This window comes from Nicotiana tabacum, chromosome 2 (assembly GCF_000715075.1).
Source record: "Nicotiana tabacum cultivar K326 chromosome 2, ASM71507v2, whole genome shotgun sequence".
Classification (NCBI taxonomy): domain Eukaryota; kingdom Viridiplantae; phylum Streptophyta; class Magnoliopsida; order Solanales; family Solanaceae; genus Nicotiana; species Nicotiana tabacum.
This window is the reverse complement of record NC_134081.1, coordinates 89312641-89456819: the sequence shown is the minus strand read 5'-3', so window position 1 is coordinate 89456819 and position 144179 is coordinate 89312641. Positions and strand designations below refer to the sequence as shown.

Below are 144179 nucleotides of genomic sequence, written 5' to 3'. Positions count from 1 at the left end.
AGGGAAAAATTTGTATGATATTCTTAAAAAAGGTTTTACCGTACTCCTTTAGAATCGCAAAACTTTTACATTGTTAAGCTTCTAATAATTCTCGTTGGATTTTGGTTGAAAGACGTTTTGTTGAAATCTTGTAAAAATGGCTAACGTTTTGGTTGTAAGAATGATTAACCTTCTGATGGTAAGAATGACTAACATTCTAATTGTATAATCTTTAGTATGGAAAATATAGAATGGAGTGAATGTGTAATTAACACATTATGCCACCTAATAAGAAATGACTAAGAGTCATTTCTTTAGAATGTGGCTAGCTGCCACATTTTTGGGGGGTGGGGGGATTGGTCTTATCTTGGTCTTATCTCATAATTTATTAATTAATTAGATAATGTCCTGTTACCCGATAATTAACCAATTATCCGCATAATTAAGAATTATCTCAAATTACTTAAAATACTACTCATTTTTAATATACTTTATACATCATACTATCACGGTCATATGGTACCTTGTATGGTACTAGTCCATAAATATCGGGTATTATAGCTCGGACCGTATTTTATCCCAAATTGACAACCTTCAATGAAACTCATTTTATTTAATTCGTGTACCTTTTATCCTTCATGGCACTTACTCGTCACTTGTTTGAAATAGCATAATGCTTATAATCTCATTCCCGAACTTACGTCGATTGACTTGCGACGAAACTTTAATGTACGAAAATGCGGGATGTAATATCTCATTTTCGAGCTTTCATCAATTTACTTACGGTGTACTTTCACGTACGAAAACATGGGGTATAACATCATTCCCCCCTTTGGAACATTCGTCCTCGAATGTTGACTGATGCACTTATCATTCTCATAACCCTTAGCTCTTGCGAATACTTTAATACTCTTCTTGCCATTTAGGCAACTGTTCTTTGAATAAATCCAAAGGCCAAGGCATTCCCCCCTTTAGGTCTCTTTCTCACACCATGACCTATGGTCGGAATTTTTCCAATCTCGTAACTGTTGCTACCTTTTATCATGCAGCATGTACGACTCTAACCTTGTGAGTGCACCTATGCGACTTTTCTCTCCTTTTTCCTCTATCTTTTAGCTAATCTCTAGCCCTCACTTTGTAAACATATACCGAGCTTGATACGATGTCCCTCTAGGAATCTATAGGTATACTGAAGTTCTTCGCTTGGTACTTTGTAAAATTTACGATTATTTCTATATCTTATTTCATAGACCTGGATATTCATCCGTATGACTTTACTGCATCTAGGTAGGTTATACTATACCATAACTCTTACTTCGATTTATCGTTGTTTAGGTCTGCTACCAAATTCCAGCTTACTCTTGTTGCTTATCCCATATGTATAAAACTAGGTCTTTAAATGCTTCCTCATTACTGTTCATCTTAAGAATGACAGCCTAATCTCATCTCATACTTTGTGACTTTTGTCCATCCATTGTTGATTCACCTCAATATTGATTTACAATATACCACTGATAACTTGAAACTTCTTATATAATACTGTCGCTAGGGCTCACGTCTCATCGGGGACATCTGGAGTAATTAGATTGATCCACCTAGGGGCGATACTATACTTCCATAATCATATTTTGTAGCATCCCAATGTGATTCTCCTTATGAGTGTATTTTAATCCTTTACAATTCATCAATTCATTACTTAATTGAAGGCCCAAACGTCATCCTTTATCTATGATAATTACCCCCTTATTCTATTACCAAGGCAGCATTCCATCTCTTCTAATGCTACTATGTAACACTGCCGCTAGGGTTCACGTCTCATCGGGGACATCTGGAGTAATTAGATTGATCCACCTAGGGGCGATACTATACTTCCATAACCGTATTTTGTAGCATCCCAATGTGATTCTCCTTATGAGGGTATTTTAATCCTTTACAATTCATCAAATAATTACTCAATCGAAGGCCCAAACATCATCCTTTATCTATCACAATTACCCCCTTATTCTATTACCAGGGCAGCATTCCATCTCTTCTAATGCAACTAGTCTTAGACTCCTTTGAGTTTATTCAGGCTATATTGAGCTTTCCATAACTTAGAGAAACCATCATCTCTTCTTGTTTTCATGGGCTTAATCCTGAGGACTTATCCATTCTCGTCACCTTCTCACTCGCCCTTTCTTATCCTTACTCCTGTCTTCCTAAAACCTTGTCGCTTTACCATACTTTAGCTTGCGACCTACACATATCTATTTATATTATTCGCCACCTTCCTTCAACTTGCTTGCACCATAGATTTTCTTATGTTATTCTGGAACATCAAGCGAGACATCATATCGTCTCCAACTCTTCTTTACTTTCTTAATTAGGCTTCTCGATACCTAGAAACCATAGGCAGGAAGATATGCCACTGACGACGCTGCTATCATTCCTGGATACTGAATCCCAATGCTTCTAGACCTTCATCTTGAAGTTATAGATTATTCACAATCTTCTGCACCTGAGTATCTCGTACGTTGTTCACCTTTACCTTACTTGCCTTAAACTCTCACGTCACATGTTTTATTTCCTTCATGACCTCCCTTCTATATAGGTATGATTCACATCCATAACTTGAAGCTCTATTATAATACTTGTACCTCTGGTGCATACACACTCCGGTGGGAGCTTCATATTGACTTTTTATGAGGCTGGTACTCTTCTAACTAACTTTATCGTAGACCGTTATAAAATATGGCTACTGTACCATCTCTCTTGTACCTATGATATTAAGAATGATCCTGCAATGTTCTCAATCACGAAATCTATAATTTTCTAGGTCCAATAATCAGACTCCTGATTTACTTAGTTGATATAACTCTTTAGTTTCCTCTTCCTTATGATCAACCTTCGTGTAGGCTTAAGCTATCTTCTGATCTGTGGCTCCTGGTATTAGTTATTACTTTAGCCTTTCATGGGCGCTATGGAATATCCATGATTCAATCTTCTAACAATTCAATCCTTTGTCTATGTCCTGGGCTCAATTCTTTCTTTTAACTTATACCGGAGTCTTCTACGTCAGCATGATTGTCAATATATATGTTGCATATATAAAACTCTGAACTCTTAGGTGCGTTCATAACGTAACTAACTCTGGATAATTGATCGAATAATTCCTTTCATTCCTTCTCAACTTCCTTTAAATGCAAGGAATTACTTTTCCTGGTTGTTTCTTCCACTTGTTGCATGCATACTTAGCTAATCTTAGTTCCCACGTATGCCAAAATTTTCGTGCAACTTATATGATCTCGAATATTACTTTTGATTTTTTTCCCATTCCTTAGCCACGATAGGTGCCACTTTCTTATGGAGTGCATACAATGTTGTTGTGAAACTGTTGTTATAAGACCATTTCCTCTTTAGGTCACTATGCTTAGATTGAAGACTTCTTTCTTATTTCCTCAGCTAGTCTTTCATTGTAGTACTTAGGGAGGACCCTCTAATTCTTGTAAAGCTGTGAGCTTATTACATCGTATTCCCGATAGAATTTTTGATGTTCGTGCTCACTTGTAATTATCCATAGTTACTTACCTCCACACTCATATACTCGTACGGTTGCTTGTGAACTGAAGTTTTGACTGTCTTCCCAATGGAACTCTCTTTTATTTCCGTAACACTCATACGGTACCTTTAACTACCCCAACTCCTATCTGAATAGTTCTCAAGGATTACCTTGTCATAACTGCGAGGCTGAATTCACTATGTTAGAGTTTACTATGTTTATCTTGCACGATCCGCTACTTCGTCTCTATCCTCTTGTCTAGCCATACCTAGGCTTTTCCCGAATCAACTACTAACTACTCATTGTCTCATTCTCATATCAATATTCTGCGTAATCTTTCATGGGTCATTTCCTTTATCTTACTTACGTCCCGCACTGGCTCTTTATCTATCAATAACATCTCAGGCAGGAACCCTTACCTCCTCTCCTTAACGCCGTGTTTGCATAATGTTCTGGAATCATAGCATATATGTAGGATTTGAATAAGTGCAATCTTATCCCTTTCTCATTCTTATCACATTCTTCCTTTATTAATCCATAGTTACTAGAACCACTTAATTCTGACTTATTGCCACATCACTCTATATTCCCCCCTTTAGGGGAGTACTAGGAGTTGGATCCACGAGGATCTACCTATAGATATTTTACCTCTTCATCATTGGTGTCTTTTCAAATCATCGATGACCTTTACTCGCCTTGCGGCAATCCTTCTGTATCAAGAATAATAAAATTCCTTATTCACAAGGGTGACACTTAGTATAACTGGCACATACAGTCCCTTAAGCTTAACGTTTCTCACATTGCTTGCTTTAGGGAAGAGTCTTCCTGAATGACCATTCTATGAATTTCTCATGAATCTTCTTTTGTTGTCCATTCCATTATCGCCGGAACGCAATCTGAAATTCCCATGAAGCCGACCATTATCAAATCACCCAGTCCCTAATTCATGTTTAGTTTATCTTGTTCACCAGCCCATACCGATTTCTATTATTCTGGGGTCTAACTTTTCCTTCTGGTAGTCGCGTTGAAGTCACGAACTTATTTCTCGAAATGAGGGTATGACTTTATGGCCTATACTATTTTGCTGTCTCAAGCCTGTCACCTCTCGTCTTTTCTTTCACTTGACTATAAACTCTGTAATACTGTCATTTTTTTTTCTACTATTGTCATCCATGCATCACATCTTACTCATAATGCTTCGTTATCTCTCTTCTTATTTCCCTGCTAATATTTCTATCTATCACTTTATTCTGAAAACTTTAACAAGACATTCTTTTGCTTTTAGCTCCCCTTGCTTCATCTGTTGGCTCTTCGGGTTGCCTAACATTCTTCCTTTACTAGGGATGGAATCCACACTAAGATAATATTTATCCCTTCAGGATTCCAATGCCTATCTTTGTAGTACTCATATCTAGCTGTACTATTTTAGAGTTCACCATCTGGGTGTCTTACAAGGAGATCTATTACCACATTTGCAATATCCTCCGGAAATGTCAACTGACACAAATAATCCATTCACTATTTTGGGTTACTCTAACCCCATCCGGATTCTGATATCCGTCCTTCTCTTATACTACTTATGTTAGCTTCCATAGGGCATAAATGAGATGGGTGTGGTCAATTTTACATACCTCTGTTACAATTGAAGGTAACTCAAAATGCTTATATCTCCCTTCTTGAATGATAAATAATGAAAATCTTCATGAGCTGGGTACCTCGTACCCTTTTTCATCTTGCTTCTTTTACTTGTTGAAGCTTGTATCTACCTTCTGAATCTCTCGTTGCTTTTTTTACCATATGGGTCGATAGATATTTATGCCTTAGGGCTCCTTTTCCAGAAGCTTACACATCTTAGTACACACATGATCTATTGAATACCTCATATTTATCCATCATAAGCATGATGCAAAAATTGAGTTCCTCTGACTCAACTCTTCCACAACTATATTTCTTACCAACCGTCTTCCTGGATGCATGCATCATCGTATTATGAATAAGATAGAGTTTAGGAAATTGAGTTCTTACAACTGATCTCTACCACACGATCTAGAGTAAGAAGAAAGAGTAACAGTCCTAAATGCTCTGTAGCCTCCTGTCACAACCGAAAATCTCACTAGTCGTGATGGCACCTAACCCAACCCGTTAGGTAAGCCAATTTTCATCAATCCAATTCCACTGAAATTAATTAAAAGAAAATATCTAAAACCAATACATCTTCCCAAGAACTGGTAGTACAAATCATGAGCTTCTAAGAATAGAGTATACAAAGCGGAAATGAAATAAATATATAGTCTGTTTGAATAATACATAAACAGAGCTTTTATAAATCTAAGGCTACCCTGAACAAGAGGCAGCTACAACAGGAACGCAGGTACATCTTCAAGTCCCGCAACCATCGATCACAGCAACAACAACAGCCAACATCTGCACGCAATGTGCAGAAGTGTAGTATCAGTACAACCGATCCCATGTACTGAGTAAGTAACAAACCTAGCCGTAGGTTGAAAGTAGTGACGAGCTTGTACCAAGGTCAGAGTCCAACTTCCATAACCAATAATATTAAACAAGTAATACCAGAAGTAACTCAACGAATAAATGCTCAGCTAAATCATGACTTCTGAAAATAGTTCTGCCTTTCAAGTACATCAATGAAAACCCAAATCATTTATCGAAGTTACCAAAAATATGAATAAGTTTAAAAACAATAATTTTTCCAAAATACTTTCAATAATAAATATAATATCTCATTTTCCTTCCAGATAGTCAGTGTAAAACAAATGCATCACTATGCCCATCTGTCAACATGTGTGAGAAATCACGAATAATGTAATACCGTAGAACATGAGGAAAATACATCTCTATGCATATATATCATGTGTGCATGCCAATACAATGTATCTCAGAGATTGCACTCATGTACTCACACTCTTAGAGTACTCAATCTCATTGTCTCGCATTCTCTCTCACTGTACTCAGCACACTCAATCACTTAGCGCTATACAATGCCTGCTGCGGCGTGCAGCCCGATCCCTGTTTATAGTCGACTGCGCTCACTAGGGGTGTACAGACTCATGAGGGGCTCCTACATCCCAAGCGCTATAAGCACGGACAACTCACGTGCTGCACGGACAACTCACGTGCCATAATATAAATATCTGGATCCACACGGCCAACTCACGTGCTGCACGGCCAACTCACGTGCAATAATAATATAAGGATGCGCACGGCCAACTCACGTGCAATAATAATATAAGGATCCGCACGGCCAACTCACGTGCAATAATAATATAAGGATCTACACGGCCAACTCACGTGCTGCACGGCCAACTCACGTGCAATAATAATATAAGGATCCACACGGCCAACTCACGTGTTGCACGGCCAACTTACGTGCAATAAGAATAATATACATAAAGCCAACATGGCCTGCTGAGGCGTATAGCCCGATCCCAAAAATATCCTCACAATCAGGCCCCCGGTCTCCCTCAGTTATCAATTTCTCCAGTCTCTCTTTCATGGGCTCACAATGTCATGAGAATAGCCTAAAATGATGATATGATGTATCAATAAATAACAACAGAGACTGTGATATGATATGCAATGAAATAAATATGACTGAGTATGAATTTTCAATTTAAAATAAATATTTCACAACAATATGACCTCTGTGGGTCCTTATAATACTGGCACATAGCCTCAACATAATTTTTAATATGCTTTTTAGCTCAATTTCTTTAACACATAAAACCGTAATGGAGAATGCCAAGATTTATTTAACTACAAAATTCCACAGAACCAATTATGTCACAATTTCTATAGTGCACGCCCACACGCCCGTCACCTAGCATGTGCGTCACCTCCTAACAATTCACAAAAATACATATATTCAGGGTTCATACCCTCAACTCCAAGATTAGAAGAGTTACTTACCTCGAACACGCTAAATCCAATGCCGAGCAAGCTACACAATGCTCCAGAGATCCCATTATGCGCGTATTAACTCCCGAACGGCTCGAATCTAGTCACAATAATTTGACTCAGTCCATACAATTTATAAGAATTAATTCCATATCAAAACGCTAATATTTCCACAAAATCCGAAATTACGCCCAAAAAATCACTCGTGGGGCCCACGTTTGAAATCCGATGAAACTCACAAAATACGACAACCCATCCAATTACAAACTCAACCATACTAATTTCACTCAAATTCGACTCCAAATCTGTAATCAAACTTGAAAAATTCGTTTTGTGACATTATAGAAATTTCCTTCTATTTCTCTTGAAGATTCAATAATCTTACACCACAAATGAAGATTAATTCATGGAATATAATCACAAGGGAGTTAAGAACACTTACCCCAAGTTGTGTGGAAAATTCCCTCTCCAAAATCGCCCAACCCGAGCTCCAAAATCCGAAAATGGGTGAAAATATTAAACCCTCGAATTTAAGGTTATGCCCCAGCGATTTCTGCATCTGCGGACAAGATTTGCGCACCTGCGTATCTGCTTGACTCCGCTCGCCTGCCCAGTTTCAGCTTCTGCGCGCATCCGTCCGCATCTGCGCTCACGCAGGTGCGAAAGTTTTCCTCGCACCTGCGACCAATGCCTCACAGCCCTCTGCCCGCATCTGCGCTCCTTCTCGCGCAGGTGCGATTCCGCACCTGTGCACCTTGCTTCAGTGCACCCCTGCTCACACTTGCGAGCTCGCACCTGCGATCACTTTTCCGCAGGTGCGATTACACCAGAAGGCTTCAGTTCCAACAGTCTTCCAAATTCAAAAATCAATCCGTTAACCATCCGAAACTCACCCGAGGTCCTCGGGTCCCAGTCCGAACATACCAACAAGTTCCATAACATAACACGGACCTACTCGAGGCATCAAATCATACCTAACAACCTCAAAAATGCGAACTACACACGGATTCAAGCATAATAAATTTCCAAATTTCCAAATTCTACAAATGACGCCGAAACCTATCAAATCACGTCTAAATGACTTCAAAATTTGCACACAAGTCACATTTCACACTACAGACCTATTCAAATTTCTGGAATCGGATTTCGACCCCGATATCAAAAAGTCAAACCTCCCAAAAATTCAACTTTTGGCAATTCAAGCCAAATTCTACTACAGACCTCCAAATAATTTTTCGGACATGCTCCTAAGTCTAAAATCACCATACAGAGCTATTGAAATCATCAAAATTCGAATCCGAGGTCGTTTACACATAAGTCAGCATCCGGTTACTATTTTAACTTAAGCTTTAAACCTTGGAACTAAGTATTCCAATTCATTCCAAAACATCACCGGACTCGAACCAATTTCCCCGGCAAGTCACACAACTGCTGTAAAGCCCAACTTGAGCAGTAAATGGGGAAATAGGGTTATAATACTCAAAACAACTGGCCGGGTCGTTACACCTCATGCTTATAAGTGTGGTGCACAATACACCCATAAACAAGACTCTACTAGACACGGCTTATAGACTCCTTAGGACAGAACTGCTCTGATACAACTTTTGTCACGACACAACCCGATGGACCGCAACGGGCACCCGGTACCTTACTCAACCGAGTACCAACGTAACATATCTTTCTTATTACATTATCATATACACATGACATACGGGCCTAATAGGCCAACATCATCATTTATAAACTCAAAACATAGGACGACAAGGCCGTACAATATTTCACGTACACGACATATGTCTACAAGCCTCTAAGAGTACATAAATGTCATAAAGGTCGGGACATGGCCCCACCATACTAATCAGTACATGTCCTAATAGGCCAACATCATCATTTATAAACTCAAAACATAGGCCGACAAGGCCGTACAATCTTTCACGTACACGACATATGTCTACAAGACTCTAAGAGTACATAAATATCATAAAGGTCGGGACAGGGCCCCGCCATACTAATCAGTACATGTCCTAATCATACTGACCACATAAGCAACTCCGGAACAAATGGAGTACACCAATATCTCCCGCTGAGCTGATCGCCTACTTGGAGGACTCTCGACCTGTCTATCGAGACCTACGGGCATGAAATGCAGCATCCCAAGGCAAAAGGGACGTCAGTACAAATAATGTACCGAGTATGTAAGGAATGAAAATCAGTAAATAATAGACATGAGAGAAACATGGAGTAAAAGACTCGACATGTACGTCTGCATAGCTCTGTGAATCATTTCACTTTTATAATGTCATGCATATGCGTATAAATGTCATACCATGCATTGGTATATGAGTTCATAACATCATCAAGCCTCTAAGGGCATCCCATCATATCATTTCAGCCACTGTGGACAAATCATCAACGTATACCAGCTGATCAGGTGGTGGTGTGTATATAACACCATAACCTTTTTCCATATCCCCTATACATATAATATACATATATACGCGTATATAATGCCATCTGGTCATGGGTCAATATATATGTATAAATGCATGAAATGCATAAGAAATAAATTAATAATATTTTCTCGGAATGTCATAAAAATAATATGCCTTAAGAAATACGTTAATAAGATTTTCTTGGAATGTCATAAAAATAATATTCCTGTCGGATAAATTTTATCAAATACGTATTATTCTGAGACCTATGAATAGAAGATATAATAATTCACATGGGTAATCAAGAATATAGACACCCCTAATATTTCTATGAATAGAGTCATTTATAGAAACTGTGCGTTTGCTCGTTTCTTTCAGTATCATCTGGGTCATGCTAAAAAGAAAGAAGAGATAGCCTTAACATACCTAGAGTAGGGAAACATCCGTATGATATTCTTGAAAAAGGTTGCACCGTACTCCTTTAGAACCGGAAAACTTTTATGTTGTTAAGCTTCTAATAATTCTCGTTGGATTTTGGTTGAAAGACGTTTTGTTAAAAGTGTCACGACCCAAAATCTAAAAGGTCGTAATGGCGCCGGACACCACTGTCAGGCAAGCTAACCATAATCAATTAACTTAATTACTCATTTTAGTATTTTTGAAATAAAAATTTCTTTAATAAAATTGTAGAGATAAACACTCATAGAGTAAATGATAAATATTTTTGCACCTAAATTTCTAAACAATTCACAACCATTCCCAAAACCCGGTGTCACAAGTGCATGAGCATTTACTAGGAAATTAAAATAAAATACAACATCTGTCCAGAATACAAATTAGCTAGGAAAATATAATAACTCTGAAGGAGATTCTGTTAGCTGCGGATCGTAATATAGAATGCAGCTCACCTATGTCCCCACAATTTTTATAACACCTCTGCGCCTACAAGGCTGCTATACATATATGTACCTGCACAATAAAATATGCAGCAAGTGCAGTATGAGTACGAAAATAATGTGTACCCAGTACGTATCAAGCCTAATCTCGAAGAGGTAGAGACGAGATGGCCGACTATGACACTTACTATGGGTCAATAATATTAAATAATCATGAAAATAGAAATATTTATATCAACGATGATTCACATAATTAACAATAATTTATTGAACCAGCAGAAGAAATTAAATTCCTTCAATTCCAATAATTCTCAGTATAACAATTAAATTCCTTCAATTCAAATAATTTCTAATCTATTAAGTAAATCCTTCAATTTCAATAAAAATTCCAGTTTATCAAATAGCTTTACAAGCTACAATTTAATTTCAATAAATTTCTAATTTATCAAATAACTTTACAAGCTGTAATGAACTGTCCAAGTATCGTGTAATAATTATTATTATTAAGCACGATTTCTGCCGAGGACGTACGGCCCGATCCAGAGTGTCGTGTACACTGCCGAGGGACGTGCGACGCGATCCATAGATGCATCTATCCTGCCGAGGCGTTCGGCCCGCTCCACAAGAAAGGAGGACATTTTCTTATGTGCCTCCAGAAGGACAGTATGTTTATTATAAGATAAATTTGGGAGGAGAACAATTTCTTTTACAATTAATTGATTTAAATAGAAAATCAAGCCTATGAGATTTTCATCCTTTAATATCTTTATCAAACAATTCACAATATATTCATATATATATCAATTAATATTAATTAATCAAAGAATACAATTTACACAAGTAATACATGCTTTGAGTCCTAAACTACCCGGACTTTAGCATTAATAGTAGATACGCACGGACTCTCTTCACCTCGTGCATACGTAGCCCCCACAATTAGCAATAATTATTTAATCTTAATCACCTATGAGGTAATTTTCCCCTCACAAGATTAGACAAGAGACTTACCTCGTCTTGCTCCAATTTAATCCACTATAAGGCCTTTTCCACGATTATCCAGCTCCGTCTGGCTCGAGTCTAGCCAAAATAATTCGATACAATCACTAAATATTATAGGAATCAATTCTATAAGAAAATACTACATTTTAAAGAAAAGATCCGAAATTAATTAAAAATTCGCCCGCGGGGCCCATATCTCGGAATCCGGCGAAAGTTATGAAATCCGACAACCCATTCAATTACGAGTCCAACCATACCAGTTTCACTCAAATCCGACTCCGAATAGATACCGAAAACTAAAAATTTCGTTTCTATGAGATTTCTAAACTTTTCCAAATTTCAATCTCAAAACACTAATTAAATTGTGAAAACAATGATATATTCGTATATATTGATCAAATCCGAGTTAAAATCACTTACCCCAAATGTCTTTCCTTGAAAATCTGCCAAAAGTCGCCTCTGTTCAAGCTCAAGTTTGTCAAAAATGGCAAATGGGTTGAATGCCTCTGTTTTTATAACTTACAGATCTGCCCAGTTCGATCTTAGGAGCTCGATCTGTCTAGTTTTATCTTGGGAGTTCGATCTTGGGAGTTCGATCTCGGGAGCTCGTCCTTGGGAGCTCGATCTCGGGAGCTCGATCTTGACAGGAGTTCGATTTTTGTCAGGCAGTTCGATTTTTGACAGGCAGCCCGATTTTGACAGCATTTCCAGCAGAAAAATTGCAGCATCTTTTGCAGTAGCTAAGTCCTACTTTTGATCCGTTAACTATCCGAAACTCACCCGAGGCCCTCAGGACCTTAACCCAAAACACCAACAAGTCCTAAAACATTATACAAACTTATTTGAAACCTCAAATCACATCAAACAACGCTAAATTTCGACTCCGATTGACCTCAAATTTTACACACAAGTCATAAATTACATAATGGAGCTATGGAAATTTTCGGAACTAGATTCCGACTCCGGTATCAAAAAGTCAACTCCCCGGTCAAACTTTCAAACTTTAAATTCCTATTTTAGCCATTTCAAGCCTAATTTCACTACGGACTTCCAAATAAAATTCCGATCACGCTCCTAAGTCCAAAATCACCATACGGAGCTGTTGGAATCATCAAAATTTTATTCCGGGGTCGTTTTCTCAAAATGTTAACCGAAGTCAAACTTAGCACTTTAAGGCCAACTTAAAGAACCAAGTGTTCCGGTTTCACCTCAAACACTTCCAAATCCCGAACCAACCATCCCCGCAAGTCATAAATCATTACAAGCACCTACGAAAAGTTTTATTTTAGGGAACGGGATTCTAAAAGTTAAAATTACCGGTTGGGTCATTACATTCTCTCCCACTTAAATATACGTTCGTCCTCGAACGTGCTAAGGAGTGTTCTGGAGTTATCCAAAATTACTGTTCAACACCTCGTGCACCTACCCGTGCTACCACACCCAGTTGAGCACATTAACTCGAGCCAATCTTAAAATTCTCTCATTTATTTAAGCAAATAAGCCTTAGAGCACAATTCTAACATCCAGAATTCTCCACCATGCATGTCTCCAACCTATGAATGTCGTATCAATAACTACACGATGGAATAATACAGGATTGCATACATTTTTTTGAATTTAGACCATGCACCGCATAATTCACATGACTATAATAACATCCTCCGATAACAATAGCCAAAATTTTACGAATCTGATATTCACAACAACACACCTCATGATACATATAAGTCATGTTCCAACTCTTGAAATTCTTCCACGATGGAAGAAATGTGTAGAAATTCATAATCAACTGTCGAGTCAACAATTATTGAGTTTCTCCTTATGACAAGAACCATTGCCTCATTATAACCAAATAATGGTATTTGCTCTTTATTACTCTCCATATAATCTGATCGCACAGATCCAAAATCCTATAATCTCGTCTCACCAAGTATAAGCTGCTCAGGCAATAAACCACCTCAGACACGATAAAACGAACCAATAAGCCTCATATGATGCCACGATGAGCTAATAAGCTACGGACTCGATTGCGATACATAAGAAAAATGAACTCTGTAAAGGATTTCTCAACCCACGTGACTAATTAGACAACTGAAAAGGTGTCATGAACCTTCCTTAGAAAAAGGGACATAAACACACAAAATAGAATATAGGAGACTGTACTCAACATCACATTATTGTGACGTGCAACCCGATCCACACATGATACCGTTGCTGCGTGCAATCCGATCCAAACAACATACCCGTGGCGGCGTGCCACCCGATCCGCACAAAAAGAATCTATAAGAAAATACTTACCGAGCTAAAATGCTCATTACTACAAAATATCCGAATATCGGACACAAGCACGCTCAGTGCATAATATCACGCTACAAAACTCAAGCCCAACTAAGGTACGATATATGATCTGAATCTCGAGAGCCATCCTGCTCACATAACACCATCGCTATGCGGAACCTCATCTCATAAGAAATTTATCAAGCCATTTCATAACTCACACGACACAATATAGTATTACATGAAATAACCGACGACAAAACGACATCCCACGTCCGAATACTCCAACATAGGGAGCTTTTATGCTGAAATGAACACATCCGGCCTGATATAGAGACACATGTCACTCTGATATAGGGAGCTTTCATACTTGGTTACAATCTTCACTCAATCAAGTGACTACATGTCACTCTTACACAATATTTTCGTGAGACACGCTCCCACGACCTTTTGCACCAGGTAACAAGTCTGCACGCTCCCACGACCTTTTGCACCAGGTAACAAGTCTGCACATCCATGCTACCGATTACACTAATGCTGTAAAGCATATCAAAAATCCACAAATCAATACACAAGGTCTCTTACACCTGACATCGACCTTAGATGATACAAAAAAACAATACCATCTTACTTTAAACATCTAAATCCCTTTCCTGTTCATCCGAGTTCATGACATCCTTGTCAACACCGAACCGAAATCTTAAATCCTCAACTTTTGAATTCCATGCTACTTAGTGCACTTAACCACGCCAATGCGCAGGAGTACAAGAATTCCATCATAACTCCCGAACCATTAATAGAGTAAACACTTCATCAACCTTCTTCTTAACTCATTTCAAGAGAACCATTGCAACACATGACTGAATTCCCATATCCGTAGAAAATACCGACCTCAAGTAGGAGTCTAAGCCACCATAACTTTTTCGGGATCCCTCTACACATAACATGCCATAATACTTTAAATTTCTCCAGATAAAATCAATTACGGCGGCCGCCAAGCCTCGCACGTACCGCCACAAATTACATGCATAACTCTATGCGCTGAAGGAATTGGTCATTGCCACCATCATGCCGATTCAACCGCTTTTAGCTAACCCGTCTTTCACTCAATTTATTCTCAACTTGCCTTAGAAATAATAATAGCTTCATTCATTACATCAAGAACTCAAATCCGCATTCATCCCAAGTGACCTTATTTCACGAGACCATGCTATTTCAAAATCCACAAATCATCTCATACCCCTCCTTGTGTGCACTTTTTCATCTTCAACTGTTACACCCATTCTGATACTTCTTTTATGAATCCGAAGTTATTTTTCTTCCGTTTCTCAAATGCTATACCACAACCTTAAGATAACGCAGAGTACTCCAAGCCCTATTTCATAATCTGTTGTAAAAGCTCGATACTCAACCATACTACGAACTCGAGATCCTTAGACACTGCACTTTAAATTTTTGAATCCGCTAAGACCGTTATTGAGAGTCACTTGCTCTGACTTGTTCCCAAACATGATCAATTCCAAGGCCCTGCTAGCACTTGGGCACTTTATCAAGGAAACATCTGACTGTCTCACTTTCCTATGCATTACATCTACACGAAGCATAAACTCTGAGCCTTCCAAAAACCTGAGTATGAATTGATAAGGCCAAATATGGCACACATTCCCCAAATCCTTTGCTCAAATTACCACTGATGTTTTCTTTCCTTAGTTACAATGACCCACCAATACACCGATAACCAGAAACCGCACAACTTGACACTACGCAATCAAATCATAGACGATGGGACTCTCCCACTTAGCTTGAAGCTACAATTACAAAATTCTAGAATCTACCGAGATTCTTTCTTTATCGTTGACATGATCCTGCACACGCAACTCACCAAATTTACTCAAAATTCTTTTATTAACCTTTAATAAACACTCTGAACCACTAGCCACATTTACATATTAAATCTCTTACCAGGTAGGCAGTAGAATTCTTCGCAGAAGCTTCGTTAACACCACGCGACTGCTAACCTACTCACAGGAGATAACCCACCTGTGGAAATTACATGCCGACATATTCCAACGTCGCTGCACTGGGGGAAATTACTACAAAATCAGTAGATCATCCTGAGTCCGAGCTCATTCACCAGCTGCACCAGTCCGTTCACTCCTCATGGACGTCAACTAAAGGTGCGACAATACATTCCAATCCAAAGTCATGTTGTATCCTTCTTCATATCAAGCAACTCCCTCCTGTTTTATCCAATCTTCCTCAATATAGCAGCCAATATTCTAAATTAAGTCCGTAGACCTAGTCACTGTCCATTTTACATCCCAAATCACTCATAATGTTCCTCAAGACATGTAATCATCCTACCACGTAACCCATGTGCTACCTTGCCACTCTCCCACTTTGGTCAACCATCTCCTTTAAGCAACTACTCTGCTTCTGTTTTCTTACACTTGGCCTTTTCGGAACCTAACCACCGCAAGGCACCTTCCACATATCCTTCCTCATCCTTCGCTGCCCAGTTGTTGCCTTAACTCTAAATCCATCTCTGTATCATTTGAACCAATAGCTCGTTACCAGCTTTAAAACTTTCTGACGATCATCCTTCTCGAGACATCAATACTAGAAATGCTGCTTCGATCCTGAATTACTGCACACCGCGATCTCTAACGACTGCTTCCCCTATACCAATTCCTAATACCCCGTCGTGAAGGCGAGTTGAAGAAAACCATAACACTGGCGAACCTTAACGCATTTTACAAGGCGATGACACCACATCAAAATTGAGGACTCTACTACACTCAAAAATATCAAGCTTCGTTACTCCATCAACCCCCAACATGAACATTCATAGTCCGGTTGCCTTTTCTCCGCTGGAATTAAAACATGGAACCTCTGAATCATGTACTGAGAAAACCTTCTTTCAAATCGTTTACTGCCCTGACACATAGACAGGAATTTTTTCCATTTCATAAACACTGTGCGATAACAACACACGAATCGTCATAACAATCAATGCCAAATCTCAAACCTTAGGTAGTACTGATATTTAATTTGAAATGACAGAGCGGCTTTTCGCAAGGCGATGACAATAGCCCAATTAATTACACAAGGAGAAGTATCTTGTACTACATTTGTAGTACCATTAAAATTTTCCTCGATCCTCAATGTATAACAATTGCTTCACGTCGCATAAGATTGGATAGGAAGGAAATGTAGGCATAAGCCTCAAAGGAATTGAATCACACGATGAAGAATCAAAAAGGGAAGTATTCCTAACAGCCCTATAGCCTCTCGAAGATAAGCACAGACATCTCCGTACCGATCCGCAAGACTCTACTAGACTTGCTCATGACTCGTGAGACCTAAGTGAACCTAGTGCTCTGATACCATATTGTCACGACCCAAAATCCAAAAGGTCATAATGGCGCCGGACACCACTGTCAGGCAAGCCAACCATAATCAATTAACTTAATTACCCATTTTAGTATTTTTGAAATAAAAATTTCTTTAATAAAATTGTAGAGATAAAAACTCATAGAGTAAATGATAAATATTTTTGCACCTAAATTTCTAAACAATTCACAACCATTCCCAAAACCCGGTGTCACAAGTGCATGAGCATTTACTAGGGAATTAAAATAAAATACAACATCTGTCTAGAATACAAATTAGACAGGAAAATATAATAACTCTGAAGGAGATTCTGTTAGCTGCAGATCGTAATATAGAATGCAGCTCACCTATGTCCCCACAATTTTTATAACACCTCTATGCCCACAAGGCCGCTATACATATATGTACCTGCACAATAAAATGTGCAGCAAGTGCAGTATGAGTACGAAAACAACGTGTACCCAGTAAGTATCAAGCCTAATCTCGAAGAGGTAGAGACGAGATGGCCGACTATGACACTCACTATGGGTCAATAATATTAAATAATCATGAAAATAGAAATATTTATATCAACGATGATTCACATAATTAACAATAATTTATTGAACCAGCAGAAGTAATTAAATTCCTTCAATTCCAATAATTCTCAGTATAACAATTAAATTCCTTCAATTCAAATAATTTCTAATCTATTAAGTAAATCCTTCAATTTCAATAAAAATTCCAGTTTATCAAATAGCTTTACAAGCTACAATTTAATTTTAATAAATTTTCAATTTATCAGATAACTTTACAAGCTGTAATGAACTGTCCAAGTATCATGTAATTATTATTATTATTAAGCATGATTTCTGCCGAGGACGTATGGCCCGATCCAGAATGCCGTGTACACTGCCGAGGGATGTGCGGCGCGATCCATAGATGCATCTATCCTGCCGAGGCATTCGGCCCGCTCCACAAAAAAGGAGGACATTTTCTTATGTGCCTCCGGAAGGACAGTATGTTTATTATAAGATAAATTTGGGAGGAGAATAATTTTTTTTAACAATTAATTGATTTAAATAGAAAATCAAGCTTATGAGATTTCCATCCTTTAATATCGTTATCAAACAATTCACAATATATTCATATATATCAATTAATATTAATTAATTAAAGAATACAATTTACACAAGTAATACATGCTTTGAGTCCTAAACTACTCGGACTTTAGCATTAATAGTAGCTACGCACGGACTCTCGTCACCTCATGCGTACGTAGCCCCCACAATTAGCAACAATTATTTAATCTTAATCACCTATGAGGTAATTTCCCCCTCACAAAATTAGACAAGAGACTTACCTCGTCTTGCTCCAATTTAATCCACTATAAGGCCTTTTCCACGATTATCCAACCCCGTCTGGCTCGAGTCTAGCCAAAATAATTCGATACAATCACTAAATATTATAGGAATCAATTCAATAAAAAATACTACATTTTAAAGAAAAGATTCGAAATTAATTAAAAATTCGCCCGCGGGGCCCATATCTCGGAATCCGGCGAAAGTTATGAAATTCGACAACCCATTTAATTACGAGTCCAACCATACCAGTTTCACTCAAATCCGACTCCGAATAGATACCGAAATCTAAAAATTTTGTTTCTATGAGATTTCTAAATTTTTCCAAATTTCAATCTCAAAACACTAATTAAATTGTGAAAATAATGATATATTCGTATATATTGATCAAATCCGAGTTAAAATTACTTATCCCAAATGTCTTTCCTTGAAAATTTGCCAAAAGTCACCTCTGTTCAAGCTCAAGTTTGTCAAAAATGGCAAATGGGTTGAATGCCTCTGTTTTTATAACTTACAGATCTGCCCAGTTCGATCTTGGGAGTTCGATCTATCCAGTTCGATCTTGGGAGTTCGATCTTGGGAGCTCGTTCTCGGGAGCTCAATCTCGGGAGCTCGTTCTTGGGAGCTCGACCTCGGGAGCTCGATCTCGGGAGCTCGTTCTTGGGAGCTCGTTCTTGGGAGCTCGATCTCGGGAGCTCGATCTCGGGAGCTCGTTCTTGGGAGCTCGATCTCGGGAGCTCGATCTTGACAGGGGTTCGATTTTTGTCAGGCAGTTCAATTTTTGACTGGCAGCCCGATTTTGACAGCATTTCCAGCAGAAAAATTACAGCAGCTTTTGTAGCAGCTAAGTCCTACTTTTGATCCGTTAACCATCCGAAACTCACCCGAGGCCCTCGGGACCTTAACCTAAAATACCAACAAGTCCTAAAACATCATACAAACTTATTTGAAACCTCAAATTACATCAAACAACGCTAAAATTATGAATCATGCTCCAATTCAAGCTTAATGAAACTTAGAACTTTCAACTTCTACATTCGATGTCGGAACCTATCAAATCAACTCCAATTGACCTCAAATTTTACACACAAGTCATAAATTATATAATGGAGCTATGAAAAATTTTGGAACTGGATTCCGACTCCGGTATCAAAAAGTCAACTCCCCGGTCAAACTTTAAATTCCTATTTTAGCCATTTCAAGCCTAATTTCACTACGGACTTCCAAATAAAATTCTGATCTCGCTCCTAAGTTCAAAATCACCATACGGAGCTGTTGGAATCATCAAAATTTTATTCCGGGGTCGTTTTCTCAAAATGTTGACCGAAGTCAAACTTAGCACTTTAAGGCCAACTTAAGGAACCAAGTGTTCCGGTTTCACCTCAAACACTTTCAAATCCCGAACCAACCATCCCCGCAAGTCATAAATCATTACAAGCACCTACAAAAAGTTTTATTTTAGGAAACGGGATTCTAAAAGTTAAAATAACCGGTTAGGTCATTACAAAAAGTTTGTAAAAATGGCTAATGTCCTGGTTGTAAGAATGATTAACATTCTGTTGGTAAGAATGACTAACATTCTAATTGTAAGAATGACTAACATTCTGATTGTATAGTCTTTAGTATGGAAAATATTAGAATGGAGTGAATGTGTAACTAACACATTATGCCACCTAATAAGAAATGACTAAGAGTCATTTCTTTAGAATGCAACTAGCTACCACATTTTTGATTTTTTGGGGGAGGGGGGGAGGGGGTTGGTCTTATCTCATAATTTATTAATTAATTAGGTAATGTTCTGTTACCCGATAATTAACCAATTATCCGCATAATTAAAAATTATCTCAAATTACTTAAAATACTACTCATTTTTAATATACTTTATACATCATACTATCACGGTCATATGGTACCTTGTATGGTACTAGTCCATAAATATCGGATATTATAACTCGAACTGTATTTTATCCCAAATCGACAACCTTCAATGAAACTCATTTTCTTTAATTCATGTACCCTTTATCTTTCATGGAACTTACTCGTCACTTGTTTGAAATAGCATAATGCTTATAATCTCAAAATAATCTCATTCCCGAACTTACGTCGATTAACTTGCGACGAAACTTTAACATACGAAAATGCGGGATGCAATATCTCATTTCTGAGCTTTCATCAATTTACTTATGACGTACTTTCACGTACGAAAATATGGGGTATAACATAGGGGAACCCACCTTGAGATATTTCCAAGAAGATTAAGAATTGAACAACGAAGCAATATTACTCAACTTGGAACTGCTCGATGAACGCAGGGACTTGGCGCATGTAAGAATGGTAGCTCAAAAGTAGAGAATGGATCGGTATTATAATCGAAGAACCAACCTCCATTATTTCAAAGTAGGAGACTTGGTCCTAAGGAAAGTAACTCATAACACCCGGGAGCTCAATGCAGGGAAGCTAGGTCCAACATGGGAAAGCCCTTACCGTGTTTCAGTTATCACCGGGAAAGGTTCATACGAGTTGAAAAATCAAAATGGAAAAAAGTTGCCCAACAATTGGAACATGGCACACCTCAAAAGATATATTTGCTGATGAACATTATCCGATCAGAAAGTATGTGCTGCACTCTTTTTTCCTTCGTTCAGTTTTTGTCCCAATTGGATTTTTCTGGCAAGGTTTTTAATGAGGTAGCAACAGAAAGCATACTAAGAAGACAGCAACAATAAGACCTTTAATAGCAAGGCACACAAGTAAAGATCCTCTCGACGATGGTTAGATAATCTTTTGCTCTATAACAAATTTCCACTGGAAAGTTAAGTTTGCTATTGAGCAAAGGTTCTTGATCATTCACGAGCACAAACCACTAGAGGGTTGTTAGATAGTCCTTCGCTTGATAGCATAAATTCCTAAGGGGAAGTAAAGTATGTTACCAAGTTAAGGATTATCTAGCGATACATTAGTGGAATTGATAAGATAAAAATACTATGCATAATATGAGTTGTTATTAAATCCTTAATACTGATATTATTATTCTCTTGTAGGTAATATCAAAATATAAATAAAGAAATAAATAAGAATGAAGGAGGAAGTTGAAAATGGAAAATAAAGAAGCTAGCATCACCAAAAATCACGTGTACACTTGATGTACACCATTCTCTCATCAAAATTCATTTCAATGTTGGCAAGTTAGCAAGATGAAAGACAAAGTTTACTGAAACTTTGTTGTACACGGCAAAAGCAATGGAAATATCTATAAATATCGTCATTTTACAAAGCTGGAAGAACGGACTTCGAGGGAGGAAAAAAGCAAATAAAGTGTTTCTATGTTTAGAAGTCTGCAGTTATTAGTTTCTTCGGTTATCAATATTGAAAATTATTTGGTTCCTCCTTTTAATTAAATAGCGAAAATTATTCTTCTTGAATATTTTTTTCTATTTTCTTATTTAATGGACAAGAATATTTTCATTAGTAGTACTAACTCGAGTATGGAGTAACTTTCTTTTATGTTGGGAGAATGACGGATCTTAATATTTCTATATAATTAGTAGATATTATTTCTCAATTTCACATGCTTGAGCTGAAGCTTTTTATTTAAATTTTATCTGCTTTATAGTTGGGTGTTATTTAATTTGTTAACATCTATCTATTTCGTACTACATATTTACTTCTTATTAATTCTGTAATCGAAAGAGGCGAAAGAAGTAATGGTTAATTTTCGTATTAATAGATGTTAACTTGTATTTAGTGACATCTAGCTCTTATATGTTAAAATTGATTCTACACTTATTTGTAATCGAAAAAGACGAATATTGTAGTAATCAATTATAATAAGGTAACCGAAAGGGACTTACTAAAAAGAGCATGTTTTAGTTCAAGTATTGTCACGACCTAAAAACCTAACATGTCGTGATGGCGCCTATCGTAGAACTAGGTAAGTCGACTCATTTCCAAACAAAATCGATATTTTTATTTCAAAGATAATTTCAATGTTATTTAATATAGAACCTTCATTTAAGGAGTTCAAATCAAAGAAAATAAAAGTGCGGAAAAGAAAAGCCCGACATCGGGGTGTCACTAGTCATGAGCATCTACTACAATCTGTCTAACAATATCAAGACTAACTCAGCCTGAAAAATAGCTAAATATAACTAGAGGAGGATAAGAGGGAGAAGAGCAGGGGCTGCGATCGCCAAACAGCTACCTTGCTATCTCCAAGAAAATATGCAACGAGAACACTCAATAACCGCTACCATGTCCAGCTACACCTGAATCTGCACACAAGGTGCAGGGAGTAACGTGAGTACGCCAACTCAGTAAGTAACAACAATAAATAAAGACTGAGCAGTAGTGACGAGCAATAAAGCATATAACATTCATATCATGAAATCTCAGTAAAGTACAACATGCTTTAAAAATCAGTGTTTGAATCAAATCATCTCGTTTAAACCCAGTTCTAGTAAAAATTATTTAAAGATATTTTTCCAACAGTTTTTCAAACAAAGTCTCAATGCAAAGGTGAGCAAAAATGATGAAATCATAAACAGCCCCTCGGGCAAACCTAACAATCACTCGTGCCACTCGGGCATACCTCACAATCACTCTTGCCACTCGGGCATACCTCACAATCACTTATGCCTCCTAGTCACTCAGCACCCGGCACTCGCGCTCAGTAGGTACATGCGATCACTGGGGGTGTGTACAGACTCCGGAGGGGCTTCTTCAGCCCAAGCGCTATAATCTGCACGGACAACTCACGTGCTATAATAATAAAGTATGCTGTAGGCGGGCAGCCCCGATCCATACTCATCCTTACAAATCAGGCCCTCGGCCTCACTCAGTCATAAATATGCTGCAGGCGGGCAGCCCCGATCCATACTCATCCTCACAAATCAGGCCCTTGGCCTCACTCAGTCATAAATCTCTCAAGCCATACGGGCATTTCAGTAAAATAGGGCATTCGGCCCAAAACATTTATATGCATTAAAAAAAGAGTCATAAAACTGAGTTATACGGTAAACAAGTATAAACATGACTGAGTATAGATTTTCAATCGAAAACAATGAGAGGATGGTAAGAAACAGCCCCTAAGGGTCCAAACAGCATTGGCGCAAAGCCAGAACATGGCATTCAGTCCAATTTATAGAAATTCTTTCTAAAACATATAAGTATCATATGGTTTCAACAAAGTATGTAACTTTACAGTTGCTACGGGACGGACCAAGTCACAAATCCCCAACAGTGCACACCCACACGCCCGTCACCTAGCACGTGCGTCACTAAAAATAGTAGAATGATACAAAATTCGAGGTTTCATACCCTCAGGACCAGATTTACAATCGTTACTTACCTCAAACCGGTCAAATCTCTAACCCGCAGTGATCTTGCCTCCGGACTCGGCCTCCAAATGCTCCGAATCTATTCACAATCAGTACAATACCATCAATACGCGCTAATGGAATGAATTCCACAAGAAAAACTATAAAATTAGACCAAAATCCGAAATTGGCTCAAACCCGGCCCCCGGGCCCACATCTCGAAATATGACAAAATTTACAAAACTAGAAAGCTCATTCACTTACGAGTCTAACCATACCAAATTCATCAAAATCCGACATCGTTTGTTCCTTCAAATCCTTAAATTACATTCCAAAAATTCCAATCCCTAACCCCTCATTTTCACTGATTACCATGATTAAACAACGGAAAATTACCATATATACAAGTATTAGGGCTCAAGTAACTTACCTCAACGAAACCCCCTTGATTCCCTCTTCAAATCTCTCCCAAAAGCTCCAAAAACTGAATAGAAATAGTGGAAATGAACCAAATTCGCGAAGGGATCTATTTATGATTTCTGCCCAGGTTTTTTTGCACCTGCGGCCATTTTCTCGCACCCGCGCGACCGGAACTGCGGTCCAGGGAGCCGCACCTGCGCAACTCACTTAATCACCCAGCTTCCGCACCTGCGAACTCGCATCTGCGGTCCCAGGTGCGCATTTGCGAAACCAGCCCAAACTCCTCATCTCCGCATCTGCGCTCAAGGCCTCGCACCAGCGGCCTCGCACCTGCGAGGATTTCATCTGCAGGTGCGAAAATAGCAGTAGCAACAGCTCCAGTTGCAAATTCCAACTTCGACAAATCCGTTAACCACCCGGAATCACTCCGAGGCCCTCGGGACCTCAACCAAAAATACCAACAAGTCATATATCAGCATACAAACTTAGTCGAACCTTCGAATCACTCAAAACAACATCCAAACACCAAATTACCTTCGGATTCAAGCCTAAGAACTTCTAATTTCCAAATTCGGCAACCGATGCCGAAACCAATCAAACCATGTCCGAATGACCTCAAATTTTGTACACACGTCACAAATGACACTACGAACGTACTCCAACTTCCGGAATTCTATTCTGACCCCGATATCAAATTTTTCACTGCCGATCGAAATCGCTAAATTTTCAATTTCGCCAATTCAAGCCTAATTCTACCACGGACCTGCAAATCACATTTCGGACACACTCCTAAGTCCAAAATTACCTAACGGAGCTAACGGAACCATCAAAATTCAAATCCGAGATCGTTTACACATAGGTCAACATCCGGTTGACTTTTCCAACTTAAGTTTCTACTTAAGAGACTAAGTGTCTCAATTCACTCTGAAACCACTTCGGTCCCGAACCAACTAACCCGATATAACATTATATAGATGAATAACACAAAAAAAGTAGGAATGGGAAAAACAGGGTTATAACTCTCGAAACGACCGGCCGGGTCATTACATATATTTCTGATTCTTTAATATTACCATTTTAACGATTAATTTGTATAACCGAGAGGAGTGCATTTAATTGTTCAACTATAGTAATAATATATAAATGTAATCGTAAGAGGCATTTATAATATTTCTGAGAAATAAAAATTGAAGAATAAATATATCTACTATATAATAAAATTATTAAGTGAAGTCGGGATCCCAACACCTTTTTATTATATTTGTGAAAAATAAAATATTTTCTATTGCTTTATTCATGCATTCTTAGTTAGTTATTTCACAAGTCAACTCTTTATGATTTTGTCAAATAGTAATTAAAACAAGAAACATTTATAGAATAGATATACTAATCTTCGTGGATTTGACATCTTTCTATACTATTATTTGACAGAGTATGAGTTTAAATTATATACACGCTAGAAACTCGTCAAATTTTTGGCGCTGTTGCCGGGGATTGGCTAAAGTCTACTACAGATTAATTGTTTTACTACTAATTTGAGATTTTTTTATTGTCTAATTATTTTAACTTTTTTGCAGAAATTTCAGAAAGTGTATGACTCATTCCTCTTCTAGAGAACTAGTCGAATACGATCCAGAAATTAAAAAATCCTTGCGATTGTTGCGAAAAGAACAAATCTCACGATCTCAAATTTTTACATTAGAGGAAATAGAGAACGAAGAACCCAATAATCAGCTTCCACCACATCAAGTAGAAGAACAGTTTGATGAGGTGGTACCACGACGTGATAGAATACTCCGTGATTATGCAAGACCAGATCATTTTGATGGAGAATCAAGTGTAAAGAGACCACCAATAGCAGCAAATAACTTTGAAATCCGCACAGGCTTGATTCAGACTGTCCAACAGTTATGTCAGTTTACTAGTGATGGAAGTGAAGATCCCCATGCCCATTTAATTGATTTTCTTGAATTAGTTAAAACTTGCAGGTACAATAGTGTTACAACAGACGCTATTAGGTTACGACTTTTTCCTTTTTCTTTAAAAAGGGAAGCCAAAACATGGTTGCGAAGCCTACCAAGAGGTTCTATTATAACATGGGACCAAATGACCCAAAAATTTCTTAATAAATATTTTTCACCTGTAAAGACTATTAAAATAAAATAAGAAATCAATAATTTTATGCAGACAAATACTGAATCTGTATATCAGACATGGGAAAGATTAGCAGCAATGTTAAGAAAATGCTCACATCATGGTATCCAAGACCCTGACATTTTATACATTTTTTATCACTGTCTTAAGTCCTCTGCTAGAAATGTAATTGATGCAGCATCAGGAGGATCAATAATGAAAAAAACCACTGCAGAAGAAATGCAAATACTTAATGAAATTTCGAAAAATGTTGTTCAATGGCCCTCAAACAGAATGATTATCAAGAAAACGGCAGGAGTAAATCAAATTGAAGCTTTGAATTCATTAGCACAACAAATTGCGACCTTAACACAAAAAGTCAAAGCTTTTCAGGCAGGTGCTCTATCATCATCCCAACTTGAGAATTGTGATTTTTGTAAAGGTAATCATCCGAATCATGAATGTCAAGCTTCAACGCAAAATGAGGAACAAGTAAATGTGATTGGTTATAGAAATAATCACTCATTCGGTAGTCCCATGGCACAAAAACATCCAGGATTTCAATGGAGTGATCCTAATGGTACTGAAAATCCTCAAAGATTTTTTAATTAAAAGCAGCAGGTACATGAACTTCCTTGTTTTTAAAATCAAAATTGAGGGAAACAAAATTTTCAACAATATCAGCAGCAGCCTCAAAGAGCTCATCAACAAAGCCTTGAAAATCTGATGTACAAATTCATTAAGGCTATTGACGAGAAGGTTGAAAGTCAACATTCAGTTATCAAGAATTTGGAAATTCAGGTAAGCCAATTAGCAACCCTCATGTCTGGACAAACTCAAGGTGCTCTACCAAGCAACATAGAGAAAAACCCAAAAGAATACCTTAAATCCATCTCTCTACGATCAGGTAAATCTCTTGATGATCTATACGCAGATAGAGAAGAAAAGCCACAAGAAGTGGAAAAGGTAAATGAAGGTGAGAATAAAATGGAATCTAAGTTTCCAAAAAAATAAAAGAATAAAGGGAAAAATGTACTAGAAAATGAATTGATAACAAATCCTCACTCTGTACCTCTCCCTTTCCCCCAAAAGATGAAAAGAGAAAAGCTTGACAAACAGTTTTTAAATTTTCTAGATATTTTGAAGCAACTTTACATTAACATACCTTTCACAGATGCTTTGATGCAAATGCCTTCATATGCTAAATTTCTCAAAGAAATTTTATCAAGTAAAAGAAAATTGGAAGATGTTTCAGTGGTTAAGCTTACAGAAAAATGTAGTGCTATACTTAAAAATAAGCTCCCACAGAAATTGGGTGATCCGGGAAGTTTTACAATTCCTTGTACCATGGGAGGTGCTCATTTTGAAAAAGTGTTATGTGATTTAGGTGCTTCAATAAATCTAATGCCTTTTTCAATTTTCAGGAAACTAGAACTTGGTAAAATGAAAGATACTGGTGTGTCTCTTCAATTAGCTGATCAAAGTACTAAGAGACCAAAAGGAATTATTGAAAATATCCTTGTTAGAGTTGACAAATTTGTATTCCCAATAGATTTTATAGTGCTTGAAATGGAAGAAAATACTGAGGTACCATTAATTTTAGGTAGACCATTTCTTGCAATAGGGAGACCAATTATTGATGTTCATCAAGGACAATAAATATTGCGAGTTGATGAGGAAAGAGTGATTTTTGACATGCAGAAAATGATGAAATTCCTTGGGGATGAGTCATCATCATCTTGTTTTCAAATTGATGTACTATATGACCTTGTAGACGAATTACAAAGATAATTAGTTAATTACTGATTCACTGGAAAGATGTTTGGCTAGGTCAGGTACCATAAGTGATGATTACCCCATAATTAGAGAATAAGCTAAAATACTGGAAAAAGAGTCAGAAAATGAGAAAGTCTCATAAGAAGGAGTTCAATTAAAAATTGAACTCAAAGATCTTCCTTCTTATTTAAAATATGTGTTTCTTGAGCCTGAATTATTTTCAGTAATCATTTCATCTTCTTTGACTATAGAACAGGAAGGCAAACTGATTGAAGTCCTGAGAAAACACAAAAGAGCCTTAGGGTGGACTATACCTAGCATAAAAGGAATCAGTCCAGCTATTTGTATGCACATGATTATTATGGAGAATGAGTATAATCCTATAGTCCAACCCCAAAGGAGACTGAACCCAGCAATGCAGGAAGTCGTCAAGAAAGAAGTGGTGAAACTTCTAGCAGCAGGTATAATTTATCCAATATCTGACAGTCCTTGGGTAAGTCCTGTACAAGTAGTACCAAAGAAAGGAGGTATGACAGTAATAAAAAATTAAAATAATGAACTCATACCTACTAGAACAGTCACAAGATGGAGAGTTTGTATTGATTACAGACGACTTAATGAGGCCACAAGAAAAGGCCATTTTTCTTTGCCTTTTATTGACCAAATGCTTGAAAGAGTTGTAGGTCATGGTTTTTACTGTTTTCTTGATAGATATTCTGGGAATAATTAGATACCAATTGCTCCAGAAGATCAGGAGAAAACCACATTCACATGCCCCCAAGGTACGCATGCTTACCGTAGAATGTCATTTGGACTATGTAACGCTCCTGCTATATTTCAGCGTTGCATGTCGGTAATTTTCTTAGACATGACTGAAAAGTTTCTTGAAATTTTCATGGATGATTTTATATTTTTTGGAAAGACATTTGAAGATTGCCTCTATCATTTAACTTTGGTGCTTAAAAGATGTAAAGAAATAAATTTAGTTCTTAACTGGGAAAAATGCCACTTTATAGTAACAAAGGAAATTATTTTAGGACATAAAATCACTACTAAAGGAATAGAAGTTGATAAAACCAAGATTGATCTTATAGCAGGATTATCCCCTCCTACCAATGTTGAAGGTATTAGAAGTTTCTTAGGGCATGCATGTTTTTATAGAAGGTTCATAAAAGATTTTTCAAATATTTCAAAACCTCTGACTAACCTACTGATGAAAGATGTGAAGATTGAATTTTCAGATGATTGCATGAAAGCATTTGAGATTCTCAAGGAACAATTGACTAATGCTCCAATTGTTGTTTCTCCTGATTGGAGCCAGTCATTTGAAATAATGTGTGATGCAAGTGATACAACAGTTGGAGCTATATTGGGACAAAAGAGAGACAAAAAATTTAGACCTATTTACTACGCCAGTAGAACCCTCAATGAAGCTCAAAAGAATTATGCCACAACTGAGAAGGAGCTATTGGCAGTTGTATTTATATTTGACGAATTTCATTCCTATTTGATAGGAATGAAGGTTAGAGTATTTACTGACCATGCTGCTTTAAAGTACCTCTTAGCAAAGAAAGACGCCAGAACTAGATTGCTAAGATGGATACTTATTTTGCAAGAGTTTGATCTTGAAATAAAAGATAGGAAGGGTTCAGAAAATCAAGTAGCTGACCATTTGTCACGATTAGAAAATCCTCCAACTGAGGCAACATATATCAAGGAGGAATTTTCTGATGAGCATATTTATACAATTACCACAGTTACAAATCCGCCACCTTGGTTTGCTGACATTGCCAACTACTTAGTTGGAGGATGGATCCCAAAAGATTTATCTTATGAACAAAGAAAAAAACTCAAAAAAGAAACTAGATGTTATTTTTGGGACGATCCTTACATATTTAAATTTTGTGCAGATGGCATGATCCGGAGATGTGTACCATAAATAGAAATAAATAACATCCTAAACCATTGTCATGATGGATTTATAGAAGGACACTATGGAGGAAGAAAAATAGCCACAAAAGTGCTTGAAGCGGGTTTTTTCTGGCCAACTCTGTTCAAAGATGCAAGAAATTATGTTACCACTTGTGACAAATGCCAAAGAAGTGGTAACATTCCAAAAAGGGATGAGATACCTCTTAACTCTATTCTTGTGTATGAAATATTTGATGTTTGGGGCATTGATTTCATGGGTTCTTTTCCTCCATCAAATGGTTGTGAATATATTTTAGTAGCAGTTGATTATGTTTCAAAATGGGTAGAAGCAATAGCTACTAGAAAAAATAATGCTCATGTTGTTTGTGCTTTTCTCAAGAAAAATATTTTTTCTCGATTTGGAACTCTACGCGTTATCATAAGTGATCGGGGAACTCATTTTATAAACAGACAATTTGCAAATTTGTTATCAAAATATGGAGTAACTCATAAAATAAGAACTTTATATCATGCTCAAACGAGCGGGCAAGTAGAAGTTTCCAACAGAGAATTGAAAAGAATTTTAGAAAAATATGTTGGATCTTCTCGAAAAGATTGGTCTTTAAAGTTAGATGATACTTTATGGACATACCAAACTGCTTTCAAAACTCCAATAGGCACATCCATTTATAGATTAGTTTTTGGAAAAGCTTGTTATTTACCTGTGGAATTAGAACATAAAGCATATTGGGCTATGAAATTGTTGAATCTAAATTTGTCAGATGCAGGTAAAAATCATCTACTTCAGCTAAATGAATTAGAGGAATTTAGACTTGAAGCATATAAAAATGCTAAATTATACAAAGAAAAGACGAAAAGATGGCATGATAACCTCATTCGCCATAAGGATTTTGAAGTTGGAGACCAAGTTCTTTTGTACAATAGCCGATTGAAATTATTCCTAGGAAAATTCAAATCACGTTGGTCAGGACCGTACATCATAACAAATATAACCCCCTATGGTGCCGTTGAAATACAACATATGGATGGGGGAGAAAAATTTAAAGTGAATGGTCATCGTTTGAAGCCTTATGTCACCAGAAACTTTGACAAACAAGTTTCAACAATCCTTTTTCCTTAACAAATATATTTACTAATAAGTCGAGATGACGACATTAAACTCAAAACTATTTCTTCTTCTTCTAATTTTTTTTTTTACATTGTGAATTTGTGTGTTCTAAGGTGGAGGCCTAAGAGCCTATACTTCTTAAAAATAAAGTTATAGTTCTGTATTGTATTATATTTAATAAAATGTATAATATGATGTGATATGATAAGTTTAAATGATAAATTTATAGTTACCATTAATAATATATTTTTATTAAAATGATAAGTTGCATATATGGATATGTTTTAGACCTTTGGAGGATGAACCTGCAAATATATTTTTTTACCAAGGCATTAACTATACCTTACGTCCATTTACAGCATATGCACTACATCTTCCCTATTTTATATACTTTTATATTATAATCTTACTATATATATATATATATATATATATATATATATATAATAAATAAAATAAAAAAAGGAAACTTTTGCTAGTAACTAAAAATAAAAATCTCTTACCTTTATTGCTGAAGTCCTAATCTGATCTTTAGGAATGAAAAGGAGGCTACACTTCAGAGACGGTGCTATAGCTTTGGAAGAAATTACCATCCCAAAATCTGTGTGCACGCCAGTTACACCATTTACATTATTCAAGGAAAACCCAAACCCCCAGCTTGGTCTTACATTTGGGACAATGTAAGATTTAAGTGTGGGGGAGGTAACATCTTTTTGTGAACATCTTTTATGTCCCTTTTGGTTAATAGTTTGAAATTGCTTAGTTTTTCGTTTTGTTTTGTTTTTTTTTTTTTTGTTTTTGTTTTTGAATGTGGACAACAAGAGAAAGATTAGAGGAAAGAATTTTTTTTTTGTTTTTGTTTTACCTGCTCTTTCACATAGAGTCCAAAGGCTAGAAAGTAGACCATAAAATGCAGGCCACAAACTAGCTAGAATCATCTAATCTAAGTAATATATAATGTATTGATGCATTTTATAATTTTAGTTCTAATTTGGATACGAATGCCTAGTGTAACGACCCAACCGATCGTTTTGAGTATTACAATCCCGTTTCCCTATTTACTGCTCAAATTGTACTTTATAGTTGTTGTGTGAATTGCCGGGGCAATTGGTTCGGGTCTGGTGAGGTTTTTGGAATGAATTGGAATACTTAGTTCCAAGGTTTAAACCTTGAGTTAAAATAGTGACCGGATATCGACTTATGTGTAAACGACCCCGGAATGGAGTTTTGATGATTTCAATAGCTCTGTATGGTGATTTTGGACTTAGGAGCGTGTCCGAAAAATTATTTGAAAGTACGTAGTAGAATTTGGCTTGAAATGCCGAAAGTTAAATTTTTGGGAAGCTGACCGGGGGGTTAACTTTTTGATATCGGGGTTGGAATCCAATTCTGGAAATTTAAATAGGTCCGTAATGCGAAATGTGACTTGTGTGCAAAATTTGAGGTCAATCAGACGTGATTTGATAGGTTTCGGTGTCGTTGTAGAATTCGAAAATTTCAAAATTTATTAGGTTTGAATCCGTGTGTAGTTCGTATCTTTGAGGTTGTTTGATGTGATTTGAGGCCTCGAGTAGGTCCGTGGTGTGTTTTAGGATTTGTTGGTGTATTTGGACGGGGTCTCGAGTGGCTCGGGTGAGTTTCAAATGGTTAACAGATCAAATTCAACTTGAAACATTTCTGGAAATGCTGCCTACTGGTGTGATCTGTGATAACCCAAAATGTCATCTTTAAATTTAATGATTAATTCTGTGATCTAATACCTTGAAAAAAAATTACTATTTATCATTACTCGACTTGCGTGCGCAGTCTGTAAAATTTTCCTGAAAGTTTTTATGTGAAAATGGATTAAAATATGAATTAGAGCTTTAAAACTCAATTGGGTTGACTTTGGTCAATATTTTGAGCAAACAGACTCGGATCAGTGTTTTTCCAGTTCTGGTAGGTCTGTATCGTGAATTGGGACTTGGGCGTATGCCTGGAATCAAATTCTGAGGTCCCTAGCCCGAGATATGGAATTTTGATGAAAAGTTTAAAGTTTAAGTTCAAATAGTGACCGGATGTCGAATTATGTGCAAATGACCCCGGAATAGAATTTTGATGATTCCAATAGCTCCGTATGGTGATTTTGGACTTAGAAGCGTGATCGGAATTTTATTTGAAAGTCCGTAGTGGAATTAGGCTTGAAATGCCGAAAGTTGAATTTTTGGGAAGTTTGACCGAGGGGTTGACTTTTTGATATCGGGGTGAAAATCTGATTCTGAAAATTTTCGTAGCTCCGTTATATCATTTATGACTTACGTACAAAATTTGAGGTCAATCGGACTTGATTTGATAGGTTCCGGTGTTGTTTGTAGAAATTGAAAGTTTCAAAGTTTATTAGTCTTGAATCTATGTGTGATTCGTGTTTTTAGTATTGTTGGATGTGATTTGAAGATTCGACTAAGTTTGTATGGTGTTTTAGGACTTGTTGGTATGTTTGGTTGAGTTCCCGGGGGCCTCGGGTGTGTTTCAGATGCTCAACGGGTCATTTTTGGACTTAGAGAAGTAGCAGATTTTTTCTGGTTTTTGTTGCAGAAGTTTGTTCTTCGCGTTCGCGAAGGTGTGGTCAGTGGAAGCATCGCGAACGCGAGGAGTAGGACGCGTTCGCGAAGAGTGTTTTCTGAGTGTGAGGTTTTGTTCTTCACGTTCGCGAAGGGAAGGACGCAAATACGAAGGTATGGTCTGTGTGTGCATCTCGAATGCGTGAGTGGCATCGCGTTCGCGAAGGAGAGCGAGGCAGCTGGGAACCCCCAGTATTTTGTTCTACGCGTTCGCGAGATAAGGGACGCGTTCGCGAAGGTCTGAGTTTGCAAAGCTTCGCGTTCGCGAAGAGGAAAGTTGGGCAGCATATTTTTGTGCTTCGCGAGCGCGAGGCAACGGTCGCGTTCGTGAAGAAGAAACCACTGGACAAAATGTTTAAGTTCAGAATCCATTTTTAACGATTTGGAGCTCGGATTGGGGCGATTTTGAGAGATTTTTAGAGAAAACTTTGGAGTAAGTGTTCTTAACTCAATCTTTGTTAGATTACCCGAATCTATCACTGTTTTTAATAATTAATTGGTGATTTAAGTTAGAAATATTCCAAAAACCCTCTTGGAAGGATTTGAGGATTTGAGGGCCTAACTATTATTGGAATTTAGTCATTTTTGGTATGGTTAGGCTCGTGGTTGAATGGGCGTTCATATTTCGTAACTTTCGTTGGATTCTGAGACGTTTTTGAGTTAATTTCGAATTTTTATTGAAAAATATAGTATTTTCTAATAGAATTAATTCTATAATTTTTATTGACTGTATCGAATTAATTATGACTAGATACGAGTCGACCGGAATCGAAAAATCGAGGAAAAAGCATACTATTTGGTTTAATTGGAGCAAGTCGAGGTAAGTGACTTGTCTAACCTTGTGGGGGGGAAATTTCCCCTAGAATTGATATTAATGTGATTATTGAAATGTGTTGAAAGTCGTGTACACGAGGTGACGAGTGTGTACACGGGCTAAATATAAAAGATTATATTTTTAAATTGTGTAGATCATTGTTGCGCATTTATTAAATTATTTTATCTTGTTATATTCTTCATCATTGATCTAAGATATATATTCTAAATTTGTTTGACCTTTTCCTGCTAATTGTTTTACCTGTTTAATTGAAACTTGGTTTCTTTTATACTGTGCATTATTTGAAGGTTGATTTTCTTTAAATTAAATATTATTAATATGAAGTATTTGACATTTTTAAATTTGATATTGAAGCAACGTATTAAAGATTTGAAATATTATTTTCCTGAATTATTTATTCTTGAATATTTTCGTAAGATTTTTGGTACTCATTGTGAAGGAGCCGTGAGCTCTTTATTGTGGAAAAATATTATTGTTGGATTATTCTGCCATGAGCCGTGAGCTCTTTATTATTGAAAAATATTGATGTTGATTTATTTGTGGAAAATTAAAATATTGGGCACTTGAGGTGCAAATTGTGATATTGATACGCATGCGGTGGTATAAGGTCTGGTATTGAAATGCGTGCGGTGAGATAATGGGTGGCTTGATATGCGTGGCTCGTAGAGGTGACTACTAGAAGTCATGCGGTGTGATAAGGGTGGCTAAAACATGGGATGCTTTTTCGGGAAAAATATTTTCTTTAAATAAATCGTGAAGGCTCCCGCGGGTGATATAAGGAAATGAGATATTGTGAAATTATTTATAATTTGGGACTACGAGGCGGTACCTCGGTAGTGCCCTTGTTGATATTGATTTATGGTCATAGTTGCCTTCGATTAATTGTTGTGATTTTCATAAAGTTGAAAGAAATTCTATTTTGATTCCACGAGATATTATTTGCAATTATTTGGTGTCATTAAATGTGACATACTATTTGATTCATTTCCATAGTCATTTTATCTTATTAAATTGTTTAAACATTTTTCTATGTTATTATCTATTCTTAAGTAGGGCCTGACCTGATCTCGTCACTACTCTACTGAGGTTAGGCTTGACACTTACTGGGTACCGCTGTGGTGTACTCATACTACGCTTCTGCACATCTTTTTTGTGCAGATCCAGGTACATATTACCAGTCTAGACGTCAGTGAGTTACCTACGCACGGAGACTTCGAGGTATATCTGCCGGCGTCCGCAGACTCCGGAGTCTCCTTCTATCATTTATTGTTGCTTCTTTATTTGTCTTTAGATCTTAATACATAGAAACATTGAGAATAAATTTTTAGAAGCTTGTGACTTATTTCTACCGGGTTTTGGGAGTTGTAATTATTTGAATTGTAGTTTATTTATTTTCAGATATTTATGATTATTCCGTATTGATAGGCTTACCTAGTCTTAGAGACTAGGTGCCATCACGACCTCCTACGGAGGGAATTTTGGGTCGTGACAAAGTTGGTATCAGAGCGCTAGGTTCATAGGTGTCATGAGTCATAAGCAGGTTTAGTAGAGTCTTGCAGATCGGTACGGAGACGTCTGTACTTATCTTCGAGAGGCTATGTAACTTTTAGGAAATATTCACTTCTTTGACTCTTTATCGTGCGGCATTGATTTAGCTTGAAACATATATCTTATATTCCTTTGTATCCACTCGTGTATGATATTGCGCACTCGGTATCAGTTGTGCGTCGACGGTTCGTGATGCCGTAGATGGACTATGAGGGAGCCAGAGATGCTCAAACATTTCCTCAACATGTGGTTCCGACTGAAGATGCGGGCGTATTGAGAGATCACCTAGTGAATCATTTGGGGGTTCAACAGACATTGGTGTCTGGTTGATTTATACAAGCTGTGAAGGTTATTAGTGTGGATTATCGGACGTTGTGACCTATGACTTCATGCCGTCCACTATCAATGGGTGGATTGCGGGGTCATGTATTATATCAGTTTTGGGCCTGAAATATATATATATGTGGTACTGAAAGGTTCCCTAAAATTTACACATGTTTAAGGCCTGAGATTTTGTAGAGGATAAGATTAAGACTTGCGGTATGTCCACCTCCTTAATAATCCTATACTTCAATACCAAAGGAGTTATAGAAACAACTCTAAATTTGTAGAAGGTCTACTCAGCGTGGACGTCACTGTTGCGGATTTTGGGGTGCTTCGGAGTAAGTACACTTGTTGACGAGAGTCTGGACTATGTGGTTCATGACAAGATTTATCTGTATGGAGCTCTACTTTTATGATCGTTGTGTATAAATAGGGGTAAGGGTTACCCCAAAGAAGAGTCGAAGAGTTTGTTAAGAAATTGGTCAGCTCAACAGTGTTGAGTCAGTATAACAAAAGAAGAAATTCGCCTTGGGAGAGATAATTCTCCACCGGTGTTCGTGGCAAGCCTATGAAGAGAGCAGACCAGCCAATGCAACACCGCCCACTTGGCTCAGTTCTGAGAAACGCTTTTGAAAGAGTTTATTTTCTGGACTCTCCGTAATGCGTGGCTCATAGGGTTTGAACGGTTGCGTCATGTCACCATTGACGATGTCAGAATATGCCATCAAGTTCAATAAGTTAGCCCATCATACTCCTACCTTGCTTCCTACAGCCAGAGGGCGAGTCCACAGACTCATTAAAGGACTCAATTATGATCGTAAAATTTTGTACGACTTGGGAGCTACAAGTTGATACTTCATTTCTACTAGTTGTACAAATTACCAAGATATTAGAATGTGTTCGGGGTGAGGAAAAATGAAACTAAGGAGACCAAGATGTCTTGAGGTTCTGGGGGATTCAGTGGATTCTACTCTGCAAGTATAAATCATTATGGAGGGGGCTCGGGCAGTCGGCCAGCCCAGTCCGCATATCGGATTACTCGGGGTGCTCCAGTAAGTTCTTTTAATGCACCACTGACATGATTTCCTACAATGGTTATTCCAGTTATCTGGCACAGACTCAATATAAGCAGCCTAACCCGCAAAGGGGTTGTTATGAATACGGTGATACTAGGCACATAATGAGAAAATTGTCCCAAACTTGGGAGAGACTTATTTCATCAAAGCACTCAGGCTACGTGTCCCATTGCAGTTACTACACCACCTACATGACCAGTTAGGGGTGGAGGACAGACGGGTAGAAGACGTCCTAGAGGTAGAGACCCAGTCGTTGATATATTTGTTTTATGGTATGGCGGAGGTCGCTAAATCAGTTGGTGTCCTTACAGGTACGACCTTGATATAATATAAAGGAATAATTTTCTTAACTTGATTCGGTTCTGAGTATCGAGACGAGTCCTCCTATTGTGCTCCACTTAAGAGTGAGTTTCATAATTCTATAATCTACTTATGTGTTTACTCCTGTTGGGAGATTCCATGGAGATAACTACGCCTATTATTCCATGTTGGTCACTAATAAGACCTGTGAGGCTAAATGTGGTTTTCTGTTACTTATTTCGGTAAGTTTTGATGTAATTTACGGATAATTAATTACAAATTATGAATTATATGCCCTACCGGTGTGGGGTTCATTATGTGTTGTGATTTTCTTTTTTAACGGAAATTATTTAGAAGGAGCAAATGAAAAGTTTCAATTGGCACGATGTGCATATTACTTGTGATTCAGAACTGAGGATGAAATCCTCACATTTTTATATAAATTGATATGTTTAAATCGGGCTACGAGCTGCGGTGGAAGTTATATAAGGACGAGATCCTTGTGAGGAAAATTCTTGTGGTTAAGTTCTCCCTTGTGAAATTAAATTTGTACTATAGTACTAATAGGGAGTCATGCCTGTTAGGCTTATTTGAAAATTCTATATGAAATTCTCTGTACATACTTGCCAATTTTGTGTTGTAATTATTGAGTTTTAACCTACGAGGTAGGTTCCCGCCTAGGTGACGTTAAATATGACTCATTAATTCGGGTAAATAATTATGAGGTTTTCATGCCTCGTATCTCATTATCAGTATTGTGAAGGCTTGAAACGAGATTTTTGTTAACATGAAGTTAATTGACGATTTTGTAATTGATTATGAACAACTATTAAGACCAGATTGACCTAGAAGGTGCTCCGTTCATATGGACCGAGGAATGTGAGGAGAGCTTCCAAACGCTCAAGACAGCATTGACTATAGCCCTAATGTTGGTATTACCTATAGGTTCAGGGCCTTATATTGTGTATTGTGATGCGTAACGTATTGACCTCGACGCAGTGTTGATGCAAGACGGTAGGGTGATTGCCTACGCGTCCAGACAGTTAAAGGTACATGAGAAGAATTATCCTGTACACAACCTTAAGTTAGAAGCTATTGTTCATGCCTTAAAGATTTGGCGGCATTATTTGTACGGTATCCATTACGAGGTCTATACCGATCACCGAAGTCTAAAACATCTATTTAAATAGAAGGATCTTAATTTGCGGCAACAGAGATGGTTGGAGTTGCTTAAGGATTATTATATCACCATTCTCTATCATCCTGGGAAGGCCAATGTAGTGGCTGATGCCTTGAGTCGTAAGACAAAGAGTTTGGGCAGCTTAGCATATTTACCGGTAGCAGAGAGGCCTTTAGCCTTGGATATTCAGGCCTTGGCCAACCAGTTTGTCAGATTGGATATTTTCGAGCCGAGTCGAGTTTTGGCTTGTGTGGTTTCTCAGTCTTCTCTTTATGATCGTATCAGGGAGTTTCAGTATGATGACCCCCATTTGCTTTTCCTTAAGGATACAGTTCAGCACGGTGATGCCAAAGAAGTCGCAATTGGAGATGACAGTGTATGATGGATACAGGGCAAGCTATGTGTACCTAATATAGATGGTTTTCGTAAATTGATTCTCCAGGAGGCTCACAGTTCACGGTACTCCATACATCCGGGTGCTGTGAAGATGTAGCAGGACTTAAGGCAACATTATTGGTGGATGAAGATGAAGAAAGACATAGTGGAATATGTAGCTCGGTGCCTAAATTGTCAGCAGGTGAAATATGAGCATCAACGACCGGGTGGATTGCTTCAGAAGTTGGAAATTCCAGAATAGAAATGGGAGAGGATCAGTATGGATTTCGTTGTTGGGCTCCCACGGACTCGGAGGAAGTTCGATGTAGTTTGGGTGATTGTAGATAGATTGACCAAGTCAGCTCATTTCATTCCTTTGATTACTACTTACTCTTTAGAGCAGCTGGCTCAGGTATATATTTGCGAGATTGTCAAACTTCACGGTGTACCGGTATCTATCATCTCTGACCGGGGTACATAGTTTACCTCATGGTTTTGGAGGGTTGTACATCGATAGTTGGGTACTCGTATGGAGTTGAGTATAACATTTCACCCTCAGACGGACGGGCAGTCCGAACGCACTATTCAGATACTAGAGGATATGCTTCGTGCATGTGTGATAGATTTTGGGGGTGCTTGGGATCAGTTCTTACCACTTGCGGAGTTTTCTTACAACAACAGTTGCCAGTCAAGCATTTAGATGGCTCCGTATGAGGCCTTGTATGGTAGGCGGTGCCGGTCCCCAGTGGGTTGGTTCGAACCGGGCAAGGCTAGGCTATTGGGTACGGACTTTGTTCAGGATGCCTTGGAAAAGGTTAAGTTGATTCAGGATTGACTTCGTACAGCCCAATCTAGACAGAAGAGTTATGCGAATCGGAAGGTTCGTGATGTTTCATTCATGGTTGGTGAGCGGGTAATGCTCCGGGTTTCGCCTATGAAGGGTGTGATGAGGTTCGAGAAGAAGGGAAAGTTGAGCCCTAGGTATATTGGGCCTTTTGAGATTCTTGAGAGAGTTGGAGGTGGCTTACAAACTTTCACTACCACCTAGTATCTCTATGGTTCATCCAGTATTCCATGTTTCCATGCTTCGGAAATATCACGGCGATCCGTCTCATGTGTTAGACTTCAGTTCGATTCAGTTGGACAAGGATCTATCTTATGTTGAGAAACTAGTGGCTATTTTGGATAGGCACGTTCGAAAGCTGACGTCAAAGAACATTTCTTCCGTGAAGGTTCAGTGGAAGGGTCATCCAGTCGAAGAGGCGACTTGGGAGACCGATCATGATATGCGCAGCTGTTATCCACACTTATTCACAAGCTCAGGTACTTTTTCTAACTCCGTTCGAGGACGAACGTTTGTTTTAGAGGTGGAGAATGTGATGATCCAAAATGTCATCTTTAAATTTAATGATTAATTCTGTGATCTAAGACCTCGAAAAAAAACACTATTTATCATTAATTGACTTGCGTGCGCTTCGGATGCTCAACGGGTCATTTTTGGACTTAGAGAAATAGCAGATTTTTTCTGGTTTTTGTTGCAGAAGTTTGTTCTTCGCGTTCGCGAAGGTGTGGTCAGTGGAAGCATCGCGAACGCGAGGAGTAGGACGCGTTCGTGAAAAGTGTTTTCTGAGTGTGAGGTTTTGTTCTTCACGTTCGCGAAGGGAAGGACGCAAACACGAAGGTATGGTCTATGTGTGCATCTCGAACGCGTGAGTGGCATCGCGTTCGCGAAGGAGAGCGAGGCAGCTTGGAACCCCCAGTATTTTGTTCTACGCGTTCGCGAGATAAGGGACGCGTTCGCGAAGGTCTGAGTTTGCAAAGCTTCGCGTTCGCGAAGCGTTGGTCGCGTTCGCGAAGAGGAAAGTTGGGCAGCATATTTTTGTGCTTCGCGAGCGCGAGGCAAGGGTCGCGTTCGTGAAGAAGAAACCACTGGACAAAATGTTTAAGTTCAGAATCCATTTTTAACGATTTGGAGCTCGGATTGGGGCGATTTTGAGAGATTTTCAGAGAAAACTTTGGGGTAAGTGTTCTTAACTCAATCTTTGTTAGATTACCCGAATCTATCACTGTTTTTAATAATTAATTGGTGATTTAAGTTAGAAATATTCCAAAAACCCTCTTGGAAGGATTTGAGGATTTGAGGGCCCAACTATTATTGGAATTTAGTCATTTTTGGTATGGTTAGGCTCGTGGTTGAATGGGCGTTCATATTTCGTAACTTTCGTCGGATTCTGAGACGGTTTTGAGTTAATTTCGAATTTTTATTGAAAAATATAGTATTTTCTTATAGAATTAATTCTATAATTTTTGTTGACTGTATCGAATTAATTATGACTAGATACGAGTCGACCGGAATCGAAAAATCGAGGAAAAAGCATACTATTTGGTTTAATTGGAGCAAGTCGAGGTAAGTGACTTGTCCCCTAGAATTGATATTAATGTGATTACGGAAATGTGTTGAAAGTCGTGTATACGAGGTGACGAGTGTATACATGGGCTAAATATAAAATATTATATTTTTAAATTGTGTATATTATTGTTGCGCATTTATTAAATTATTTTATCCTATTATATTCTTCATCATTGATCTGAGATATATATTTTAAATTTGTTTGACCTTTTCCTGCTAAATTTTTTACCTGTTTAATTGAAACTTGGTTTCTTTTATACTGTGCATTATTTGAAGGTTGATTTTCTTTAAATTAAATATTATTAATATGAAGTATTTGACATTTTTAAATTTGATATTGAAGCAACGTATTAAAAATTTGAAATATTATTTTTCTGAATTATTTATTCTTGAATATTTTCGTAAGATTTTTGGTACTCATTGTGATGGAGCCGTGAGCTCTTTATTGTGAAAAAATGTTATTGTTGGATTATTCTGGCATGAGCTGTGAACTCTTTATTATTGAAAAATATTGTTGCTGATTTATTTATGAAAAATTGAAATATTGGGCACTTGAGATGCAAATTGTGATATTGATACGCATGTGGTGGTATAAGGTCTGGGTATTGAAACGCATGCGGTGAGTTAAGGATGGCTTGATACGCGTCGCTAGTGGGGATAACTACTAGAAGTCATGCGGTGTGATAAGGGTGGCTAAAACGCGGGATGCTATTTCGACAAAAATATTTTCTTTAAATAAATCGTGAAGGCTCCCGCGGTGATATAAGAAAATGAGATATTGTGAAATTATTTATAATTTGGGACTACGAGGCGGTACCTCGGTAGTGCCCTTGTTGATATTGATTTATGGCCATAGTTGCCTTCGATTAATTGTTGTGATTTTCATAAAGTTGAAAGAAATTCTGTTTTGATTCCATGAGATATTATTTGCAATTATTTGGTGTCATTAAATGTGACATACTAGTTGATTTATTTCCATAGTCATTTTATCTTATTAAATTGTTTAAACATTTTTCCATGTCATTATCTATTCTCCTATAGGGCCTGACCTGATCTCGTTACTACTCTACTAGGTTAGGCTTGGCACTTACTGGGTACCGCTGTGGTGTACTCATACTACGCTTCTGCACATCTTTTTGTACAGATCCAGGTATATCTTACCAGTCTAGACGTCAGTGAGTTACCTGCGCACGGAGACTTCGAGGTATATCTGCTAACGTCCGCAGACTCCGGAGTCCCCTTTTATCATTTATTGTTGCTTCCTTATTTGTCTTTAGATCTTGATACATAGAAACATTGAGAATAAATTTTTAGAAGCTTGTGACTTATTTCTACCGGGTTTTGGGAGTTGTAATTATTTGAATTGTAGTTTATTTATTTTCAGATATTTATGATTATTCCGCATTGATAGGCTTACCTAGTCTTAGAGACTAGGTGCCATCACCACCTCCTACGGAGGGAATTTGGGGTCGTGATATGATTGCACCTGCGAAGCTTTTGATCGCAGGTGCGAAGCCGCATGTGCGCGAAATCAGTCGCAGAAGTGACCAAGTATGGAACTGGGTAGTGCTCGCAGGTGCAAAGAATTTGCCCGCATCTGCGAAGGGTTGGCGCAGAAGCGGAAAAGGGTGAGGAAGTCGGGCAGCGCAGGTGCGGAATTTTATCCGCAGGTGCGGAGTCGCATCCGCGCTTGGCTCTCCACAAAAGTGGCCTAGCTCGCAAATGTGCCCATTTGTCCGCAGAAGAGAGGGTCGTCGGTGTGACCCCTTGTCCGCAGATGCGGAAATCGACTGGGCAGAACCTTAAAATTCGAGGGTTCAACATTTTCACCCATTTTCATATTTTGGAGATCAGGTTAAGCGATTTTGGAGAGGAAATTTTTCACACAACTTGGGGTAAGTGTTCTTAACTCCCTTGTGATTATATTCCATGAATTAATCTTCATTTTTGGTGTAAGATTATTGAATCTTCAAAAGAAATAGAAGGAAATTTCTATAATGTCACAAAAGGATTTTTTCAAGTTTTAATACCGATTTGGAGTCGGATTTGGGTGAAATTAGTATGGTTGAACTTGTAATTGGATGGGTTGTCGTATTTTGTGAGTTTTATCGGATTTTGAGATGTGGGCCCCACGGGTATTTTTGGGGCGTAATTTCGGATTTTATGGAAAATATTAGCATTTTGATATGGAATTAATTCTTTAAATTGTGTGGACTGAGTCAAATTGTTGTGACTAGATTCGACACATTTGGAAGTTGATACGCGCAGAATGGAATACCTGGAGCATTGCTTAGCTTGCTCGACATTGGATTTGGCTTGTTCGAGGTAAGAAACTCTTCTAATCTTGGAGCTGAGGGTATGAGCCCTGAATATATGTATTATGTAAATCTTTGAGAGGTGACGCACATGCTAGGTGACGGGCGTGTGGGCGTGCACTGTAGAAATTGTGATATAATTATTTCTGTGGAATTTTGTAGTTAAATAATTCTTGGCAATTTCCATGGAGTTTTATGTGTTAAAGAAATTGAGCTGAGAAGCATATTAAAAATCATGTTGAGGCTATGTGCCAGTATTATTGGGACCCACAGAGGTCATATTGCTGTGGATTATTATTTTAAATTAAAAATTCATACTCAGTCATATTCATTTAATTGCATATCATATCTCAGTCTCTGTTGTTATTTATTGATACAACATATCATCATTTTGGGCTATTCTCATGACATTGTGAGCCCATGAGAGAGAGACTGGAGAGATTGATGACTGAGGGAGGCCGAGGGCCTGATTGTGAGGATATTTTATGGATCGGGGCTACCCGCCTGCAGCAGGCTTTATTGGCTTCTTATTGCACGTGAGTTGGCCTTGCGGATCCTTATATTATCATTGCACGTGAGTTGGCCGTGCGGATCCTTATATTATTATAGCACGTGAGTTGGCCGTGCAGCTCGTGAGTTGGCCGTGCGGATCCAGATAATTATATTATGGCACCTGAGTTGTCCGTACAGCATGTGAGTTGTCTGTGCTTATAGAGCTTGGGCTGTAGGAGCCCCTCATGAGTCTGTACATCCCCAGTGAGCATAGTCGACTATAAACAGGGATCGGGCTGCATGCCATAGCAGGTAGTGTATAGCACTAAGTGATTGAGTGTGCTGGGCACGGTGAGAAAGAATGAGAGAAAATGAGATTGAGTACTGTGAGAGTATGAGTACATGAGTGCAATCTCTGAGATACATTGCATTGACATGCACACATGAAATATATGCATAGAGATATGTTTTTCTCATGTTGTACGGTATCACATTATTCGTGATTTCTCACACATGTTGACAGATGGGCATAGTGATGCATTTGTTTTACACTGCTTATCTTGAAGGAAAATGAGATATTATATTTATTATTGAAAGGATTTTGGAAAAATTATTGTTTTCAAACTTATTCATATTTTTGGTAACTTTGGTAAATGATTTGGGTTTTCATTGATGTACTTGAAAGGAAGAACTATTATTGCTGAAATCATGATGTGACTGAGCATTTTATCTCTGAGTTACTTATGGTATTATTTGCTTTATGTTGTTATTAACTGTTGTGGATTAGTGGTTTTGGACCCGACCTTGGTAGAAGCTCATCACTACTTTCAACCTAAGGCTAGGTTTGTTACTTACTCAGTACATGAGGTCGGTTGTACTGATACTACACTTCTGCACATTGCGTGCAGATGTTCGCTGTTGTTGTTGTGCTCGATGGTTGCGAGATTTGAAGATGTACCTGCGTTCCTGTTGTAGCTGCCTCTTGTTCAGGGTAGCCTTATATTTATATAAGCTCTGTTTATGTACTATTCAAACAGACTACGTATTTATTTTATTTTCGCTTTGTATACTCTATTCTTAGAAGATCATGATTTGTACTACCAGTTCTTGGGGATTGTATAAGATCAGGATCTTTATTCACTTAAATTGCTTTAATAATTATTATTGAAATTTGGTTAGTTGGAAATTGGCTTTCCTAACGGGATGAGTTAGGTGCCATCACGACTAGTAGGATTTTGGGTCGTGACAAGGTGGTATCAGAGCTATAGGCTCTTAAGTTCTACAAGTCATGAGCAAGTGTTTAGTAGAGTCTTGTGGATCGGTATGATGACGTCCATACTTATCTTCGAGAGGCTACAAGGCATTTAGGATATATACTTCCCATTTTTCTTTCCTTATCGTGCGAGATTGATTCAGCTTGAGACATAAACTCTTTGAATTCCTTCCACGTATTCGTATGCGCACATGAGTGTTCGGTATCAGTTGTGCATCGCCGGCTTGTGATTTTATGAATAAGGTTCTAGGTGAGTATTCTGTGTTTTGGTGATGGGCTAGTCTGGAGAACTTGAGGCCATGGTTAGACCGTATCTTAAGCTTGGTAGCTTCAGTTGTAACCTGTACAGTTGGACTCATATGTCCGGTAATGACCCTACAGTGGAATTTGTGGTTCGATGAGTGGTGAAATGGATTTGTGATGAGTATGATGTAACTGCGGGATGTGTTAAGACGATTTGAATGTGACAAGAAGTGTTTCCTTGAAATGTAAAAGAAGGCCATTGGGTGATTGATTTTCATTTTGATGTGACGTACAGTCTCGAGTGTGAATGTTTTGAAGGATCTTTCACGTTGTTAAATTATTGGACAAATTAAATTCTCATGTCTTGTTAATGAGTTTGGACTTAGAAAGATTAAGTGATTGCATAGTAATTGTGGTCGCGAAAGGGTATAACAAGATACCAGTTTGAGGCTAAGCAGGTGGGTTAGCCCTACGGAGTAATCTACATAGGTGTATTCCTTATGATGTGAATAGAGAGTTTCTTTTCTGTCGACGGGGTGTATGGGTGGAGATTTGAATCTGAATCTGGTTGAGAAAGTTGACTTATGTGTTAAGAGGGTGAATACGAGCTTAGCGGATGATTGACGTATTTTTATGGTTGGCATTGTATGAACTTGGGAAGAAGTTTTGTTGGACTAACTGTGGCATTATGGCAGTAAGAGAGTATTTGTATTGTGAGTTATGGAATGTTTTAATCTATGGCTTTGAGCCAAGTGGGGGAGTCTGCTATTGACAATTTGATTTCATGGTTAGGTGTTAAATTTTAATTTTGGTCTGAGGCATACTTGTGGGTTAGCTATGACTTGCAGAAGTTGAGATCAAGGATGACTCGAATAAGGAAATTCCTGGCTACGGATTATATTGCACATATGAGTATATGAAATTCGCGGGATGGGTGATTTGTTATTGGTGAATGAAGTAGTGCGCACGGAGTATGAATTTGATAAGTGGTGTCAAAGTAGAGTTACTTCTTTGAGTGTTGTTATGCTAATGGGACACGTGTCTTTTGGCCCATTTGGGCGGTGCAATTAAATTTGAGCAAAGCGGGTGACTCCCGAGAAAATTCTAGTGGGTATGATAATTATATATAGCAATTGAGAAAGTTTTCGGACTTGCGTATGGTTAAAATCTGAGATTTTTGTTTGATGGTGCCTGGACTTGTGGGAATTCTGTATGACTATGGATTCTACACTTTTATATAAGGAAGGTAAGAAGAACAATTTCAAATTCACATAAGGTATTCTCAGAGTAAGGGTTACAGTGTAGTAGTTTTGAAGGTTCTTAAGAAGAGTACAATTGCTTATGGGCCGTAGGGCGTTGTGGTTCTATGTTAGGTTGTGCAAATGGATTCCAAAGTATTCTTGATGGTTTCTACTAGTGTAGAGAACGTGTTGTGTATTGTGATTTCCTCCTGGAAAGAAGCAAGAGAAAGGTTTCTAACTAAAATGGTATGTAAGTTATTGGTGACTCAAAGTTGATAATAAGATTTTTGTGCCTTTCACATGATGGCAAGATAGATGTTATGTGTCGTACGAAAGCTAGATTTTCATGTACAAGGTGGCAGTACAGTCTTGAAGAGAAGGTAACGAATACAAGAGAAATGTTTCTAACTAAAATGGTATGTAAATTATTGGTGTTGTATGAGAAAGGAGCGGACTTCAGAAGGCGCATTGTATTTTGACTTACAGATGTATAAATTAGTATTGCGGTACTCACATGGTTGATAGACTGTGATATTCAAATTTTGTCAAGTGGCACGGAAGAACTTTTAAAGTATTTCTTGTGGGATGATTGTGTATGAGAGAGGTGTTAGGCATTCGGGCGGTGGAGATGGAATCAAATATAATGATTTACGTGTTCTATGAATTTGGAATTTAGGAGTTTCAGGAGCAGATTGTACATGGTTGCGGACTGTGAAGTTGTGGCCGAAGCAAGTGAGATGATAGGAATGTGTTATGATTCAGTCATTATGGATTTTCGAAGGGATTTTTATCTATTTGTGGGTAACCCGAGTTGATTTGGGGGTCCATAGGTAGGCCCAATTAAGATGTGTATTCTACACCGAGTCGGAATGGTTGGCTCCATACTGCTATTATTGAGGGATGTGTCATTCGGTTGATGTTGAACTTATTCGTGTTCTAAAATGATCTGTGAGTTACTCCTTTATGCTACGAGGAGTTGTGATCCATTGGTTATGTGCACAGATGGTGCGGTTCTATTTGAGCCTTATAGCGGAATTTGAGCGTGATGAGTATTTGGGTATTGCATGATCGATTGTGTAGTGGTTATGTTCTTTCAGGTTTTGTGTGGCATTTTTGTCATTTGCCTCTCTGTGGTTATTGATTTTGAGCGAGGTGGCTCGAGGTATATATTATGGACCAATATTTGGATGGGGTCACGCATTGCAGCGGAGTTATGTTAAGGTATGAACCTTGTGTTATGATCGGGTGATGGTTCTACGGTGTATGATGAATTTTCAGCATTTCGTTGTGGTGGTACTTGTTAATCTGCCGAGGCAGTTCTCTCATTTGAGTCATTTTACATGACTGGTACATTTAAATTGTTGCGTATTGGTGCACGGATGGCACGAGTTTTGGCTTTGAGTTATATTGGTGAGGCATGTCTATGGAACATTTGTGTTTAGTAATATAAGGTCATTGAACCTAGAATGGGTACTATCAGGTTTGATTTCGGTATATTCAGGAGTATAATATTGAAAGTCGGCTCAGAAAGCGATCATGGTTCTGGTTGGAGCAAGAGAGATCAGTGACTTGTTGATCTGGTAAGGGGTCATGAAATTTTGCATGTTTCTTTTATTATCAATAGTGTACGAAGGTTTTGGGATGAGGTTTGGTTCGATATGGATTTAATACTAGTATGCGGTTGGTTTTGCAATAGTCACTACGATCAGGAATGGTGCTACGAGTATGCGAGTTGTGTAGTATGTTGGTTGATTATATCCGTGGTTATAGTTATAGCTCGATACAACTTGTTCGGACTTATACGGTGTGTAAATGTAAGATTTGTGTCTTGAAAGAAATTTGAAAGGTTGAAAATTAAACTCCAAGGTTTTTGGGCTAAGGTTAAATTAATGATTTTCAGTTGCATTGTGTAGTCAAGCCTTATGTGGGATAGGGTGACGTGGGTTCACCCCCGGGTACGTGTGTGGTAAGATGGAATAGTGATTTAATGGGGGAGAATGTAACGACCCGGCCGGTTATTTTGAGTATTACAACCCCATTTCCCCATTTACTGCTCAAATTGAACTTTACAGTTGTTGTGTGAATTGCCGGGGCAATTTGTTCGGGTCCGGTGAGGTTTTTGAAATGAATTGGAACACTTAGTTTCAAGGTTTAAAGCTTAAGTTAAAATAGTGATCGGATATCGACTTATGCGCAAACAACCCCGAAATGGAGTTTTGATGATTCCAATAGCTTCGTATGGTAATTTTGGACTTAGGAGCGTGTCCGGAAAATTATTTGGAAGTACATAGTGGAATTTGGCTTGAAATGACGAAAGTTAAATTTTTGGGAAGTTTGACCGGGGGTTGCATTTTGATATCGGGGACGGAGTCCGATTCTGGAAATTTAAATAGGTCCGTAATGTGAAATGTGACTTGTGTGCAAATTTTGAGGTCAATCGGGCGTGATTTGATAGGTTTCGGCGTCGTTGTAGAATTTGAAAATTTCAAAATTTATAAGGCTTGAATCTGTGTGTAGTTCGTATCTTTGAGGTTGTTTGATGTGATTTGAGGCCTCGAGTAGGTCCGTGGTGTATTTTAGGACTTGTTTGTGTTTGGACGGGGTCCCGAGTGGCTCGGGTGAGTTTCGGATTGTCAACGGATCAAATTCAACTTGAAAGATTTCTGGAAATGCTGCCTACTGGTGTGATCGCACATGCAAAACTTTTGATTGTAGGTGCGAAGCCGCATATGCGCGAAATCAGTCACAGAAGCGGCCAAGTGTGGAACTGGGCAGTGCTCGCAGGTGCAAAAAATTTGCCCGCATATGCGAAGGGTTGGCGCAGAAGCGGAAAAGGGTGAGGAAGTCGGGCAGCGCAGGTGAGGAATTTTATTCGCAGGTGCGGAGTTGCATCCTAGCTTGGCTCTCCACAGAAGTGTCCTGCCTCGCAAATGCGCCCATTTGTCCGCAGAAGAGAGGGTCCCAGGTGCGACCCCTTGTCCGTAGATGCGGAACTCAACTGGGCAGAACCTTAAAATTCGAGGGTTTAACATTTTCACCCATTTTCAGATTTTGGAGCTCGGGTTGGGCGATTGTGGAGAGGAAATTTTCCACACAACTTGAGGTAAGTGTTCTTAACTCCCTTGTGATTATATTCCATGAATTAATCTTCATTTTTGGTGTAAGATTATTGAATCTTCAAGAGAAATAGAAGGAAATTTCTATAATGTCACAAAACGATTTTTTCAAGTTTGAATACCGATTTGGAGTCGGATTTGGGTGAAATTAGTATGGTTGAACTTGTAATTGGATGGGTTGTCGTATTTTGTAAGTTTCGTCAGATTTTGAGATATGGGCCCCACGGGTGATTTTTGGGGCGTAATTTCAGATTTTATGGAAAATATTAGCGTTTTGATATGGAATTAATTCTTATAAATTGTGTGGACTGAGTCAAATTGTTGTGACTAGATTCGAGCCATTTGGAAGTTGATACTCGCAGAATGGAATTCCTGGAGCATTGCTTAGCTTGCTTGACATTGAATTTATCTTGTTCGAGATAAGTAACTCTTCTAATCCTGGAGCTGAGGGTATGAACCCTGAATATATGTATTATGTAAATCGTTGGGAGATGACGCACATGCTAGGTGATGGTCGTGTGGGTGTGCACTATAAAAATTATGACATAATTATTTTTGTGGAATTTTGTAGTTAAATAAGTCTTGGCATTTTCCATGCAGTTTTATGTGTTAAAGAAATTGAGTTGAAAAGCATATTAAAATTATGTTGAGGCTATGTGCCAGTATTATTGGGACCCACGGAGGTTATATTGCTGTGGATTATTTGTTTAAATTGAAAATTCATACTCAGTCATATTCATTTCATTGCATATCATATCTCACTCTCTGTTGTTATTTATTGATACATCATATTATCATTTTGGGCTATTCTCATGACATTGTAAGCCCATGAGAGAGAGACTAGAGATATTGATGACTAAGGGAGGCCGAGGGCCTGATTGCGAGGATAGTTTATGGATTGGGGGTGCCCGCCTGTAGCAGGCCTTATTGGCTTCTTATTGCACATGAGTTGGCCGTGCGGATCCTTATATTATTATTGTACGTGAGTTGGCCGTGCAACATGTGAGTTGGTCGTGCGGATCTAGATAATTATATTATGGCACGTGAGTTGTCCGTGCAGCACGTGAGTTGTCCGTGCTTATAGCGCTTGGGCTGTAGGAGCCCCTCATGAGTCTGTACACCCCCAGTGAGCGCAGTTGACTATAAACAAGGATCGGGCTGCATGCCGCAGCAGTTATTGTATAGCGCTGAGTAATTGAGTGTGCTGAGCGCAGTGAGAGAGAATGCGACACAGTGAGATTTAGTACTCTGAGAGTTTGAGTACATGAGTATAATCTTTGAGATACATTGCATTGCCATGCACACATGACATATATGCATAGAGATGTGTTTTCCTCATGCTGTACGGAATCATATTATTCATGATTTCTCACACATGTTGACAGATGGGCATAGTGATGCATTTGTTTTACATTGGTTATCTGGAAAGAAAATGAGATATTTTATTTATTATTGAAAAGATTGTGGAAAAATTTTATTTTTCAAACTTATTCACATTTTTGGTAAATTTGGCAAAAGATTTGGATTTTCACTGATGTACTTGAAAGGAAGAACTATTATTGCTGAAATCATGATGTGACTGAGCATTTTATCCATGAGTTACTTCTGGTATTATTTGCTTTATGTCGTTATTAACTGTTGTGGATTAGTGGTTTTGGACCCGACCTTGGTAGAAGCTCGTCACTACTTTCAACCTAAGGCTAGGTTTATGACTTACTCAGTACATGGGGTCGGTTGTACTGATACTACACTTCTGCATATTGCGTGTAGATGTTGGCTGTTGTTGTTGTTGTGCTCGATGGTTGCGGGATTTAAAAATGTACCTGCGTTTCTGTTGTAGCTGCCTCTTGTTCAGGGTAGCCTTAGGTTTATATAAGCTCTGTTTATGTACTATTCAAACAGACTATGTATTTTTTTCATTTCCGATTTGTATACTCTATTCTTAGAAGCTCATGGTTTGTACTACCAATTCTTGGAGATTGTATAAGATCAGGATCTTTATTCACTTAAATTGCTTTAATAATTATTATTGAAATTTGGTTAGTTAAAAATTGACTTACCTAATGGGATGGGTTAAGTGCCATCACGACTAGTTGGATTTTGGGTCATGACACCTAGCTACTTTAGGTGATCTTCTTAGTCATAGCAAAATTGTTGTTTAAAGGCTCTTACAAGGAAAATATTTTCTTGCTAGGTACAAACTGTTATAAGCTTATCAATGATTAAGAACATAATTAAGGTTAAATCTTCTGCTAAAGCATTCTTCATCTTATTTGTTAAATTTTGCCTCATTAAATGATTCCAGTAATGCTTAAAATAATGTCAAGATATATTTAATTTAGATATGTTACATTAAATTTATGGTATACATTTATTTTTCTGATAAAAATTACATTAAATTGATGGTATACCTTGGGCGAAAATGTTCATTTTGAATCTCATTATGGATTGAACTAATATAAAAAGATAACATGATACCATGAGGTCAATAAATTCATGTATCAAGTCATAAAAATGATGAAATTAAATTCTCTTTGACATGTCATCTTTAATTGCTGCTGGTGTAAAATTGTTTACACTCATGCTTGTTTGGATTTATTTCATTTGCTAGAATCATCAACACTATCATATAGTTCTTAAATTGTTAACTTTTGACTAATGCACCATAAAGGAAAAATTTGATTACTTTTTATTTTCAAAACAGTCAAGACACAGCTGAGGCAGAAATAAAAAAATTAAGAGAAAGAAGCAAAGAATGAAAATATCACTTGCTATCTTAAAATCTTTTCTGGAATAACTCCTTTACTCTTGAAGTTTGAGTTTGTTATCCTTGTGTAAAGTTCAGCTATAAAGTACTAAAGTTTCTGATTTCAATAAGTTTAATTTAATCATTTGAAGTGTTGAAAATTACTAGAACTTGCCATATTTTGTTTATTGAGATGAAATTCTAAACTTCACTGATCTAGAAAATGAATTAGGCCTTCTTCAAATCCCATGTAACTAAACACTTGAGTCACTAAAATACATAAATCCCTAGTGTTCCCATTTGAGCCTGAGCAAATTCTTTGAACAAACCTTTTTTTTCTGCACGATTATACTGATGTAGCTCTACTTATGTATTGAACAAATTCATAATAAAAATGATAATTGTGTACGAATATATTATGAATTACAAGCTCAGTTTGCTCAATTTTCGCCAAGAAAAGGCTATTGAAATACGAAAAAAAGTGAAAATACAAATGCAATACAGCCAAGAAAAGAAAAGAAATAAAAAGGATTTATAATATATATTTCCAATAAACAGATGTGAAATGAATTCCATCTACTTGTGTGAGTAAGAGTTGGAAAATGGAAAGGAGCACAAAATAATTTGTACATCATTCCAATTGCTAAGAAAGGCATATCAGTGACTACAAAAAAAATATAAATACCTATTATCCTACCAAAGCACTTATCCTACAATACAAGTCCATAAAAGTCCTAAAAGATTCTATGATCACTGCTAATTTATATTAGTGGAGATTTACAAACATGGCAAGCCTATGGTCATTCAATATACACTATTTTATGATTATCGTAAACAAAGTTGATTGATGAATTTTTTGTATGTAAAAGTTGATCTTATGCAGGATGATAAACACATGACCAAGAGGGAAAAATCAATTTTAGAAAATTTATTAAAATACCACGTGATATTAAATTTTTTGTAAAAAAAAAAAAGAAAAAAAATCTTTCTACTAACCGCTATCTTGATTTGTTTTCTTGAAAAAAGCATGATTCAGAAATTTTCTCAAGGACGAAGAAAATGCTAAGTGTGGGGGTGTTTGATAAGATAAAAATACTATACATAATATGAGTTGTTATTGAATCCTTAATATTGATATTATTATTCTCTTGTAGGTAATATCAAAATATAAATAAAGAAATAAATAAGAATGAAGGAGGAAGTTGAAAATGGAAAAGAAAGAAGCTAGCATCACCAAAAGTCACGTGTACACTTGATGTACACCATTCTCTCATCAAAATTCATTTCATTGTTGGCAAGTTGGCAAGATGAAAGACAAAGTTTACTGAAACTTTGTTGTACACGGCAAAAGCAATGGAAATATCTATAAATACCGTCATTTTACAAAGCTGGAAGAACGGACTTCGAGAGAGGAAAAAAGCAAATAATGTGTTTCTATGTTTAGAAGTCTGCATTTATTAGTTTCTTCAGTTATCAATATTGAAAATTATTTGATTCCTCCTTTTAATTAAATAGCGAAAATTATTCTTCTTGAATATTTCTTTCTATTTTCTTATTTAATGGATAAGAATATTTCCATTAGTAGTACTAACTCCAGTATGGAGTAACTTTCTTTTGTGTTGGGAGAATGACAGATCTTAATATTTTTATATAATTAGTAGATATTATTTCTCAATTTCACATGCTTGAGCTGAAGCTTTTTATTTAAATTTTATCTGCTTTATAGTTGGGTGTTATTTAATTTGTTAACATCTATCTATTTCGTACTACATATTAACTTTTTACTAATTCTGTAATCGAAAGAGGCGGAAGAAGTAATAGTTAATTTTGATATTAATAGATGTTAACTTGTATTTAGTGACATCTAGCTCTTATATGTTAAAATTGATTCTACACTTATTTGTAATTGAAAGAGGCAAATATTGTAGTAATCAATTATAACAAGGTAACCGAAAGGGACTTACTAAAAAGAGCATGTTTTAGTTCAAGTATATATTTCTGGTTCTTTAATATTATCATTTTAACGATTAATTTGTATAACCGAGAGGAGTGCATTTAATTGTTCAACTATAGTAATAATATATAAATGTAATCGTGAGAGGCATTTATAACATTTCTCAGAAATAGAAATTGAAGAATAAATATATTTGTGAAGTCGGGATCCCAACACCTTTTTATTATATTTGTGAAAAGCAAAATATTTTCTATTTCTCTATTCATGCATTCTTAGTTAGTTATTTCACAACTCAACTCTTTCTGATTTTCTCAAATAGTAATTAAAACAAGAAACGTCTATAGAATAGATATACCAATCTCTGTGGGTTCGACATCTTTATATACTATTATTTGACAGAGTACGAGTTTAAATTATATACACGCTAGAAACTCGTCAGGAATCTTCGAAGATACAAAACTTCCAGTATTCCAATTCGCACTCTTCGCATTCAAACACTTGGGGGGGGGGGGGGGAGAGATGATATGAGGATACGACAACAATGACTTCCACGTCGACCGATAAATGAAAAATCTGAAATATAATTGTATCATCGAGACCAGGGACTGCGCGGACAGCCCCGTAGAAACAAGTTGTACAAGTTAGCCCACAAGTAATGATAATTTGTTTTCAGCATAACAAATGCTTATGTATATACTTTTTAAAAATAGAAGGAATAAAAATGATATCATTTTGTTTTTATCTTGTTTCTTGTCTGAACAATGAATTAACTTTGTCATTTGAAATTCAAACAAGTACTTCAAATGCTAGTGCCATAATGAATAGGAGACGTCCTTTTCAAGAGCACCGTAAATATAAGAGGGCCCTCTCTTATAAAAACCCTCACATTAAAGGGTTGGTTCCGGAAGAATTTATGCCTGGAATCAAAAATGCCTTCGAGGAAAGATACACCTGAAGCCATATACGAAAGGACGCAAAAAGTAAACGTGCACAAATACTTATAAAACCCTCATGAAAAAGGGCTGATTCGCAGAGCCAAAAATACTTTTGGGGAGAATACACCCAAAGCTTCACATAATAAGAGGCAAAAAAGCTTGCGCAAAATTCTTAAAAGGAAGAAAATGCAAAGATTAAAGACTTGCCTGAATATTCAAATGAAAGGAAGACTCAATCAATACTTGAGCAAAAGATGTTTTTATTTACAAAAACATGTCAAAATGGCACAGGTGCAAGAATTGGAAAACGAAAAGAAAAGCTAAACTGCAGTATCTTCGGAACCAGGAGGAAGAGAAGTGTCCGCACCCCCGGGAGAAGTAGACGGGCCCACTGATAGCTCACCATTTTCACCAGTTTTGTCTTCAGCATCATCATCCTCCGATTTTTCTTCAGTTCCTAAGAACTCGGAACCAGAAGGACTAGTTGTATCAGACCTCGTTGGGAGTCCACTTTTAGCAGCTTACCCAAGCTCACGGGCCTTAGCAATTTTGGTATCAAAATCAATGATACCAACTTTGACCTCTTCTAAGGTTTTTCTCCGCATATTATACATGGCGTAAGTTTTCTCAACAACGAAGGAGGCTAACGTCAAGGTCGCAGACAGTTGAACTAAAAAGCCTATTATGCTCGATAGTTTTCCTATACTTCTCTTCCAGCTGGGTGTGTTTCGCCCCCGTAGCAGCAAGCTCTTTAATTTTGGAGTTAAAGGCTACCTCTAAGTTGATAACTCTTTCAGCGGAGGCAGTCTCGCATTCGGTTGGAGCAAGAATGGCGTTATGGACTTCAACCCATTTGGCCCTAGCTTCGTCAAATCTAACCCTTCAAAATTTGATGAGCGCAAAACACACACTTAAATATGCTCGCTAGTCGAATATAGTATAATATAATATCGTATCCACAGGGATTGGAGTTAAACAGTATTTTCATAGTTTATAGCTTGATTGCTATCCAAGATGATCAATAATTGAGATTTATGTGATTAAAACTAAAATTAACTAAGATTCTAAACTATTGACTAATGACAATCGCAACAATGATTAAGGAAAGATATCAATAGGTGAAAACAGGGTTTGATGGAATAGGTGCAAAATAATTATTTGGGATCTAACTCTAGATAATTCACTTCTAATGTTCAAGTGAGTCTTTCGAGTTCACTCAATTATTAGTTCACACATTTAGAAGAAACTCCTCTCTAGATTAAGTCTCCGCCTCCCAAGATGAACTAAGTTAAACTCGGTGAAGATATGAAAGAATTCTTAGTGGATTGGTCTTTAGAAGAACCTCTCTCGATTATACTCCTACCTAAGTTTTATCAACAACTCAACTATCCTCTTTCGATTACTAAGAAGAATCAATGAATTCAACCTACAAAATATTATGTAAAAATATCACAGGTTATGCCTCTCTCGATTACATGAACTAGTGAATATAGATGCAATAATTAAAACATCCGAAATGATTCAATACATAAAACTAAAGTTATTATCCGCAAACAAGTATCAATACACCAAATCCATCAAACTCTAAAGAAAACTACTCTATAGACATGGTGTAATTCATCCCAAATATGATTCAAGTAAATAAAAACATAAAACGATCCAAACTCGTGTCTTGAGTGAGGACTGAATGATGAATTCCTTGTGCTTTTTATTTTCTAACTCCTCCTTGCCTCCTTAGGTCTTAGATTTGTCAAAAGTTCACAAAATAACATTTTTTTCATGTATATATACCAAGTAGGGTCTGGCCCAAGCGAAAACACCTTTTCCTACGCGTTATATGATACTTTCCGGTGTTGGACGTGCGCGGCTGCGTACCTGGGAGTGTGCTCGCGTATATGGCCGCGTACTTTTTACAATGTTCTGCCTGACTTGCACGCCCAGTGCGCGCCTAGTGTGCGCTTGCGCACCAAGGTGGCATCCTACTCAATTCTTCGTTTCTCTCGTTAAATGCACTATTGTCCGTTGATCCCTGAACACGATCCCAACTTAATGTCACGACCCAAAATCCCACCACAGGCGTCGTGATGGCACCTAGTCTCTAAGACTAGGTAAGCCGATTTCTATTACATTTTGAAGCCATTTTTTTTGAATTAAATAATTAACCAAAACTAACAGCGAAAATAATTACAATACACAACCTCCTAAGACTGGTAGTACTGAGTCACGAACTCTAACTGAATACATGGAATGATCACGAAGATCGAATATACAATACTGTTTGATTACAAATTAACAATAAAATAAAATAAAAAGACTCCAAGGGACTGTGACGGCCAAGCAACTCTACCTTGAATCCTTATGATCGCGCTTTAACTCTGCTCAAGTCCGATATCTTCAATACCTGGCTCTGCACAAAAATGTGCAGAAGTGTAGAGTGAGCACACCACAGCGGTGCCCAGTAAGTATCAAGATTTACCTCAATGGAGTAGAGACAAGGTACAGTCAAGACACTCACTAGTCTAATAACCTGTACAATATAATATACAAAATAATAAGAAATAAATAATAATAAAGGCAGGATAAAACAACCAGTGATATGCACAATAGACAACAAGAACACCATTAATATCACTCAACAATTAATAAACATAATTACACCCAATTAAATCAAGCCCTTCAAATAAATGTCTTTCACATAGTTCTTCTAGATAACTCTCTTTCAAATATAATTCTCTCAAATAATTATTTTTCAAATATAATTCTTTCAATAAATCTTTTCAAATACAATTTTCTCAAATAAATATCTTTCGAAATACAATTCTTTTATTTGATACTTTCTACGTAAAATTCCTTTCAAATAAATATTATGAATATAATTCTTTCAATTAAAAAGTCACCATGTGACACCTCATTTCAAAATCATCAAAATACGGGTCTCAGCCCATTTTTATATTTTTCGTAAATACAGGTCTCAGCCCATTTTTATATTTTCACGGCACTCGTGCCTATAATTAAATTATCATATTTGCCCGGCACCTCGTGCCCTCATTTCATATCACAACTGCACGGATAATTCACGTGCCAATATCCCCATTTCATATCATAATTTACGGCACCTCGTGCCCACATTTCATTTTATAAACCGCCTGGCAATAGCCACATGCTCCCAATTTCGACAAAATCAGATTATTATCAATTTACTAATAACAAGACAAGTTGCACAAGGTATAAAAATAAACACAAGAAAATCACAACATCACATGAAAATTTTTAACACCACAACCCCACATCATCACATATCGTCCCTTACAATAGCCACCCTTATCGCTCCGCCCAGACAATATCAATACCCACCCTTATCGCTCCTATAGACATCCTTATCGCTCCGCCAGATAATATCAATAGCCAACAAACACAACAGTGAAATGCCACCCTTATAACCACATAATATCAACGGTGAAATGCCACCCTTATCTACCTAAAATAACAACTTACTCAACACAATAATTTACACGGAAAATTATCACAACAACATAACAAAAATTAATTCATATCACAATTTGCCCAATGGCCACAACCAAATTTCAAAACTACAAACAAGTCAATTAATTTCACAACAAATAGCCAAATGCTCCACACAATGTGTACAACACCCAAAAACAATCAATAGAGATAGAAATTACTCAACATAAAGCAAAGTCTTCATAAAAGATCAAATTTTCAATAATTATATAAATACCTCTTCATAAGATCATTTAATTAATTATTTGCAGAGGGGAAAATTCAAAATAAAATTAAATTCCAATAATTATCAAGCCAGCAAATTCACAAAATTTCATAAATAATCAAATAAAAATCACATCATATTGTCATATAACAACAGAGTCAACAACAAGAGTTTAGGCACGACAAGTAGATGATAAAATATATGCCAACAATTATCCAATTTACTACACAATATGCTCAAGACTTTGACTCAATAAAATTTGCACATATAAACCAAGTACGTACTCGTCACCTCGCGTACATGATTTTCAATTACCCACGTTGCACATAAGATTCAATGCCTAAGGGAAATTTCCCCCACTCGAGGTTAAGCAAGACACTTACCTCTTTGAAGTTATGCCGATATTCCAAAATCGCCTTCTTGATTGAATTGACCTCCGGGCCATTCAAATCTATCCAAATTAATTATATAACTTCATTAAAATTCATCGGAAACGATTCCGGATCATAATACGTCGACTTAAAAATTTATTCCAAAAAGTCAAAAAGAATCAACGCGGGACTCGCCTCTCGGAACCCGACATAATTTTCATGAAATCCGAACACCCATTCCGATACGAGTTCAACCATACCAATTTTATCGAATTCCAATAACAAATCGACCTCCAAATCTTAAATTTTTATTTTTGGAAGATTTTACAAAAATCATGATTTTTCTTCTATTAAATCCGAATTAAATGATGGATACAAAGACATAATCATGGAAATTAATCAAAACTGGATAAGAATCACTTATCCCAAAAACCCACGCAAGAATCTCTCCAAAAATCGCCTTCTACCGAGCTCCCAATTTGATTTTGAGTTATGAACTCAAACCCCTATTTTTGGGACATTTAGTTCTGCCCAGATACACCTTCTTCGCGTTCGCGAAGGCTAAAAATGCAGCTGCCTCCAATCCTTCTTCGTGTTCACGTGACAAGCATCGCATTCGTGAAGGCCAACTTCTTCTGCCCCATCATTTCCTCTTCGCATTCGCGATGTCCTCGTCATGTTCGCGATGACCAGCTATCCAACTCCTTCGCGTTCGCGTTCGCGAAGGCCAAACGACCCCAGACCCCTATCTTCCTTTACTTCTTCCCGTTCGCGTTGCCTGGGCTGCGGTCGCGAAGTCTTACCCTGCTCCTTCTTCATGTTCGCGTTCACAGCTTCGCGTTCGTGAAGGACAAATCATCAGCCCCTCAAACTCCTCTTCGCGAACGCGGGACTTCCTTTGCGTTCGCAAAGAAGGAAACCAGACTTCAGCAACAGCAGTCCAAACAGCTCCAATTTGGTCTGAAACCACTCCGAAATACACCCGAGCCCCTCGGGACCCCGTCCAATCATGCTAACCAGTCCCATAACATATCACAGACTCGCTCGAGGTTTCAAATCACATCAAATTACACCGAAAATACAAATCACACCACAAATCGAACTTATGAACTTCAAAAACTTCCAACTTATAAAACTCGTGCTGAAACCTATCAAACCAACCCGGAATGACGTCAAATTTTGCAGGAAAGTCTGAAATAACATAACGGAGCTGTTCCAACTCTCGAAATCACATTCCGACCCCGATATCAAAAAGTCAACCCCCCGATCAAACTTTCCAAAATTTTGAGTTTCGCCATTTCAAGCTAAATTCCACTACGGACCTCCAAATAATTTTCCGGACACGCTCCTAAGTCCAAAATCATCATACGGAGCTAACGGAACCGACGGAACTCCATTCCGGAGTCGTCTTCATATAGTTCTGACTACGGTCAAAATCCTAAGACTTAAGCTCCCTTTTTAGGAACTAAGTGTCCCAAATCACTCCGAATCATCCGTAATTCAAACTCGACCACACACGCGAGTCATAATACATATTGCGAGGTTGCTGAAATCTTAAGTCACTGAACGGGGCGTAAATTCTTAAAACGACAAGTCGGGTCGTTACATTCTCCACCTCTTAAACAAACGTTCGTCCTCGAACGTGCTAAGAATCTTTCTGAGGACTTTAAATTACTGAGTATATTCTTGCACACATACTTGTGAGTGATTTTACATTTCCGTAATTTAACACGGGTCCGACAACACCATCTCAATTGAGATTATTTCTTTTCTCCATTCTTATAAGCTTTAAAGCAAAATCCCTAGCTCTCCAATTATTTTCAAAAATTCCTGAATTCTCACAACAACGCACAATATTAGTCTCAACTGGATATAGCAACTCGTGCCTATGCACATATAAATTTTCTCAATAGTGTTGAAGTAATTCAAAACTTTTTCTGGGGTGCTACATTATTCCCCGCTTAGGATCATTCTCCCTCAAACACATAACATAATTTATCTCTTCATTTGCAAATCTCAATTCCTCTAATTTTTACTAACTCCCAAAGTTTTCAGAAATTTTGGCAGAGTCTCCCCTGTAATTGGGCCTATCCACCTGCCAGAGTAACACCCAAACAACTCCTAACAACATATCCACAATCCAACAAAATACCACAGGGTATATATCAATAACATTAATCTCAGCATTGCCTGATCATAATGATATCAGGACATGAAGCACATCATATGTATGCTCATCACCACATCTCTGGTCTTAAAAGTTGTTCATAATTAATTCCAATATCATCAATTAATCTCATATTAATCATCACCTCGTTTCAAAATTTTACAACACTGACAACAGAACGTAAGGCATAAAGACCTCATGATTACTTACTCGGATTAATGAGTTACATTTAATGCCACCGGGGCACTCACCTCATAGGCTAAAACTCAATATTTACAACACAAAAATGGATGAATATGAACAGAAAATATACAAGCATTATCAAATAAGCCTAACAGGCATGACTCCTTATTAATATTATTACACAAATTAAATTTACAAAGGGAGAATTTTAAACTCATAAATATTTCACCACAAGGACCTCGTCCTTACATAACTTCCACCGTGGCTTGCAACCCTGTTTAATTATTTCACATTATATATAAAATGCGAGGATCTCGTCCTCAACTCCGAATCATAAGTATTTTGCACATTGTGCCAACTGAAATTTCAACTTTCTTTTCTTTCTTCTTTTCAATATATTTCATAAACAATTTTCATAACATATAATGAACCCTCATACCGGTAGGGCGTATAATTCATAAAAATTGGAATCAATTATTCTGAAACACATTAAACCCACTGTAATGAATAATAAAAATTACTTTTGGACTTATAGCCCTCAATAGTGTACAAAAATAAATGATAGACACAGGCTCACACCTTCAAATCTCCCAACAGGGATAAACATATAAGTGGGTTACAAATTTACGAAGCTCACCCATAAGTGGAGCATAATAGGAGGACTCACCTCAATATTCAGAACCGAATCAAATTAAAGAAAATATTTTTTTTTAACAGAATCAGGATCGTACCTGTAACGACACCATCTGGTGTATTGGCCTCAGCCAAATCATAGCGATTATATTAACGGGTCGGGTCTCCACCTCTTAGGCGTCCACTACCCGCCCGTCCTCCACCTCTAGCTGACTGTGCACGTGGAGTATCAACTGGAATAAAGCTTGTAGTTGGAGTGTTCTGATGAAATCCACCCCTCCCAAGTCTGGGACAATCTCTCATGATATGCCTAGTATCACCACACTTATAACAACCCCTCTGAGGTAGCAGCTGCTCATACTGAGTCTGTGCCAGATAACTGGAATAACCACTATAAGAATCTCGTGTCGGTGGTGCACTATAAGCTGGAGCACCCCGAGTAATCTGATGTGCGGACTAAGTTGACCGACTGCTCGAGCCTCCGCTATAATTGGTTCTAGCTGAAGAGTAAAATCCACTGAACCCTCCAGATCTTCGAGACGTTTTGGTCTCCTTAGACTCCCTTTCCTTGCCTAAAACGCCCTCAATCTTCCTTGCAATCTCCACTACTTGTTGAAATGGAGCATCAATTTGCAATTCTCGAGCCATGTATATTTTAATATCATAATCGAGCCGCTCAATGAATCTGCGGACCTGTTCTATGATTGTAGGAACTAAGATAGGTGCATGACGGGCTAACTCACTGAACCTGATAGCATATTCTGACACTGTCATAGTGCCCTTACGTAACCGTTCAAACTCTGTGCGCCACGCATCTCGGAGAGTCTGGGGAACAATTTCTTTCAAGAACATTTCCGAAAATTGAGCCCAAGTTGGTGATGTGGCATCGGCTGGTCTACCTTCTTCATAGATTTGCCATCACCGGTACGCTGCGCCTGACAGTTGAAATGTACTAAAGGAAACTCCGCTCACTTCCACAATACCCATGGTGCGGAGAATACGGTGACAATTTTTCAGAAATCCTTGGGCATCCTCTGTAGTTATGTCACTGAAAGTTGGTGGATCATATTTCTTAAACCTTTTAAGTCTCTTTTGTTCTTCTTCTGATGCCTCGGGCCAGACCTCAGGCCGAACCGGAATAACAGGTTGTACCGGTATTACACCCGGAACCTGACCAATGTGAACCTGCTGCTCTGGAGTTGTGATAGGAGTCTGAGCTACTCCCCCAACCTCCAGAATATTTGGTGCAACAGAGATCAATCCCGCCTGAGTTAATGTACCAAACATACTCAGGAACTGTGCTAAAGTCTTCTGAAGTATTGGGGTAACAAAAGGTGCTTCTGGTACCTGTCCCCCAACTGGAGCTACTAGTGACTCCCCAACTGTTGTTCTGACAGGTGCTCTAGTCGCAGCATGTGCCCTTCCTCGACCTTTACCTCGGCCTCGGCCTCTTGCAGCCCTAGCAGTATGTGCGGATGCTTGCTCAGCTAACCCAGTAGCACGTGTCCTCACCATCTGTGAGAGAATGGAGATACAAAGGTTCAAATTCATAATTCAACAAATTCCGCATGACAGGAATGAAAGAAAAGGAAATTTCCTAACAGTTCCGTAGCCTCTCGAAGATAAGTACAGACGTCTCCGAACCGATCCGCAAGACTCTACTAGACTCGTTCATGACTCGTAGAACCTATGAACCTAGAGCTCTGATACCAACTTGTCACGACCCAAAATCCCACCACAGGTGTCGTGATGGCACCTAGTCTCTAAGACTAGGTAAGCTGATTTCTATTATATTTTGAAGCTATTTTGTTTTTGAATTAAATAATTAACCAAAACTAACAGCGAAAATAATTACAATACACAACCTTCCAAAACTGGTAGTACTGAGTCACGAACTTTAACTGAATACATGGAATGATCACGAGGACCGAATATACAATACTGTTTGATTACAAATTAACAGTATAATGAAATGAAAAGACTCCAAAACAGTGCGACGGCCAAGCAACTCTACCTTGAATCCTTATGATCGCGCTTTAACTCTGCTCAAGTCTGATATCTTTAATACCTGGCTCTGCACAAAAATGTGCAGAAGTGTAGAGTGAGCACACCACAGCGGTGCCCAGTAAGTATCAAGACTAACCTCAATAGAGTAGAGATGAGGTACAGTCAAGACACTCACTAGTCTACTAACCTGTGCAATATAATATACAAAATAATAGGAAACAAATAATAATAAAGGCAGGATAAAACAACCAGTAATATGCACAACAGACAACAAGAACACCATTAATATCACTCAACAATTAATAAACACAATTACACCCAATTAAATCAAGCCCTTCAAATAAATGTTGTTCACATAGTTCTTCCAGATAATTCTCTTTCAAATATAATTCTCTCAAATAATTATATTTCAAATATAATTCTTTCAATAAATCTTTTCAAATACAATTTCTTCAAATAAATATCTTTCGAAATACAATTCTTTTATATGATACTTTCTAAGTAAAAATCCTTTCAAATAAATATTTTGAATATAATTCTTTCAATTATAAAGTCATCATGTGACATCTCATTTCAAAATCATCAAAATACGGGTCTCAGCCCATTTTTATATTTTTCGTAAATACGGGTCTCAGCCCATTTTTATATTTCCACGGCACTTTGTGCCTATAATTAAATCATCATATTTGCCCGGCACCTCGTGCCCTTATGCCCTCGTTTCATATCACAACTGCACGGACAATTCACGTGCCAATATCTCCATTTCATATCACAATTCACGGCACCTCGTGCCCACATTTCATTTTATAAACTGCCTGGCAATAGCCACATGCTCCCAATTTCGATAAAATTAGATTATTATCAATTTAGTAATAACAAGACAAGTTGCACAAGGTATAAAAATAAACACAAGAAAATCACAACATCACATGAAAATTTTCAACACCACAACCCCACATCATCATATATCATCCGTGACAATAGCCACCCTTATCGCTCCGCCCAGACAATATCAATACCAACCCTTATCGCTCCTATTGCCACCCTTATCGCTCCTATAGACATCCTTATCGCTCCGCCAGATAATATCAATAGCCAACAAATACAACGGTGAAATGCCACCCTTATCTACCTAAAATAACAACTCACTCAACACAACAATTTACACGGGAAATTATCACAACAACATAACAAAAATCAATTCATATCACAATTTGCCCAATGGCTACAACCAAATTTCAAAACTACAACCAAGTCAATTAATTTCACAACAAATAGCCAAATGCTCCACACAATGTGTACAACACCCAAAAATAATCAATAGAGATAGAAATTACTCAACATAAAGCAAAGTCTTCATAAAAGATCAAATTTTCAATAATTATATAAACACCTCTTCATAAGATCATTTAATTAATTATTTGTAGAGGGGAAAATTCAAAATAAAATTAAATTCAAATAATTATCAAGCCAGCAAATTCACGAAATTTCATAAATAATCAAATAACAATTACATCATATTGTCATATAACAACAGAGTCAACAACAAGGGTTTAGGCACGACAAGTAGATGATAAAATATATGCCAACAATTATCCAATTTACTACACAATATGCTGACTTTGACTCAATAAAATTTGCACATATAAATCAAGTACGTACTCGTCACCTCGCGTACATGATTTTCAATTACCCACGTTGTACATAAGACTCAATGCTTAAGGAAAATTTCCCCCACTCGAGGTTAAGCAAGATACTTACCTCTTTGAAGTTATGCCGATATTCCAAAATCGCCTTCTTGCTTGAATTGACCTTCGGGCCATTCAAATCTATCCAAATTAATTATATAACTTCATTAAAATTCATCGGAAATAATTCCGGATAATAATACGTCAACTTAAAAATTTATTCCAAAAAGTCAAAAAGAGTCAGCACGGCACTCGCCTCTCGGAACCCGACATAATTTTCATGAAATCCGAACACACATTCTGATGCGAGTTCAACCATACCAATTTTATCGAATTCCAATAACAAATCGACCTCCAAATCTTAAATTTTTATTTTTGGAAGATTTTACAAAAATCATGATTTTTCTTCCATTAAATCCGAATTAAATGATGGATTCAAAGACATAATCATGGAAATTAATCAAAACTGGATAAGAATCACTTATCCCCAAAACCCACGCAAGAATCTCTCCAAAAATCGCCTTCTACCGAGCTCCCAATTTGATTTTGAGTTATGAACTCAAACCCCCATTTTTGGGACATTTAATTCTGCCCAGATACACCTTCTTCGCGTTCGCGACCATTCCTTCGCGTTCGCGAAGGCTAAAAATGCAGCTGCCTCCAATCCTTCTTCGTGTTCGCGTGACAAGCATCGCGCCGTGTCGCGAAGGCCAACTGCTTCTGCCCCATCATTTCCTCTTCGCGTTCGCGAAGTCCTCGTCGTGTTCGCGATGACCAGCTGACCAAATCTTTCGCGTTCGCGTTCCAAGCTTCGCGTTCGCGAAGGCCAAACGACCCCAGGCCCCTATCTTCCTTTTTTTCTTCGCGTTCGCGTTGCCTGGGCCGCGTTCGCGAAGGCTTACCCTGCTCCTTCTTCGCGTTCGCGTTCATAGCTTCGCATTCGCGAAGGACAAATCATCAGCCCCTCAAACTCCTCTTCGCGAACGTGGGACTTCCTTCGTGTTCGCGAAGAAGGAAACCAGACTTCAGCAACAACAGTCCAAACAGCTCCAATTTGGTCCGAAACACACCCGAGCCCCTCGGGACCCCGTCCAATCATACTAACCTGTCTCATAATATATCACGGAGTCACTCGAGGTTTCAAATCACATCAAATTATGCCGAAAATACAAATCACACCACAAATCGAACTTATGAACTTCAAAAACTTTCAACTTCTAAACCTCGTGCCAAAACCTATCAAACCAACCCGGAATGACGTCAAATTTTGCAGGCAAGTCCGAAATAACATAACGGAGTTGTTCTAACTCTCGGAATCGCATTCCGACCCGATATCAAAAAGTCAACCCCCCGGTGAAACTTTTCAAAATTTTAAGTTTCGCCATTTCAAGCTTAATTCTACTACGGACCTCCAAATAATTTTTCAGACACGCTCCTAAGTCCAAAATCATCATACTGAGCGAACGGAACCAACAGAACCCCATTCCGGAGTCGTCTTCATACAGTTCTGACTACGGTCAAAATCCTAAGTCTTAAGCTCCCTTTTTAGGAACTAAGTGTCCCAAATCACTCCGAATCATCCATAATTCAAACTCGATCACACACGCGGGTCATAATATATATTGCGAGGCTGCTCGAAATCTTAAGTCATTGAACGGGACGTAAATTCTTAAAACGATAAGTCGGGTTGTTACACTTAATCCTTGGACTTTTACTCAGACTTCAAAGCTCCAGAATAGCTTGAATTAATTCCATAACATCTACATAGTTCGGAATCGCTCCTAAAGGCATAAAAGACACAACTAGTGCAAAACACTAGCAATTAAAACTCAAACTTAATTAAAGTGCAGTAAATTTGAGTGCAATAGGAAACTAAAATACGAGATTATATCCTACCATCAGCGGGCCAATTCCTTGGATAACGGTTACAACTTCTTGCTCGCTTTGCCGCAAACGAGCTTCCAATACAATAGCCTCAGCAGCTTTGGCTTCCAGTTCCGAAAGGCGAGCGATATGTTGCTGCTGCTCTGCCAAAAGCTGATCTGTGCGGAGGTAATCTCTTCCTTAGTGCTGAAGTTGGTAAGGGCAGGATATTATTGCCCCCGCATGGAACAAGAGACCAAAGACTTCGTATGAAATTGTGATAAGTGTCAACACTACGAACCACTAGTGCATCAACCGGCAGAACCCTTATATTCGGCTCTGTCCCCATGGCCGTTCATGAAATGAGGGATGGACATTGTTGGACCACTGCCACCGGCTACCCGAAAGGTGAGATTTCTTTTAATTTTGACTGACTATTTTTCTAAGTGGGTGAAAACAGGTCCTTATCAGAAGATCGGAGAACTCTAAGTGGTGGATTTCATGTGGGAAAATATAATTTGTAGGTTCGGAATACCAAAAGAGATAGCATGCGACAATGGGCCACAGTTTATCGGTGCAAAAATTATAAAGTTCCTCCAAGATTTAAAAATAAAGAGGATCACATCTTCACCCTATCATCCGAAAGCAAACGGTCAAGCGGAGTTGACAAACAAAGTGATTATTCAAAACCTCAAGAAAAAGTTAGAAGTGGCTAAGGGTAACTGGCCTGAGGAATTACCCGGAGTTCTATGGGCATAGCGAACTACGGTCAAGTCGAGCACAGGGGAAACCCCTTTTTCCCTCGTGTACGGCGCATAAGCTTTAATTCCGGTGGAAGTAGGGGAACCCACCTTGAGATATTTCCAGGCAGATTAAGAATTAAACAACGAATCCAAAGGCTTCAGATAATTAGCAAGCTCTACCTTCCGGGATATCAAGTTGCATCCGGTAGAGACCAAAAGAGTAATATTCCTCCTCCTTTGTGGATCTTCAAAAAGTGCAACATAATTTGGCCCTAAATTCCCATGAGCTGGGGATTGTGGAAGAGGAACACCTTCTTCATGGTCAGGTGCGGCCGTGGGAGATGATGTAGCAATTGCCGGTGGAAGAGTGGGTGAGGGTGGAGATGATGTAACAATTATTGGTAGAAGAGTGGATGAAGATGGAAGTGATGTAGCAGTTGCTGGTATTGGTGAGGATGGAGATGAAGATGATGGAGTTGCTGGTGTTTTGGCAAACCTACGCTACATTCTATACAAAGCTCAATACAATCTTATCTTCTTACTTTTTGATTTCGTTGTTGTTGTGCCCGGAAATCCTGTTCCCGGAACTGTTGCTTCTGCTGTTTCGTCTATATCCTAAGGCTAAGTATTGCATAATTCTTTGATTATTTTATTATTTCAGGGTCAAATTAATTTATTTATCTAGAAACTATGTATAAATTCAACTGTACCATTTTACGGGTAAACATATGTGTTTTCCATATGAATAGACATTATCACGTAGTTTTACATTTCTAGAACCAGATTTTCCATGTAATCCTTGAACTCATCCCTAATTAATTCTGTTGGATGTTAATTTTACTTCTTGGCTTCTCTTCCCATGTGAAAACTTATTTATTTGAACAGTAAATCCAAGTTATACCAACTATATAAACCTTCATAAAAAGAGGAATACTTGATATTAACAAAACAGCGTGTTATTTCCAACTCCGTTTCTTTTGTAATCTTCTTTATCGTGAAAGCACCTTTTCCTATTATTTATTATAGAAATAGACGAATTGGATCACGTTCTTACCGTTAAAGTATATGTATTTACATATTAGTGTTTAACTAATACTTACTCGTCATATGTACTGACTGAAGTATTGTTTCTTTCATTTGTATTCAAACTATGGTATATTTAATCTCATGATTAGTGGAAATTATACTTCGATTAGATCGATCAACTTCAGTTTCTTGAAAGTATCTGCCTCTTTTTGTTGAATAATGTCACAGCTGCCCAGTCCCCCCTTCCTATTATCCATTTCAGTGCATTGAGTTAGTTTCATTTTGTTAAATAAAGGAACCTGTATATTTTCTGCATCTTAAACGTTGCCATCACTGAGTCAATTTACAAGTAATTCCCAACTAAGGAGTACTTACAAAAGAGTAAGCATTTTGAACTGCTAATTTGTTATGCCAGAAATAACAACATTTATCCCAAAAAAAAACATACCACCAGCTCTCACCTAGTTGGACCATTGGAATTAAAAATTGAAGAATTAACCCATATACTCGTACCTCGCCCATCTAAATCTTAAACTACAAATAACCGATGGTTATTTGAATACATGCATATATATATATATATATATATATATATATATATAAGCTTAAAAAATAAATAGTAAATTCGACCGGCTATTTGTATAATAATCTTGTTCATAGACGTAGCTTCATAAATCTTGTTCATAATTTTCTAAGTACCCATTGGGAGGCCTGCTAATCGAGCAAAAATATTCAACTTTTATTGCTAGCAAAGCTTTGTCACAGAATTCAAGGATCCAAAGCTAGTCATAGACCATGTTTATTTTTCGTTCTAATGTACTATATATATATATATATATATAGTACACCTTGTAGGAACTATATGGTATATGGGTAGTGTTTCAAGCATCATTTGGACATTATGGCAATGGTATATCTCATCAAAGTGATATTAAAATAGGGAATGACCCCTTAATCATTTCAAAGTGTGAGCTGCATATATCCTCAACGACAGCTTTCAAAAAAGTTTACATAACTACAACTTTATAGCTAGTATATTTCATCATCTGCAACTAGCTATTGATTTACATATTATACAATATCATTATCTTTATTTTATATAATTAATATATATTCAAGTTAAAAGAATCTCTCTACGGACATTATTCAACCTATATTAAATGAAGATTCCTAAATTTTAGCAAAATTTAATAGAATTCTTAACATTCCCTAAATTTAAGCTTAGCAAATTGACTACAATTCAAATACAATTAAATTTTCCTAAAATATCTCTACATCCCTAAAATTAAGCCTAACCAAATCGACCCCAATTCAGATGAACTCATTCAAATGAGTGAGAGATGTAATCTATATAATATGGGAGTCAAATATAATAAATGTATGAAATCTGTTATAGCATATTTATCTTATATTATTATATTATATTTGTATAATCTATACAATATACTATATAATGTAAGTATGAAATCTGTTATACTATATATACTATATAGTATATTCATTGTATACTAATATATGAGTATTTAAGTATATTAATTTATTATATTATTCGAGGTATATTTATTTCTTGTATAGATAAATTTAATGTTTAGAAGAAATACAATATATATATAAAAAAGTCAAATATTGATATACATAATAGAAAAGGAATAACAACACACACACACACACACACACACATATATATATATACACACTTTGTTATACTATATCCACCGTATACTAAATATGTAATACTTAATATACCATTGATTATATAATGGAATATTATGGTTACTGATTTGAGTATACTAATGTATTATATTTATTTAAAATATACGTAAAATAGTTCTTTACATATAATAATGGTATATAAAATATAATATTGGAAAATTAATAGTCTACACGGATTAGTTGTCACAACCCAAAAATCCCACCACAGACGTCGTGATAGCATTTAGTCTCTAAGACTAAGTAAGCCGATTATAATCATAATTTAAGCCATTTTTTTAAAAATATATAATTTAATACAACCTCCCAAGACTGGTAATACTGAGTCACGAACTCTAACTGAATACATGGAATGATCTCGAGGACCGAATGTACAATACTGTTCGAATAAGAATTTAACAATACAATAAAATGGAAAGATTCCAAGGGACTGCGATGACCAAGCAGTCCTACCTTCAATCCTTGCGATCATAATCAAATCTCTGTCCGAATACGATATCTTCAATATCTGGTTCTACATAAAAATGTGCAGAAGTGTAGTATGAGTATACCACGGTTAGTGCTCAGTAAGTATCAAGACTAACCTCAGTGGTGTAGTGACGAGGTACAGTCAAGACACTCACTAGTCAAATAACCTGTGCAATATAGCATACAAAAATAATAGAAAATAAATAGCAGTGATAGCAACACCAATCAACTAGTGATTTAAACTGCAAAGCAACATGAATACTATAAATATTGCTCAAACGAATAATAAATACAACTACATCCAATTAATCAAGTCCTTCAAGATATACATCTTTTATCTATAAGTTTTTCAATAAAAGTTTCTATAATATAATCATTTTCAATAAATATATTTTGGATATACTTCCTTCAAATAAATATCTTTCCATTATAATTCTTTCAAATAAATATCACCATGTGATACCTCATTTAACTTTCCTGGCGTGAGAAATATATTCAGCATATCACATCAAATGGCACCGCAATACCTTCTTGCACTTGTCTCATTCTCACCCAATATATATATATATATATATATATATATATATATATATATATATATATATATATATATATATATATATATGTAGACCAAATCAATTGGGATGGCAACACCCTTCGTGCATTTATCTCTTTCTCACCGTGTATATATATAATAATACCAACATGGTAGGAGATATATATATATGTAGACCAAATCAATTGGGATGGCAACACCCTTCGTGCATTTATCTCTTTCTCACCGTGTATATATATAACAATACCAACATGGTAGGAGAAAAATCAATAACAATAAAAGAAATAAAGTGGAAGGCACACAGTAAGCAACAACTGTAATGACCCAACCAGTTATTTTAATTTTTGGAACCCCGCTCCCTAAAATAAAACTTTCCATATGTATTATTAATAATTTATGACTTGCGAGGATGGTTGGTTCGGGATTTGAAAATTCCGAGTTTGGGAATAGTTCTGTATAGTGATTTAAGACTTGCACGCAAAATTTCGTGTCATTCCGAATAGTTTAAGTATGTTTCGGCGCATTGGAAGTAAATTGAAGAACTTGAAGTTCTTAAGTTTGAATCAATTTGGTATGGGTATGATTCATAGATTTGATGCTGTTTTACACGTTCCGTGAGTTCGAGCGAGTTCATTTTCTGATTTCAGACTTGTTGGTATATTCAGACGGGGTCCCGGGGACCCCGAGTGTCAATCGGACGAGGCTCGGACCAAGTTGAAAATTTGGAGCCAGAACTGAAACTCCCAGCTACTGTCAGAATCACACCTGCGCTTGGCCAGCCGCAGGTACGACATTCACAAGTGTGGTAGAAGCTCGTATGAGCGACACTCGCATATGCGAGATTTATTCGCATAAGCGAAGAGGGAAGGGGAGGCCTGCCATTGCAGGTGTGGAATCTTGGGCGCACCTGCGAACGCGCAGATGCGAGAAGAAGAGCGCAGATGCGGAGCTGAACAGTCAAGATAAGCTTGCACCTGTGAGGCTTTTCCGCAGGTGCGAAAGCCGCATGTGCGGTACACCTTCCGCAGGTGCGAAACCCCTGCTTGGAAGAATGTGTTAAAATCGGGGCTCAGACATTTTGAGCCCATATTTTCTCCATTTCCGGGCGATTTCAGAGCTTTTGAGATAGGGATTTCAACTAACAATTGGAAGGTAAGTTAATTCCACACCCCTTTGAGTTAAATATATAGATTATAGGTAGATTATAACTAGTAAATCTTAGAAATCAAAGATTTAGATGAAAAACCTAGATTTTATAAAAACGAGATTTTTAACCACGAAAATAGTTATGGAATTGGATAGAAATTATATATTTGAGTTCTTGAGATTATGGATAACGTTTTCATCCAAATATTTTCGGAATCCGGACACGTGGGCCCGGGATGAATTTTAGGAATATTACTGTTTTGGTTAGGATAATTTATTCAATTACCTAAATTCGAATTATTGAACATGTATTAATTATTTTATATAATTTTGGATAGCTTCGGATTTTTCGGCACCGAATTGTGAATTTAATGTGACGTGGTAATCGGAAAGTGAACTTTGAGACAAGGTAAGTCTCTTGTCTAATCTTGTGAGGGGGAAATTATCCCATAGGCAATTAAATTAATAATTACCGCTAATTGTGGGGGTTACGTACGCACGAGGTGATGAGAGTCCGTACGTAAAAACTATTAATGCTAAAGTCCGGGTAGTTTAGGACACAAAACATGAATTACTTGTACAAATTGTATTCCTTGTTTAATTAATATTATTTGTTATATATATACATATTGTGAATTGTTAGGTAAAAATATTAAAAGATGAAAATCCCATATGCTTAAATTTTCTGTTTAAATTAATTAATTATTAAAAGAAATTATTCATTCTCCCGAATTTATCTTATAATAAATATACTCTCCTTCCGGAGATACATAAGAAAATGTCCTCCTTTCTTGTGGAGCGGGCCGAACACCTCGCAGGATAGATGCATCTATGGATCGTGCCGCACGTCCCTCGGCAGTGTACACGACACTCTACATCTGGCCGTACAACCTCGGTAGAAATCGTGCCTAATAATAATAATTATTACTCGATACTTTGCTATTTTAATTGCAGTTTATGAATTTAATTAATAGATTGAGAATTGTTGCATTTGAAGGAATTTAATTGATAACTTGAAAATTATTGGAATTTCAAAGAATTAATTATCTCTGCTTGTTAAGGAAATTGTTGTTATTCCTTGAAATGAGGCTAATTGATAAATTGGAAATTTATTAGAATTGAAGGAATTTAATTATTTCTGCTGGTTAAAGAAAATCATTGTAAATTCTATAAATCATGTTGATCTAGATATTGCTATTTTTATTTTATTTATTATTATTGACTCTTAGTGAGTGTCAAAGTCGGCCATCTCGTCTCTACCTCTTCGAGGTTAGGCTTGAAGCTTACTGGGTACACGTTATTTTTGTACTCATGCTGCACTTGCTGCACATTTTATTGTGCAGGTACATATATGTTTAGCGGCCTTGTGGGCGCATAGGTGTGGTTAATAATTATGGGGACATAGGTGAACTGCATTCTGTATTACGATCCGCAGCCAACAGAGTCTCCTTCAAAGTTATTATATTTTCCTGTCTAATTTGTATTCTGGACAGATGCTGTATTTTATTTTTAATTCCCTAGTAAATACCCATGCACTTGTGATACCGGGTTTTGGGAATGGTTAGGAATTATTTAGAAATTTAGTTGCAAAAAGTATTTATCATTTACTCTATGAGTTTTATCTTTATTATTTCATTGAAGAAATTTTGATTTCAAAAACACTAAAATGTGTAATTAAGCTAAGTATGTATTGTTGGCTTGCCTGACAGCGGTGTCCGGCGCTATTACGACCTTTAATGGATTTTGGGTCGTGACAACTTGGTATCAGAGCCCTAGTTCACATAGGTCTCACGAGTCATAAGCAAGTTTAATAGAGTCTTGCGGATCGGTACAGAGACATCTGTGCTTATCTTCGAGAGGCTACAGGGTTGTTAGGAATACTTCCCTTTTTGATTCCTTATCATGCGATTTGATTCCTTTGAGGATTACGCCTTTATTTCCTTCATATTCAATCTTATGCGACTTGAAACGCTTGTTATGAATTAGGGATCGAGGAAATTCTTAATGGTACTATAGATGTAGTGCAGTATGTTTCTCCCTGTGTAATTAATTGGGCTATGGTCGTCGCCTTGCGTAAGGCCGCTCAATCGTTTCAGTTCAGTATCAATATTACCTAAGGTTTTGAGAGTTGGCATTGATTGTTATGACGATTCATGCGTTGTTATGGCACAATGTTTATGTAATGGTAGAATGCCGGTCTAGGTGTCAGGGTAGTAAACGACTTCAAATAAGGTTTTTCCCAGTACATAATTCAGAGGTTCCATGTTTTATTTCCAGTAGAGAAAAGGCAATCGGACTATGAATGTTCAGGCTTGGGGTTGATGGAGTAACGAAGCCTGATATCTTCGAGCGTGGTAGAGTTATCAATTTTGATGTGGTGTCATCGCCTTGTTAAATGCGTTAAGGTTTGCCGGTGTTATAGTTTTCCTCAACTCGCCTTCACGGTGGGGTGTTAGGAATTGGTATAGGGGAAGCAGTTATTAGAGATCGCGGTGTGCAGTGGTTCAGGGTCTAAGCAGTGTTCCTTATATTGATGGCTCGAGAAGGATGATCCTCAGAAAGGTTTAAAGCTAGTAACGACCTATTGGTTCAAGTGCTACAGAGAAAGATTTTTAGTTAAGGCAACCACTGGACAACGAAGGATGAGGAAGGACACGTGCAAGGTGTATTGTGGTGGTTAAGTTCCTAGGAGGCCAAGTGTGAGAAACAAAAGTCGAGTAGTTGCTTAAATAAGAGTGGTAAGGTAGCATATGAGTTACATGGTAGGATAACTACACGGCTTGAGGAAAGTTTGAAGTGATTTGGGATTTAGGATGGACAATAACTAGGTCTACGGACTTAAGTTATAATATTAACTGTTATATTGAGGAATATTGGATACAATAGGAGGGAGTTGCTTAATGTGAAGAAGGATACAACATGACTTTGGATTGGAATGTATTGTCGCACCTTTAGTTGACATCCATGAGGAATGAACGGACTAGTGCAGCTGGTGAATGAGCTCGGACTCAGGATGATTTACTGATTTCGTAGTAATTGTACCCAATCAGCGACGGTTGAACACGTCGGCATGTAATTTTCACAGGTGGGTTATCTCCTGTGAGCAGGTTAGCAGTCGCGTGGTATTGACGAAGCTTCTGCGAAGAATTCTACTGGCTACCCGGTAAGAGATTTAATATATAAATATGGCTAGTGGTTCAGAGTGTTTTTTAAAGGTTAATAGAAGGATGTCTAGAAATTTGGCAAGTTGTGTGTGCGGGATCATGTCAACAATGAAGAAAGAATCTCGGTGTATCCAGAGTTATGTAATTGTAGCTTCAAGCTAAGTGGGAGAGCCCCACCATCTACAATTGGATTTCATGGTTGTCTATTTGTGAGGTTCTTGGTTATCGGTGTATTGGTGGGTCATTGCAACTAAGGGAAGAAAACCTCAGTGGTATTTGAGCAAAGGATTTGGGGAATGTGTGCCATATTTGGCCTTATCTATTCATATTCAGGTTTTTGAAAGACTCAGAGTTTATGCTTTGTGTAGATGTAATGCACAGGGAAAGTGAGACAGTCGGGTGTTTTCTTGAGAAAGTGTCCATGTGCTAGCAGGGCCTTGGAGTTGATCATGTTTGGGAACAAGTCAGAGCAAGTGACTCTCAATAACGGTCTTAGGGGGTTCAAAAAATTTTAAAGTACGGTACCCAAAGATCTCGAATCCGTAGTATGGTTGAGTATCGAGCTTTTGCAGCAGATTATTAAACGGGGCTTGGAGTACTCTGCGTTATCTTCAGGTTGTGGTGTAGTATTAGAGAAACTGAAGAAAATAACTTCGAATTTATAAAAGAAGTATCAGAATGGGTGTATCAGTTAAAGATGTAAAAGTGCACACAAGGAGGGGTATGAGATGATTTGTGAATTTCGAAACAGCATGGTCTCGTGAAATAAGGTCACTCGAGATGAGTGCGGATTTGAGTTCATGATGTATTGAATGGAGCTATTATTATTTCTAAGGCAAGTGGAGAATAAATTGAGAAAAGACGGGATGGCTAACAATGGTTGAATTGGCATGATGGTGGCAATGATCAGTTCCTTCAGCGCATTGTGTTATGCATGTAATTTGTGGCGGTACGTGCGAGGCTTTACGGCTGCCGTAATTGATTTTCTTTGTAGGAATTCAAGTGTTATGGCATGTTTTGTGTAGAGGGATCCCAGAAGAGTTATGGTGGTTTAGACCACCACTTGAGGCCGGTATTTTCTGCGGATATGGGAATTCAGTCACATGTTGCAATGGTTCTTTTGAAATGAGCTAAGTAGAAGGTTTCTGTATGATGAAGTGTTTACCCTATTAGTGGTTCGGGGGTTACGATGGAATTCTTCTACTCCTGCGCATTTGCGTGATTAAGTGCACTAAGTAGCATGGAATTCGAAAGTTGAGGATTTAAGATTTCAGTTCGGTGTTGACAAGGATGTCATGAGCTCGGATGGGCAGGAAAGGGATTTAGATGTTTAAAGTAAGATGGTATTGTTTTCGGCATCACCTAAGGTCGATGTGAGGTGTAGGAGACCTTGTGTATTGATTTGTAGATTCTTGATATGCTTTACAACAATAGTGTAACCGGTAGCACGGATGTGCAGACTTATTACCTGGTGCGGAAGGTCGTGAGAGCGTGTCTCACGGAAATATTGTGTAAAAGTGGCATGTAGTCACTTGATTGAGTGAAGATTGAAACCAAGTATGAAGATTGTGGTAATATCGCTGATTCTAGAATTTAGGCCTGGAGGGCGCTCGGTTCATTTGGTTATGGACTGTGGAAGTTTGTTCCGGTTATGATGGATGTTCTTGTGTGTTATGGGAAAAAAGGTTATTATGGATCTTTGAAAGGCTATTAGCCTAGTATGTTGCGATCAGGATCGGCTTGAGGTCTGTGGATGGATTTGAATATGAATATGGGCTCTATATCAGGCCGGATGTGTTCATTTTAGCATAAACGCTCCCTATGAAGGAGTATTCGAACGTTGGATGTCGTTTCGTCGTCGGTTATTTCATGTAATACTATATTGTACCATGTGAGTTGTGAAACGGCTTGATAAATTTCTTAAGTGTTAAGGTTCCGTGTAGCGATGGTGTTATGTGAGTAGGATGGCTCTCGAGATTCAGATAATATATCTCACCTTAGTTGTGCTTGAGTTTTGGAGTGTATGACGTTATCGGTCCTTCCAGGGATGGTATTATGCACTTAGCGTGCTTGTGTCCGATATTCGGATATTTTGTAGTAATGAGCATTCTAGCTCGGTAAATATTTCCTTATAGATTCTTTTTGTGCGGATCGGGTGGCACGCCGCCATGGTTATGTTGTTTGGATCGGGTTGCATGCCGCAACAGTGTGATGTTGAGTACAGTCCCCTATATTCTATTTTGTGTGTTTGTGTCCCATTTTTTTTAGGAAGGTTCATGACACCTTTTCAGTTGTCTAATTAGTCACGTGGGTTGAGAAATTCTTTCCAGAGTTAGTTTTCCTTATGTATCGCAATCGAGTCTGTATCTTATTAGCTCATTGTGGCGTCATCTGAGGCTTTTTTCCGTGTCTGAGGTGGCTTGTTGCCTGAGTAGCTCATGCTGGGGGAGACGAGATTATTGGATCCGGGATCAGTGCTATCAGATTATATGAAGTATAATAAAGAGCAAATACCATTATTTAGTTATAATGGGGTGATGACTCTAGTCAGGAGGAGAGACTCAATAATTTATTGACTCGGCGGTTGGTTATGAATTTCTACACATTTCTTCTATCGTGGAAGCATTTCAAGAGTTGGAATAGGACTTATATGTATCATGAGGTGTGTTGTGAACATCAGATTCGTGAAATTTTGACTATTGTTATCGGGGATGTTATTATGGGCATGTGAATGGTGCGGTGCATGGTCTAAATTCAACCAAGGTATGCAATCCTGTATTGGTGCATCGTGTAGTGATTGATACGGTGTTCGTAGGTTGGAAACAGGCATGGTGAAGAATTCTGGATGTTAGAATTGGGCTCTAAGACTTAATTGCCTAAATAAAGGGGAGAATCGTCAAATTGGCTCGAGCTAATGTGCTCAATTGGTTGTGGTAGCACGGGTAGGTGCTCGAAGTGTTAAACTGTGATTTTGGACAACTCCGGAACAGTCCTTAGCACGGTCAAGGACGAACGTATTTTTAAGTAGGAAAGAATGTAATGACCCAACCGGGCATTTTAACTTTTGAAACCCCGTGCCCTTAAATAAAACTTCCCGTATATGTTTTAAATGATTTATGAGTTGTGGGGATGGTTAGTTCGGGATTTGGAAGTGTTCGGGTTAGAATCGAAACACTTGGTTCCTTAAGTTGGCTTTAAAAGGCAAAGTTTGACTCTGGCCAACATTTTGAGAAAACGACCCCGGAATTGGGATTTGATGGTTCCAATAGGTTTGTATGATGATTTCGGACTTGTGCGTATGTTCGAATCGAGGTTTGGATAACCCAAGAGCGTTTTGGCGCTTAATAGTGAAAATCAACAATTTGAAGGTTTAAAGTTCTTTAAATTTGGTTTGGAGTAGGTTTTTGAGTAATTGAAGTCCGTTTGAAATTCCGAGTTTGGGAATAGTTCAGTATAGTGATTTAAGACTTGCACGCAAAATTTCGTGTCATTCCGAGTAGTTTAAGTATGTTTCGGTGCGTTAGAAGTAAATTGAAGAACTTGAAGTTCTTAAGTTTGAATCAATTTGGTTTGGGGTATGAATCATAGATTTGATGTTGTTTTACACGTTACGTGAGTTCGAGTGAGTTCGTTTTACGATTTCAGACTTGTTGGTATGTTCGAGCGGGGTCTTGGGAACCCCGAGTGTCAATCGGACGAGGCTCGGACCAAGTTGAAAATTTGGAGCCAGAACTGAAGCTCCCAGCTACTGTCAGAATCGCACCTGCGCTTGGCCAGCCGTAGGTGCGACATTCGCGGGTAAGGCAGAAGCTCGCAGGAGCGACACTCGCAGATGCGAGATTTATTCGTAGAAGCAAAGAGGGATGGGGAGGCCTGCCATCGCAGGTGCGGAATCTCTGGCGCACTTGCGAACGCGCAGGTGCGAGAAGAAGAGCGCAGATGCGGAGCTGGGTAGTCAAGTTAAGCTCGCACCTGCGAGGCTTTTTCGCAGGTGCGGTACACCTTCCGCAGGTGAGAAACCCCTGCTTGGAAGAATGTGTTAAAATCGGGGCTCAGACATTTTGAGCCCATTTTTCCTCCATTTCTGGACGAGCTTTTGAGAGGGGGATTTCAACTAGCAATTGGAAGGTAAGTTAATTCCACACCCCTTGAGTTCAATACATAGATTATAGGTAGATTATAGCTAGTAAATCTTAGAAATCAAAGATTTAGATGAAAAAACTAGATTTTATAAAAACAAAATTTTTAACCACGAAAATGGTTATGGAGTTGGATAGAAATTATATATTTGAGTTCTTGAGATTATGGGTAACGTTTTCATCCAAAAATATTTGGAATCCAGACACGTGGGCCCGAGGTGAATTTCAAGAATTTTACTGTTTTGGTTAGGGTAATTTATTCAATTGCCTAAATTCGAATTATTGAACATGTATTAATTATTTTATAAAATTTTGGATAGCTTCGTATTTTTCGGCACTAAATTGTGAATTTAACGTGACGTGGTAATCGAAAAATGGACTTTGAGACAAGATAAGTCTCTTGTCTAATTTTGAGACAAGGTAAATCTCTTGTCTAAACTTCCCTTTTTGATTCCTCATCGTGCGATTCGATTCTTTTGAGGCTTATGCCTTCATTTCCTTCCTATTCAATCTTATGCAACGTGAAGCGCTTGTTATAAACTAGGGATCGAGGAAATTTTTAATGGTACTACTGATGTAGTGCAGGATGTTTCTCCCTGTGTAATTAATTGGGATATGGTCGTCACCTTGCGGAAGGCCTCTCTATCGTTTCAGTTCAGTGTCAATACTACCTAAGGTCTTGAGATTTGGCATTGATTGTTATGACGATTCATGTGTTGTTATCGCACAATGTTTATGTAATGGTAGAATGCCTGTCTAGGTGTCAGGGCAGTAAACGACTTGGAAGAAGGTTTTTCCCAGTACATGATTCAGAGGTTCCATGTTTTATTTCCAACAGAGAAAAGGCAATTGGATTATGAATGTTCAGGTTTGGGGTTGATGGAGTAACGAAGCCTGATATCTTCGAGCGTGGTAGAGTTCTAAATTTTGATGTGGTGTTATCGCCTTGTTAAATGCATTAAGGTTTGCCGTTGTTATAGTTTTCTTCAACTCGCCTTCATGGCGGGGTGTTAGAAATTGGTATAGGGGAAGCAGTTGTTAGAGATCGCGGTGTGCAGTGGTTCAGGGTCGAAGCATTGTTCCTAGTATTGATGGCTCGAGAAGGATGATCCTATGAAAGGTTCAAAGCTGGTAACGACCTATTGGTTCAAGTTCTATAGAGATAGATTTTTAGTTAAGGCAACAACTGGACAACGAAGGATGAGGAAGGACATGTGAAAGGTGTCTTGTGGTGGTTAAGTTCCTAGGAGGCCAAGTGTGAGAAACAGAAGTCGAGTAGTTGCTTAAAGGAGAGTGGCAAGGTAGCATATGAGTTATGTGGTAGGACAACTGCACGACTTGAGGAAAGTTTGAAGTGATTTGGGATTTAGGATGGACAGTGACTAGGTCTACGGACTTAAGTTGTTATATTAGCTGCTATATTGAGGAAGATTGGATACAACATGAGGGAGTTGCTTAATATGAAGAAGGATACAACATGACTTTGGATTGGAATGTATTGTCGCACCTTTAGTTAACATCCATGAGGAATAAACAGACTAGTGTAGCTGGTGAATGAGCTTGGAATATGTCGGCATGTAATTTCCAATGGTGGGTTTTCTTCTATGAGCAGGTTACCGGTCGCGTGGTGTTGACGAAGCTTCTGCGAAGAATTCTTCTGGCTACCCGGTAAGAGATTGAATATGTAAATGTGGCTAGTGTTTCGGCAAGTTGCGTGTGCAGGATCATGTCAACGATGAAGACCAGAGTTATGTAATTGTAGCTTCAAGCTAAGTGGGAGAGTCCTACCATCTACAATTGGATTGCATGGTTGTCTATTTGTGAAGTTCCTAATTATCGGTGTATTGGTGGGTCATTGCAACTAAGGGAAGAAAACCCCAGTGGTAATTTGAGCAAAGGATTTGGGGAATGTGTGCCATATTTGGCCTTATAGATTCATATTCAGGTTTTTGGAAGACTCAGAGTTTATACTTTGTGTAGATGTAATGCATAGGGAAAGTGAGACAGTTGGGCGTTTCCTTGAGAAAGTGTCCATGTGCTAGCAGGGCCTTGGAGTTGATCATGTTTGGGAACAAGTCAGAGCAAGTGACTCTCAATAACGGTCTTAGTGGGTTTAAAATTTTTTTAAAGTACGGTGCCCAAAGATCTCGAATCCGTAGATTATGAAACGAGGCTTGGATTACTCTGTGTTATCTTCAGGTTGTGGTGTATTATTAGAGAAACGAAAGAAAATAACTTCAGATTCATAAAAGAAGTATAAGAATGGGTGTATCAGTTGATGATGCAAAAGTGCGCACAAGGAGGTGTATGAGATGATTTGTGGATTTTGAAATAGCATGGTCTCGTGAAATTCGAGATGAGTGCGAATTTGAGTTCGTGATGTAATGAATGGAGATATTATTATTTCTAAGGCAAGTGGAGAATAAATTGGGAAAAGACGGGATGACTAACAATGGTTGAATTGGCATGATGGTGGCAATGATCAGTTCCTTCAGCGCATTGAGTTATGCCTGTGATTTGTGGCAGTACGTGCGAGGCTTTACAACCGCCGTAATTGATTTTATTTGGAGGAGTTCAAGTATTATGGCATGTTTTGTGTAGAGGGATCCCAGAAAAGTTATGGTGGTTTTGACCACTACTTGAGGCCGGTATTTTCTGCGGATATGGGAATTCAGTCACATGTTCCAATGGTTCTTTTGAAATGAGTTAAGTAGAAGGTTTCTGTATGATGAAGTGTTTACCCTATTAGTGGTTCGGGAGTTACGATGGAATTCTTTTACTTTTGCGCATTTGCGTGATTAAGTGCACTAAGTAGCATGGAATTCGAAAGTTGAGGATTTAAGATTTCAGTTTGGTGTTGACAAGGATGTCATGAGCTCGGATGGGCAGGAAAGGGATTTAGATGTTTAAAGTAAGATGGTATTGTTTTCGGCATCACCTAAGGTCGATGTCAGGTGTAAGAGACCTTGTGTATTGATTTGTAGATTCTTGATATGCTTTACAATAATAGTGTAACCGGTAGCACAGATGTGCAGACTTATTACCTGGTGCGGAAGGTCGTGGGAGCGTGTCTCACAGAAATATTGTGTAAAAGTGGCATGTAGTCGCTTGATTGAGTGAAGATTGAAACCAAGTATGAAGATTGTGGTAATATCATTGATTCGAGAATTTATGCCTGGAGGGCGCTCGGTACATTTAGTTGTGGACTGTGGAAGTTTGTTCCGATTATGATGGTTGTTCTTGTGTGTTATGGGAAAAGGGTTATTATGGATCTTTGAAAGGTTATTAGCCTAGTATGTTGCGATCAGGATCGGCTTGAGGTCTGTGGATGGATTTGAATATGAATATGGGCTCTATATCAGGCCGGATGTGGTCATTTCAGCATAAGCGCACCCTATGGAGGAGTATTCAAACGTTGGATTTCGTTTCATTGTCGGTTATTTCATGTAATACTATATTGTACCATGTGAGTTGTGAAACGGCTTGATAAAATTATTATGTGTTGAGGTTCCGCGTAGCGATGGTGTTATGTGAGCAGGATGGCTCTAGAGATTCAGATCATATATCGCACCTTAGTTGTGCTTGAGTTTTGCAGCGTATGGCGCTGTCGGTCCTTCCAAGGAAGCACTTAGCGTGCTTGTGACCGATTTTCAGATATTTTGTAAGTACTGAGCATTCTAGATAGGTAAGTATTTTTGTTTTATAGATTCTTTTTGTGCGGATCGGGTTGCAGGCTGCAACAGTGTGATGTTGAGTACAGTTCCCTATATTCTATTTTGTGTGTTTTTGTGTCCCATTTTTCTGAGGAAGGTTCATGACACCTTTTCAGTTGTCTAATTAGTCATGTGGGTTGGGAAATCCTTTCCAGAGTTCGTTTTTCTTATGTATCACAATTGAGTCCATAGCCTATTAGCTCCTTATGGCGTCATATGAGGCTTTTTGCCGTGTCTGAGGTGGCTTATAGCCTTAGTAGCTCATGCTGGGGGAGACGAGATTATTGGATCCGAGATCAGTGCGATCGGATTATATGAAGTATAATAAAAAGCAAAGACCATTATTTGGTTATAATGGGGTGATGACTCTAGTCAGGAGGAGAGACTCAATAATTTGTTGACTCGGCAATTGGTTATGAATTTCTGCACATTTCTTCTATCGTGGAAGCATTTCAAGAGTTGGAACAGGACTTATATGTATCATGAGGTGTGTTGTGAATATCAGATTCGTGGAATCTCGACTATTGTTATCGGGGATGTTATTATGGGCATGCGAATGGTGCGGTGCATGGTCTAAATTCAACCAAGGTATGCAATAATGTATTGGTGCATCATGTAGTGATGGATATGGTGTTCATAGGTTGGAAACTGGCATGGTGAAGAATTCTGGATGTTAGAATTGGGTTCTAAGACTTAATTGCCTAAATAAAGGGGAGAATCATCAAATTGGCTCGAGCTAATGTTCTCAATTGGTTGTGGTAGCACGGGTAGGTGCTCGAAGTTTTAAACTGTGATTTTGGACAACTCTGGAACAATCCTTAGCACATTCGAGGACAAACGTATTTTTAAGTGGGAGAGAATGTAATGACCCAACCGGTCATTTTAACTTTTGGAACCCCGTTCCCTAAAATAAAACTTTCCGTATGTGGTTTTAATGATTTATGACTTGCGGGGATGGTTCGTAATTTGGAAGTGTTCGGGTTAGAATCGGAACACTTGGTTCCTTAAGTTGGCTTCAAAAGGCCAAGTTTGACTTCGGTCAATATTTTTAGAAAACGACCCCGAAATCGGGATTTGACGGTTCTAATAGGTTCGTATGATGATTTCGGACTTGGGCGTATGTTCGAATCAGATTTTGGATAACCCGGGAGCGTTTTGGCGCTTAATAGAGAAAATCAACTATTTGAAGGTTTAAAGTTTTTTAAATTTGGTTTGGAGTAAGTTTTTGAGTAATTGAGTCCGTTTGAAATTCCGAGTTTGGGAATAGTTCTGTATAGTGATTTAAGACTTGCACACAAAATTTCGTGTCATTCCGAGTAGTTTAAGTATGTTTCGGCGCATTGGAAGTAAATTGAAGAACTTGAAGTTCATAAGTTTGAATCAAATTGGTTTGGGGTATGATTCAAAGATCTGATGTTGTTTTACACGTTTCGTGAGTTCGAGCGAGTTCGTTTTACGATTTCAGACTTAATGGTATGTTCGGGCGGGGTCCCGGGGACCCCGAGTGTCAATCGGACGAGGCTCGGACAAAGTTGGAAATTTGGAGCCAGAATTGAAGCTCCCAGCTACTGTCAAAATCGCACTTGCGCTTGGCCAGTTGCAGGTGCAACATTCGTAGGTGCGGCAGCAGCTCGCAGGAGTGACACTTGCAGATGCGAGATTTATTTACAGAAGCGAAGAGGGAAGTGGAGGCCAACCATCGCAGGTACGGAATCTCAGGCGCACCTGCGAACGCGCAGGTACGAGAAGAAGAGCGCAGATGCAGAGCTGGGGAGTCAAGTTAAGCTCGCACCTGCGAGGTTTTTCCGCAGGTGCAAAAGCCGCAGGTGCAGTACACCTTCCGCAGGTGCGAAACCCATGCTTGGCAGAAAGTGTTAAAATCGGGGCTCAGACATTTTGAGCCCATTTTTCCTATACTTCCGGGCGATTTCAGAGCTTTTGAGAGGGGGATTTCAACTAGCAATTGGAAGGTAAGTTAATTTCACACCCCTTGAGTTAAATACATAGATTATAAGTAAATTATAACTAGTAAATCTTAGAAATCAAAGATTTAGATGAAAAATCTAGATTTTATAAAAAAGATATTTTTAGCCACGAAAATTGTTATGGAATTGGATAGAAATTATATATTTGAGTTCTTGAGATTATGGGTAACGTTTTCATCCAAAAATATTTGGAATCCAGACACGTGGGCCCGAGGTGAATTTCAAGAATTTTACTGTTTTGGTTAGGGTAATTTATTCAATTGCCTAAATTCGAATTATTGAACATGTATTAATTATTTTATATAATTTTGGATAGCTTCGGAATTTTCGGCACCGAATTGTGAATTTAACGCGACGTGGTAATCGAAAAGTGGACTTTGAGACAAGATAAGTCTCTTGTCTAATCTTGTGAGGGAAAAATTACCCCATAGGTAATTAAATTAATAATTATCGCTAATTGTGGGGGCTACGTACGCACGAGGTGACGAGAGTCCGTACGTAGCAACTATTAATGCTAAAGACCGGGTAGTTTAGGACACAAAGCATGAATTACTTGTGCAAATATATATATATATATATATATATATATATATATATATATATATATAGTGAATTGTTAGGTAAAAATAATAAAATATGAAAATCCCATATGCTTAAATTTTTTATTTAAATTAATTAATTGTTAAAAGAAATTGTTCATTCTCCCGAATTTATCTTATAATAAATATACTCTCCTTCCGGAGGTACATAAGAAAATGTCGTCCTTTCTTGTGGAACGGGCCGAATGCCTCGGCAGGATAGATGCATCTATGGATCGCGCTGCACGTCCCTCGGCAGTGTACACGATACTCTGGATCGGGCCATACGACCTCGGCAGAATCCGTGCCTAATAATAATAATTATTACTCGATACTTTGCTATTTTAATTGCAGTTTGTGAATTTAATTAATAGATTGAGAATTGTTGTATTTGAAGGAATTTAATTGATGACTTGGAAATTATTGGAATTTCAAATGAGGCTAATTGATAAATTGAAAATTTAGTGGAATTGAAGGAATTTAATTAATATATTGAGAATTGCTGCATTTGAAGGAATTTAATTATTTCTGCTGGTTAAAGACAATCATTGTAAATTCTATAAATCATGTTGATCTAGATATTGCTATTTTTATTTTATTTATTATTATTGACTCTTAGCGAGTGTCAAAGTCGGCCATCTCGTCTCTACCACTTCGAGATTAGGCTTGATATTTACTGGGTACATATTGTTTACATACTCGTACTGCACTTGCTGCACATTTTATTATGCGGGTACATATATTCTTGGCGGCCTTGTGGGCGCAGAGGTGTGGTTAATAATTGTGGGGACATAGGTGAGCTGCATTCTGTATTACGATTCGCAGCAAACAGAGTCTCCTTCAAAGTTATTATATTTTCCTGTCTAATTTATATTCTGGACAGATGTTGTATTTTATTTTTAATTCCCTAGTAAATACTCATGCACTTGTGACACCGTATTTTTGGAATGGTTGTGAATTTTTTAGAAATTTAGTTGCTAAAAGTATTTATCATTTACTCTATGAGTTTTATCTTTATTATTTCATTGAAGAAATTTTGATTTTAAAAATACTAAAATGGGTAATTAAGCTAAGTATGTATTGTTGGCTTGCCTGACAGCGGTGTCCGGCGCCATCACGATCTTTAATGGATTTTGAGTCGTGACAACAACGACTATAAGTCATATAGAAAACATAGGTGCACAATAACATCTCAAGATAAAGGTATGAATGTATACACAAAAAAACGATATCACAATATAATGTATGTCTCTCGTCCTCGCATGCACAGAAACACCCTTCGTGCCAAGAATATATGATAATATAAAAATAATGGCATGGCATCACCCTTCGTGCTTTTACTCTCATCCTCACCTGATAATATAAATGAAATGACACGGCATCACCCTTCGTGCTTTACACTCTCAATGGCACGGCATCACCCTTCGTGATTTACACTCTCAAATGTCACGACATCACCCTTCGTGCTTTACACTCTCCCTCACATGATAATATAATTCAAATGGCACGGCATCACCCTTCGTGCTTTGCACTCTCAAATGGCACGGCATCACCCTTCGTGCTTTGCACTCTTCCTTATCAAGCACATGTATATCATTAACAAGCAAGGTAGGAAGCATAAATAACATCAAGAAGAGTTTTTAAACCACAACACAATACAATAATTCATATTACAATTTTCCACTGACCACAACTAAATTCCAAATATGTAGCAGAATCACAAGGCTCCACGCAACGTATATAAAACCTCAAACAATCAACAGAGATGGAAAATACTCAGTATAGGGCAACACCTTCATTAATCTAAATTATTAATAATTATATAAATACCTCTTCTTAAGCTTATTTAATTAATTATTTACAGATGAAAAATCCATAATGAAATTAATTTCCAAGAAATATCAAATCATCAATTCACGGAATCCACATAAATATACAAGTAATAATCACATCATATTGTCATATAAAAATAAATTCAACAAATACGAATTGAGGCATGGCAAAATAGATGATTTAATAAATGTCAACAATTATTCAATTTACTACACAATATTTCTAAGACCTTAACCCAATATATTTTTCACATATAAGTCCGAGTACGTACTCGTCACCTCGCGTACACGACTTTTCATATTTCACAAATGGCACATAAGCCTCGATGCCTAAGGGGTAATTTCCCCACTCAAGGTTAGGTAAAATACTTACCTTTTTGAAGTTAGGCCGATATTCCAAAATAGCCTTCTTGCTTGAATTGACCTCCGGACAGCTTAAATCTATCCAAATTAATTGTATAACTTTATTAAAATTCATCAAAAATAATTCCGGATAATAAAACACCAACTTAAAATTTTATTCTAAAAAGTCAGTGCGGGGCCCGCCCCTCTGAACCCGACAAAATATTTACGAAATTCGAACACCCATTCAGATACGAGTTCAACCATACCAAAATTATCAAATTCCGATAATGGATCGCCCTTCAAATCTTAAATTAAAGTCTAGAGAATTTCTATAATTTTAAACCCAATTCACTAATTTAGTGATAAAAACAACAATAGATTCATGTAATTTAACCAAAATCAAGTTAGGAATTCTTACCTCAATAAAGAAATTCTCCAACAACCATTTTCAAACTCTTCTCAGACAGCCTCTAGTATAATGGTCATAACGTTTTGTACAAAACTCCAAATGATGAATGGTTTAAATTTCTGCAAACTAGACTCCAAGGGATATAGCTTTAATTTGTTGCTCATCTCCCAATTCCTTATATATTGAAAGATATAAGCTTCTAAAATCAGCCCTGTGCAACAGAGATTTCCAAACTCTTCCCGGATAGTCTGTAGTATATCCACAATAACTTTTTGTACATAATTCCAAATAACAAATGGTTTATCTTTCTGAAAATTAGACACAAAGGGCTACAATTTTCTCTTTTGGATCATCTTCCAATTCCTTATAGATTGCGAGATATGAGCCTCCAAAATTAGACGAGGGACAACAAAAATTCCTTCTTCGCGAACGCGAAGAACAAAGTCCCAACAGGAAAAACCTTCTTCGCGAACGCGAGAGGCTCCTCGCGAACACGAGAACAACACCAGAACCAGCAACCAGCAGCATCAAAACACTCAAACTTGGTCCGGAACCACCCTGAATCAAATCCGAGGCTCCCGGGACCCCGTCCAATCGTACCAACCAGTCCCAATACATAACAAAAACCTGCTTGAGGCCTCAAATCACATCAAACAATATCAAAATCACGAATCGCACCCCAATTCAAGTTTAATGAACCTAAAAAATTTTAACTTCTACATTCGATGCCGAAACCTATCAAATCAAGTCCGCTTGACCTCAAATTTTGCACACAAGTCAAAAATGACATAACAGACCTATGAAAATTTTCAGAATTGGATTCCGACCCTGATGTCAACGACAAGTCGGATCATTACATTAGGTGAGAGAGAACTGTGAGATTATTTTGAATTTAAGGGATTATGTGATAGTTGGCATAATCCCTATTTTCAGGTTCCTTAATGAGATATTTTAGGCATATCAAAAGTTTTATCTAATTTAATTAAAAGTTATAATTTATTGTATATAAAGTAATTTTTTAAATATGGTTATATTTCTTATAAATAACTCTTTAGATTGTTTTATTCTAGGTAAAATTCTCCTTTCTCAAATGGCGTCTGGATTTGATGGGATATGCCATCTTTTCCACTTTTTTCTAGAATGTTCTTCCTTTGCGTTAAACTTGGCTATATGCGTGGATTGAAATAACAATTCGTCATGCCGAAGCTTCCAAATGAAACCCTTATCTCTTTGGGAGAAGCTAACAAAACAAATCCTTAACTAGACAACTCTTTTCCCTTCTTTCAAGACAAGGTAGAATTCGAATATGGTAAGAAAATTAGGACAAATCCTAATATTTTACATATATTATATATTCGACGGTTAGGTTTAACTTAAGCGGTTGTGTAGATGAATATTTAAGTTAATTCTTCAAGTATAAATCACATCAAAGAGGCTACGGTTTTTCCTTGCATGGGCCCAATAATATCCTAAATAGTAGAAGTAGAGTGCAAAAGCGTTCTTAGATTCCTGGCGTCCAATGATAATTTCATTCGAAGGATACAACATTTGAACATTTTTATTTGAGTAGCATATGTTAAAGTAGGAACATATGAATCTCGTATTAGTTTTTCTGTTCCCACTAATTATGTCTGGCGATGAGTGTTACATCCCGTACTTCTGTGATTTTGTATATTGTGTAAACGACTTGGTAAGCATGTTTTAAATAATTTTAAAGTCATAATATGATTATATATGATGTTTGGATATAGAATATAAAGTTTTGGAAAAATTGGATTTAAGTTACGAAAAAACCGACTAAGCATTTGCCTTGTAACGAAACGTTTTGAGCAATTAATTTCTTGTCTTATATGAGGTCTTTTGGGGACATAATATATACTAGATTGAAGGTCTTGGAATGTCATTTCCAACGCTCTTGACCGTTCGTTCATACTACGTCCGGATAAAGAGATATGAGCATCGGAAGAAGGAGATTGAAGGTCTTGGAATGTCATTTCCAACGCTCTTGACCGTTCGTTCATACGACGTCCGGATAAAGAGATATGAGCGTCGGAAGAAGGGCCGGTGAAGGACACAAGTGATTGGCTTTTCAGCCTTACTATAAATAGAAGACTTAGTCTTCTATTTACTCATTTTTCCAGAAAATTCACGAACAAGCAGAGCTTCTATAGCTCTCTAATAAGTTCCTTAGAGTTTTGAAGCAAGTCCATCATCCGCAACTCAAAATCAAGAAGCGAACACATCAACGCGATCCTTACGACATAGGTAAGACTTTGTCGTCCTCCTTTCTCCTTATAACTCGAGTTTTGGAAAGAGTTTCATGGCTAAGCAAGATTTTTACCTCTGTATTTTAGCTATACAAGCATAATAAAGAGTTCATATCATACATACTTACATTAATTATGCTGGGGGATATTGCCCATAACGCCAGCGGGGCCTATTGATTATATGCTGGGGGATGATCACGTCCACAACACACTTCAATAAGAGATATGACACGGTTGTATGCAATAATAATTACCCAACTAGGAGTCGGGGTCGAATCCACTAGGAGTTATGATAGGAGTTAGGAGTATATATTTGAAGCAAGCAAATGGGTTATCTAGATTGTACTTCCACAACACAATTTTGTTTTCTACTTCTACTGTTAATCTAATGGTTGCAAGATAAAGGAAATAGACTAGAGTTAAATATTTTTATGGTTTTTCCAATTGGGTAAAAGGCCTAGGGTTATGACCATAACCTATGTGTTTCCCTAATGGTGTAAAGACGTTAATGCTTGTTTTGTTGATTGGGGTGTATTATAGCTCACAACTCTACATTATCCACTCAATACCTCTCGGTTCGATAGTGTTTTTGCCTAATTTGGCTTTCTCAAGACCAAGTGGGTATCAACCAAAATAGTTGATAAGATCTCAAGTCGGATTATTACTATCTCTAGGTTGAACCCTTTAATTAGGTTAATCAATCTCTCAATTGACCCAATTCCTTGTTAGCTAAGTTATCCTAGACTAGGTCCCTCTTTCTCAAGTAGAGACTAAGTCAAATATGCATGAATCAATGTTTGCAACCATTAATTCTAAAATTGAAGCATGAACTAAGCTAAATAATTAACACCCAATCATAAACAAGTACTAAATTAGATACCCACAAGGTTTACACACTAGGGCTGGGTCACAACCCTAGTAAGAGTGTAACTACTCATAATGAGTTTTGAAGAAAATAAAGAAGAAAGCTAATTAAACTCATAATGGAGGATTAAAATGATGAAATCTAATATAAATATACCAAAATAATGTAAAACTTCCTAAAGTAGTAAAGAAAAATAGCTACAGCAACTTCAGAAGTTCAAAACTGAACCTGATTTTGTGAAAGTCATCTATTTATACAAGGCTGAAAATCTCAAACAAAAATGCCCCTATGGAGGTTCTGCGGCCGCACAATTCCATGTGCAGTCCACAGAGTACTTCGGCTGGCAGGAAGTGGAATTCTGCGGCCGCACATTTCTGAAATGCGGCCGCGAGGCAATCTTCTCCGGCCGCACATTTTTGGACTGCGGCCGCACAATTATTGTGTGGTCCGTAATTCTCAAAGGCTCCTCGACTTGGTCTTTTTGCATACTCTTTGATCTTTGACTCTTAGCCCAGTTCTGTGGCCGCATAATTTATGTGCGGTCCGCATATTGCTGAAAGGTCTGTTACATTTTGTTTCTTGTTTTGCGGCCACAGATGGAATTATGCGGTCCGCAATTTCTTCTGCGGCCGCAGAATTCCTTCTATGGAATTATTGCCATGTGCTTAAGAACACTCCTTTTTGAGTCGAATTTCATCTCGGGAGATCAAACTTCTAGCATTCCTGCAATTTTGCATAATTTCATTAGTTTCCAGAACACAATTCAATACTTTCGGACTAAAACAAAAGCTAAAAAGTGCTAATAAGCAGTCAAACGGCCCACTTATCAACTCCCCCAAACTTAAATCTTTGCTTGTCTTCAAGTAAAAACATTAGTTCTCATCTCCAAAAGTTAAGGGTTATTTAAGCGATTCAAAGGTGAGCCATCCACACATCAGTTGGGACCAATTACCCACATTACTCATGTATTATCAACAAGGCGACAAGTTAAACTTTCATGCACATATAGTTCTAATGTGACATTTGAGCTTAAATAATTGACTTTACTCATCAAGGACTCTTGCTCTATCAGGTAGGTCATCATGGACTCCAAACTCCTCCTTCTCTACTTTCCATTTTCCAGGCTCACTTAAGAAATTTAGCACTCAATTCAAAGATTTTTATAAGGTTCACTCATCTCTCTCAAGATTATTCCACAAGTACGGCTTCAAGTGCCATAGGCTTGCCCCTCATGTAGATCGCCATTAATGTAAGATCACTCGGTTTGAAATCAAGTAGGACTTCTTTTGGGATGTAATGAAGGCTTTTGGATTAGGTTCGGATACAGTATGTGTGAGTGGTTACTCCTTTCCTTAAGCACTCCATCTTTCATTTCTCAATTCACACTTTGCCAATTCTTAGGGGCACTTACTTTTCATTGGGGACTAGAGAGACTTAACATCACCCTTTCTTGATCATTTCATTCTTTTTCTCCCTTTTTTTGATTTCTCCATGTTTAGGATCATGACCTCTTTTTGGATCCATTCAACCCTTCCACTTATTCACTTTTTGCATTTTTCTTTTTGTTTTTTTCTTTTCTTGCCTTCTCTTCTCATAGTGATCATTTCTTTTCTCATTTTGTGCCTTGTTACCCTTTTCAAGTTCCTCGTCTCTCCCCCAAACTTACATTTTAATCCATTTGTTTCACAAGAGTGTTAAGGAAAGCTCGGGTGCCAAGAGAGGGTTACGACCAAATGGGTAAAGGCTTGTAACATGATTGTCAAATGAGAAAGGCTAGAGGCTCAAAGAGGTTGACTCGGGATAATGAGATTGGTTGGCAATAGAAAACTCAAACGGGCCAGGAGAGCATACAATCACTTCTCAAACTAAATAAGACTTAGGATTTAGCCTTGAAACACGTTCGGGGCAAGTTCAAGACTCTTCGCACGGATACTTGGACTAGCAACAATTCATCTCACCCCTCACACAACCGGATTGTTAAAGAGGACAGAGTCGAGGGCCCACAATGAACACATTCAAGGTTAAAGATCACTATGGTCCAATTAAACTACTTGATGATAGCCAAAGTCAATACGAGAGTCACAAAGTCACTAACTAGAGCTATTTCTTAAAAAAACAACACGTGTCTCTAACCATAAGCACGTAGTTAAGTGTGTTGGCACCAATTGAAACATGGTTAACTCTTTAAGCATGACTTAATTAGGTTTTTTTATTCATTACTACTACTATTATTACCTAAACACAAAACAAACTCATTCCCTTAAGAAGGTTGTCACGCCATCCATCGTTGGGACGAGTCACCCGATTCACACAATAACTACCTTTGGAAAGTACCGTGGCTTTAATAAAACCAAAGGCTTATTATCTACTAAAACATAAAAAGAAACTACTAAATCAAACAAAGAAGATATTAAATCAAACAAAGAACTAATAAAGAAGCTAATATGCAAAAACTACTGAAGATAGAATGAATATACATAATGAGAGAAAGAGAGAGAATATATACATAATAAGAAAAGAGAAAATAATATCAAGTTATTATAGGACAATTGTCTCAGAATGTATCAACTATAATCAACAAACTCCAGCCCCCCCCCCCCCGAATAAAGATAAGCATTGTCCCCAATGCTTAACAAAATAAGAGTAAAAGAGGGGAGAAAGTGAAGAAACCCCCCTATGGTTCCTTGGACATCTCTGTGTCCCCAACAATGTCACCGCTCGCAGGATTATCCAACTGAATATCATCATCCTCAACTCTGGGTGTGGATGGGTTGGTGAACATCAGATGCACTACCTCAGCAGTATCGACAGTAAGGTCTGGCTCCTCAAACTAGCCAGCTGCTTCCACCGGTGCTGTTGGTGCTGTAGGATCTGGGCCTGAATGGTGTGGGTCAATCAGCATGTAAAATGGAAGATCTCCGGCTGTAGCAAGCCTGGTCACCAGTCTCCGAAGCTTGTCCACTGACTTCTTGCTGGCTTGGGACTTTCTCATCTTCTTTACTTCTCTTCCCAACTCTTTGATCACTGACCCGTGTTGTACCAAGGTAACCATAATAGTGTTATGTCTCTCAAGGAGCTTCTTCAATGTATTTTCAACTGTCGGGGAAAACTGAGGTGCCTGAACAGAAGACTGTGCTGCAACAGTACTGGATAAGTCAGACAGCTTTGCAGTGGCTAGCTGCATCTAGTTATTGAGGCTCACCAATGTTTGGGAGACTCGCAGCGCATAGAATGGGGAATTAGGCATAGGTACCAGATTCAAAGACGAGGTAGGAGCTGTGGCAGGAACAGCAGTAGGGGCTGTGGAGGATGGCTTAAGCATAGCTGCAGCACTGGAGGAAGGCTCGGCTGAAGTGGATGGAATATCAACTACCTCAGCAGCTACCGTAGTTGTCTCATCAGACTGGCCTGCGGTGGTAGGAGACTGAACTTTCTTCTTTGGATTGTTCGCATCCATCAGTGAATACCAAGTAAAAGGCTTCTTCGGCCTCACCTTTGTGTCATAATCCCTCGGTTCTACCCTTGCATCTGTGAGACATTCTATAATAGTGTTGGGGTACAAGTAGGACGAGTCATCTTGTCAAGCAATCACTGAGATGTTGATCGACATCACGACACCCACATTGATTGGGTACCAGGCCATAATAGAAGCAAACGGTGGCTATCCATGGAGGTGGTGGCCCCAGTGCTTCTAGAATCTCCGCTAGCCAATGTCGGATTATGTTTCCCAATGCATACTTCTCCAAATATTCCGTTGGCTCAACATCTTCGAAGCCCAAGTACGTGTTCATTGTATGTTGATCAAATCTCACTTTCAAGTTACGTACTTTAGTCACTTTTGTCCCCTTTTGATGTGAGCCACATTTGCATAGAATTCTCGGACCAGATACTCTTTGGCATCCAACACACTTTGAGTGAACCACATCCACCCCTTGCATTCCCTAAACTGTCTCAACACTGCTGGGTTGTACCTCTCCACATCTTTCAATAGAAACTATCGCTTGAGAGTTAATGACCTCACTGGCCACCATGTACGAAAGCTGGTGAAGGCAGCCAAGCTGACAAATCGGTCTTCCCAAACCTCTTTGTTCTTCGACCTTTCAAGGCCGGCAGCTGTAGCATCTCCCCCTCTGCCATCATTGGGGATATCCTAAACTGGTGTAAGCTGTGCCTCAGAGACAGGTGTGGCCGATGGCTCAGAAGCCTGACTAGCACTCTTAAAGTCCTCGGAAGTGCTATGAGATGAGGACGGCTCGTCCTTTAGTTGGTGTCTCCCTTGCGGCATTGATTATATGGTTGGATGCTCCTGAACATGGGCTGATTTTCCCTCTGATGCTTCCCTAGACGGGACATATAAGCTCGTGTCAGAAAGGTCTACACCTCTCCCCTGCCGGTTGTAGCTTTCTTTGCAATTGTCTTTTGTTGGCCAAGGGGTAGGGTACTCTTGCCTCGACCCCTAGAAGGTTCACCCCTCCCTTTAGAAGTGTCGCCTCTGCCTCTAGATCGAACCATTGTCTGTATCAAGCAAAGGAGATTGTTAATTGCATTTCAATATTCAGACATACACAGGAGATATGCAAGTATACACTAGAAAACACAATGTGGTTCACAGTTAAAGCATGCTTGCAGGAGAAGGATTTGCGGTCCACACAATTTTCTTGCCGCCGCAGATGAGGCCTTGCGGACCGCACAATTTTGCTTTGCGGCCGCAAACGTGAAGTGTGGTCCATACAATTTCACTTGCGAACGCACCTCTAAATCCTAAAAAGTGCCAACTCTCTGATGACAGAGAATTGGCTAATGTGCGACCGCACAATTGAGTCAAAAAGTGTAAACTCTCTGATGACAGTAAAAGGGCTGTTTTGCGGCTACGATAGGAAATCTGCAGTCCGTACGTTTTATATTATGGCCACAGATCCGTTATTTCACTATGTTTCTCGAAAATCGTAATCTACGGGCCGCACAATTTCAGTTGCAACCGCAGAATTCAAAAACTACGAATAGTCAGTTTCTTTTCTATCTACGTTTTGGAATTTTGTGCAAATTTTGACATGGCAACATCATATAGGCATGCAAATATGTTGACCCAGTCCCCATAGAGCATGTATTAGTTAACCCACTACAGATTTACCCCCACATGAATACACAGTTGAATTCTATTGACAAATGGCCTAAAAATGACTAAAAATCTACAAATTAAAAGAAAAACAATTAACAAGAAATTGAAGCATATCAGATGAATGAGTCTGATGAGTGAGTGATCAAAGATGTTGTATGTGTGGACAGATAGATTCACCAAGAAATTGCAAGAAAGTACTGTTTAGTTCTCAAAGAGGGAAAAAACATAACAAATACCCTAATTCCTCTATTTGTATGACTAGGGTAGCTAAGGTGCAGAAGGGCTAGTGCGGCCGCACAATTTCATATGCGGTCCGCACTCTTTTGCCTGGTGACATTTAGTCAGCATCGCATCTGTGGTCCGCAAAATTTTGTGTGCGGCCCCAGATTTCATGTTGCAGCCGCTGATTCCCTTTTGCGGTCGCACATCGAGCTTTTCTCCGACAGACTAAACTTTAGAGAGTTGACACTTTCTACCTTTCATTTGTGTGGTCCACAACCTAACTGTGCGGTCGGAGTACACTTTTGCAGCAGCAACCATAAATGTGTGGTCCGCACAAATCAACTGCGGTCCGCACCTTTTTTCACACTTAGCCACATTTCGTCCACAATTCCTGTAAGTCACACTCAGCCCTGTAGCACACTTCAAATCAAGTTAGAACAAAAATAACACCTATCTACCAAAGAAAAAAGAAAATAAACATAGGTTACCTCCTAAGAAGCGCCTGATTTAGTGTCGCGACACGACGCAGAATACAATTAGTTAAAATGAATGACCGCCACAACGTGGCTATCTCTAACTTTTCCCAAGTAGTGCTTCACCCGGTGACCATTGACTCGGAATACTTCATTGTTTTTGTTCTTCAAGTCCATTTCTCCAAAAGGTATCACACCCACAATTTCAAAAGGACCACTCCATTTAGACTTTAGCTTCCCGGGAAACATCCTCAACCTTGAGTTAAACAATAATACAAGATTGCCCACCTTGAACTCTTTGTTCCAAATGTATTTGTCATGAAGATATTTCATCTTTCCTTTGTACAAGGATGAAGTTTCATAAGCATTGTATCAGAACTCATCCAATTCATTCAAATGTGCAACCCTCAAAGTTAGCGGCTACACCCCAATCAAGATTCAACTTCTTTAGAGCTCACATGGACTTGTGCTCAAGTTCCACTGGAAGGTGACAAGCTTTCCCGAACACCAACCAGTATGGTGACATTCTGATATGTGTTTTGTAAGCCGTCCGATAAGCCTATAGTGCGTCATCAAATTTCTTGGCCCAATCCGTCCGATTAGCATTCACCATTTTGGACAAAATACTCTTTATGACCGCTAGATTGTGGATGATAGGGAGTCGTGACTTTATGAGTTACACCATACTTGCTAAGTAAAGTGTCGAAAGCCTTGTTGCAAAAATGTGACCCTCATCGCTTATAATTGCCCGCGGAGTACCAAACCTTGTGAAAATATTCTTCTTCAAGAATGCCACCACACTTCTCACCTCATTGTTGGGGTAGAGCAACAACCTCAACCCATTTGGAAACATAACCCACCATGACCAAGATGTATGTGTTTCCACAAGAACTCACAAAAGGACCCATGAAGTCAATACCCCACACATCAAAAATATCAATCTCTAAAATGGTAGTGAGAGTTATTTCATTTTTCTTTGAGATTCCACCGGCCCCTTGAAATTCACCGCATCTTTTTACTAGCTCACTAGCATCCTTGTAAAGAGTAGGCCAATAGAAACCGTAACACAACACTTTGGCCGCCGTTCTTACTCCACCATGATGACCACCATATGGCGAAGAATGACAAGCCCCAAGAATCTCACCTTGCTCTTCTTTCGATACACATCTTCTAATCACCCCATCTATACAAATCCGGAAGAGGTATGGTTCAACCCAATAATAATCTTGATAATCCCGTTTGAGCTTCTTCCTTTGGTTTGAAGAGAACTCATCCAGGATGATTCCACACACGAGGAAATTTGCTAGATCCGTGAACCATGGCACCTCTTTCATTGAAATAGCCAAGAGTTGCTCATCGGGGAAAGAGTCATCGATTTCAAGGCCATCATGCGGCCTCCCCTCCTCCTCCAAATGAGACAAGTGATCCGCAACTTGGTTTTCACTCCATTTTATATCTTGGATGTCAATATCAAACTCTTGCAAAAAAAGCACCCATCTCATCAACCGAGCTTTGGAGTCCTTCTTGCTCATAAGATAATGAAGCACCGCATGATCCGTGTGGACAATGACCTTTGCATCCATCAAGTATGGGCAGAACATCTCAATTGCAAACACAATGGCAAGGAGCTCTTTCTCCGTAATGGTGTAGTTGACTTGGCCACTATTTATGGTCTTACTAATATAGTAGACCAGATGAAAAATCTGGTTGATGCATTGCCCTAAAACAGCCCCAACTGCTACGTCACTTGCATCACACATGATTTCAAAAGGGACACTCCAATTTGGAGCAGTGATGATGGGAGTAGTTGTCAACTTGAACTTCAACAATTCAAAAGCTCTCATGCAATCATCATTAAAGTTGAACTTAGCATCTTTCTCAAGAAGCTTGCACAACGGATTCATCACCTTAGAGAAATCTTTGATGAAGCGCCGGTAGAAACCCGCGTAGCCTAAGAAACTCCGCACACCCTTTACCAAAGTTGGAGGTGAAAGTTTAGAAATTACCTCAATCTTTGCCTTGTCAACTTCAATTCCATTCTTTGAGATTTTGTGGCCAAGGATAATGCCTTCCTCGACCATGAAATGACACTTCTCCTAATTGAGCACCAGCCACCGAGAAGTCATCCGTGAAAACTTCAAGGTAGTCCTACAGTATGTCCGTGTAAATAGCCATCATACACCTTTGAAAGTCGCCGGTGCATTGCACAAACCAAATGGCATCCTCTTGAAGGTGAAAGTACCATAAGGACATGCAAAGGTAGTTTTCTCTTTATACTCTGGAGCAATAAGAATTTGGTTGTAGCCCGAATACCCATAAAGAAAGCAATAGAAAGCGGGGCTGTCCAATCTATCAAGCATTTGATCTAAGAAATGAAGTGGAAAATGATCATTCCTTGTAACTTTGTTGAGCTTGCGATATTCCATACACACTCTCACACCTGTCACCGTTCTTGTTGGAATCAACTCATTCTTGTCAATGGTGACCATTGTCATGCCCCCTTCTTTGGGACACATTGAACCGGAGAAGTCTACGAACTATCGGAGATGGGGTATACAACCCCGGTATCCAACAACTTGATAATCTCCTTCTTGACAACTTCTTCCATAGCCTCATTGAGTCTCCTTTGATGTTCAATAGATGGTTTGGTGCTTTTCTCCAAGTTGATCTTATGCATGCAAAATGCGGGGCTTATCTCCCGAATATCCGCCAAAGTCCACCCAATAGCCTTCTTCGTCTTTTATAGCACCGCCAATGTGGAGTCTACCTGCACGTTAGTCAAACAAGAGGAAAGAATAACCAGTAAAGTAGAACAAGGACCAAGCAATTCATACCGAAGATGTGGAGGCAATGGCTTCAACTCCTAGGTAGAAGTTGTCATATTTTCGAGATCCAAGGACAATTTTCAGGGTGCATAGTTTTACGACCCCATTCCTTGCAAAGAGTTCACACATTCCATGAAGCCATTCATCTTGTCATCATCAAAGTTGAGCAAGACGGCCTCCAACATATCACCCACATTGATCATAGCACTTGTATCATCAACAATAACACCGTTCACCAAATTCACAAAAGAACACACCTCATTGCTATTCGCTTGCCACATTGACTTACACACCTGGAAAACAACTTTTTCATCACCAACCTGTAATGTAAGTTCTCCAGCTTCAACATCACAAAGAACCTTCCCTGTAGCAAGGAAATGTTTTTCAAGAAAAATCGGCACCTTATAATCAACTTCACAATCTAGAATGACAAAATTTTCCGGAAGAATGAATTTATCATCACGAACCAAGACATCTTCAATCACTCCCAAAGGTCTCTTCATAGTACAATCGGCTATTTACAATATCATAGAGTTGGGTCTTGGTTGCCCAATTCCCAAGGTCTTGAAAACTGAATAGGGCATCAAATTTATACTTGCCCCAAGATCACAAGAGCTTTTGCAAACTCGACACTGCCAATTGTACATGGAATCGTGAAAGCACCGGGATCCTCCAACTTAGGAGCCATTGAATGCACAATTTCAATCACTTGATGAGTGACTTTGATGGTTCCAAAATTCATTGACCGCTTCTTTGTGACAAGATCCTTCATAAACTTTGCATCGCCGAGAATTTGTTCCAAAGCTTCAACTAATGTCACATTGATTGAGAGACTCTTCATTACTTGAATGAACTTCTTGAATTGATTCTCGCCATTTTTCTTGGCAAGTCTTTCAGGGTATGGAGGTGGAGGCTTAGGTAATGGTACTTTAGACTTTTGCACTACCGGCTCCGGTATGTCAATAATGTGATCCCTCGACGGGTTCACCTCCTCCTGGGTCTCTTTCACACTATCATCAATATCAATCTGAACTTCATAATTCGGGACCTATTCTTCTTGTACCACTTACTCATCATCCATAAGTTTCCTTTGACTTGAGGTGGGTGCATTCCCACCTTTTCCACTTCTTGTAGTAACGGCCATGGCATGCCCCGTGTTATTTCCACCCTTTGGGTTTACTACCGTGTCACTTGGTAGTGCTCCCTTTGGATGGGAATTTAGAGCTTGAGATATTTTCCCCATTTGCACTTCTAAGTTGCGGATCAATGTGTTGTGTGAGGCAAGTTGGGCATCCGAATCGGCATGCTTTTCCATTATTTGCTTTAACATATTCTCTGTTACACCCCATAATTTCGTACGTAAATGTGTGTCGTAAGCAAAGTAATGTAAGATAAAAAAATATATCATCTTTAAAAGTATATAAAGTAAGTTATCATGTTACATCGGAGGTTAAAAACATTGAAGATCATGAACAACAAGTACGAAGAAGGTTGGAAAGATCAGAAGCTAAAGGAATTGAAGAAAATAATGGTTCGTCGAATGTCGACAATTTGGGAATGTTATAACACATACCTTTGGGGTAAGACTAGGGTTGTTAACATAATAAGAGGGTTTTGTTATGATTTATTTTAGTTTTATGATAGTCATGTGTTATGTTTTGAAGTCAAGCGAGTTGTGGAACAGAAGTCGATGAAAGTCATCACATGTTACGTTCATAAGTTCTACTAAACATTTGGGTCAAATGTAACTACGATTTTGTCCCAATATACTTAGCGTTACGGGGTGTTACACCATAAAATTGAAGATCTATGATGTATTTTCTAACGCGTTAAACCGTCTGTCAATACGACATAGTAGTAGAGAGATATATGCATTTTTGCGAGATTGCGTAGACTAGTAGGTGACAAGTAGGTGTGTCGCCTACTTGCTTAAATGAGAGGATTAAATATGCCCAAAAAGGGGCTATTTCGGGTCGACCAAAGATCCCATTTAAGGGATTATCTCCTGCAATATAACACTCATTATATATCACAATAACCAGACATAAACCCCTGCAAATAAATCATCCCAAAAATTGCACACAAACCCTAATTGATTTTCTCTCCTTTTCAAGTTCTAGTTGGAAAAATAACCTAGAGGTTGAAGAACCAAGATAGGAGCTGAGTTATTCAAACAATAAGGTAAGTGTACTGCTCTCTTTCATCCACTTTTTCTGCTGGAAATGTATGGGAAGTCGTTCTATAATTCTACGAACTCACGGGACGGTGATCGGAAGCCGTGAGTTCAAGTTATCAACTTGTAATGGACTATTTTGTGGGCTATTTTGTGTTGCGGTTGGATTGCATTTTTTTTTTACCGTTTTAGGGAGTTTTGGAGGAGAAATGGTGTGGAGAGACACCACATAAATACAGGGTGGTGGGCTGGTCGTTCGTCATAACATTTTCGGGCTGTTTGACACTGCTACGGTGGTCGTTTTGTGTATGAAGAGATTGGGATGTGTTGGGATGTTTTGTAGTATTTTGTGGTGTATATTGATCACGTCCAAACCACACCTCAAAAGAGATATGAAATGGTCATTTGCAATAATAGAAATCCAACAAAGAGCCTGGGTCGAATCCACAGGGAGTTAAGATGGGGTTAGGGGTATATATTTCAATGTGAGTGATTGGATTATCTAGATTGCACTTCCACACAAAGATTTATTTTCTATTTCTAATTTTACTCTATTGATTGCAAAATAAAGGAAGAAGGCTGGAGAAAATTATTTTTAAGATTTTTTTCCAAATGGATAAAAAGCCTAGGGCTGTGACCTAGATATTTGTCTAATGTGATAAAGACTTTAGTTCTTGTTTCGTTGATTGGGGGTGTATTATAGCTATCAACTCTAATTTACCCACTCCAGCTGCAACAAGCTTGGCCACCTGCCTCTGGAGCTTGTCCACTGACTTCTTACTCGCCTGGGACTTTCTCATCTTCCTTACTTCTTTGCCCAGCTATTCGATCACTGACCCGTGCTGTACCAAGGTAGCCATGATGGTGTGCTGCTTCTCTAGGATCTTTTTTAATGTCTCCTCAACTGTCAGGGGAAATTGAGGTGCCTAACTAGTAGATTATGTTGCAACAATACTGGATAAGTCAAACAGCTTTGCAGTTGCTGTCTGCATCAAGTTGTTGAGGCTCGCCAATATCTGTGAGACTCGCAGCATAGAAAGTAAAGCAGTAAGCATGGGCACCGGCGACAAAGCCGAAGTGGAAACTGTGGTAAGAGCTGCAGAAGGGGCTATGGGTGATGGTGGAGGTATAGCTGCGACACTAGAGGAAGGCTTGGCCGAAGTTGATGGAACATCAACCGCCTCCGCAACTACCACAACTGGCTCAGCAAACTGTCCAGTGGTGGAAGACGGTTGACTTTTTCTCCTTGGGTTGTTCACATCCATAAGTGAATACCATAAGAAAGGCTTCTTTGGCCTAACCTTTGTATCAAACTCCCTTGGTTCCACCCCGGCATCTGTAAGATATCTGCAATGGTGTTGGTTCCACCCCGGCATCTGTAAGATATCTATAGAAAGAGTCATCCTGCCGGGCGATCACTGAGATATTGGGCGACATCACGGCACCCATATTGATAGGGTACCCGGCCATAATAGAGGCAACTAAGACTGCCCGAGGAATCGGCAAGTGAGTCTCATTTTGACTCGGGTCCAGTCTGTTATAGACAAATGATTGCAACCCTTTTGCTTCAAAGCTCAGTGTGCTCCGGTGGATAGGAACCCCAACGGTGATCCATGGTGGTGGTGGTCCTAGTGCAGCTAGAATATCTGCTAACCAAGGACGAACTGCATCCCAATTGCACACTTTTCTAGGTATTCTTTTGGCTCAACATCATCAAAGCCCAAGTATGTGTTAAGTGGGTGCTAGTCAAATCGCACTTTGAGGTTTCTCACTTTTGTCACCTTTGTCTCCTTTTTGATATGCGTTACATTAGCATAGAATTCCCGAACAAGGTATTCATTATCATCTACCACACTCTGGGTAAACCACGTACACCCTTTGCGTTCTCTAAACTGCCTCAGCATGGCCGGGTTGTACCTCTCTAAATATGTCAGTAAGAACTGTCGCTCAAGTGTTAGCGACCTCGCCGGCCACCATGTGCGGAAACTAGTAAAATCTGCTAGGCTGACAAATCATATGCCTCACGGACATGTGTAGTGGATGGCTCAGAAGCCTGACTAGCAATTTTCAAACCCTCGGAAGTGCTGTGGGATGAGGACAGCTCGTCCCTCAGTTGAAATCTCCCTGACGACCTGGACCGTACTGCCGGTTGTTCTTGAACAGGGCTGAGTTGCCCTCTGATACGTCCATATATGGGGAGTATGAACTCGTCTCGGACAGATCTACAGCTCTCCCTCTCTCGGCTGTTGTCTTTTTTCTGATTTCTTACTTTTGGGCAGTAGGTAAAGCTCTCTTGCCTTGTCCCCGAGAAGGTTCACCCCTTTCTTTGGAAGTGTCGCCTCTGCCTCTAAATCGAACCGTTGTCTGCATCAAGCAAAGGCGGTTTTTAGTTGTATTGCAATGTTAAGTCATACATAGGAGATAGGTAAGAATAAACCAGAATACACACTGAGGGTCACATAAACAGTATGCTTGCATGGTAAGGATCTGCAGTTTGCACAATTATACTGCGGCCGCAGATGAAGCCTTGCGAACCGGCCAATTTAGCCTCATTTTTGTCCACAGTCCCTGTAAGTCTCACTCATCCCTGCAACACACTTCAAATCAAGTTAGCACAAAAACTAACACCTAACTACAAAATAAAAAATATGGATTGCCTCCCAAGAAGCGCCTGATTTAATGTCATGGCACGTCGCAGAATACCATCAATTGAAATGAATGATCGCCACGACGTGGCCATCTCCAACTTTTCCCAAATAGTGCTTCACCCGGTGACCATTGACTCGGAATACCTCATTGTTTCTGTTCTTCAAGTCCAATGCACCAAAAGGCGTCACACTCATAATTTCAAAACGACCACTCCATTTAGACTTTAACTTCCCGGGAAATATCCTCAACCTTGAGTTAAACAACACAAGATCACCCACCTTGAACTCTTTGTTCCAAATGTATTTATCATGAAAATATTTCATCTTTTCTTTGTAAAAGGACGAACTTGCATAAGCATGGTACCAGAACTCATCCAATTCATTCAAATGTGCAACCTTCAAGTTAGCGGCAACATCCCAATCAAGATTCAACTTCTTTAGAGCCCATGTGGCCTTGTGTTCTAATTCCACCGGAAGATGACAAGCTTTTCCGAACACCAACCGGTATGGTGACATTCCGATAGGTGTTTTGTAAGCCGTTCGATAAGCCCATAATGCATCATCAACCTTCTTGCACCAATCCGACACTTAGCATTTACTGTTTTGGACAAATTACGCTTTATCTCCCTGTTGGAGACTTCCACTTGACTGCTAGGTTATGGATGATAGGGAGGCGTGACTTTATGAGTAACACCATACTTGCTAAGTAAAATGTCGAAAGCCTTGTTGCAAAAATGTGACCCCTCATCGCTTATAATAGCCCGCGGAGTACCAAACCTTGTGAAAATATTCTTCTTTAAGAACGCCACCACACTTCTCGCTTCATTGTTGGGTAGAGCAACGGCCTCCACCCATTTGGACAAATAATCCACCATGACCAAAATGTAGGTGTTTCCACAAGAACTCAACAAAGGACCCATAAAGTCAATACCCCACATATCGAAGATATCAATCTCTAAGATAGTAGTGAGGGGCATTTCATTTTTCTTTGAGATTCCATAGGCCCTTTGACATTCATCTCATCTTTTCACTAAATCACTTGCATCCTTGTAAAGAGAGGGCTGATAGAAACCGCAACTTAGTACTTTGGTCGCCGTTCTTGCTCCACCATGGTGGCCACTATATGGCGAAGAATGAAAAGCCCCAAGAATTTCACCTTGCTCTTCTTTCGGTACACATCTTCTAATCACCCCATCCGTACAAATCTGGAAAAGGTATGGTTCATCCCAATAATAATCTTGTCAATCCTGTTTGAGCTTCTTTATTTGGTTTGAAGAGAACTCATCCTCCACACACAATGAAATTTTATATATCCGCGAACCATGGCACCTCCTTAATTGAAATAGCCAAGAGATACTCATCATAGAAGGAGTCATTGATTTCAAGGCCATCATGCGGCCTCCCATCCTCCTCCAAATGAGACAAGTGGTCTGCCACTTGATTTTTACTCCCTTTTCTATCTTGGATGCCAATATCAAACTCTTGCAACAAAAGTACCCATCTCATCAACTGAGCTTTGGAAAATTTATTTATCATAAGATAATGAAGTGTTGCATGATCTGTGTGGACAATAACTTTCGCACCCATCAAGTACGAGCGGAACTTCTCAATTGCAAATACAATGGCAATGAGCTCTATCTCCGTAACAATATAGTTGACTTGGGCACCATTCAATGTCTTACTAGCATAGTAGACCGGATGAAAAATCTTGTTGATGCATTGCCCCAAAACAGCCCCAACCGCTACGTCACTTGCACCACACATGAGTTCAAAAGGGACACTCCAATTTGGAGCGGTGATGATGGGAGTGGTTTTCAACTTGAACTTTAACAATTCAAAGGCTCTCATGCATTCATCATTAAAGTTAAACTTAGCATCTTTCTCAAGAAGCTTGCATAATAGGTTTACCACCTTAGAGAAATCTTTGATGAAAAACCCCTTGTAGCCTAAGAAACTCCGCACACCTTTAACCGAAGTTGGGGGTGGAAGTTTAGAAATCACCTCAATATTTGCCTTGTTAACTTTAATTCCATTCTTTGATATTTGGTGGCCAAGTACAATGCCTTCATCGACCATGAAATGACTCTCCCAATTGAGCACCAAATTTGTTTCTTCATATCTTGCCAGCACTTTATCTAAATTTGCAAGACAATAATCAAAAGAATCTCTAACCACCGAGAAGTAATCCATGAAATATTCATGGTAGTCCTCCACCATGTCCATGAAGATAGCCATCATACACCTTTGAAAAGTTGTCGGTGCATTGCATAAACCAAATGGCATTTGCTTGAAGACGAAAGTACCGTAGGGACATGTAAAGGTTGTTTTCTCTTGATCCTCCGGAGCACTAAGGATTTGGTTGTAGCACGAATATCCATCAAGAAAGCAATAGAAAACATGGCCGGCCAATCTATCAAGCATTTGATCTAAGAAAGGAAGTGGGAAATGATCCTTCCTTGTGACTTTGTTGAGCTTGAGATAGTCCATACACACTCTCCAACTGGTCATCAGTGGAATCAACTCATTCTTTTCATTGGTAACCACCGTCATGCCCTCTTCTTCGAGATACATTGAACCGGAGAAGTCCACGATCTATCAAAAATGGGGTAGATAACTCTGGCATCCAACCACCTGATAATCTCCTTTTTGACAACTTCTTGCATAGCCTCATTGAGTCTCGTTTGATATTTAAAAGATGGTTTGGCGCCTTCCTCCAAGTTGATCTTGTGCATGAAAAATGCAGGGCTTATCCCCCGAATATTTTCCAATGTCTACCCAATAGCCTTTTCCCTCTTATGTAGCACCGCCAATGAAGAATCTACTTGCACGTTAGTCATACAAGAGGAAAGAATAAATGATAAAGTAGAACAAGGGCCAAGAAATTCATATGGAAGATGTGAAGGCAATGGCTTCAACTCCAAGGTAGGAGGCTCTTCAATAGAAGGCTTTGTAGGAGGAATTTTTTTATTTTCAAGATCCAAAGATAGTTTTCGGGGTGCATAATCATCAAATTTGAGCAAGACAGCCTCCAACATATCATCAACATTGATCGTGGCACTTGTATCATCAACAATAGCATCGATCACCAATTTCACAAAAGAACACACCTCGTTGCTATTTGGTTTTCGCATGGGCTTGCACACATGGAATACCACTTTTTCATCACCCACCCAGAAAGTGAGTTCTCCGGCTTTAACATCGCAAAGAGCCTTCCCCGTAGCACAGGTCTGCGGATCGCAGAACTGTCGCATACTGGTTTAGAGAAGTCCAGTTTTTGGGTATCATTTTTGAGGTCCATTTTATGGGCCGCATATCTATTATACGGTATGGTCTGCGACCGCAGACCCTGTTTCGCCAAGTTTAAGTTTTGGAAATTTTACTCGATCCCATTTTTATAAAAAGGTTTTGGGGGTCATTTTTAAGAGTTTCATCTGATATTTTTAGAGAGATGTGAGAGTATCTTAGAGAGAGAGAGAGAGAGAGAAGACCTAGCCATTTTGTTCATAATTTCTTGCTCAAGGCTTGAAGATTTTGCAAGGACAACTCACAAGGTCTTCATCTAAGAGGTAAGGTTCCATACCCTAGTTTTTAATTTCGAATTTGGGGTGGAAGATGGTTAATGGAAAATATGAATCTTGGGTATGGGAGTGTTATTTATGTATGCATGTACTCTCAAGGGTTGTGGAAAGATAATTGAACTAGTATGGGTGAACTCTTGGTGTTGATTTGGTTATGGGGTGAAGGAAATCTTGTAGAAGGACCTTGTAACTAATTTGCAAACATAGTGTTTGCTAAAATGCTCAAATGAGTTGGACCATGAACTTCTTCCTAATTATGGTTTAATTTTGTTATGTTTCTAAATAGATTGAAGTTGCTGTGATTTTTGGAATATTGTAGTAATTTAATAAAGCTCAAAGCGAGGTATGTTGGCTAAACTTCTCTTTTAGTATTGAATTTCCACGATGTTCTTGTAAGTCCCGTGATGCTTATTATAAATTGAATTATTCCGAATAAGCCTTATGTCCAAAAGATATATACTCAATATGTACTCCAAATGTTCCTATTATGTTATGTGCTATTTGAAAATGTGCTCGAAGCATGGGTTGTGTATCTAATTGTTATAACTTCAAGTCGTGGCCTAAATGAAAGCTATTATGCCAAATTGTGTAAGAAATCTCAATGTGAGTAACATTCGTATTTGCTCACATGTGGACTTAAAGTCTTGAATAGAAATGCTTTGTTGTTGATGATCCATGGTGATGTTTGAAAGTGAAAGAAGCGAGGGTGAGATGTAGAAATGTGGCCATCGTGCCCAGAATGAGAATTACATTTGTGGCCAATAGTGTCAATGAAATGAAAGATTGTGTGAATATTATGAGATGAGTTTTAACTCCTTTATATAATAATGTCATTAATGTCCTATGATCACCCGTGACTAGTACAAGTAAGTGATAGTATGAACTTAGCTAGTGGCCTTAATATGACAAAGAGGTATATAATGAGGTGGAAAAAAGATGTCCTATGCTAAATGATGATGAACCTTAAGAAACGAAATTGGGTCTATGTACCATTGAAACCTACTTAGTCATTTGCCATGCATGTGTTAATGTAATGAGATATGTTTCTCCGTGATGAGCATGAACATGAAGTGTTCCAATGATCCGGGAACTTACGACCTTAAAAGTAGCATTGGTCATGTCGCTCGAGTTTATATATGGTTATGTGCATAAAGATGTGTTATGAACCCTATGGACGATATATGGTTATGTGCATAATGATGTGTTATGAATCCTATGGATGGTCTATGAAACATATAGGTATATTGTGTATGGAATCCTATGGACGGTCTATGAAACACATAGGTATATTATGTATGGAATCCTATGGACGGTCTATGAAACGCATAAGTGTTTTGTGTATGAAATGTATAGGTGTACGGTATGAATAAACACTATGGATGGTCTATGAGACACATAGGTGTATAATATGATATGTGAACACTGTGACGATCTAGTGAGACACATTATTAACGCAGACAATAGGTGCCACTTTCATTGTCCTTGTTTGTACATGTTGTTTCAATTACATTATATTATGTATTACACGTATAGTTCATATGGCTCAGTTGATCCTAAAAGAAGTTTAGAATGATGCAAATATAATAAGACTTGAAATTTGATTCAATGGGAGGTAGTTCCTTGATGTACTTTATTTTCCTCTTATTTGAGTTACCGTATTTTTCATATGTTGTTTTGTCTGCCTTACATACAAGTACTATTCCACATGTACTCACGTCCCTTTTGTCGGGGGCACTGCATCTTGTAATAGATACAGGTGGTTCCATAGCAGGCGACATCGATCAGTGATATCAATACATCCTCCCCTTGGCTGACTTGGTGACCCCAACTTCATATCGGGATCATGTACCTTTTGTTTCTCATATATTGTGTTTAGAGGTATAGCTGGTGCCTTGTTGCCAGCACAATCCTGGTACTCTTTTGTACCCGTTAGAGGCTCCGTAGACATGGTGTGTGTTGTACGTTGGTATTAGGACGATCAAACTAAAGATATTGTAATTGTATCACATGTTCCACTTCTAAACTATGGATGTGTAATGTAATATTTTGGGAACTTATAAATGAAGTAGCTAATAGTAATGGATTGGAGTTGTATACATGATCTCCTTATTGTTTAATTAATGAACATATTTCTTCTCGTTATTCATGGGTGAGTTTGGGTAGAAGGAAATCTAGCAGGCTTGCACGGCAGGGTTATCCCGGTTGAGCTCCGGTCACGCACCCTAAGGTCGGGGCGTGACACATGCGTTTGATAACAAGACATAAAGAGAAGTTCGTACTCCTCAATTTATCTACATTATCATAGTCTCATAAGTTACAGTATTCTCCCTTATCGGGACTTTATATTCACTTAAGTATTGTTTCCTTCCAGTCAAAAGAAAAGAGAGTTTATATATATATATATATATACACACATGCAGTATTACAGAATTTTCACCACCATCGAGCTATAATCGGTGGGCAGGCCCCTATTGGGCAACCTCTGATCAGATGGCAAGTTATATACCGAGCCTAGTATGGCCGAGCGCATATGAGTGAGCCGAGCAGTTACACATTCGGAGCCTTATAGGGCCGGGCAACTATTTTACTTACTATATTGAGAGAGTTTAGTCAATATCAGCAAGTAAGTATATCTCTAGATCATCTTTAAATCCCAATTAGTTTCAGTTATTATATTATCAGTTTAGTTTCAGCTTTCTATTATTCTATTATCTTACATACTCAGTACATTATTTCGTATCGACGTCCCTTTCCTGGGGATGCTGTATTTCATGCAAGCAGGTTCGGATGGACAGACTGGTAGACCTCCTCCATAGGTGATGTCCGTGTTCAGCTTGATCGGTAAGCTCTACGTCCTTCGGAGTTGTCGGGTCTAGGGTTTTGAGTACATATTATGTATATATGTATATATATTATTGGTAAGTCGAGGCCCTGTTCCAACCATAGTACATCCATCAGTAGAGGCTTGTAGACATATCCTGTCAGTTAGTGCAATATGTTGGACTTGTAGGCCTTGTATGTATATTTTTGTTGGTTTGTGAGTTGTAGTGGTTATGGCGGACTTGTCGGCCCAGCTTTATATTGAAGTTCAGTTAGAGCTAGTTTCTGTTCAGTTTTATATTTCGTTTCGCAAACTGTCTTGCAATGTGACCCTGTGGCCAAAGTATGACATTTTATGTTCAGAGTCCCCCAATCGCAAGTTGGTATGCTAGGTTAAGTGAGGCACCGGGTGCCGGTCTCGCCCCCAGGTTCGGGTCGTGACAAACTTGGTAATAAAGTATCATGGCCCAATTTCTCCTCTATTTGGGTATCGTGATGTCACCTAGTTTCACGGACTAGGTAAGCCTAACATTAATTGAAACAACAATATTATTTAAATAACATCTAATAATTTGAAATAGAAATCTCTTACAATTCCCAAAACCGGTAGTACGAGTCATAAGCTCTACAGAGTGTCTGCTAGAAAACTTCTAAAAATACAACTATCCAGAAATAAGAATAAATAGTGCAAAACGAAAACTTGAAGGTGACTACGAAGCCTGCGAACGCAGCAGCAGGTTTACCTTGAGTCTCCACAGCAACGACCCGCACAGCTACTAACGAACAAATACCTGGATCTGCACAAATATGTGCAGAAGTATAGAATGATCACACCACAGCGGTGCCCAGTAAGTATCAAGACTAACCTCGATGGAGTAGTGACGAGAAATAGTCAAAACACCCACTGGTCTAAATAAACTAAGCAATTATAAGTATATGAACAGCAGAAATATGATATCTACATAAAAATTATGCAATATGGCTCACAATACAGTAATGGAAATAAGAAGGGAAACAACAAGTATCAGCGAAATACCATAAAAATGACACAAAAGAGTGAATGGAACACAACCTAAATCCGAAATAAAAGATACAGCAAGAAGACCATAATTATTACTCAGACGAATAAGGAACACAAGAACAACCAATTAAACAAGTCTTTCACATATAATCTCTTCAAATAAATACCCTCCAAATATATTTCTTCAAATAAGTATCCTTCGAATATAAAACTCTTCCAAATAATATCTCATATCATAATCATAAAATACGATTCTCGACCCCCTTTCATATTATCACGGCACCTCGTGCCCATATCTCTAATCACAACCGCACGAACAACTCGCGTGCCAAATATTTCAATACATAAGATCCGCACGATTTATTTATTTTCAATAAAGTAAGGGTAAAAGTTTTAAATAAAGTAAGAATTCAATAAAGAAATGAGTTTATTTTAGAAATAGTTTGAATAAGGAAAAATGACATTTTAATTTTAAAAAAAATTAGAAAATCTATTGCTTCGGATGTAAAACTTATTAATTTGAAACATAATAGTAACTTCTTTTATTTAAAACAACTCAGTCATCAAAAATCGGTAAAAACCAGGAATATAAATCTTTGGAGTCTCGTACTAAAAAGCCCAAGCCAACACAATACAACAAGGAATACAAACACATAGTAAAACAAAATAATACATTACGGCATATCATAAGAATTTACCTATCACTGAAATACAAAATAACCAAAAACAAGTGCAACCATAGAGAGGTGTCAACATAGGGCACTCCCGAGATACCGTCTCGTAGTCCTAAAAGTAAATATGCAAGACAGGGGGATCTCCCAAAATACCGTTCCGTAGTCCCAAAGTAAATATGCAAGACAGGGGGATCTCCCGGAATACCGTTCCGTAGTCCCAAAGTAAATATGCAAGACATGGGGATCTCCTGGAATACCGTTCCGTAGTCCCAAAGCAAATATGTAAGATAGGGGGGATCTCCCGAAATACCGTTCCGTAGTCCCAAAGTAAATATGCAAGAACAACAAGTACAATACCAAAAATAACACTAATACAAGGTACGACAAGTAAATCAACTCAAGAATTTTAAATCAAAAAGAAACGGTAGAACCAGTTCACAAGAAATAACCACAGTTAGGAATGCTAAGCGTAAAGAGAACAACTCAACAAAGGGAAACCTAATATGTAGCAACGATCCCACGATATACAATTCAACAACAAGGAAGCTAGCACGAGTCAAATGATTCCAAATAGAGATAGGAAGTTGTGGAAAGATAGCATGGCCATAGAAGGGGTAAAATCTTCAGTTAAGTCAAATAAGAGTCAAATAGGCAATAAGAGTGAATCCTAAAGCAAATAATTCTAATCAAATCATGTAGAGGTGAAACTAGTAAATAAGAGCTTAACCATATCACGAACAACTTCATACTCAGTGAATACAAGGACCTAAGAACCCTAAAAGACCAAATTTACACAAACAAGTCCAAGCACGCACTCGTCACCTCGCGTACACGGACTGCAATCAACATAGAAGACTCAAATCTTAAGGGGTAGTTCCCCACACGAAGTTAGGCAAGATACTTACCTCGAACCAAGCCTAATCAATCGATCATAAGGCCTTTCCCACGAATATCCGACTCTGAATGGCCCAAATCTAGCCAAAAGAATTACATTTCATAAATATAACTATAATAGGATAATCTAATTAATGAAATCAAGATTTTAATAAAAATTCCGAAATCCGTCCTAAAACGTCGACCCGTGCCCACATCTTGGAATTGGGTAAAAGTCACAAAATACGAACACTCATTTACTCACAAGTTTACTCGTACCAAAATTATCCAAATCTGATATCTAAATCCCAATCAAAACTCAAAAATTCGGTTGAAGAACTTTTCTCCCATTTTCAACCCCAAATCCAAAATTAAATGGAGGAAACAACTATAGATTAATAGAATACAACCACAAACGAGTTAGGAATCATTACCCCAAAGCTTCTTCTGAAAATCCCTTGAACAATTGCCAAATTCCAAGCTCTCAATGTCCCAAAATTGAAATGGGAAACAAACCCTCAAATTTGTCTTTTCTACCCAATAAACACGCTCCTGGGAGCCTTTAACCGCACCTGCGGAAATTCCATCGCAGGTGCGAAAATCACTTAAGGGGGACTGAGTCCGCATCTGCAAACAAGGGCCGCTTCTGCGAGCCCGCATCTGCACTCCTCTTTCGCTTCTGCGCGACTCTTCTGCGGATCTATAGCCGCACTTGCGGTCCCAGCTAGATAGGGACAAAACCGCTTCTGCAGCTCCATGGCCGCTTCTGCAGCACCGTACCTGCGGCTTAAAGTGCGCAGGTGCCATTACACCAGGTGCAGCAGCTCCAGTAATTGCATAAGTCCCAAACTCAATTCGTTAAGCATTCGAAACACACCCGAGGCCCCCCGGGACCTCAACCAAACATACCAACAAGTCCTAAAACACCATACAAACTTAATCGAGCCCTCAAATTACATCAAACAATGCTAACAACACGAATCATCCTCCAATTCAAACTTAAAGAACTTGAAGCTTCAAATTCTACAAACGACGCCGAAACCTATCAAACCAACCCGGAATGACGTCAAATTTTGCAGGCAAGTCCCAAATAACATAACGGAGCTGTTCCAATTCTCGAAATTGCATTCCGACCCCGATATAAAAATTCATCCTTCGGTCGGACTTTCCAAAAATCTTCTATTTTCCAACTTTCGCCAAAATGCGTCAAATTGTCCTACGGACTTCCAAATCCTAATCTGAAATCATCATATGAAGTTATTGCCATCATCGAAATTCTATTCCGGGGTCGTTTGCTCAAAAGTCAACTCTCCGTTCAACTCTTTCCATTTAAGCTTCTAAATAAGAATTGTTCTTTTAATTAAATTCTGAATCTTTCAAAAAAAATCAAACTCGACCACACCGGCGGGTCATAATACATATTATGAAGCTGCTCGAGACCTTAAGTCACTGAACGGGGCGTTAATTCTTAAAACGACAAGTCGGGTCGTTACATTCTCCACCTCGTAAACATACGTTCGTCCTCGAACGTGCCAAGAATCTTTCTGAAGAAATTAAATTACTGAGTGTATTCTTACACACATACTCGCGGGTGATTCTACATTCCACAATTTAACACGGGTCCGAAAACACCATCTCAATTGAGATTATTTCTTTCATCCATTCTTATAAGCTTTAAAGCACATTCCTTACTCTCCAATCAATTCCAAATGCCTGATATTGTTTTTTTATATTAACACACTGTGTTAGTTTCCACCGGCAGTAGCAATTCCGTGCCCACACATACATTATACGTATGCCCATAACCACATCTCTGATCATAATAGATGTTCATAATCAATTCTAGCATCATAAATTAACCTCATATTAACCAAAACCTCATTTCGAATTTTTGCAACACTGACAACAAAATGTGTTGCATGAAGACCTCATAACTATTTACCCGACTTAACGAGTCACATTTAACACCATCTGGGCACTCACCTCGTAGGCTAAAACTCAATATTTGCCTCACAATTATGGATAAATATGCATAGAAACGCATAAAAGAATTACCAAATAAGCCTAACAGGCATGACTTCCTATCAATACAATAGTATAAATTTTTTAATTTCACAAAAGGACAATTTAAACTCATAAAATTTTCACCACAAGGACCTCGTCCTTATATAACTTCCACCGCGACTTGTAGCCCGGCTTAAATACTTCACATCGTATAAAAATTGTGAGGATCTCGTCCTCAACTCTGGATCACAAGTATTTTGCACATTGTGCCAACTAAAATTTTCAATTTCCTTTATTTCTTCTTTTCAATAAATTTCGTAAACAGTTTTCACAACACATAATAAAACCTCATCCCGGTAGGGTATATAATTCATAAAATTAAATTCAATTATTCTGAAATCACATCAAAACCCACTGTAGTGAGTAATAAAAAGTCACATTTGAACTTATAGCCCTCAATGGTGTACGCAAATAAAAATGATAGACACGGGCTAACATCATCAAATTTTCCAACAGGGATAATATATGTGTGGGTCACAAAGTTACGAAGCTCACCCTTAAATGGAGCATAAAAGGAGGACTCGCCTCGATATCTAGAACCGAATCAAATTAAGGAGAATTATCCTTTTATGACAAATCAGGATCGTACCTGTAACGACACCATCTGGTGTATCGGCCTCAGCCAAATCATAGCAATTATATCAACGGGTCGGGCCTCCACCTCTTAGGCGCCCTCTACCCGCCTATCCTCCACCCCTAACTGGCTATGCACGTGGAGTGTTAACTGGAATAAAGCTTGCCGCCTGAGTGTTCTGATGAAATCCACCCTTCCTAAGTCTGGGACAATTTCTCTTGATGTGCCTAGTATCACCACTCTCATAACAACCCCTCTGTGTGCGCGGCTACCCATACTAAGTCTCTACCGGATAACTGGAATAACTACTGTAAGAACCTCGTGCCGTTGGTGCACTAAAAGTATTAACTGAAGCACTACGAGTATTCTAAATTGCGGATGGGGCTGACCGACTGTCCGAGCCTCTGCCACGATGAGTCATAGTTGTAGAGTAGAACCCGCTGCATTTCTCCAAAATTTTGAACCTCTTGGCCTCTTTAGACTCATTTTCTTCATTTCGAACACGTTCTAACATCCTGGCAATCTCTACTACTTGCTGAAATGGAAATGCCAATCTGCAACTCTCGAGCCATACATATTTCCAAATATCATAATCGAGCCCTTCAATAAATCTGCGGACTCACTCTCTAACTGTAGGAACCAAGATAGCAGCATGACGGGTTAACTCACTGAACCTGGTGGCATATTCTGACACCGTCATGGTGCCCTGATGCAACCGTTCAAACTCAGTGTTCCATGCATCCCATAGAGTCTAGGAAACAAACTCTTTTTCAAAACATCTCCGAAAAATACAGTCCAAGTTGGTGGTGTTGCATCGACTGGTCTATCTTCTTCATAAACTTGCCACCATTGATACACTGCTCCTGACAGCTAAAATGTAGTAAAGGAAACTCTGCTCACTTCTACAATACTTATGGTATGGAGAATACGGTGACATTGTTCTAGAAATCCCTGGGCATTCTCGGTAATTATGCCACCAAAAGAGGGTGGACTATACCTCTTTAATATCTCAAGTCTCTTTTGTTCTTCTTCTGACGTCTCTGGCATGAGGTGAGGCTGAACCGGAATAACAGGTTGTACTGGTACTATTACCCGGAACCTGACCAATGTGAACGTGCTGCTCTGGAGCACGGGCGGTAGGAGTCTAAGATCCTCCCCCAATCTATGAAATATTTGGTGCAACGGAGATCAATCCTGCCTGAGTTAATGTCCAAACATGCTCAGGAACTGTGCTAAGTTCTCTTGAAGTCCAGGGGTAACAGCATGCGCCTCCGGTACCTGCCCCCAACCGGAGCTACTGGAGGCTCCTCAACTGCTGCTCGGGTAGTCGCTCTAGCTGCAATGCGTGATCTTTTTCGGCCTCTGCCTCGGCCCCCAGCGACACCTTCCCCAGAGGCAGCGTCATCAGTAACTGCAGCTCGTGTCCCCACCATCTGTGAGAGAATGGAATGATAACAACTTTAAACTTCGAGATCAATAAACTCGCATGATAAGAATGAAGGAAGTGGAACTGTCCTAATAGTTCCCGTAGCCTCTCGAAGATAAGAACAGACACCTCCGTATCGATCTGCAAGACTCTACTAAACTCGCTTATGACTCGTAGCACCTATGAATCTAGGGCTCTGATACCAACTTGTCATGACCCAATTTCCCCTCCGTTTGGGTATCGTGATGGCACCTACTTTTAGGGACTAGGTAAGCCTAACATTAATTGAAACAACAACATTATATAAATAACATCTAACAATTTACAGAGTGTCTGCTAGAAAACTTTTGAAAATACAACTGTCCAGAAATAAGAATAAATAGTGCAAAACAAAAACTTGAAGGTGACTCCAAAGCCTGCAAACGCAGCATCAGGTTTACCTTAAGTCTCCATAGCAATGACCCGCACATCTACTAACGGAAAAATACCTGGATCTGCACAAAAATTTGCAGAAGTGTAGAATGATCACACCACAGCGGTGACTAGTAAGTATCAAGACTAACCTCGATAGATTAGTGACGAGAAACAGTCAAGACACCCACTAGTCTAAATAAACTGAGCAAGTATAAGTATATGAACAGCAGAAATATAATATCTACATAAAGACTATGCAATATGGCTCACAATACAGTAATGGCAATAAGAAGGGAAACAACAAGTATCAGCGGAATGCCATAAAAATGACACAGAAGAGAGAATGGAACACAACCTAAATCCGAAATCACAGATACAGCAAGAACACCATAATTATTACTCAGACGAATAAGGAACACAAGAACAACCAATTAAACAACTCTTTCACATATAATATCTTCAAATAAATACCCTCCAAATATATTTCTTCAAATAAGTATCCTTCGAATATAAATCTCTTCCAAATAATATCTCATATCATAATCATAAAGTACGGTTCTCGACCCCCTTTCATATTCTCACGCCACCTCGTGACCATATCTCTAATCACAACCGCATGAACAACTCTCGTGCCAAATATTTCAATACATAAGATTGGCACGATTTATTTATTTTCAATAAAGTAAGGTTAAAAATTTTAAACCAAGTAAGAATCGAATAAAGAAATGAGTTTATTTTAGAAATAGTTTGAGTATATAAAAATGACATTTCAATTTAAATGAAACATTAGAAAATCTATTGCTTCGGATGTAAAACTTATTAATTTGAAACATAATAGTAACTTCTTTTATTTAAAACAACCCAGTCATAAAAAATCGGTAAAAATCAGGAATATAAATCTTCGGAGACTCGTACTAAAAAGCCCAAGCCAACACAAAACAACAAGGAATACGAACACATAGTAAAATAAAATAATACATCACGACAGATCATAAGAATTTACCTATCACGGAAATACAAAATAACCAAAAACAAGTCCAACCATAGAGAGATGTTAACAAAGGGCACTCCCGAAATACCGTCTCGTAGTCCCAAAACTAAATATGCAAGACAGTTGGATCTCCTGGAATACCGTTCCGTAGTCCCAAAGTAAATATGCAACACAGGAGGATCTCCCGGAATACCGTTCCATAGTCCCAAAGTAAATATGCAAGATAGGGGGATCTCCCGGAATACCGTTCCGTAGTCCCAAAGTAAACATGCAAAACATGGGGATCTCCTGGAATACCGTTCCGTAGTCCCAAAGCAAATATGTAAGACAGGGGGGATCTCCCGGAATACCGTTCCGTAGTCCCAAAGTAAATATGCAATAACAACAAGTACAATACCAACAATAACACTAATACAAGATACGATAAGTAAATCAACTCAAGAATTTTAAATAAAAAAGAAACGGTAGAACCAGTTCACAAGGAATAACCACAGTTAGGAATGCTAAGCGTAAAGAGAACAACTCAACAAAGGGAAACCTAATATGTAGCAACGATCCCACAATATACAATTCAACAACAAGGAAGCTAGCACGAGTCAAATGATTCCAAATAGAGATAGGAAGTTGTGGAAAGATAGCATGACCATAGAAGGGGTAAAATCTTCAGTTAAGTCAAATAAGAGTCAAATAGGCAATAAGAGTGAATCCTAAAGCAAATAATTCTAATCAAAGCATGTAGAGGTGAAACTAGTAAATAAGAGCTTAACCATATCACGAACAACTTCATACTTAGTGAATACAAGGACCTAAGAACCCTAAAATACCAAATTTACACAAATAAGTCCAAGCACGCACTCGTCACCTCGCGTACACGGACTGCAATCAACATAGAAGACTCAAATCTTAAGGGGTAGTTCCCCACACGAAGTTAGGCAAGATACTTACCTCGAACCAAGCCTAATCAATCGATCACAAGGCCTTTCCCACGAATATCCGACTTCGAATGGCCCAAATCCAGCCAAAAGAATTACATTTCATAAATATAACTATAATAGGATAATCTAATTAATGAAATCAAGATTTTAATAAAATTTCCGAAATCCGTCCTAAAACGTCGACCCGTGCCCACATCTTGGAATTGGGTAAAAGTCACAAAATACGAACACTCATTTACTCACAAGTTTACTCGTACCAAAATTATCCAAATCTGATGTCTAAATCCCAATCAAAACTCAAAAATTCGGTTGAAGAACTTTTCTCCCATTTTCAACCCCAAATACAAAATTAAATGGAGGAAACAACTATAGATTAATAGAATACAACCACAAACGAGTTAGGAATCATTACCCCAAAGCTTCCTCTGAAAATCCCTTGAACAATTGCCAAATTCCAAGCTCTCAATGTCCCAAAATTGAAATAGGAAACAAACCCTCAAATTTGTCTTTTCTACCCAATAAACACGCTCCTGGGAGCCTTCAACCGCACCTGCGGAAATTCCATCGCAGGTGCGAAAATCACTTAAGGGGGACTGAGTCCGCATCTGCAAACAAGGGCCGCTTCTGCGAGCCCGCATTTGCACTCCTCTTTCGCTTCTGCGCGACCTCTTCTGCGGATCTATAGCCGCACTTGCGGTCCCAGCTGGATAGGGACAAAACCGCTTCTGCAGCTCCATGGCCGCTTCTGCAGTGCCGTACCTGCGGCTTAAAGTGCGCAGGTGCCATTACACCAGGTGCAGCAGCTCTAGTAATTGCATAAGTCCCAAACTCAATTCGTTAAGCATTCGAAACACACCCGAGGCCCCCCGGGACCTCAACCAAACATACCAACAAGTCCTAAAACACCATACAAACTTAATCGAGCCCTCAAATTACATCAAACAATGCTAACAACACGAATCATCCTCCAATTCAAACTTAAAGAACTTGAAGCTTCAAATTCTACAAACGACGCCGAAACCTATCAAACCAACCCGGAATGACGTCAAATTTTGCAGGCAAGTCCCAAATAACATAACGGAGCTGTTCCAATTCTCGGAATCGCATTCCGACCCCAATATATAAAAAATTCATCCTTCGGTCGGACTTTCCAAAAATCTTTTATTTTCCAACTTTCGCCAAAATGCGTCGAATTGTCCTACGGACTTCCAAATCCTAATCCGAGCATACACCTAAGTCCGAAATCATCATACGAAGCTATTGCCATCATCAAAATTCTATTTCGGGGTCGTTTTCTCAAAAGTTAACTCTCCGGTCAACTCTTTCCATTTAAGCTTCTAAATAAGAATTGTTCTTTTAATTAAATTCTGAATCTTTCAAAAAAAATCAAACTCGACCACACCGGCGGGTCATAATACATATTATGAAGCTGCTCGAGACCTTAAGTCACTGAACGGGGCGTTAATTCTTAAAACGACAAGTCGGGTCGTTACATTCTCCACCTCGTAAACATACGTTCGTCCTCGAACGTGCCAAGAATCTTTCTGAAGAAATTAAATTACCACATTATATAAGCAGGGAACTACATAGCATTTAGGAGTTGATTGCCCTTCTTTAAAATCTAAATCGTGTTGTAGAATTAAGTTATTGGAAATTTGAGTTAAACTTACGTATTGGTGTAGGCATATAGAGATGACGGTGACTAGAAAGACTACGGCTAGTCAGAGGAGAGATACAGTAGCGGGCAAGGGGACCAGCAGGGTACCCCAGTAGTTGGGACCCAGTTTGAAGCCTAGGGCGAGACCCTTACTCAGCCATTACCGGCTCATCTACCACCTGAGAAGATTCCTAGGGATACCGCGCATCCAGTTCCCCTTCCACTTCTATCAGATCAGGACTTGAGAAGTGCAGTGCATTTGTTGACACAGTTGGTAGCTACCCGACAATAGGCTAGGACATTAGCTAGTGCAGGGTCTTCTGAGGGGTTTGGGAGCTCAAGGGTCTGAGTGTTTATTGCATTAAGTCCCCCTAGAGTTCACATGGACAGATAAGAGGGAGGACCCGCAGGATTTCATAGATCAGCTTCACAGGATATTTCGGGTTATGCATGCCTTAGAGAAAGAGGCAGTTGAGCTGGCAACGTTTCGACTCTGAGATATAGTCGTCCTTAGGTACGAGGGATCAGAGAGGTCCAGGGGATGTGATGCACCTCTAGTTATTTGGGAGAATTTTCCAAATGCCTTCCTTAACCAGTACTTACCATGGGAGATCCAACAGGCTCGATTCGATTAGTTTCTAGCCTTCAAGTAGGGAAATATCAGTGTTCGAGAGTATAGTCTCTATTTATACTCATTGGCTGGATATGCTCCATCCATAGTTGCTACTCTGCGGGACAGGATCCACAGGTTTATAGCAGGGTAGGCACCAAAGTTGATCGAGGCATGTGCCACCATTGCATTACAGGATAGTATTGATATCTCCCGGATTCAGGCATTCGCCCAGAATATAGAAAGGGGAAGGCATCGGCAGGAAGGTACAGAGTGGAGTGAGCAAGGGCAGCGTAAGAGGATGAGATTTGCCAGGTCTTAGGAGAAGTCTCAGTGTAGTTATAGGCCCCAGTACTTCGGACGGCCACCTAGGACTCCACTGCCTCAGTTACAAGGTTACATGTATGGTTGCTATACTCAATCAGGACTAGGTGAGAGCTCACGGGCGTCGGGTTTGCAGCAATAGCGAGGTTCAGGGTAGACATGGCCATTTTCTCCATGGTGTGACATCTGTGGTAGAGGACACTTGGGCCAATGTCGAGCAGGTTCTGATGCTTGTTATATATGTGGGCGTCCAGGGCATATAATGTGAGATTTCCCAAATAGAGATTCTGGGGGTATGGCACAACCAACGAGTTCAGAAATAGGATCATCAATGTCTGTGCCTCCTTCAAGACGCGAGTCTCAGTCTTCGGCTGGTAGAGGCCGAGGCAGAGATAGAGATTCCAGTTCAGGTGGTAATCAGAACCGTATATATGCTTTAGCGGATTGACAGGACCAGGAGTCTTCACCAGATGTTGTGATAGGTATATTGACCATTTACTCTCATGATGTTTATGCCTTGATAGATCCAGGATCTTTTTATCGTATATTACCCCATTTGTCGCGGGGAAGTTTGGTATAATACCTGAAATACTAAGTGATCCTTTTGTGGTATCTACACCGGTCAAAGAACCGAGTATTACTAGACGGGTTTACCGAGGTTGTACGGTGACAGTTTGTAGTCGTTAGACCTCAGCCGATATAGTTGATCTAGAGATGATGGATTTTGATGCTATCATGGGCATGCACCCGCCGTATTTATGGACTTGATAAATAGCGTATTCCGACCAATTTTAGATCTGTTCATGATAGTATTTATTGATGATATTTTGGTTTATTCACGTTAAGAGGAGGAGTATGCAGACCACATGTGAGCAGTACTCCAAACCCTTCATGATCGTAAGTTGTATGCTACGTTTTCTAAATATGAGTTCTGGTTGAAGTCTGTAGCATTCTTGGGGCATATTGTATCTGATAAAGGTACAAAGTAGACACTCAGAAGATTGAGGCCGTGAAATCCTGGCCTAGACCTACCACTCTGACAGAGGTTCGTAGCTTTTTAGGCTTAGTAGGATACTACCGGAGGTTCGTATAGGGTTTTTTTTCCTTTTTGGCACCATTGACGATAATAACTCAGAAAGAAGCTAAGTTTCAGTGGACAGAGTCTTGCGAGCGGAGTTTACAAGAGCTTAAGAATAGGCTGACCTCAACGCCACTTCTAACACTTCCAAAGGGTCCAGAGGGTTATGACGTGTACTGTGATGCCTCAGGTGTCGGGTTAGGATGTGTACTGATGCAACATGAGAAGGTAATTGATTATGTTTCAAGGCAGTTGAGGAAGCACAAGAGGAATTATCTGACCTACGACTTCGAGTTAGTTGCGGTTGTCCAAACACTTAAGATATGGCGGCATTATTTATTTGGTGTTCATGTTGATGTATTTAAAGATCATAAAAGCCTGCAATATATCTTCAAGCAAAAGGAGTTGAATTTGCGACAGAGGCAATGACTAGAGTTATTGAAATATTACGACATTAACATTCTCTACCAGCCAGTGAAAGTTAATGTTGTAGCAGATGCCTTAAGTCGCCAATCTATGGGTAGCTTAGCATATGTAGAGGCTGAGAAAAGAGAATTACCAAGAGAGATTCACCAATTGGCTTGTTTGGAGGTTCGATTAGTAGACTCTAACGATGGTGGAGTTGTACTCCAAAACTCTGCAAAATCATCTCTCATAGCTAAAGTCAAGGAAAGGCAGTACGACGACCCAAAGTTGGTCGAGATGAGAGAGTGAGTTTCACAGCAGAAGAAGTCATCGTTAGAGATAAAGGAAGATGGGGTTCACAGATACAGGGGTCGTTTGTGTGTCCCAGATATGTCAGAGGCACATTATTCGTGGTACTCCATTCATCCTAGGTCGACGAAGATGTATCATGACATTAAGGATGTGTACTGGTGGAACGATATGAAGAAGAACATTGCTGAGTTTGTCGCCCAGTGTCCTAGTTTCCAGTAGGTGAAGGTAGAGCACCAGAAGCTCGGAGGGCTAATGTAAACTATAGATATCCCGACGTGGAAATGGGAGGCGATAAACATAGACTTCGTCACGGGTTTGCCTTGTTCTCATCGTATGTTTGATTCTATATGGGTGATAGTCGATAGGCTCATGAAATCAGCCCATTTCCTACCAGTCAGATCTACATATACAACCAAAGATTATGCGAAGTTATATATTAAGGAGATAGTACGGCTACATAGAGTACCAGTATCTATTATATCTGACCGTGGGGCCCAGTTTATAGCATATTTCTGGTGGTCATTTCAGAAAGGTCTAGGGACTCAGGTGAATCTTAGCACAGCTTTTCATCCACAGACTGATGGACAAGCCGAGCGCATAATTTAGACGCTCGAGGATATGTTATGAGCATGTGTGTTGGATTTTAAAAGAAGTTGGGATGAACATATACCTTTTATCGAGTTTACATATAATAACAACTACCACTCCAGTATCCAGATGGCTCTGTATGAGGCTTTGTATGGGCGTAAGTGTAGATCTCCTATAGGGTGGTTTGATGTTGGAGAAAGGCCACAGAGAAAGTAAAGCTTATCCAAAAGCGACTATTGGCACCTTAGAGTCGTTAGAAGTCATATTCTGATGTGCAACGACGAGACTTAGAGTTCGGGATTGATGACTGGGTATTCTTAAAGGTGTCGCCTATGAAGGGCGTGATGAGGTTTGTCAAGAAAGTCAAGCTTAGCCCACGGTATATAGCGCCTTATAGGATAACTCAAATAATGGGCCGAGTAGCATATGAGTTAGACCTACCCTCGGAATTGGTGTTTGTCCATTATGTTTTCACGTATCTATGCTACAGAAGTGCATTGGCGATCCTACCCGAGTGGTGCCCACTGATGATGTACAGATCACGGAGGACATATCATATGAGTAAGTTCCAGTTGCCATCCTAGACCGACAAATCCACAAGCTATGAAATAAGGAGGTAGCCTCCGTGAAAGTTTTACGGAGAAGCAAGAACGTGGAAGAGATGATGTGGGAAGCAGAGGAAGAAATGAAGTTTAAATGCCCCCACCTAATTCAAACTGAAAATATGGCTCGAGATGGGATACTTCCACACAACTCTATTCAGGCCAGTAAGTCATGAGGTATGCTCTTATTTTTGACTTTCAGTAGTTATGATTGACGGCCTTGTGAAGCCAAGTGTTGCTATTTATAGATATTGGCCATGTGTGGCATGTATAGTATGTTTTCTGGCTGCGTGCAGGTTGGTTTTAGTCTAGTGTGTGGAGGAGACTCTCGCAAAAATTTCCCAAGTCTCTAATAGTTAACATTCGAGGATTAATGTTCCTTAGGGGGGAATGATGTTACACCCCATATTTTCGTACGTAAAAGTGTGTCGTAAGCAAACTAATGTAAGACCAAAAATGAGATCATCTTTAAAAGTATATAAAGTAAGTTATCATATTACCTCGGAGGTTACAAATATTGAAGATCATGAACAACAAGTACGAAGAGGGTTGGAAGGTTCAAAAGCTAAAGGAATTGAAGAAACTAAGGTTCGTCAAAAGTTGACAAGTTGGGAATGTTATAACCTGTACCTTTGGGGTGAGACTAAGGTTCTTAACATGATAAAAGGGTTATGTTATGATTTATTGTAGTCTTATGATAGTCATGTGTTAAGTTTTGAAGTCAAGCGAGTTGTGGAACAAAGGTCAATGAAAGTCATCACATGTTACGTTCATAAGTTATACTGAAATTTGGGTCAAATGTAACTGTAATTTTCTCCCAATATACTTAAAGTTACAGTGTGTTCCACCCAGAAAATTGAAGATCTATGATTCTATTTTCTACAGCATTAAACCTTTTGTCAATACAACATCAGAGTAGAGAGATATATGCGTGTTTTAGAGACTGCGCAGACTGCTAGGTGACAAGTAGGTGTATCACCTACTTGCTTAAATTAGAGGATTAAACATGCCCAAAAAGGGGCTATTTCGGGTCGGCCAAAGAGACCATTTAAGGGATTATATCTTTAAATATAACACTCATTATATAGCAAAATAACCAAACATAAACCCCTACAAACAAATCCTCCCAAAAATTGCAAACTAACCCTAATTGATTATCTCTCCTTTTCACATCCTAGTTGGAGGAAAAACCTAGAGTTTGAAGAACCAAGCTAGGAGATGAGTTATTCAACAAATAAAGTAAGTTTACTTCTCTATTTTATCCATTTTTTCTGCTAGAAATGTATGGGAAGTCTTTCTATAATTGTCACGGGACGGTGATCGGAAGCCGTGAGTTCGAGTTATCAACTTGTAGTGGACTGTTTTGTGGGCTGTTTTGTGTTGCTGTTGGATTTCGTATTTTGCTACTTTTTTAGGGAGTTTTGGAGTATAAAGGGTGTGGAGATACACCACATAAATTCAGGGTGGTGTTCTGGTCATTCGTGGTAACATTTTCGGGTTGTTTGACACTACTATGGTGGTTGTTTTGTATTTGAAGAGATTGGGTTGTGTTGGGCTGTTTTGTAGTATTTTGTGGTGTATATAAGGTTGGAAAATAATGTATATATGTTGTTATTGTTGTGTTCTTGTGTTGTTGGTATTATCTTGAATTTGGAGAAAGTAATGATTATAGGGGAGATGTTGCCCGTTTTAATATAAAATAAGCCTATTGTTTGTTAGGCGATAGTTGTACCTTTCATAACTTAATGAGAGTATTATTATCGTTTTTGCATATTAAGGTGCGAAGTGATGAGTTCAACGTAGTTGTTGGAAATATAGTGATAATATATGTTAAGGCTAAACCCTTCCTTCATTTTGGCATGATCTCCTAACTACATGCGTTTGATAATGAGACATAAAGAGAAGTTTGTACTCCTCAATTTATGTACATTATCCTAGTCTCATAAGTTACAGTATTCTCCCTTATCGGTACTTTATATTCACTTAAGTATTGTTTCCTTCCAGTCAAGAAAGCAGAGAGTTTTTATATATATACAGTATTATAGTACTTTCACTACCATCGAGCTATAATCAGTGGGCAGGCCCCTATTAGGAAACCTCTGATTAGATGGCAAGTTATATACCGAGCCTAATGTGGCCGAGCACCTATGAACGAGCCCAACATGGACGAGATACCGATCCTAGTATGGTCGAGCGCCTATGAGTGAGCCTACTACGGCCGAGTAGTTACACGTTACTGAGCCTTATAGGGCCGAACATCTATTTTACTTACTATATTGAGAGAGTTTAGACAATATCAGCATATAAGTATATCTCCAGATCATCTTTGTCTCCCAGTTGCTTTCAGTTATTATATTATCAGTTTAGTTTCAGCTTTCAGTTATTCTATTACCTTACATGCTCGGTACATTATTTTGTACTGACGTCCCTTTTCTGGGGACGTTGAATTTCAAACATGCAGGTTCCGATAGATAGACTGGTATACCTCCTCCATAGGTGATGTCCGTGTTCAGCTTGATCGGTAAGCTCCATGTCCTTCGGAGTTGCCGGGTCTGGGGTTTTGAGTACATATTGTGTATATATGTATATATATTAGTGGTAGGTCGGGGCCCTGTTCCAACCATATTACATGCATCAGTAGGGGCTTGCAGACATATCCTGTCAGTTAGTATAATATGTTGGGCTTGTAGGCCTTGTATGTATATTTTTGTTGGTTTGTCAGTTGTAGTAGTTATGGCGGCCTTGTCGGCCCAGCTTTTTATTGATGTTCAGTCAGAGCTAGTTTTCGTTCAGTTTTATATTTTGTTTCGCAAACTGTCTTGCAATGTGGCTTTGTGGCCAAAGTATGACATTGTAAGTTTAGAGTCCATCAATCGAAAGTTGGTATGCTAGGTTAAGTGAGGCACCAGGTGACGGTCTCTCCCCCCAGGTTCGGGGAGGGACATTATCAATACGCCCCATCCCATTATTTGAAGAACTTGGACCATGGGAAGGATAAGGAGTCGGGTTGCTCGTATTTTGATACACCAGGGGCCTTTGAAAACTGACCCCCAGTTTCCTTGATTATTGTTTCATCCACCTTGATTCCCCCCCCCTAATTTCCTTGATTATTGCCACTCCAATTTCCTTGATAGTTGTTGTTATGCCAATTCCCTTGATTGTTGCCACCACTCCAATTTTCTTGGTTGTTAGAATTCCAATTGCCTTGATTTTTTTGAGGTCGCCATTATTGTTTGTTTGGGCCTTGGAAGTTGTTTCTTTGCCCTTGAAAGTTGTTCACATATTGCACCTCCTCTTCTTGTTCATTGTAAGAATCATCTTGATGAAAACCACTATCCTCTTGCACATAATTCTTCACTCAATTTTGCACTTGTGGACCCTTAGTCCTTCTTTTGTTTACCATCATGTTCACACCCTTCCATGGAATTGACTTGCTTAGGATTTTGCACGTTGATTCACGGTGGTAGTCAATTCGGCAATGGTTTACCCATGGTCATGCAACTCTTTGTGAAGGTGGATCACATTCGGATCACCTTATGAATAATTAGCCTGGGATTGCCACGCCGATGATATTTCCGCCATTTCATCTCAAATATCACACGCCTCCGCATAAGGCGTAGTCATGAAATTCCCACCGGCAAGTTGATTCACTATACATTGGTTGGTTGTGCTAATCCCACGATAGAAGGTTTGTTGATTAACGGTTTCCGTCATATCGTTGTTGGGAATTTCCTACACTCGGCAAGTTGATTCACTACACTCGGAGACATTTGTTTGTTTTCTCCCCAAACAAGTGTCCACAAACCCCTTCAAATGTTTGTATGCATTTTGACTTGGAGCACCGGTGAAGAAACTTCATTGCTCTAGAAAAGTAAGCATCACATTGGTGATTTGAAAGTAGCCCGCCCTAATACGGGGAGGGACTATTGCACTAGTATATCCTTCATTGGGTAACACCCGGTGTGGAGTTGCTCGTGGTGGAGGTGGGGGTAGAGCGGTAACATTCTCATGAGGCCCTCGGCCTCTTCTACTGGCTTGAGGTTCAAGAAGAACCTCATCAACTTGATCATCCTCGACGTCCACATCTCCCAAAGGTAAATTTCAGAGCTCATTGTTCGCCATGGTTATACCTACGATTTCTCAAACAAGTTAATAATACGGAAGGAAAACAAGATATTCTAAAAACAAACCCAAATATATAGCTAACACCGTTTTACCTCTCCGGAAACGGCGCCAAAAATTGATCATGTCCACAACACACCTCAATAAGAGATATGACTATGGTCGTATACAATAATAATTACCCAACTAGGAGTCAGGGTCGAATCCACTGGGAGTTATGATTGGAGTTAGGAGTATATATTTGAAGCAAGCAAATGGGTTATCTAGATTGCACTTCCACAACACAATTTTGTTTTCTACTTCTATTGTTAATCTAATGGTTGCAAGATAAAGCAAATAGATTAAAGATAAATATTTTTAAGGTTTTTCCAATTGGGTAAACGGCCTAGGGCTGTGACCATAACCTAGGTATTTGCCTAATGGGGTAAAGACGTTAATGCTTATTTTGTTGATTGGGGTATATTATAGCTCACAACTCTACATTACCCACTCAATACCTCTCGATCAGAGAGTGGTTTTGCCCAATTTGGTTTTCTCAAGACCAAATGGGTATCGACCATAACAGTTGATAAGAGCTCAAGTCGGGTTATTACTATCTCTAGGTTGAACCCTTTAATTGGGTTAATCAAACTCTCAATTGACCCAATTCCTTGTTAGCTAAGTTATTCTAGACCAGGTCCCTCTTTCTCAAGTAGAGACTAAGTCAAATAGGCATGAATCAATATTTGCAACCATTAATTCTAAAATTGAAGCATGAACTAAGCTAAATAATCAACACCCAATCATAAACAAACACTAAATTAGATACTCATAATGTTTACACACTAGGGTTGGGTCACAACCCTAGTAAGAGTCTAGCTACTCATAATGGGTTTTAAAGAAAATAAAGAAGAAAAGCTAATTAAACTCATAATGGAAGATTAAAATAATGAAATCTAATGTAAATACACCAAAATAATGCCCTTAAAGATGTTCTGCGGCCGCACAATACCATGTGCTTTCCGTAGAGTACTTCGGCTGGCCGGAAGTGGAGTTTTGTGGCCGCACATTTCTGAACTGCGGCCGCGAGGCAATCTTCTGCGGCCGCACATTTCTGGACTGTGGCGGAAAAGTAATCTTCTGCGGCCGCACAATTATTGTACGGTCCGCAATTCTCAATGGCTACTAGACTTGGTCTTTTTGCATACTCTCTAATCTTTGACTCTTAGCCCAGTTCTACGGACGCATAATTCATGTGCGGTCCGCACATTGCTGAAAGGTCTGCTACATTTTCCTTCTTATTTTATGGCCGCAGATGGAATTCTGCAGTCCCCAATTTCTTCTGCAGACCGCACATTTCTGGTTCTTCACTCTTTATTACTTGTGCTTCGGAACACTCTTTTTTGAGTTCGATTTTATCTCGGGATAGCAAACTTCCAGCATTCCTGCAATTTTCATAATTGCATTAGTTCTGGGAACACAATTCAATACTTTCGGACTAAAACAAAAGCTAAAAGGTGCTAATAAGTAGTCAAACTTCCCACTTATCAGGGGAGATAGCCCATAACACCAGTTGAGCTTATTGATTATATATTTACCTGCTGGGGGGATATAGCCCATAACACAAGTCAGGCATGTTATATACGCGTATATAGCTACATTTTGCATTGCATGACTATACATGAGGCTAGTTCAGATGTACAGTTACCTGATTGGCGGGATATATCCCATATCCCCAGACATGTACCAGTTCAGATACTAGTTCAGTTTTCGCACAGTTTCAACTTAAACTTTATTTCAGTTCCAGATCAGTTGCTAATTCAGATTTTTATTTAACTTTCAGCTTATATTTAGATTTCTAGCTTACAATCATACTTTAGTATGCTTTACATATGCTTTTCACCCTACATACATTGTACATATTATACTCACATCCCTTCTGGGTCGCTGCATTTCGTGCCGCGCAGGTACAGATAGACCAGCGCTTGAGCCACATTAGTAGGCCATTCACTTGCGGTTGGAGTCACTTCGCTTACTCCCGAAGTTACTTATCTTTTGGTATGTGTACAGTCAGCTAGTTTGGGTATGGTGAGGCCTTGTCTTGTCCAGTACTTATTCAGTCCAGCACTCTTAAAGGCCTGTAGATATGCACCTGTGCAGTTAGTATGTTTTTATATGTGAGCTTTTGTTAGCCTTGTCGGCTTTTCAGATTGTATTGTTCTTATCAGTTATGCTTATGCTTGTTTAGTTTATTAGTTTATATTTATGATTAGTAGATTATCAACAGGTTTAGTGATGATCGGCACTTGGTGTCGGTTATTTGTCACGGCCCTAGGCTGGGTTGTGACAAATATGGTATCAGAGCAGTTAAGTCTTAGGGTGTCTACAGGTCGTGTCTAGTAGAGTCTTGTTCAGGAGTATGTTGCGCGCCATACTTATGAACATGAGGCTATAAGGAATTACAGGGTGGTTGTCCTTTCATCTTTTCTAGATCGTGCGATAGAGCTATGTTATAAGAATTCAGCCTTCTAATGAAATATTTTATATGTAGCAATGTCACCGAAGAGACTCACAGCTGCCCAGAAGGGCAAAATCGTTGCTCGCCAGGGTACTAGCAGAGTACCCCCTGAGTTAGATGGGCATGAGGAGTCCAGACATGAGGTTCCATCTGGAGCTTCACAGATTCCGTCTGTTCAGGGAGAGGTTAGGGGTGCTCCAGCTACCGCACCTCCGGCTCCTCAGCATGACGATATGAGGGAGGTCGTCAGATTGTTGACTAGCATTGCAGCTACTATGGGTGGGCATTCGGTACTTCGGTTCGGTATTTAAGATCTTTGGTTATGTATTTCAATATTCGGTTTATCAATTATGTATACCAAATACCGTACCAAAGTAGTTCGGTACGGTTCGGTATTTCTTATTTATTTTCGGTACAGTTTCAGTATGGTTCCGGTTTGATACATTAACGGAATCGTTTCTTTTAAAAGGAAATCATTTACAAAAGTGAATAGATAATATAAATGGAGACTGGACAATGGACATGATGTGCTAAGCTAGCAGGCTGTATGAAGCATTTCACATATGATTATTGTGTGTGAATATGTAAAACCAAGCAATTGAAGAAGAATATTAACGAGCAGCAGGCCAACATCAACTAACGAGCAGCAGAATTTAAGTTTACACATCTAACGAGCAGCAATATTCAAGTTTATATAGCAACTAACGAGCAGCAGAATGTAGCAACATCTAAGGAACTTTCTAAGGCCTAAGGGATTAGGGAATTAGAGGGCTTGGGGTGTTGGGCTTAGGCTTATTGGGCAGGAAAATAGAAATAGAGGTGGGCTTGGACTTGAAATATTTCGGTATACTGAAATATCAAAAACTCAATATCGTGTACCGTACTGAAAAACCAAAAAGTCTATACCAACGAATACTGAAATACCAAAAAACATGATACCAAAATACCAAATTAATTCAGTTTGGCTCTAAATTCGATTTTTCAGATTTTATGCCCACCTCTAGCAGCTACTCAGGCCAGATGACAGCATACAAGTTCTCAGGGAGACGATACAGGTTCTAGGATTTATGATTTCCTCAAATTAGAGCCTCTAGTTTTCACGGGATCTAGTACATCAGAGGATCCCCATGATTTTCTATACAGAGTAGCTAGATCCCCCAGAGTTATGAATATCACAGATAGAGAGTTAGTTGAATTGGTAGCATATAGATTACTGGATCTAGCAGGTTGGTATACCACTTGGGAGATATCAAGGGGAGCAAATGCTGCTCCAGCTACATGGTGGGAGTTCTCAAAGGCATTCCTCCATGATTACTTACCTAATGAGTCTTGTAGAGCACGATTGTATCAGTTCCTGACATTGAGACATGTGGGGTATAAGTGTTGCAGAATACAACCTCCACTTTAATTCTTTGGCGAGGTTTGCTCGTGTAGTGGTATCTGACATGGAGAACATGGTACATATGTATGTAGTGGGACTTGGTCCTCACTTAGTAAATGAGTGTATGATTGTATCTATGCAGTCGAGTGTGGACATTGCACGTATTCAGGCATTCGCCTTAGCACTTGAGGAAAGGAAACAGAAGTAGAGGGATGACATAGATGGAAGCTCAAGCAAGAGAGGTAGAGTTTTAGGTTCGTTTGGTGATACATTTGGTGCTAATAGACGGCAGAGTGTCCAGTAGCCAACACCTAGTACTTCTTTACGATTTCAGGGGTCAGTCATCAAGGGATTCAGGATCCTGATCTCATCCAAGTCACACCTCTATTCGGGGTTGTAAAACGGTTGATTACAATAATAATACCCAACAAAGAGTCGGGATCGAATCCACAGGGAGCTGAGATGGGATTAGTGGTATATATTTGGATAAAGCACGTGAAGTATCTTGGCTGCACTTCCACAAATATGGTTTTGTTTTTACTTATAAAATTATGTTAAGGATTACAATTCTAAAGATATAAAACTAGAGAATATTATTTTTGGATGGTTTTCAAATGTATAAAAAGTCCTAGGGGTATGACATTCACCTAGGTGTTTGCCTAACGGGTTGTAAACTTTAAAGCTTGTTTTGTTGGTTAGAGTGTATTATAGCAATCAACACTCAAATACCCACAAAATACCTTTCGGTAAGAGAGTGATTTTGCCCAATTTGTCTTTCTCAAGTCCAAATGGGTATTGAACAAAACAGTTGATAAAATGCTCAAGTCGGGTTTTACTATCTCTAGGTTCAATCCTTTAATTCTTCTACAATTAAAGCAATAACAAGGCTAAATAATAAACACCCAACTATAAACAAGCCATAAATCAAACATCCATTAGGTTCACACACTAGGGTTGGGTCACAACCCTAGCTAAAATCTAGCTACTCATAATGGGTATAGAGGAAAATAGAGAAGAAAAAATGATAAAACTCATATTGCAAGATTAAAAGATAAAAATCCAATGTTAAATCACCAAAGCAAGATAACGTTGCCTAAAGGGGTAAAGAAAAACGGCTACAATACTTTCAATATTCAAAACTTGACCTAATTTCGTGAAAGTAGACTATTTATACAAAGCTGGAATTTTCGAACAAAATTGCCCTTTCGGAGGTTCTGCTGCCGCACAATTATATGTGCGGTCCGCACTTCTCTTTAGATCTTGACAGGAGTTGACTCTACGGCCGCACAATTCTGGATTGCGGCCGCATCTCTCATGTTCTGCGGTTCGCATAATTCTGGGTGCGGCCGCACTAGGCTCTTCTGCAGACCGCACATTTCCTGAGTGCAGTCGCATAGCTGTTTCTGCGACCGCACAATTATTGTGCAGTCGCACAGCTGTTTCTATGACTGCACAATTATTGGTTCTTACGTAGCTTCTGTGGCCGCACAATAATTATGCGGTCCGCACTTTGCACCGGAGCTTTGTTGATTTTCCTTCACATTCTGCGGCCACAGATTTCTATATGTGTTCCACACTTGAGTTTTTGTGCCTGATTTTTGTCCTTGTTCAGATCACTCCTCCTTGAGTTGAATTTTACCGTAGTGGCTCATTTTCTAATACTCCTGCAGGTAAGCATATTTCATCGGTTTTCGGGAATATAATTAGACACTTTTGGACTAAAATAAAAGCTAAAAGGCGCTAATAAGTAGTCAAAATTCCCACTTATCAGATCCCAGCATCGAGGTGTTTCTAGTCAAGGTGGTTTATTTTACCCTAGGTGTTCTGATTGTGGTAGATGCCAGTTGGGTGTAGATGTTTGTTATGTTTGTGGCGAGTCAGGCCATTTTATGAGAGATTGCCCGTCTACGGGTGGTAGTGGTGCAACTCAGCTAGCGAGATCAGTTACAGCTTCTTTAGCAGCAGCACCTCCTCAAGGGCAAGTTCCTCAGACACTAGCGGGCCATGGTAGAGGCCGAGGTAGAGCTCCTACTATAGGCGGTCCCTAGAATCGCACCTATGCTCTAGTTGGTAGTTAGGACCATGAGGCTTCATCAAAGGTGGTTACAAGTACTTTATTAGTAAATTCTCATAATGTGTATGAGTTGATAGATCCTCGTTTTACACTATCATATATTACTCCCTTTGTTGCTACTAAATTTAGGATATAACCAGAAGTCATCAGACCTTTTGAGGTAGCCACCCCAGTTGGTGATTCAATAGTAGTTAGGCGTGTTTTTAGAGGTTGCACTGTTGTGATTGGCCACCCTAGTACTACAAATGACTTGATTGAGTTAGAAATGGTTGACTTCGATGTTATACTTGGTATATATTGGTTGTCTTCTTGCTATGCGAATGTTGACTGTAGAGCGAAGACGGTCCAATTCAATTTTTCAGAAGGATCAGCTATAGAATGGAAATGTGTTTCTACATTGCCAAAAGGTAGATTTATTTCGTACCTTAGGGCGAGGAAAATGATCGCCAAGGGATACTTATATCATATAGTTCATGTTTGAGACATAAAGAAGTCAATGTCGACTCTTGAATCAGTTCCAATAGTGAATGAGTTCCATAACCTATTTCTAGATGAGGTTCCAAGTATTCCTCCAGAGCAAGAAATTGACTTTCCCATCGATATAGTGTCGGGTACGCAACTAATATCTATTCCTCCTTACAGGATGGCGCCAGCAGAATTAAAGGAACTTAAGGAGCAGTTGAAAGATCTATTACATAAGGGTTTTATTAGACCCAACACCTCTCCTTGGGGAGCACCAGTCTTATTTATGAAACAAAATATGGCCTCCTATGTGTGTGCATAGATTACAGACAGCAAAACAACGTCACGATCAAGAACAACTATCCCTTTCCCAGAATTGATGACCTGTTTGACCAGCTTCAGGGTGATAAGTGCTTCTCGAAGATAGACTTGAGATCAAGCTACCATTAGGTTAGAGTCATAGAGTGTTACATACCTAAGACAGCGTTCAGAACCAGGTATGGCCATTACGAGTTTTTAGTGATGTCGTTCGGGCTGACTAATGCCCCAGCGGTGTTTATGGATCTTATGAACATCGTGTTTAGGCCTTATCTGGACCTATTTGTGATAGTGTTTATTGATGATATTTTGGTATATTCCAAGTCTGAATCATAATATGCAGAGCATCCACGCATAGTGTTGGGTATCCTTCGGGACCAGAAGTTGTGTACGAAATTCTCAAAGTGCGAATTTTAGTTGAGTTCTGTAGCATTTCTTAGACATATAATATCATCAGAGGGCATCAAAGTAGATGGTCAGAATATACAGGCAGCGTATTATAGGAGGTTCATAGAAGGGTTTTCTTCCCTTGCAGTACTACTGACTAGATTAACACAGAAAGCAGCCAAATTTCAATGGTCACATGAATGTGAACGGTTCGAGGAGTTGAAGAACAAATTGATTACAACTCTGGTTCTTACACATCCAGAGGGATCTGCGAGTTATGTTATTTACTGTGATGCTTCTCGGATTGGCCTAGGTTGTGTGCTGATGTAGCACAGAAAGGTAATTTCTTATTCTTCCAGATTGTTGAAGAAGCACAAGTAGAATTGTCCTACACATGGCTTGGAGGTAGCAGCGGTTATTCATGCACTGAATACTTGGAGGCACTATCTCTATGGTATTCATGTTGATATCTATACAGATCATAAGATCCTCTAGTACATATTTAAGCAGAAGGAGTTGAACTTGCAGCAGCGACAATATTAAGAGCTTCTAAAGGACTTGCATCATCCAGGTAAAGCTAATGTTGTAGCTGACGCTCTCAGTCATAAGTCCATGAGGAGTTTATCTTACTTGAAGCCTCAAAAAATGGAGTTAGCTCACGAACTCCATCAGTTAGCCAGTTTAGGAGTTATATTGATAGATTTAGAGGATGTAGGATTTGCAGTTCAGAATACAACTACCACTTGTCTAGTGAATGAAGTGAAACAGAGGCAATATGAAGATCTGGTTCTAATTGAGTACAATCAGGTAGCTAGGAAAAAAGAAAAAGTTACCTTACAAAGTTACTAGTTACGGAGTCATCAGATATAAATATAAGTTAAGCAAAAGTCTAAAGAAAGTAATCAATAAATTAAATTATCAGTAATTTAATTTGATTGATTAGTATCTGAATCTTAACATGGGAGTTAAATAAGGTTTTATGGAAGAATTTCAAAATTGAACTAAGGAGTGGAATTACGAATTATTAGTAGAATAATTCATAATTTATTACGGTAGAAATTAATTTTGAAATTCGAAATTAATTCTATAATAGGGAGCCTTGTTTATTAAATTTTGTGGTCCCTAATGTACCTAAATAATAGAAAATAATGGAAACTTTTCCTTTGTGTAAAAAGAAAACCCAACAGGTTTTGGAAAAGAGTTTTACCCTAAACAATATGGCTATATATATATGGTATAGGGCTGGCCATTTTTCTACACGAATTTCCCTTGGAATTTCGCCCACCCGAAATTCTCTCTTTTCAGATGTTATTTGGGTAACACAGTAGAAGGCTGTAGAATATTTTCTGGAGGTCCTGGTCTTGCTACTTTGGAACTCGAGAGCGAGATTGATCTATTTTGTTCACGCTACAAGAGGTAACTCGTATAATCTACATATATGCTAATTGTTTAATTTACACGTGAATATGATACTGAAATTACTTCCACTGTGATATATAATCTAACAATTGGTATCAGAGCCTACTCACGTCTAATTAGATAATTAGGATGATCATGAATAAGGAACATTATGTTAATATACAAGTTTTGAATTACATGCAAAGATTATTTTTCTGAAAAGCTGCACTGCTCTATGCAAGAATATTTGTTCCGAGAATTCTTTATTATTATTTAAATTATGTAATATTTGTTTATTATTGATGATATTTGATAAGAATAATCTGAAAGTTTCGTTAATCAGAGAAAAACACAAAAACTCATTTCTGACCGAATTGGTTAGAATATCGGAGGTCAGCATGTTGACGGACTTTGATTGCCATCGGAAATGACCCAGTGGTCAATACCCATGTTTTAGGCATTCGGGGTCCTTTAGATAGTGTTTTGGACATTTTTCTAATTTTCTGAAGTTTTTTCAAGAAAACTTTAAGTAGTTTGTAATCCAGTGGTGGTAGGTATCGTTCCTTATGGTCTCCATGGTTAAATTTTGGTGATATAACGAATTTACACGTTGACGTAGGTCTTCTTCCCTATCAGATAAACTCACTATAGGTAATCACTAGGTACTACTAGTTTTTGATTACTTGTATTTACTCTCCATCTGAGTATGCATGTTGGTTCAATGGGACTAGTATCTTGAATGTTGATATTCACTTAACTTAAATTAACACTTTACTCTCCATCTGAGTAAGGCCCGTTTAAATTCATGGAGTGAATAATCTATCATTACATATGTATATTGCAAGAATAGGTCTTTTTCCATCGAAACTTGTTATTCAAGGTACATGGATTATATGTATGTAGCGTGTTTTGAATTTTAATCTTCAATTAAACATGAATGATTTTGATCTATTTGTTTAATTATCTCTCAGATTAACCATGACTTCTTTCAGTCCCCTTACTGCTATTCTTACTCAAAATAAACTTGAGGGTCCGGATTATGTTGATTGGAAACGAAACTTGGATTATGTCCTAATTGTTGAAAAGTAAAAATTTGTGCTTGATGAGGTGTGTCCTGAAAAATGTGGAGAAGATGCTATGGATGATGAACAGAAAGCTTACCAAAAAAAGGGTTAAGGCTGATGAGATAGCGCGATGTTACATTCTGGCATCTATGTCGAATGTTCTGCAACATCAGCATCAGTCTGTGGAGTCTACTTATGACATTCCAGAAAATCTCAAAGAGATGTTTGGAGATCAGAATCGTACGGCTAAACATACTGCCATGAAAGCTCTTCTTAATACCAAAATGGTTAAAGGTTCATTTGTTAGGAACCATGTTATGAAGATGATGAGTCTTCTTAATGAACTGGAGGTCCTTGGAGCTAATATTGATAAGGATATGCAAGTTGAGATGATCCTGCAGACTCTGCCTGACAGTTTTCAGCAGTTTTGCCTGAATTATATTATGAACAAAATGGATTTATCACTTGAGAAATTGTTGAATGAGCTACAGTCGGCGGAGACTATTATCAAGCAACAAGCTCCTCCTATGGCACTGAATTTTGAGATAGGTTCTTCTTCTAAGCCGAGAGGCGGAAAAGGCTCAAAAACCCTCTGTTGGAGGCGCAATTGTTGGTGTGAAAAAGCCTAAGGGCAAGTGTTATCACTGCAAGAAGCTTGGGCATCATAAGAAACAATGTCCGGCTTACCTAGCCAAGCTGAATAATAAACCACGTGATTTACATCTACTTGTCTCTGAAATCTTTTTAGTGGTTGTTTCTACCATGTTATGGTGTGTAGATTCGGGAGCCACTAATCATGTCTGCCATTTTTTGCAGGTATTTCAGGTAACGCGATGGCTAAGTAGAGGGGAAATCAATGTTTATAAGCACATGGTTTGGCAACTCCAGCTTTAGCATTAGGAAATATTAGTATTTCGTTTGGTAGTAATAGAGTATTAACTTTAAAGGACACATTATATGTACCTTCCATTAGAAAGCATTTAATTTCGGTTTCTAGCGTTATGAGAGATGGTCATGACATTAATTTTCATGATATTGATAAATGTGTTATTAGTTATAATAAGCGTTATATCTCTTTGGCTACATTGATTGATGGTCTTTTTATTAATGATTCTATTCGTAAACTATTACAGCCTAAAGAACCGAATTATAATGATTTACCAAATAAGAGAAAACGTTCTACTGAATTGAGTGAAACTTATTTATGGCACTTGCATTTGGGTCATATAAATCTAAACCGAATTTCAATGTTGGTTAAGGATAGACCTTTAAGTTCATTAAAAGTGGAGGCATTACCAACTTGTGAATCTTGTTTTGAAGGAAAAATGACAAAACGAAACTATCCCCTCAAAGGGAAATCGAGCAATTGATAAATTAGAGTTAATTCATTATGATTTGTGTGGTCCAATGAATGTCCACGCAAGAGGTGGTTTTGAGTATTTTGTGACTTTCACAAATGATTACTCGAAGTATGGATATATTTATTTGTTGCGTCGAAAGTCTGAATGTTTTGAATATTTTAAAAAATTTAAGATAGAGACTGAAAAGCGACATAATAAATATATCAAGACATTACGATCTGATCGTAGCAGGGAGTACCTCTCTGCAGAATTTATTAGTCACTTATCAGAATGTGGAATTACCTCTCAATTGTCTGCGCCTGGAACACCACAACAAAATGGTGTAGTTGAAAGAAGAAATAGGACTCTTATGGAAATGGTAAGATCAATGATGAGTTATTCTAGTTTGCCTTCGTCTTTTTGGGGACATGCCTTAGAAATAACAAATTATGTTCTGAATTTAGTTCCTTCAAAGTCAGTACCTTTGATCCCTACAAAATTGTGGACTGGGCATAAGATTAGTTTGTGGCATATTCGATTTTGGGGTTGTTGATAAGTGGAGATTTTTTACTATTTATTGGCGTCTTTTAGATTTTGTTTTAGTCTAAAAGAGTTGAATTGTGTTCCCGAAACTGATGAAATATGCAAAATTGCAGGAATGTTGGAAGTTGGACTCCCAAGATAAAATTCGACTAAAAAATGAGTAATCTAAATACAAGGCAATAA

General features: G+C 38.5%; 1 protein-coding gene across 1 annotated transcript; it reads left to right on the top strand.

Annotated features, from left to right (window-relative positions):
- The first annotated feature begins 27366 nt into the window (after positions 1-27366).
- On the top strand, positions 27367-71102 carry LOC142167193 (uncharacterized). The gene is made up of 9 exons (XM_075227353.1): positions 27367-27616; positions 27776-28227; positions 28673-28909; positions 29147-29198; positions 29454-29540; positions 29658-30192; positions 69519-69578; positions 70105-70291; positions 70998-71102. Exons 1-9 carry the CDS (start codon positions 27367-27369, stop codon positions 71100-71102), a joined length of 1965 nt encoding a protein of 654 aa, XP_075083454.1.
- Positions 71103-144179: the final 73077 nt, after the last annotated feature.

What these genes read in the sequence shown, in the direction of transcription:
- LOC142167193 (XM_075227353.1), top strand. Translation starts at nt 27,367, where the DNA reads ATGTACAAATTCATTAAGGCTATTGACGAGAAGGTTGAAAGTCAACAT. An exon ending in AGTGGAAAAGGTAAATGAAG is followed by an intron (nt 27,617 to 27,775) that starts GTGAGAATAAAA and finishes TAAATTTTCTAG; the next exon opens with ATATTTTGAAGCAACTTTAC. An exon ending in CATGTGGGAAAATATAATTT is followed by an intron (nt 69,579 to 70,104) that starts GTAGGTTCGGAA and finishes GGATTGTGGAAG; the next exon opens with AGGAACACCTTCTTCATGGT.